This window comes from Alosa sapidissima, chromosome 7 (genome assembly GCF_018492685.1).
Source record: "Alosa sapidissima isolate fAloSap1 chromosome 7, fAloSap1.pri, whole genome shotgun sequence".
Taxonomy (NCBI): Eukaryota; Metazoa; Chordata; class Actinopteri; order Clupeiformes; family Clupeidae; genus Alosa; species Alosa sapidissima.
This window is the reverse complement of record NC_055963.1, coordinates 6,376,648-6,512,051: the sequence shown is the minus strand read 5'-3', so window position 1 is coordinate 6,512,051 and position 135,404 is coordinate 6,376,648. Positions and strand designations below refer to the sequence as shown.

Sequence of the window (135,404 nt, the reverse complement as noted above, 5' to 3'; positions counted from 1 at the left end):
TTAGACAAGGATCAAATAACATTTTCTGAATTGATCCAGAAAGCCAGGTAATTCCAAAGGGTTCACAGATTTGTCATGTTTTTGTCATTGACATTCATTACTGAAAGTCATACAGCCACAGGCATCAGGACGTTTCCCATTTGAGAAGAATTGAGTTCTAAATCTTTGCCCGCTTGAAAGGGTTGAAAGTTCTCACGAGATATCTCCACACAAGTGTGACGCAAAAAAATGAATGGTTGTTCTTTTGAATGAATGATTGTCTCCAAACAGTACATTCTTACTTTCACTTCCACTTTTCAGATTCCCATACACTCGAATAGCTTTGAATAAAATATCCTGGTATTTGAACATTTGCTGTAATGCACATGTGCAAATGTTGAGTGGTTAACAATGCAAATTGTGGTTAACACTGTTAGTAGATGGCTTTGACTAGAAAAATATTTAGCAGGTAAAGAATGGAAATGCAATGCATTGAAAATGAAAATTCGAGTTTGCAGCATAGACACAAGGGGGCAGTCACAGAGTTTAGACCAGACCCATAAATAGAGCTATATCTGCTCAAACAAATTAAGGGAACACTTACAGTTTTCCACAATTGTTAAAACACATTTTTTGAAATCTTCCACCCTTTTCTCCATTCTCAAACTACATTCACTGAATGTCTGACAGTTCTTGCAAAATAAAACACTCGCTTCAACATTTTTACTTGTGCTCAGAACCAAACAGTGCCAGAGTACCGATCCAGTGTACTGTATGATTGAAGTGTTGAGCAGTATATATACACTGCGCTGCTTTAGTCTGGAACTAATTGCTTATATTGCTTGTCTAGAACTGGGTGTATTTGTAACAATGGCAAAGGGGATTTAAAATTGACCTCATTTAGAAAGGTTTTTCTCTGTATCATGCCTCTCAGAATAATTTTATTTGTCTAAATCTGCTTGTCTGAGTTTTGCTTTTAGAAAATTTTCATTCACTGATTTATCAGTGATCTCTCGTTATGTTTTTCATTCTTCAGGGATCGTACACACAGAGTATTCCACAGTCAGTGAGCAAAGTATTTGGATCGTACACACAGAGTATTCCACAGTCAGTGAGCAAAGGAGGCGCAGTTAGAACAGTGGAATGTGTTCGAGACTGAAGAAACCATTCAGGGCAACAACTGGTTTACCTACTTTCAGTTTGAGTTACCCTGAGTAACGTGTGAATGGATGGAATTTCAAGCCATATCTCTACAGGTTTTCTCAGCCACAGTTATCGGGTACAGCTGAGATGCTTCCTCAGTGTGCACAAGGTAGATTGGTGGGTGTAGATCACATTAGATAACTGACTTATCAACAGCTCTTCACACACAGAGAACTTGTAGTATATAGATTACAGTTTTTTTATGGTTAGGGTTATGCGTCATTGTGAGTTTTCTGATGAAATTAGTGTGAAATGTGTCTAGATAGTTCTCAACTTTCCCAATTTTACATTAACAGTAAGAGTCACCCATTTGTTTCAGTGCCATTTTTGCCATTTGTTTCTACTTTCAATATATATATATATATATATATATATATATATATATATATATATATGTCTTTAATCTTTTTTGTGCATTGTTCTGCATTGGGTTTGATGCAACATGAATACAATATTATTGTGGATAACCCTTAATATTGATGCAGCGTAACTATGGCTACTTTCACAAAAACAAAACAAAAATATTGATAAGCTAACATAAATTATGAATATAACGTACACAATAATAGATGTAAGAATTCTATGTTAGAAGGCTTTTACTCAGCATCAAGTACATCACTGTAAACTGTCAAAGTAAAATATATCAACCTGGTACCAACAGATGCATCTTATCTTCACATAAATTCCCTGATATGACACAGCACAAATACTACAAAAGGAAGCACTATCAATTCCACTGAAAAGAGTTCTACCCTCTGCCCCCTACAGCATGCATGGCCAGTCAAAACACTGGGAAGAATATCCTCTTAAATACCACAGCACTTTCTGTGGTTGAGCACAATCTCTACTCAAATGATGGGGTTGGGTAACCTTTAGTGGTCACTTAGAGATGCCTAGGAGGAAAACAACAACACATTACATTTATATAGCGCTTTTCTCGATACTCAAAGCGCATCACATGGATGGGGGGACCTCACTAGTAACCACCACCAATGTGTAACACCCACCTGGGTGATGCACGGCAGCCATTATGCGCCAGAACGCTCACCACACACCAGCTTGAGGTGGAGAGTGAGGGAGTGAATGAGCCAATTACAGTGGAGGATGATTAGAGGGCCAGATTGAATGAGCCAGGTTGGGAATTTAGCCAGGACACCGGGGAACCCCCTACTCTTTGCGATAAGTGCCATGGGATCTTTAATGACCACAGTGAGTCAGGACCTCAGTTTAACGTCTCATCCGAAGGACAACTGTTGTGAGAAAACGAAAGCAGGAAACCTCCAGGGAAAACCTCCTGACACTATGCAGGCGCAGCAGGTGCCAGTTTTGATGGGGCATCCGGGACAGGCAGTCCCTCACTGACAACGCCGTATTACTCAGCCCACATCAAAAAAAAAAGAAAACAAATAATTTGCATGTGTTTCCCTGGTACACTACACTGCATGTTGCAGCTCGTAGGCAAATTCAGATGGGTACAATTCCCAGACCTGAATGTGTCCTTCTTCCGCCATATGACTTGTACATACACCCAGCTCTGCCCAAGCAATTAGGCAGGAGTTGGACACCCACATACGGGTTGCCTCTGGAAGGTGTGTGGGAGCCTGATGGGAGGGGGGATTCCCTGCAGCTACTGTCCCACGACAGGTGTCACCCAGCTGGAAGCTGCATGTAAAGTGTCTGGATTTCCCCCACGTGAGCCTACACACACAAGACACACATCACAGCCCAGACACACATCATTACAGATAATCGGAAGGTCAGTGGGTGTGTTAGGAGTATGGAGGCCCTCCTCCACCCAAGCAGGCTGGGGCTGGATCTGTCCATGGCAAATTTCCCTCAGAGCAAGGTTTTTCAAATATATTGTGTTCAATCACTGAAATTAAAAATAAATTAAATAAATTAAAATTAAAAGTATCTTAAAAGAATGACATGTTTATCTAGTGTAAACGCAGATTTGTCAGCACCATATTCATGCCAAGATTCCCACTGAGATTATACAAATCGGATAACCACTAGTGACACTCTGAAAAGGAGAAAGGGGGGGGGAAACACCCCAAAATATTTGCTCAGTTCCTCCGAGAAGGTTGTGAGGGTCAGAGGAGGTTGTCTTTGGTGCTGCTGCGTACCTTTGCAAGCCAGTCCAAAACCAGTGGAGAGCACACATGCATCACCCCCAATGCACATTACAAAAGTCAACAGCAATTCAATAGTAAGGACTAGGGTTGTGCAAAATTCAGAATTGAATTGAGAATGACTCCTAAATTCCAATTAAATTCTAAATCAAAACAGGATTTTGAATTACAATTCGTATTTGAATGAAGTAGAATTGAAATGAAATGAAATTCATATGCATAATTTAAGTGTAGTTTTTAACAATGAAGCTATACAATAATCCAAACCACATTTGTAATAGGTAACTTATGACAGTAACCAATTACATTTCCAAAGTAACCGTGCCAACCACTGATCTATAAGGTCACCTTAGATTAAAAATTACCTGATCATTAATTACCCAAATTCTGTATGTTTAGAAGGTGTTTCAATACACAGAAAATGAAATAGTTTTTTGATATTGATATTTGATTTTATCATCTGATTCTTATATGGATCTTTGAAGAGGTGGTGACTCATCTCTCCAATAATTACCGAACAATAATTCACATGCATGTTGATTCATAAGTGATACTTATATCAAATTAGAATCTCAAGAGAAAATATGTTTTAAACAGCAAATGTTTTTATTAATTGTATTTGTCATTTGTGCAGTTGTGAAAAAATAACTTGCAAAATCAAAACCATAACAATAAAATCATCTGACATTTCAAAAATATTATCCTCCCTCAGACATGACCTATTTTCAATGTTGTTGCACACTTTCAAGTGCACATTCAAAAGACTGCTACCAAGTTAAAACTTTAACAAATGTATACTTTAACAATGTACTTCACATGGGCAAACTATTTTCTTTGGGGGTTAAGGAATGTGCATTGAGCATATTAAACCACCTGCTTATAGCTTGACAGTTTGGCTTCTTCATATGCATTTAGCCATACCTTGTTTCTCAGATAAACCTATATTCTAAACTGGTCCTTTTTTTTGGTCAAAGTAACCCTCACAACCCTCTTTATACTCTCTCTACAAACCTTAAAGTAACAACAACAAAAAAATCAGGAAGGTATTAATATCATGGCAACAATAGTATATGAGAATGTAAGGCAATCACTGACTTTAATAAATAAATAACGCAGTAGCACACATTCAGTAGTGGGAGGTGGCTATTGAGTAGCACTGCATCTATGCCTATCCATCAGTCACCCCATTTCCACTTCAAGGCATGGAACTTTTTTCATAGTATTTCAAAAATCATTTTGAAAATATCAGCAACAAGAGACCAAGTCTTCACATCATTCACCCACTACTGTTCTCTTGCTGACCTTACACAGATAACTAGCCATGGTCATCATATTTTGCATATTATATAATCACTTAAATTTAGGCAATATTATTAACAAGGACAACTGGGTGATGGTCAGCATTTCACAGCTGACATAAGAAAAGTCCCTTAGATGCAGAGGTAAACCCATCTTCTTCCTTTACACTTCAGCCTTGGTCAACCTGAGGTAAGAAAAACTATACGGAAAGCTGAAAATCCCATCCCCAGTCAATATTTGTTGATTCCAAAGATGCGCACTCCATGAAACTGTGGCAACTTCGGAAGAAGCACACTGAGAAGTGAGCATGTGTTGACCAGGAAGTGGGTAGCATCATACTTTGTGTAGAAGCTGGCCAGGAGGTACCTAAAAAGTTGAAGGAAAAGGTGTGCAATCGTTAAGCAGAGGTCAGAAAATAACCTGGATAAGGTGTACACTATGTATCCTTCACACAATGAAGCTTTCACACAGGCAAAGCACTGCTACTTGGGATTTGGCCTGACTGAGAACATTGTTCCAAGTATGTATGGAATGGTATGGTTTGGTCAGATTACACAATTACTACCATTTTGTCATAGCCAACAAAATTCCAGCACCGTGCCCGAATATGAAAGGTCGGGAACGACGCTGGAGGAGCACGTCTTCTAATGTGACATATTCAATGACCAGCGATTAATTGTCTGCGATATTCCGCGACATTACGACCGAAAGTCTAGCATGTCAGAATTCTTGGGATATGTCCTACTACTCCCGTGTTGACACGACAATATGACACGAACTATAAGCTACATGATCTTGTAATGTGGCCAATCTCCAAACCAAGACGCAGCAAGAATTTATGAATCGTATAGGCCCTCGGTTGTTCAGGGGGTACGCGAAAAAATATCTAAGTCATATGCCTTTTCAAACGTTTTCTCTATCCCACGTTGGTAACTTAACTTCTGCATTTGCACTGCACATTAAAAACGTATTTTCTCCGCATTAACAAAATATTCGAGAGTGGAGACACTGAGACAGAGAGGGTAAAACAGCGTTTCTCAAACTGTGGGCCGCGGAGACATGCCAGGTGGGGCGCGAACTGACGTGAAAAACAGGAGTTTTATTTATTTATTTTTTTTATCTGTAGCCTAGGCCCAGGTAACACCTGATCCGCAATGGACGCACTGTGTTATTCATAGGGAAGCGCTCGTGTCAAGGCAGCTTAGTTAGTCCCGACCTGAATGAGATTCACTGGGTGAAAAGGCTCTGAATCAGGGAATATTCATAGTGATATATTTCCTGATATGTGTAATATCAGGAAATATATTGATTGATATGCTCCTGATATTTTAGTGCCAATTGCCATATCAGGAGCATATCAAAAGTCCTGAATGGGACTGCGACGACATGCAAGATATCCAGACTTCATATTCTCACCTGATATGATCCATGTTTCAAGTATTAGCTACTTATATGACCCCGGACACCACTTGTTCTTGTTCCCATATACCCCCTGATATGTCAAACATGGGACTACGCATATACAGCCCATATACTGCCAGATACAGCTAATTTTGCAGGCATTTATGTGTATGCCTTTATTTGCTTTTCGATAGGCTTTATGCCTTTATTTTTCAAATTAATCATGTGATTTATATATGGTGATTTATGTAATGGTTTTAAATGTGAGATAGTACATAACCATCACTGAGCTTATTGTGCATCTTTAACTTAAATAATATTTCACATTAATTTTACATACACTTAATTACATTATTTACTTACACCTGCTAAATCCCAATGACTTATTTTACTTTAACATGAAAATTCATATACTGTACGACAGGCAATAACATTTGTTACATGGCCTTTATTGTATTTATCAATCAATATTCAAATCAACATGGCTTTCTCGCCTGCAGTAGGGGGCTTACGCAGTGACACTCGCCCCCTTTCAATGACCTGCCTCGAGTGAGAACAGAGACTTCTGCTTGACCACAGTGGTTTAAACAGTCCATGGTCTGGGCGTGCAACGTCCTTTAAAACATTTTGGGCCCTTGTCCGTACTCTTCTGGTATAGATGGTAGGGAGAGGTGCTCTGATGGTCCCTTTGGCAGTAAAAGTCAGGTGTCTGTAAAAAGAGAAAGAAAGTATATGTTACAATTGACCCTGTCCGTGAACATAATTAACTCAGCTTGTGTGACAAATAAAAGCAAACCCACAATAGCAGCCTAGACGTCAGGTGCAATAGTTAGAAGTAATGGAGATATGTATTACAGTTGTGCTCATAAGTTTATATAACCTTAGCATACACATACATTTAAAAAGCATCTGATCTTAATGCCTTAATAAAAAAAAAAGAGAAAATCCAACCTTTAAGGAACACTTATTTATTTACGATACATTATTCATTCACAAAGAAAATTGCTGTCATTAAAAGGTTGGATTTTTCCTAATTTTTTTAATTAAGGCATTAAGATCAATTTCCAAAAGTATCATACCTATCAAAAAGTGATAGGTATGATACTTTCCATACCAAAATTTCCAAAAGTATCATACCTAATTGCAACACTGTCTGCTGAAGCTCTTTCTTGCTTCAACCACCTTTCTGATGCATAGATCCTCCCCCATCTGACGTGCAGTGCCAGCCTCTGGCTCCAGGCTGGGACTTGCTGGATGGCACCTAAAAAAAAATAAAACATCAATTGCTATACATTATGTTATTGTTGATTTAAGATAAAAATCAAACATTAAAAAATAAGTTGGTAAGTCAATCAGGTGTTCAAACAAAAATGATAATTACCTTATGAAGGCATCCTTGCCACCATCACCATCAATGTTAATTATTGGTATCAGTTTATTTGTCAGGGTTTCAGTTTCTGTAAATAGAAAATAAGATTTAACTAAATTATGATTATGCTCAGTTTGGCATATATTCAACACATTATTTACATTACCACCAACATAATGGTAAACATGGCTAAACTTCAAAATTCAAGACTATTATTAAAAACGACAATAATGATGATTAGTTCCTGTATTAATGCATTACATTGCACATTTGTCAAACAAATTAGAGTGTGCACAGTGACATAGCCCTCATTCAAAACACACAAACACTTACAGCATGTTGAGGGCAGCAGCCATGGCTTCCAAACATAGTCAAGTAGCATGTAGTAGTAGCAGGACAGACCGACTTTGCCCTGGTCTGTTGATGGAGCCCACTACAGTCATAACAACAGACACGTGAAAAAAGGGGATAAACTAAACACAGCAACAGACACAAATACATGCACACACATTATAATGTTATTTGCTATTCTACGTGTGTGTGTCTGTCTGTCTTTCTCTACCTGGTGAGTGAACTCTCTTGCGGGATTGAAACTTCTTTTGTATGGAAGTGGCACACATTTGGAATATTCCAGAATGCACTCAGTGTTCTCAGGGAAGCAGTCCTCAGAACTCACTGCCTGCAAACAGAGAACAGAGGGAAATTAAGATTAATAAATTGCAAAATAAGCTTACACATAACGTGAAAAGACTATCACTGAAGCACTAATGCCCTCACATGCATCTTAAATAAACACATGCCTTGGCACAAGTCAGGTACAACCAAATAAGGGCTATGAAATGAATAACATTTTGCCTAATGCTACCCATACATCAGAAACCTTTGACAAGATTTGGCTTTCAAGCTTTACTCAAAAGACTACAATCTTTCAATAATCTTACCCAAATCTGGTCAAGTCTTCTGGTGTAAGGATGGCTTAATATAACACTATACGTTACCCTTCACAAACTAAAGATCCCTTCACTTGTCAGCATCATATTGAGGTATGTCAACCCCCTGTTCACGTTAGCCTGCATAGTCATTAGCAGCCACTATAAATGTAGCTTCTAGAAGTTATAGCTAGGTTAGCTAACCTACTCGTACCTGATAGCCTTGGCCATTTCATTCAAACTAAAACTTTACATCCATAACGAAATCTCAGACAGACCTATTGTTGAATATGATATTACTACCATTCCAGATATTCCACACAATGGTAAAGTTAGTTATTGGAAAAGTTAACATTAACAGCTAGCAGCTAACGTTAGCGATGTTAGCTCGCAAGCTAGCAAACATTAGCTGATTCTAACATGACGGTTAACAAACGGTTTTGGTTAACATTAATGCTAAAAACAGTATTTTCCTAATTAATTCCAGTTTTCAATTGACATACAAAAGTACTGTAGTTCTTACCTTGGATATGATGACGGCAGAGTTTGTACAGCTTGCAGTCAGATGCATGACAGAAAAGTGACGGTTGAAGTCACCACCAAGGAGTTCGTTGAAAAGTCAGTCAGGGGTGGGGGATGGGTATGCTGTGTGTGCGCATGCGCTTATCGAGAGGCAAAGCATAAGAAATCGTGGAAATTATTAGGCCTGCATATTTTAGTTACATTAAAATGACTACCAAACTGATTTTGTAGAAGTGTCAAAACATAGTAGCCAAGTGGGCTATTACTACTATTCTGATTATTAACATTATTGGTTCTCATATAGTTTGACGTCAGTTTCATTTGAAGCCTTGTTCCTTAATTAAATCAACATTGGTTTATCAGTCACCCACGTTTTATAGACAAGTTACAACATGATTGATCCATTGTGTTGGCCCACAAGGAAGCTTGTAATGTTAAAATAGTATGAAATTATAGATGCTCAACTTTAACAAGTTTAGTAAGCCTTTCTTATGTGTTATGGTTTGTAGCATATAGTATGTATTTATTTTCATTATAGGCTATTGATTGAATTGTTGTTTATTATTGCTATTCTTCTTAATGTAGGCCTACTTCAAATTGTTTAGGCTACTGTTAAATTTAACTTTGTATTGTTGTTATGTGGCAACTCCAGCTGAACCGAATTCGTTTTGGCAGACAGCATTGGGGACAAGGGGAAAGCAGATAATTTAAAATGTGGACTTTATTCCTCCAACAGATCTCATGCATATTATACATAAAAAGTAGGCTAGACCTACAGACTATAGCAACTATAAAATCTCAAAGATATCATTGAAATTGAACCATAACCAAAATAATTAGGTAAGTAGGCTAGCCTTGACCTGAAAAAGGTAGTCTTTATAAATAGTCTATTTTTGAATGTCCCGAAATTAGATAGAAATCAAACAGCAAATAGCCTATCAGTGATGTTTTATGGTACGTTTTGGGCGTAGGGCATGCGTGACTTAATTAGGCAGATCTTGGGCCTAGGCTATCTAATATGATAGCCTAAGCCTATCCAAGGGTGGAGACCTACCCAAAGATATCCAGAAATGGTGTGTGTGACTTGTGATTTGGGTATGCATACCCCTGATATCTCATTGGCATATCAGGAGTCAAAATAAATCAATATTTTCACTGATTCTTAAAAACTCAGGATATGATCAAAGATGCTCCTGATATGCTGCATGTCATAAAAAATATCCGGTCAGTATATCCCCTGATTCAGAGCCTTTTCACCCAGTGATTTTGAACGAGGTTGTGAGAGTGGTGAATTTCATCAAGACCCGGCCCTTAAAAGCGTGTCTATTCTCCGCACTTTGAGAGGAGATGGGAGCTGACCAAAAGGCTGTACTGTTTCACAGCGAGGCAAGGCTTTCCCGAGGTAAAGTGCTGTGGCGTGTTTGAGCTCCGAGTCGCCTCTTCTTGGAGGAAAAGCGCATGTTTAAATCTGCAAGCACGTTCACTAATGAACATTTCTTGACGAAGCTGGCCTATTTTAGCGATATATTTGGAAAGCTCAATGAGTTAAATCTCCAGTTACAAGACAAGCACCTAGCAGATAAGATCACTGCATTCAACAAGACGATTGTGTGTGATTGGGGGTACATGCCTGTTAAAATGTTTGGGAATCACTGGTATAGGCTGACATGGTCAATCCTAAACAACCATCATGGAAGGCGGAAAAAAATGTGTAATCTGAGCCATTAGCAAATCGCTGTGTCTCATTTTACATTGGTATTTCTACATATTTTAACTATACAAGTCACAACATGTACATAGGCATGCTAAGTTGGTACAAATGCAGAATTGAAATTTCTATGGGGAGGACTACACTCAAAAGACTTCCGTATAGTAGATACAAAGGCATATGAAATTGTATTGTTAATCATTATGTCAATAAAGCTCTGCTGAGTGGTAACTGATACTAATAGCCCACTAAGTACCACTATAGCTGAGGAGGGCATCTTGGAAAGGGCACAGGGAAATATTTAGCGAAAACTCATCTGCATCATGTTTAGATTAAAGTTAAGCTATTGTAAGAAGGTAAAGGGTTTGATGAGTTGTAGGGGTAAGGGGGTAAGGATAAATATGAGGGTTGGGATTAGGACCTATCTTCAAAGTGGAGGAAACGCTGATGAACACTGCTCACAAACCACAGACGTCTGTAATAATCACTTAGAAAATCTCAAACTGTCTCTTATTTCTCTATCCATCAAATACAGTGCATACGTCAAGTATTCGCAGAGCTTCACTTTTTACACATTTTGCTATGTTTCAGACTCATCTTAAAATGGATTAAAAAAAAAAGAAATTCTCATCAATCTACACACAATACTCCAACACTCCACAAAAAAACAGGTGTTTTGAGTGTTTTGTAATTTTATAAAAAATAAAAGATGGAAATATTTAATTTACATTTGAGAGGATGAGAGAAGTGTAAAGGACACACATCAGTGCAGCTTAGTGCCTGGTTTGTTCCACACACAGTGTTGGGAATTGTGGTCAAATAGTTCAGTCTTCGTTTCATCAGACCAGATGATTTTACTCCTCATGGTGTGAGAGTCGTTCAGGTGCTTTTTGGGAAACTGTCCAAACATGTTCTCCATCTGGCCACTCTACCATAGAGGCCTGGCTAGTGGAGTGATGCACTGATGTTTGTCCTTCTTTACGCTTCCTCTCAAAGGAACTCTGGATCTTATTCATAGTGACCACTGGGTCCTTGGTTACTTGTCTGACCAAGGCCCTTCATCCCGGATTACTCAGTTTGGCTGAGCGGCCAGATCTAGGAAGACTGTTGGTCGTTCCAAACTTTTGCATTTGAGAATGATGGAGTCTACAGTGCTCTTGGGCACTTTCAATGCTGCAGAAATTTTCTTGTATCCTTCCCCAGATCTGTGTCTTCACACAACCCTGTCTCGCAGGTCTACGGACAATTCTCTCGACCTCGTGGCTTGGTTTTCACGCTGACATACACCATCAATTGTGAGACTTTATATAAAGAGATGTGTGCCTTTCCTAATGATGTCCTGTGAATTCATTTAGGCACAGGTGAACTCCAATCAAGTTGTAGTAGAAGCATCTCTAGGACCATTGATAGAGGTAGGGTGCACCAGAGCTCAATTACAAGCGTCATAACAAAGGGTCTGAATCAGGCTTGGAATTTCACCATTCTGGGGGCAAGGCCACTTGGCCTTCAGTTGGGCATATTTGGTGGGGGGCACAAAGGCCACATGTCAGGGCAACAAGGCCAAAGTTAACTATACAGTAGTAAAAATTATCAAAGTTGTATTTAGCTTATTCACTGCAGTAGACCTGCATCACTGTATGAAACATTACAAAAACATGCAATATTATATATATAATATATAACATTTATTTTATATTTGGCCTGTTATGAAATCATGTATTGAACAATATAAGCACAGCTCAGCTCTAAGAAATTCAAATAGCCTAGATGCATGCTTAGCATTTTGTGATCATTAAGGCTACTTTCACAAACTCTTAGTCAGCTGTCCTCTGATTTACCAATATCTAGGCGATATTTGTAACATTTATTTTGTATTTGGCCCATTATGAAATCATGTTTAAACACATTGTAAAACTTAAAGCCCAAATTTGGAGACATCCATGTATGTCGAACTTTACTGCAAATTCAAAACTGGGTTACTCTGGAACGGCTAACTGTACAGGGGACTGCTTTACACCTTTGTGTTCGGTAAGGTCTCCTGTTTATTCTGATATATGGTTTGTCATGTGTTAAAAGAAGGGTTCGTAGTATTCCACCGAGATGAATGGGTAGGGAGATCATGGGACGCAAAACCTTCAGTAGAATGTATGATTAAATTGAATTATATTATTTACTTTTCTCGCGAACCATTCAACACAGCAATTATCGGCTAACATTGTTTAAAAGCTGAGAAAAAGCTCTTTCATGTGATACTTGTGATGTCTGTGTGATGAATATGCTACTTCGTGAGTAGTTCAACTGAGAATGGGTGAATTTGGACACACTTTCTTCCTTGCGCTGTCACTTTCTCCACTGCGTAAAAGACTAAATTAATTTGCGCAGTGAATGAAAGATAATTTTGACAGGCCACAGGCTAAATAAAAATCGTTATTAGTAGGACGCAAAGCAGAATATTGAAAGAAGGGGGCACAATGCAATACATATACAAAACTCATGCAACCTACACATCACACGCACTCTGCCTTCAATCAAAAGAACATTTTCTAACATGGCAACATATTAGACAATAAAGCTTTTTGACTCTTGAATCTTGAATCTAGCATGATAGTTTGTTAGCTTTGTCAAACCCTCTACCCAGCTCTCACCCACGCTTCTTGTCAACCTGGATAAAAACCTGGTGGTCTACTAATCTTCTCAAACTCAACAGCATTAAAACTGAGCTCATGGTGGCGGTTCCTGCATCACAACCAAAGGTCTGTGATCTCCTCCTGGATGTGGATGGATGCTCCATCTCTCCATCCCCAGAAGTCTACAACCTGGGCGGCATCTTGGACTCCACCCTCTCGTTTCAGTCACTTATGAAATACATCACCAAATCTACCTTCTACCACCTCAAAAACATCAAGACTCTGATCCTCACTCTCGTACTCCGAAACTATCATCCACTCTCTAATCACCTCCCGTCTGGACTATTGCAATGGTGTCCTGTCTGGTCTGCCCAGCAAGGCTCTTGCCAGGCTACAATATGTCCAAAACTCAGCTGCCAGGGTCCTAACACACACCAATCCCTGGCAGCATACCCATCCTCATACATCTTCACTGGCTGCCAGTCAAGTCACAAATCACCTTTAAAATCCTCCTTCTCACCTACAAATTCCTCCACACACATGCACCCCAGTATCGTACTGATCTCCTCCACCCAGTCAATCACGGTCCATGCGGTCTTCTGACAAGGGTCAGCTTGCCATTCCCCGCACCAGACTCTGGACCTTTGGGGACAGAGCCTTCTGTGCTGCTGCCCCCCTGTCTATTGAACAATCTACCCCTCCACATACGCAGTTCCCCCCTCCCTAGGCATGTTCAAAACATTCCCAAAAGCACACCTCTTTGGCCTTAGGCCCCTATTCCATACCCCTCCCTTTTATTTGTGAAGCAACCGTGGGTATCCTGAAAGGCGCAATATCAATTTAAACCATTATTATTATTATTTATTATTATTAGGTAACTGACATTCATCAGATCATTTTAGAATCAACTGCTACCTACTAGTGTCACTCTGCATTTGGATCATTCTTTCTATGTTGAACACATTCTGTGGTCATTGTGTCAATTGTGCCATCACAATGATTTTGAAGCCGTTATTTTCAGGTAATATTTGCTACATAACATTGCTTTAATAGTGAACATCAACACGTTTAGACAAGCTTTCACTGATCTGAACTTATGATGAATTATATCAACTACATTATTGTTTCAAATCATAGTCTGTTTAAAGTATCAAAACAATAATCATTATAACACACAAAAAGCATCTTCACTCACAACTGCTTCTATTTTTGGTATGTAACTAGGAGGCCACTGTACACTGGGCATGTAACTGAAGCCTTCCGTTCACAGAGCACGAAAATAGTTTTAGAAGACTGCTCTCATTTTTTTTTTTTACGTATGCGCTGCGTATCACGTCTGGTGCAGCCAGTTCCATTGATTAAAGTGGAAGCTAATGGTTGCAGCAGACACTCCGCAAGCGGAACACAGTTACACGTCCGGCATAGCCTCCCTGTCAGTGTGCTGTGTGATGTAGGCAACTGTACTCCAAATGACTCAACTTACAGCACAATTGGGGAGATGGTGAGGAACTTCCGAGATGAAGTGAACTGTATGCCATAGTCCATCTGTTCCCAATGTGTGAGGAGGCGGGCCTTACCCTGGTCAGGTGTTTCAAACGGAGTGCCTTTCACCGTGTGCAAGAACAAGTACATAATCTGTAAGAGACATGGCATCGTCACCATCACATTGTCAAACTAACCAACAAAGTGCCAGCAGTCTCATCATTTTGCACAAGACTATAGACTGAGATTGTCATTTGGTCATCCAAATCCTTCACACTTGTTGTTCAAGCCTGCAACTAAACTTAACTACTAGTGTAAGACATTTCTAAAAGTCTGAGCTATCGATATAAGCAGATAGCCTATGTGATTACGTCCATTAGTTTACAAAATGTGTAGTGCAGTCAGTGGGTTGTAATATGACGAAATGACTTTCTCTGCGATAGGAGATGGCAAATGCAAATGAAATGCCTTAACTTCTTACTAACCAGATTATGGATGACATTTGTCAGGGTCCACACAACAGGCACGCTGAAGAATGGAATACTCAGTAGCACGACGTGCAACACAGTAGTCAGCAACAGGTAAGCCAGCCAAATGCCACGGCTGTTCATAACCCTCGTATTGGGGTTCACCTCACTGTGAGCTACGCCCACATTCATCCTAAAGAAAGGGGAGGACAGAGAATTGTGGACATAATGCTTCACCAAGTACAATATGATGGTAAAATGATTCAGAGGAATCCATCCACAAAGACTACTAAGAGAAATAGACACAAGTAACACAAATACTATTTGTGTGAGTATATGAGGATGGTTAGCCAAAGTAAATTTTACTTGGCGTTTTTCCATAGACAGCAAATTAATGGATCATCACTATTATGGACAACACAGCCCTTTCACGTGACTTCTTGTAGCCATTTAGCTAGTAATCGCAATTAAACAGTATCCAGATTTGCCTTATGAGGTTACTCAGGGTTGTTGGCCTGAAAAGTTGGCCCAAAACAAAGTGTATTTTTTGCCCATTATACAGTTATAGCCTATTACACAGGCCTACTGTCATGCCGAATTGACTCACCAACAACAATTACTCTGATCCATAAATATATTGACATATTATGTATTAAACTCCGTTGTTTGTTTCTATATCCCTTTAGTACCCAAGGAAACATAGGTCTGATCTGATGACAAAGTGCGACAAAGAGCAGGGGTTTTTCACTCTCTTGAATTGTAAAGGGGCACAGCTTCGTCAGCCAGCTAAGTTAATGTTAGCAAGTTTACCAACCTATATGGACAAAAACGTAGCCCTGTTAGCGAGGACTATTTCACCATTGTAACAAATAAATATAGTTAATGAAAAATCGTACCCTCTAATTACGTTGTGCACTTCATTTGTCCGCTAAAGTCTGTCAAAACAATTAATTTAACAAGCTTCCTCTAACAGCTAACGTTAATGTTAAGCTAGCTAACATTAGTTCTGGAAGTTGATGTTAGCTTGCTAACAATAACAACCCTGATATGTATTGATGATAGCAATGACATGTGTGTGAAAACAACACACAACACTTACACTTTTGAAATATTCTGGATAAAGTTGCACTTAGATTAAACATATCAGTGCTCCTGCAACAACAGGCTACTCATTTACACAGTCTTACCTTGTGTTGCAATCAGGAAATCCCGGTTCAAGACTATGAAACCCCGCCCCTTTCGTTTTCAGGGCGGTCTTGAGTGCCTTAGGACCAGAGTTCTCTAGGATCTAGGACAGGGGTTCCCAGACTTTTTTTCGACAAAGGCTACCACCACCTACATACATCCTGACTCGGCTCGCGTACCCCCACCATCCGACACATAAAAACGTTAGCACATTCTATTGACACATTCCAGCCGCCCTACATGATAACAAATAACAAAATCAACTAGAAAACGCAATAGAGTCCCGAAGTGTGACGTAGCGTTTCCATGGCAGCAGAATCACTGGATCTAAACCAAAGATTCTAGAACAGAGCTCTGTTCTAGAATCTTTGATCTAAACAAACTTTCGAAGTGGTTAGCCAAAGATCCTTGATTACTAGCTCCGCTTTAACCCTCTCTGGGTTAGCCACATAACACGGATTCCCTGGCAGGTGTAATAGAAAGAAACAAAATTCCAGTGGATATTTCACGTCTTCTCAAAGACTGGCGGCTGTTAAGAGCGACGTTTTTTGCCAAAAAATAAAGCCAAAACACGTCCGTGAATTTAAGGATTTTAACCGCATGCTCATGCTGTGAAGTTATATGCAGGTCTCTTTTATGGAGGAAACCCATGCTAAAATAAAACTCTGTAGTCACGAATTTGATCGTGTTGGTATTAATATATGTTGTAGTATGTGATTCCTACAGTGTAAAAAAATATACTAACGTCTTAGAAACGTTGTAAAATTATTGAAATAGATTAAGAAAGCCACCGCTATGGCGATTTCAATGGTTAGATTGATTTGTTTAGATCCAGTGAAATTGCTGCCTTGGCAACGCTACGTCACTGCTTCGGGACTCTATTCCAGGGAATTACCAGTGCATGAAAATGCAAAACATATGGTGTGAAATATATTGTTAAAACAGATGATGTGCTAATTGGCAACGAACATGATGAGGTTTAATATAGTTGGAAATGACTTAACTAGGTAGATGAGGTTTAATATAGGCTAGTTGGAATGACTGAACAGTTAAATAGGTGGATAGTTTAAAAGGTTTAATATACAAGGAAGTTTATTGTCACATGCATATAGTTACTGGAAGTAAGAAATGCAGTGAAATTATGTGAAATTATATATAGTTGGAATGACTGAACTAGGTAGATGAGGTTTAATATAGTTGGAATGACTGAACAGTTAAATAGGTGGATAGTTTAAAAGGTTAAATTATTTGCTAGGTAGATGATGTTTAATATAGTTGGAATGACTGAACTAGGTAGATGAATTTTAATATAGTTGGAATGACTGAACAGTTAAATAGGTGGATGGTTTAAAAGGTTAAATTATTTGCTAGGTTGATGAGGTTTAATATAGTTGGAATGACTGAACTAGGGAAATGAGGTTTAATATAGTTGGAATGACTGAACAGTTAGGTGGATGGGAGGACCAGCAGTTCAGTTTGCGGGGGAACGTGACCATCGGCTGAGGAGCCGGAGGCTGTTCTGTCAGGCTGATGTTGAACCGGATGAAGAAGTGGTCGTAAAGATGGAGAGGCGTCACCATGAGGGTCTCTGTGGTGCAGTTCCAGGTGAGGATCAAATCAAGCTCTTTGCCAGCTTTGTGAGTGGGTGGACTGCGAATCAGTTCGAGGTCACAAGAGTGGATCAGAGTGGCCATAAAGTCTACTGAGCCTGGGGGGGTCTAAGTGGATGTTCATATCGCCAAGGGCGAGTAGTGGACAGTCATGCTGGAGGACGGAGGATGGAGGACAGCAGTGTCCAGCAGTGTCCAGCTCGTCCACTCGGCCTGGTGGGTGATAAATGACCAGCATATAGAGATTTACCGGGGTGGTCACTGTGATGGCATGGTATTCAAATGAGACATATTTGTTTGAAGGCAACAGTGGAGTGAACTTCCATTTGTTGGAAATTAGCAGGCCCGTCACTTTATGCTTTTATGTACTATTATTCTTTGCTTTATTTATGTAAAGCACATTGAGACAAAGCGCAACATAATCTTGCACCCTCTTATCTTTCAAGCCTCCTGACCCCTTACCAACCAACCCGCACCTTAGATGCCCACCTCCTACCCACCCCACACATCTCCGTTCCATGGGTGACAGGGCCTTTAGCGTGGCTGGCCCCAAACTCTGGAACTCCCTCCTACTTGCACTACAAATCACCTCCCTGTCCACCTTTAAATCCATGTTAAAATCTCACCTCTTCACTCTTGCTTTTCCTTCCTACTCATAACCATGCCTCCTCCATCTCACCCGCTCCTCTATTACTTTTTTATTTTATTTTATTTCACTTTTGTTGGCAATGTCTGTCTCCTGCTGAATGTATAGTGTGTTTTACTATGTGTACTGTCTACTTGTACTGTCCCTGTATATGTTGCTTTTATGTCTATGTTCTCTTGTATACTGTCTCTGTTTGATGTTTTTATGCTACTCTTATGTCTATATCCTTTTGTCTTATTGTACAGTGTCCTTGGGTGACTTCAAAGGCTATTATTATTATTATTATTATTATTATTAGCCTATTATTATTATTATTAATTAACCCCTGTGCATGAATTGTGCTATATAAATAAACTTGCCTTCTCTTGTCAATGTGTCCCAAAAGGTTCACAATGATTTAATTTCTGTTAGCCAGTTCCTTTTCAGGTGTGTAGAATATTAAAGCAATTTCCCTAAATCCATTAAGACATTTTAATATGGAGAGAGCACTGATTTATAAAATTAAAATACATTTAGGCCTATTGGGTGATATGTCTAAACAGAAAACTGTGCTAATGTTTGTTATGTTTCCAAGGAAGTAAGCTGGGATAAATTGTTATAGATTTCCCAAATCAGCAGTGTGCACCATGCATTACTTCATGTTTGATTTCATGTAACAGGTGTCTGTATGATGAGTATACTACAGTTCCTTGTTTGGACCATTGTGGCCAACATAAAGCAAGTTCCTTTTTTTAAGAATGACATCATACTTAAAAACAGAAACCACATACCGCTATACTTTTTTACACTTCTAGTGTCACTGTATTTAGATCAATTAAAACAGTGTAAATCATTAACTACCAATGACAACTATTAAAGCTAACAAGACGAGAGGAGTGAATAGGAGATAAGAATGCCCTATAGGTCGTAATGGGAATGTTTAAGGAAAATACTGCTTCCCTCTCCAGTGAGGGATAGCCTTTGTCTTTTGGGAAATTTGGAGACACGGTGGACAGCTTCCTTGTTAATCTTTGGTTTTCGTGCCATCTGACCAGACATCTGCATTATTTTCTTCACAGCGGAGAATAGAATATATTCATATTCATGGATACACCGTCACATTCATGAAATATCTTGATTCAGACATTTTCCGTACATTTGTTTTTATTTGTTAACAAAGCATGATAGCAATGCACTCTTCATTAAGGCATTTTAAATAAATAATTCTCAATCATAAATAGACATCTAATAAATAATTCAATAAATACAATACTTAAATAAATATAAATGTGCCTCTGGCTATCGGCCAAAGATAATATAGGGTAATTCCACGGAAAATTGACTTTTTGTCACATCCATAACGCCAGTGAAATGCCTTGGCATTTGTATGGTGTGAATAATAACATTAATTTTTTGTGCATTTTTTCTCATTTACATTCTTCAGCCAAAAATAGCAAATGCTCAAATTTCATGTAATCATTCACATCATACCATCACATTTTATTGGCATTATGAATGTTACAAAAAATAAATTTTTCCATGGAATTGCCCTATAGCACATATTTTTACTTTTTTGACCAATATGATCAAGTCACATATAGTCCACCCATCTGTTGCCCATCATGTAATACTGAAAGGCTCATTAAAGTTAGTTCCATTCCCTGCATCACTGGCAACGGTTGAGGGACTTAACGCCAGTCATCTCAGGATCAGCAATAAAAGATAAGACACGTGCTGAGAGAATGGAGAATGAGAAAAGACGATCCACTGAGTAGGACTGAAGGAAGCAGATTTCCCAATCACCATTGTTGACTTGAGTCTCCTTCACAGTTTTCTGTGAAAAAAAACATTGCTTAAACTTTATCAATGTCTGTGAATAACTGAATTTTCTGCTTTATCTAAGGGGTCAGGCATGTAATGACCATGCGTCTAACTATGCGTCTAAAAACGGGATATGTCACAAGTTTCAGTTTGAGCCCCAGAGTTCTACATCTGATTGACAGTACAGCACGACTAATAATATATATGGGGAGTTTACTATGGTGTGTAATGTGCAGAACAGACACTGCACCAACCATTTTTATTACCAGATTAGAATATCAGTGTTTCCCAGTGGATCAGTTTACTATGCAGGCAAAATTACTTTCATCTGTTAACTGATGTTTCAGTTTGTAGTCTAGGCTATAAGCAACAGTCATTCTGTAGCTTTAACTGTTTCACTTACCCCAAGTGCAACCAATAGCTCTGTGACAGCAGCATTCACTTCTATGGCCATCTTTGTCACCTCTGTAGGCCTGTCTTTTGTCTGAAAAAGTCCATTCCCACCAAAGATGCCAAGGAATTTCTGCAGCACACCTGTTACGCTCTGAAGACATTTCTAGGGAGAAGAGACGAAATCTGAGTTAATTTTACAAAAAGGCAACTTGCATTCCTCTACAGTTCTCATAATAGTTACAAACTGCATCCGACTCTAACTTCCATTTTTAGGATCAAGCAATTAGTCCATCTCCTAGGCTACCCATTTACATCACATAAAAAGGCCAGGGTCAAATAGGCATCAATATCTTAATTCATATTAAAGTGTAACGTTTTTCTTTAGGCCGAATCTTACCTCTGCTTGATTTTGACTTATACTGAAAGGATCACACACACCGGCTTCAATCTTAAGATCATCCTTGATATCAGCTGACATGTTGCCGCATGGTTCATCAATCATAAAACTGTTAAGTGAAATTTTTCGCGCTAACTGATTTAGTGCAATCGCCTTATTTTTGCAATTGTTCCAGTCAGGCATCCGAGGGATTGGGTTCCCACTGACAAACATCTGGAGAGAGAGCAATAAAGCAAAAAAAGTAATGAGACGCAGGTCCATAATCGTGATTCCAAACTGTCTGCTGTCTTGCTTGCTGATGCTTGTGTGGTCTGTCACCCCGTACTGGATTCACAGAGGCTGTAACCCTTTTAAAGAGAGGGTGGGTGGTGAGTCATGGGAGGATTTTCCCTGCGCGCAGGTAAACTCTAAGCTACGGACACGCACGTGCTTGCATCAAGCTCTTCGTGAGAGAGGATGTGCTTGAAGACGATTTTAAACTTTTTTTTACATTTTTGTGACAAATGGCAACGTAGGCTAGGTGCTGAGGTTTTGTAAAAGTCGAAGGAGAGGGTCATGAAAGGCTGTGTAGAGGACTATTTCATTGTCCAACGATGAGCTATTTAGATTGTAAGTTGGGGGGGGGGGGGGGTCATGGCTATGTTCCTTCTTACCTGTTGACAACATTACATAGCCCAGTTTTTACCCCGAAAGCGAAATGAGAAGTACTGAATGAGTCATCATGATGGTGTAGCCTCATTTTTTTTTATCATGAAGATGACCTAACTCCTATCAAAATCATGAATAAAAATCTCCACAAAAAGATGTTTACGCACGAGTAGGCTACATTTCTTAAAGGTTAGGCTACTCTGTACAAGGATGCCTCGGTTACTACTAATATTTTCCTTGTTTGCATTTTGAGGTTGCATACTTTGGCTATGGAATGGATAGATAACCTAGTCTAATGTCCGTCAATCATAAAAACAACCACGGATCCCGAGAGGCTCCATAACGCCAGTGTAGAATTCCATTAGGCTAGAATTTATGAATTGACAAATCACTCTCAGAATTTCCATTATTGTCATTTGAAAGTGTAGAAGAACGCACTCAGTGTAGTTTCCTCCTCTGAAAGTTGGAGAAATATTTGTCAGTGGTCAGATGTGTATGCTTTGAAGTACAGAGGAAGTGAGAGCAGCATAATCAGCCATAAACAGTTATTCACTGATGATAGTGGCCACTTTACAAAGTACTGAAGGCTCTGAATTTCCTGTCCAAATTCCCTTTCTAAGAAAACAGCAGCAGTCGCCATTTACTGGTGCTTCATCCATTGAAAAAGTACAGAGGCAAACACCTTAATTAACAACAAATGAACACATCATCTTTTATCAGTATGACAATGTTATTCTTTAATGATGATGATAATGATGATCTCAAAGGGAAAGGGATGGGGATTTTATTCTTGACGACCTGTCGTCCTTTAGGGATTAAGCAACAAACTCAATTGCTTAGTGCTGCCTTGCCAAAGTGAATTAAACCTGTAGGCTAGATTAATCCTATCTTTAGGGGAGGCAATGGTCTTATAATTAAATTTAGTGTGTTTTATGATACAGGATTAAAAGTAATACAACACAAGTTCAGCATGTGTGTCATCAATTGAAATTGTGTAATGCATTGCCACTCAAATAAACGAGACAGGCTATGAGATGTAGATGAGAACTGTAAATGAATAGTGCAATTAAAAATAATACAATTGAATGAATAATCATTACTTAAATCCCTAGTTTGGTTAATTGGTATTGGTGTTCAAAAAATAAATATAAAATTATATTGTGAAACCTGAAGATCTTTAAGATAAGAAATATATGGAAATTTTAAATTACATTATTATTTAAAATTATTTTGAGGAAATGCCTCTCAAAGTTCTATTGGGTTATACTGTTGTCCAAATTGACTTGTATGTGTCAACTATATTACAAGAGATTACATTGTCGCCAGAGCAATTTGGGGTTAAGTGCCTTGCTCAAGGGCACAATGGTGGAAGCCAGGAATTTAACTCACAACTTTCAGGCTACTGCACGCTAGCCCAGCTCCTTAACTACACTACCACTGCCCCATTATTAATAATCAACGATTTCCGGGACAACGAAAGACCAGGCTGCACGAAACTTGGTGGGCATGTAGCCCCACAAGGATGACACGGAACCGTTGATTTTTGTTTTTCTGTAGCCCACCCGATGCAAATGAATTTATGTACATTTAGTCACTGTACACCAATAGGCCTATAGATGGTGGAGTTGAGCAAAGGGTTGCCGGTATTCATTACTTTTCTGCAAGCACACACACACACACACACACACACACTCAGACCCACAGCAACACAAGTACACACATAAACACACACACAGAGGGGTGGGATGTACACTGTGTACATTGTTTTTCTGGCAAAAATAAAATATATTTGTTACAGTGTATTTGTGTGTTCTGAGTATAAAAACAATATTCTCAAATATTTTACAACACACTTATGTATGTACTGTCTGTAGTTAGTGTAACACTGAACGAAAAAGGCCTAAGTCATTATGATGAATGGAGAAGAAGTGTTTTCCATTCATCATAGTGTTCTACATTGAGCACGTCAGTGTTCAACTGGTTCTTATAAATGTCTATTCATATGATGGTTTGTGTGTGTCATTTGAAAACAAAATACTATTTTGAGAAGAAATAACATTGTTTTGAATGTAAAGTTTCATTTTGCAGGAGAATTGAGGGGTTTTGCCCGTTCTGTAAACATACAGGGATCCAAACATCAAGTATTGGTGTTTATTTACACACATCACAACAACATCAACATCAAGTCGAAACACAAAATAGTAATTTCACTGAGACAAAAAAAAAATCAGTCTATCGTGTCCCGCCACAAAATGTTGTGTGCATCACATGCAATGTCCTGTAGTCCAAGTCACCTGGTAAAATATCTTCTGGAATGCCGTATCCAAGCCTGACATGATGCCTGGTCAATATCCCCACATGCCTCCTCCATTGCCTGTAAAAGGGCTATGCGTTGAGGGGGATGACGGTAATAGACCTTCCAGCGCCAGGCAGAGAAGAACTCTTCAATTGGACAAGAATAGTTGTATGGGGGAGGTTGAGTACAGTGAAGAGCGGGTGTTCTGTAAACCAGTTGCGGACCAAAGCAGCCCCATATGGAAACTAACATTGTCCCATATGATGACGTATCTGTTCTGCTCTGGCCTCTGAACATTAGTGAGCATATCATGTAAGGTCTCCAGGAATATAATAATGTGTGCAGTGTTATATGGGCCTAGGGTTGCATGATGGTGAACAACACCATTTTGACTTATACTGTAGCTGCACACATAGTTATGTTACCACGTTGTCCTGGGACTTTGATTACGGCACTGTGTCCAGTAATGTTCCTGCCACATCTCCTTGTTTTAGTGAAGTTACTGTAAAACCTGCCTCATCCACAAAAAGCAACTCATGACCCATGACATCTGCCTCTAGCTCCATCACTCTCTGGACAAGACAAAACAAATGCAGCACAGCAGGCCCATGCACAGCACTACAGTATGCACTTCCAGATTCAGGACCAGTTACTTACCTGCACATAGTCATATCGCAGTTGTTTTAAACGTTCACTGTTTCTTTCAAAAGGGACTCTGTTGCGGGCAAGTACACAACATAATATAAAAATGCTCACATTGTGTATGTTTTGGAAGGTGGTGTCATCCTCAATTATGCGCTGCTGTATTTCTCGTAGCTTTATGGAATTACAGTTTTTGTTCTTGTGTCAACTCTGACATCACGTTCTCAAAACAGTTATCCCGTGCCTGAACAATAGCACTCTGGCCAAATTGACACATTTTGCTTGCAAAAGGCTGTTACTCTCAAAACACTTAAAACATGCAGCAAAAGCAAATCTTGCCTTCAAACGACACATCCTGTCATCAAATCACTGTGTGATTTCAAATAATCATTACACACAACAAAATGCAAAATATAGTTCTCAAAATGAGCATTGTTGCTATGTCTGTTCCACTTCTTTCTCATTTTTCTGGTATCAGAAAAAGCTGTGAAAAGACTAAATGTAGTGAATAAAAAGTAATTTATTCATTAATTTCCTCCCAAGATGTAACTGTCATTGGCATGTAAGACCTACAGCAAACACCTAGACAAGATTTCATTGAACTACAACTTGTCATTTTTCATCAAAATAGACCTACAGTAAACACCTTTTGTACTGTTTTCTTAATAGTTTTTCTCATGTGACAGTGTGCCAGACAGTTGACAAAATAGTGTAAATAATAGCCATACATGTGTATAGTTTTGCTAAGAGTGTGTTGATCATTTGGAAATTGAGTGTAAAGCAGTGAGTTTACAGTTCCGCAAAAAGGGTGCTGTGCAGTGCAGTTAATTGTAACTTTACAGTTTGTGTAAGTGTGTGTTACAAAATTGCAAACTGAGTGCAAAGCAGTGTTTGTGCTTTTAGTTTTGCAAACTCAGTGAGTGGTTTTGCTATATTTAGAAATTGTGCTATAAGAATCACGGTTAGGGTTTAAGCATTCAGAAAAAACTGTAAACACACTTTCTGCTTTGCACATTGTTTGCATTTCTGCAACACACTTTACACTTTGTTCAAAAGTGAAATCTCCTGTTATCATTGAGAAAACACTTCTATTCAAAATGCAAGCACATCTGGTAATTGGTAAAACCCACACACATACCTGAAAACACTTACAGAGAAAACTTAACACCAATCAGTCTGAGGTTTAGCCCTACAAATAGACTTCAGGTAATTGTGTACCTGTTCAAGTGTGTATGTTTACATTGAGTACCCATGTACAGTTCTGTATTTGCCCCTTTTCTTTTTCGCATGTCCAAATTTCCGTCAAGGATTCCACTGTAAGACCGGGGTACACAAAACTTGGTGGACATGTAACCCCACATGGATAGCAAGGAACCTCCTTTTTTCGTTTTCATCTGTAGCCCCCCCCCGCTGGACTGGACCCCCGAAAGGAGGGTAGGGCAGACACAGTTTTCTGTGAATATCTCGAGAACCATAGGGTTTAGGAGGATCATTTTTTTTGTATGTTGATCTCAAAGGGCCATGTCAACCCATTCCATAACCACTCATTTCATGTATAGCGCCACCTAGTTAAACACAAAAAAGTAAAAATGAGGTGTTGTAATCGCAGGTATCTGTGACCTAACATAGTCAAAACTGCACGAAATTGGAAGTGTAGGATCATTATGACACCCTCTGAATGCACGCCAAGTTTTGTGGAATTCCGTTCATGGGGGGCCACACAATAAATTAATTTATGTTACTATACACCAACTGGCCTGTAGGTGGCCGGAGACAGTTTTCTGTGAATATCTCGAGAACCGTAGGGCCTAGGAGGTCCACCTTTTTTTGTATGTTGGTCTTAAGGGGGCATGTCAACCTATCCCATTACCACTTATTTCATGTATAGCGCCACCTAGTTAAAAATTAAAAAGCAAAACATTAGGTGTTTTCATCACAATATCTCTGGTTGACATGGTCAAAACTGCACGAAATTGAAAGTGTAGGATCATTATGACACCCTCCGAATGCATGCCAAGTTTCGTGGACTTTCGTTCATGGGGGGCCTTACAATAAAATAAGTACACCAACAAGGATTCCCAGGACACTGAAAGACCGGGGTACACGAAACTTGGTGGGCATGTAACCCCACATGGATAGCATGGAACCATTGCTTTTCATTTTGATCTGTAGCCCCCTGCTGGACTGGACCCCCCGAAAGGAGGGTAGGGCAGACACAGTTTTTTGTGAATATCGTGAGAACCGTAGGGCCTAGGATGACCAATTCTTTGCGTATGTTTGCCTCCATGGGTCATGTAAACCCATTCCATATGCACACATGTGCATAAACAGATACACACGTACACACATACATACATTCACAGTAATCCTACGTATGACACATACTCACACAGTAGACATATATACGCATGCATGCACATGCACACACACAGGCACATAAACAGGCAAAGACACAAGCACAAGCACATGCACATGCACGAACACACACCCACCCACACACCCACACACACATAAACATAAACATGTACACGCACACATGCACACAATTCAAGAATTTCTCAGAATTAGGAACAGGCAAGATGGGGGTGGGGTTGTATAAAATGTGAAATCTATGAACTAATCATGTTTTGGTACTTGTTGTCCAGCAGATACCAGTGAGAATTGAGTGTGAATAATGCAATTCAGTGAGACAGTTAGAATCATATATGCCTTTCAGCGTGACTTATGTAAGGGATAATGTATAGAACGCCGGTCATTATGGGGAAAATAAGTCCCGACAGGACGAACCGGACCCCGACGCGCCAGCGGCGTTCTATACATTATCCCGCTTATTATACGGCTACTTGCCAAAATGAAAAAATAAACTCCATGATATGTCTTATTACACTTATTTGTTACCGTTTCGTCGTGGCTTTTGCTGAGAAACAAATAGTTCGCAACACACGCTGAACTTGAATCAAACATTCTTTAGAACACAGCTGATCAACCGTCTGCTTTCACTTTTGAATGAAGTTCCAAGCATAAACTCCGTTGCCATTAACAGCGGTCATTCTTGTTTTCAGAGGTCCTTTCCCAAGAAATAATGACCGCTAGAACTTTCGGAAATCCCATTCAAGTCAATGGAGCATTCTACTTGCATTGTGAAGAGCCGTATAATAATTTTGTGGAAAGCATGTGCTGGACTGGGCAGCGGTCATATTTTGTACCGCTCTGCGGTACATCTAGTTTTCAGTGGGCCAATGAAAAGTATATGACCACCAACCACATACCTGCATGCCTCTTTTGCAAGCAATGGAAGAAAGATTTGGATAGTCTAATGGCGTGTCGTCCATCCCTAACTTATGCTGTACCTGTTTTGTCATGTTCCTGTTCACCAAATGTCTTCAATAAATAACTGTTAACAATTTTCTTGTTGTCTGCAGTTAATTGTAATATTTTAGAATATGGATGATTCTATTAATGATCATTAATAGCTAAAAAACACAGCTACAAAAGTACAGTACCTTTAATGTAATTAATTCACAGTAACTTACTGGCCAATTGTTGCCAGTAAGTTACTGTGAATTTTACGGTAATTTTTTTACAGTGAGGTGGGGTCAGTTCAAGGGTGCATATGGCACACAAGGTGATATTTTCCCGGTTGCCTAGCCCGAAGGACATCACCTGTGATGTCTATGAGGACTTGTGGCAGAAGTCAGGATCCATAAAGCCCCCGTCACACACACACACAAACTCAAAAACTCACACACACACTTTTTTCTTGTTACTTTTGTTTTGTTGCTATTTTTTATTTGTTTAGAGTACATTCATTTACAGTATTGCAGTGATAAGTGTGATTCTACTTTTCTTTATTTCTGTAAGAATGTTTTTTGTAAAAGCTTTTGTTACAAAAAATGTCTGTTGATTACTGCAGAAATTCTACTTTTGAGTTTCACAGAAGACTGAGTTCGGGAAAATGACAATAAAAATAAACTCAAAGACTGCAGTGTTTTATATAAAACACATTAGCGTGTTGCTGTTGATTTGACAGTGTAAATCAAAGGTTGCATGTATGTCAAAGTCAAAGTCAAAGTGTAAGTCAAAGTCAGCTTTATTGTCAATTTCTTCACATGTTCCAGACATACAAAGAGATCGAAATTACATTTCTCACTATCCCACGGTGAAGACAAGACATATTTTACCAATTTAAGTCCACAGACAAACATAACATTCAAGTAAACAAAAAAGTAAGTAAATAAGTAAATAAGAGGGCACATATAATAATGAAAAAATAAGAGCAGCAAAATTTGGTTGAAATTGTGCATAGACAGTCAAAAAAATACTAGTGCAAAGTCAGGCCAATAAAAGGCTTGGGTAGTTCTGTTTGACCTAAGTAAGAAAGAAAGTGGCATAGTGGTGCAAGTTATGTAAGAATGTATGTATGGTATGGTGTATAAGTATGTATGGTTTTGTTGCAATAATTACATTTTTAGAAATGATTGTTGAGTTTTGATTGCAGTGTTTCATTTTGGCAGATGTGAGTTGTTTACCGTATCTCCAAGTCTTATATGGCTGTGTGTAGAGTGGCAAAGAAAGCAAGGTTTCAGGAGTCAGGATATAGTGAGTCAATGTTGTTTATTTGTCCAACCAGTTTCCATATAGGCCTAGTGCACATCTTATCAACAGTTTGAATGTTGTGTGTTTCTGCTCATTGACAAATAGCTTCAGTTCAATGATTCATTCACAATGAATGTCCCCTGTTGAAGTTTTCGCCTTTGTCTACACCAGTTTGGTTTCCATTTATGCAATTTTGTGACATAGTCTCTATGCCAAATATTGTGACTCAGTTATTGTTGTCATAGACTACAATTTCCCCTCTTAAAGACAAGCTGGTGTAGCCTATTAGCCTACTATTAAACATGCACTGACAAGGCTATGTGCAAAGTAGGCTATCACATGATATTATGCTAGTTGATATTATTAGCTAGTTGAATAGTAGTTCAAGCTAGTTAGTTGAGCTAGTAGTTAAAAAATAATATTAGTAGGTAAATTTGGTATTTGACAAATTTGACATTTGATATGTTTTGACTAAATGTTTTACTGTTTGACTGTAAGTAATGCATCTTAATGGGGGGGGGGTAGTGTCCCCACCAAAGCTCAGACCAAACCCACGCCCTTGGAGGTGAAGCACACACTAACCCGGAGCAGTGAGCTGCCTGCTACAGCGGCGTTCGGGGAGCAGTGAGGGGTTAGGTGCCTTGTTCAAGGGCACTTCAGTCATGGATGTGGGCATGGGAGAGTAGTGCTCAACCACTTCCCCTACCTATCGAACCGGCAACCCTTCGGTTACAAGCCCGAAGCCCTAACCAGTAGGCCACGGTATAGGGTAATAGGGACGTCTCCCTGCTACTCCCTGCAGCTGACCTATGGGGTGTCTGGCCCCATGTATTGTCCCTCCTCCATAGCCACAGTAGCCAGCTCTCTCAGCCTCCTCTGCCAGCTCCTTGATGGCCCTCTGCAGACTTGTGCCTGGCCCTCACATTGCAGCAGCCCTGAGAAACTGGATAGCTGACCTGCCCACAAAGCCCCTGCACCCAACTTCCACTGGGTGGATGGACGGTGCCCAGCCTGCCTCTCTGCACTCTGCAGCCAGCTCAGAGTACTTGAGCCGCTTTAGCTCATGCGCCGCGGATATTCCCTCCTCCCAGGGAACCGTCAACTCGATGATGAGGACCCGTTTCGCAGCTGTGGAACACATCACAACATCTGGTCTCAAGGTCATCTGCACAATTTCGTTGGGGAAGACCAACTGTTTGCCGGTGTCCACGCACATCTCCCATTCCTTTCCTGGGGTCAGCAGTGATCTTGCTTGGCCTGACACCGACCTCTTGCTCTCTCCTGGTCGTACAAAGGGGACGCCTGGTGTCCGATCGCCAGAAAAGGTGTTTGTGGCTACTCTGCGTTTCTCCAGGAGCTCTGCCAGATTCCACTGGACCTGATTGTGCCGCCATCTCATGCGACCCTGTGCCAGTGGCACTCCATATGATGACAGGATATACTGGAGGCCTGCATTCGTTTTGCTGCACGGGGGACACTTTTCTTCACCCCCAAACCACTGCGACAGGTTGCGGGCTGGGAAGGGTATCGTACGCTGCCCTCACCAGGTAGCTGAGCCGTGTCTGTGGGGTTTGCCAGAGGTCCCTCCCATTCATTGTGCTATAGGAATCTACAGGGTACACCTAGATTAAATAATGATCTATCTGTTCATATCATGGCTTTAAGATGGATTGAATAAGTCAATAAGACAAAACAGTCATATGCACAGATTCAGGCAGTTTTGAAAAGTGGTGTTTCAGTTAGAGAGAATTTAGTATAGAAATTAGACATAATTGAATATTAATGATCTTGGAATTGCAGTTCAGTTTTGCTGGGTTCCAGTACATACAGCCTAAAGGTAATAAAAAGGCTGATGAAATTGCTAAAAAGGCACTGGAGAAAGACATGGATAGCCTGATTCAATGGAGGATGGAGAAGCCAAAGATATAAGATTACATTTTGCATATGCTAAAAGACTGGGAATCTGAGTCTAAGATTAGCTTAGCCACACCTGCCTATCTCATTTTCATTTCACTGAGATACAAGTCTGGCACCCGACAATACACAATAAACATTTCCCTCAGACAACCATGGGTGCTGGGCTAGTCAACGATGAGAGGGGAATAATGCTAGTTTCGAAATTGAATGTGGCTGTGGTAAACAATTGTAAACGCCTGCAAACTTGCACAACAAAATTGCAGTCTGAAAAATGTGTAAACCAGGGTCTTCAACCTTTTATCCTCTGAGAGCTACTTTAACAAAATGAACATGGCCGAGAGCTATAGTGTTTTATATTAATATAGTAGCATGTAGCCACATAGCTGCATCTCCATCCAAAACAGCTGAATAAGTTTTGTACACATGTTAAGGCTCCTTTCAACTCTTTTACCTACTTCTATCTGTAGACTGAATTTTAATTTTAATAGGTTTACTAAGTTACTGATTTATTAACTTTTCCTTGAACCTTTTAGAGAGCTACTCAGAAACAGGTGGGGAGCTGGTAGCTTGTGGGCTACCTGTTGGAGACCTCTGGTGTGAACAGAAAGAAAATGGATATTTAATACATTTTATTTAAAGCGCCTTTCATGACACCCAAGGTCCCTACACAAACAAAAAGTTTGCTAAAATTATTGTCATCTCATAACATGAAAAATAAAAGAAAAAAGTCAGTCAGTCAGTCAGTCAGTCAGTCTGTCAATCAGTCCATAAGTCATCTTGAAGAGATTCTAAAGTCAGTAATTGAGTCCCAGGGTGCTGAGGTTCACACTAGGGACATGCAGGCCTGCTGAGGAGGATCTCAGTGAGCGGGCAGGGGTGTAAACTTCCAGGAGATCAGTGAGGTAGATGGGGGTATAATTGTGTAGGGCCTTGTATGCCAGGAGCAGGACTTTGAAACGTATTCTGCAACTGGAAGCCAGTGCAGTTGCATAAGCAATGGTGTTACATGGCTAGTGGATTTGGAGCCTATTATAATCCTTGCTGCAGAATTCTGAATCAGTTGGAGCCGATGGAGTAGCTTAGGGATTCCAGACAAGATGGAATTACAGTAGTCAAGGACTTCTGTACTCTGCTGGGTGAGCGCTGGGTGAAGCCCAGATGGAAATGGCACTTCGAGACATACTGTTTATGTGTGCACTATGAAAGTGTATTGTCCAGTATGACACCAAGACTCTTGACCTGGTTGGAGCAAGGTATGGTGCTGCCATCTACTCAAAGGCTGAAAGGTTCCATCTTAGAAAGAGTTCATTTGGAGCCAACCACTAGCAGCTCAATCTTACTGCTATTCAGCTTCAGGTAGTTTTGTGTCATCCATGAGTTTATGCCATAGAAGCAGGCAGTAATTGCATCTTGCAGAAGAGTGGCAGTGGGTTTTGTAGATAAGTAGAGCTGGGTATCGTCAGCATAGCAGTGAAATTGAACACCATGCCTGAGGATAGTGCCAAGTGGGAGGAGGTAGATCGAAAACAACAGAGGGCCCAACACAGACCCCTGGGGCACCTCTCTTGTCACAGCACTACTCTCAGACTTGCAACTCAACATTTGTACATATACTGTGTCCTTCCAGATAGATAGGAGGTGAGCCACAGGTGAACACTGCCCCGTACTCCGATATTGACTAAACGTTCGAAGATGGTGAGAGATGGTGTCAAAGGCTGCACTGAGATCAAGGAAATCAGAATGGAAATAAGTCCATCATCAGCTGCACAGGGGAGGTAATTAGTAATCTTAATCATGGCCGTTTCAGTACTGTGTATAGGACAAAATCCAGACTGGAATGGCTCGAAGAGGTCATTGTCCTTCAGGTGATCCGGGAGTTGAGTTTCCACTATCTTCTCAAGAACTTTAGAGAGAAAAGGCAAGTTGGAAATAGGCCTGTAGTTGTTGAAGTTGTCAGAATCCAATCCAGGTTTTTTCAGCGTTGATCTGACAATAGCAGTTTTAAAGGATGGAGGTACAGTGCCAGAGAGAAGAGAGGTGTTAAATATTGATGTAATCATCGGAGCAATAGATGGCAGACAGCTCTTAACCAGGCTTGTTGGAAGAGGATCCAGCTGACAGGTGGAGGAATTGCACTTTTTAATAAGGCCACAGACATTCAGTAGGGAGACTTAATTCACGGCCGGAGTTCATTGATGATGTAGATGTATGTATGTAGGCTATACCTTACACAGACATAAATTAGGCTATAAGAAATGGAAGCAGAGTGGAACAAATTATATTATTGCAAAGTAAGAGATATTTTCTGCTTTTAAGTAAATTACTGTAATTACCTGTCAAGTTCCTCTACACACTCCTGTACATTAGGTGGCGGTATGCACCAATTTCAAGCTCTTTCGATGAAAAGAAGAAGTAGTATGACGCGCCTTTCTTACAGGAAGTGCGCGATTGTTATTGTCAGAGAATGTCTAATAAGGGTAAATGGGCTCTGTTATTGTTGATGAGGCGATGGGTACCTTAATGTAGTTAGGGCAGTGTGCCATCTCAGCATTAAACGGTAGGCAAAACGGCTATATTGATGTACGGATATGCTGTATATTCTGGAATTTGTAGAAAGTCTTTGCTTGTTATTTTCATAGATATCGAAGATATTTTAAGTTTGCCTAAGCTAACATTAGCTTGCAGCGAGTTTGAATTAGCTAGCTGGCTAACGTTAACGATACCCTAACGTTAGCTTTCCTAGATGACTTGCTTTCGGAAGCATGCTACGGAATGAATTGAAATGATAGAAGTTAACCAAGCTATTTTTGTGTAGAGGCTGGGACGTTTGGTGTAAATATCTAAGTGTTCTTAAATAAATAAATCGTTCAGCTAAGACATCGTTTGGTGCCTAATGTTTGACATATGTTTTTTTAACGCAATATGAATATTAGTGTAAGCCTGGACCCAGACGTTTGCTAAGGATAATACACATAAAGTCGCTTTGACTTTAGTCGCTTTGGACCCAGACGTTTGCTAAGGATAATACACATAAACATGCTAGCATTGGGTGAACACATGGTAACGTTGTAGTCTGATTAGGTACTTTGTCATGTCTTTTTGCAGACTGAAATGAAAGCCAAATCTGTAGCCAAATCATTTGTTTTCTTGGGCAGTTGTGTGTTGCACATTTTATTAATGGGATTATGTTACATGCAGTTCTTCAGGATCATTCTCATGATGAACTTCGAGGGACTGGATGCTGGCTTGGGCGATTACTCGTCTGGGTTGCATGGTACCCTCGAACCAGGTCTAGAACCCTCCCTGGACCCTAGACTCGACCCTTCGCTGTTACAAGGTGTGGAGCTAGACCCAGATGGCCTTGCGGTGCCTGTGTCTGAGTCGGTGCATCTTCTGGAGGGATTGTTTTCGGAGTTGCATAGCGTCGCTGCGGAAGTTGGTATTCCCGTCACAGCGACTCACTTCGATGTACAGGAGGAGCTTCTCTGGATGGGAAACCACCGGGTAAGAGATAAGAGTTTTGTTCTGCTTTTGTGACCCAAGTCACTTAAGTTGTTCAACATTGCTGTCTAGAATATGTCATCATAATGGTCATATTCCTGAAAGTACTGACAGTAGTGGGCAGAAAACTGGACCACATTAGGACTTTCTGTAATATGTAACAAATGTGATGTCAAGGAAAGCAGAGGATGATCATAATATTAATAGAAATTACAGGTATTTGAAATATGGTCTGAACCTAAGTTCGAAAATATAGCTGACAAATATTGTATGAAAATATTTAAAATTGTATTTCAAATGTATTTCATTTATCCACTCCAACACGTTTAACATTGAAAGTTTACATATCTAAGAATGTAAACATTGGAAGAATATACATATCTAACTATAACATATATCTAACTATCTATCTATAACATTGGACAAATACATATTTAAGAATGGTCAATGACCAACTTTGCCATGAAACAATGTTTTTATCCTTCAATGGATGTAGATTAAACAACAACAGAAACATAAATAATGGCATTTCAGTAAGGTTCAATTTCCAGGCCTCAAATAACTTGTGAATAAAACCCTCCGTCAGAACCAAACATGATGAAGCAGTATTTGCCTGCTATGCGGTTCAGCTCTGGAACCAACTTCTACCAGTTTTAAATTGAACTTAAGACAAAATTATTCTCATTAACTTTCTCCTGGTTTGATCAAATGCACTTATTTTATGACTGGAGAGTAAATCTTCTCTCAAGTCACAGTTTTCTTGCAGACTGAATCAGATTGTCCTATAGGATTTCCATACATTTTCCTGCATCAGTGCAGACTTCACCAAAGGGAATTACCCACAGTTCAAAGCATTGTGACATTTACCGCAGAGACCATAGGGAAATCCGAAAATTACAAAGGTAAACAACTGCACGACACACGACCAGCTTGTAAAACAAGAGTTTGAAAGAATGTGGAATCAGGCAGCCGTCTCCTGTGCCTTGGCCGTGTGAAAAGCAACACACTTAAAATGAAAATTCCCAAACCGGCAAGTGTCAGCAACATCTGAAGTGTCATGAACAGGGTTCCCACGGATCATGGAATTTCTGGAATATCATGGAATTTTATGAAGTCTATTCCAGACATGGAAAGTCAGGGAATTTGATCATTTTTGGGCCAAAGTCATGGGATATATGGGTATTGTGTTGTGGCTGTTCACCATTTACTCGCCAAAACACATTAATACAATACATTTTGTCAGGGAAAAGTCATGGAATTTTTGATTTGACTTAGAGTAGGAACCCTGTATGAAACGTCACCAAGGTAACATGTGATCTGGGGAAGTGCTGTCCCAAATCCATTTATACCTATCTGAGCCTATGTGGCCTCACACACTCACTCACTTAGCACCTGAGATCAATTAAGTCTGTTAATCTTTAGTCCTTAGTCCTCAGGGCTCACTTTGGGATTGAACCTTTGAGATCTGGTATCTTGCGATTTTTCCTATGGGAAAATCACATGGGAGTTTTGAATTATCGCACCTGAAATGCAGACGTTTTGCTCAACACACTTTTGTCCTCTGCCTTCGAGTGACTCCTGTGATCTTCGGTACGTTAACACGGCAAACGCAGACTTTTGCTACCCCAGAGCTAACTTGCAATGCAGCTTGCCATAGGAAGTTAGCTTCAATTAACACCCGGACCTCCTTATAAGGGCAAAGATGGCAGCTTTGGTTCCTTTTTGTAGGCAAAGTCTAGATATTGACTTTTTAAATTTGATTAATTATTTGTTTATGTGTTTATTTGGACTAACTTTCCTTCTCTGCAGGGTCATGCCAGTTCCTTCTTTGGCCCTACAATGGGCCGGTACTCCTCATTCCAGGTGCACCTGAGTGATGATGTCCGTCATATCCAGAGTATGGAGACAGGAGTGTTGTTCCTTACTAAGAACAACCTCAAATGCGTCACCCGTGGTGGATTCATCATGTTTGACTACCCGTACGTTGTGCTTGTTAAGAAATTGACATTTTATGCTGTTACAGTTGCTTCACAGTTATAAATAATGTTACAAGCAAAACTTACACTGCTACTGGTTACTGCCACATATGCCAGTCACATCTGTTATGCAGGGCTTAAAGTGTTCAGGCACGGTGCCTGAATTCAGGTGTGAGCTGGTATGCTTAAGATTTGAAAATAGGCAATGGGACTACAGTATGATAACCTCATAAATGTCTGATAACTTCAGGCACAGACATTTTTATTGCTTTAAGCCGTGGTTGTGTGTGATTTAGAATGGAGGAGGGTGCTGACATGCACAGTTTGTTGGTGACTGACAACAACACATTGATGATGGCCGGACTTCAGAACTATGTGACAGAGGTTGACCTCACTACTGTGCAAGAAACACAGAAGGTAAGGACAGCAGTATAATGAATATATTTGCTAATTTGCTGATGTATATGCTGCTGGATTTGAATCTCGCCATTGCCCAAACTTTATTGCCCTTTGATTGTTTATACATGAATGCCTACATGTTTGTTGTGGTCTAAGGTCTATTTGTGTCTTTGAGTACACTGACCGAGTAAGTTTAAATCACTCACGCATATGCAGTGTTGTTGCTCCTGTCTTAACGCCTTTTGTCTTACTTCATTAGTTTGACGTGGAGTCTCCAGGGGTTGCCATCATTAGACAGTCCAATCGTTTCCTCTTCTGTGGACACACGTCTGGTAAGGTGAGATATTGTAAACATGTCGCTCAATGAGTTCTACTTGATTTGGAGCATGTGTTCACCACTGCGTGTGACGCGTAACTCAGTCGTGTTCTCCCTCATCACTGCTTCTACTTCCACCCCTCTTCCTGCCTTATATCTCACGCACGAACTTGGCAGGTGTCCCTCCGCGACCCACGCACCTTCGCGATGGAGCATGAGTTCGATGCCTTCTCGGGCAGCCTGTCCGACTTTGACGTCCACGGCAACCTGCTAGCAGCGTGTGGCTTCTCCAGTCGGGGCCTGAACGGGCTGGCCTGCGACCGCTTCCTCATGGTGTACGACCTGCGCATGATGCGGGCCATCACGCCGCTCCAGGTGCACGTGGACCCGCTCTTCCTCCGCTTCATTCCCACGTACACCTCCCGCCTGGCCATCATCTCTCAGAGTGGTGCGCTCCTACATCCCTGCTCTATATCCATGTGATCTGTAGGGGGGGGGGGGGGGTGTATGTTTTGGATACTGCAGTATACGGAGTTTAATGTAATGCATGTATGTTCTTTACAATGTGTTCAGGATCAGGAGTGGTCTAAGAAATGCCTTGCAGTATACAATTATAGCAACTATATATGAAATGGGCAATAATTGTGTGTTGAACATGTGTGACTTTTCCATTTGGGATCACTAAATAACTACTCAGACATAGTCTTCTATTGTTAGATAAAATCATTGTTCAGTTTTTTTTTGCCAGAAATAGTGGGTCTTTGTGCAGCCTAATGTTTCTGTCCTCTCATCTCTTCTCCTGAAGGCCAGTGCCAGTTCTGTGAGCCGACCGGCTTGGCCAACTTGGCTGATGTGTTCCATGTCAACACAGTGGGCCAGCTGCTCATGAGCTTTGAGGTGTCCTCTAGCAAGCAGGCGCTGTCCTTTGGTGACTCGGGCGGCTGTGTGCACCTGTGGTCCAGCACCCCAGACGTGACCTACAACGGGTACTCGCGTGAGACGGACTTCGCCCTACCCTGCCTGGTGGACTCGCTCCCTCAGCTGGACTGGGGGCACGACCTGCTGCCTCTCTCGCTCATCCCCACCCCGCTGACCACAGAGTCCCTGGTCTCGGACTGGCCCACCACCCTGGCCACTCCTAGCCCCAGGTGCCTGCACAAAGCCAATGCCTTTTGTTAATATGTAAAAAGTCACACATAGGAGTCTTATTCTAGCCTTACACATTACGATTTTGAAGTCGGAGACTAAATTCCAAAGTCATAATGAAATCATGGAGCTTTACTGGAGTTGTGGCATGCTCCCATCATCTAAATCTTTTAAGTGTGAGGTGGCAGTCTAGACTAGAATCTTTTCCTCGTCTTGACCTTACAATAATATCAAACGCACACCTTGAACCGGTATTTTCCCGTCAGTAGTTGTGTGTAGACAGCACAAGGGAAAATGCATCTTGTGAACATGAACAAGGAATATATTGAATGGCTATGCTGCAGTTTAGGGCTGCCACCTGCTGATGACAGTGTGGTATTGCAAGGGTAGCTGACCTCAGTACCTCAGCCTTTAGCTTGTTCTCTATTTTGTGTTACAATACACAGACATGCACCTGCTGTGGACCCAGAAATTCTTCGTACCATGAAAACAGTGGGCTTTATTGGCTACGCCCCCAATCCACGCACGCGTCCCAGAAATCAGGTAAGTGTTGAACCTCTTAATGTCATTAATTATTTGTAATCTCGTCATCAGCGTGACCTATTTCTGCACCACAGCTGTGACTGACTGGAGCGCTGCGCCTTAAAACAGGTTCCCTACAAGATCAAAGAGGTGGAGCTGGAGTATGATGGCTACAACCAAGTTCCAGAGTCCCCCATTGGGCGAGATGAAGAGCCACACTTATACATGGTCCCAAAGAAGTATCGCAAGGTATCATAACGCTCTGAGATATAAATTCACTGCACTGGCTCTTGCATTTTCATAAGTACGGTAACTCTAATTGCATTTATTTGGTGCTTATGTCTAGGTCACCATTAAATACTCAAAACTTGGACTTGAGGACTTTGATTTCAAGCATTACAACAGAACGCTGTTTGCTGGCCTGGAGCCACATATTCCCAACGCTTACTGCAACAGTATGATCCAGGTATAGTGGAATAGACTGGATAAACTGTCACCCTGAAATAAATTTAAATGAATAAGTAAGGTCTTGTATTTAAAGTTCAGCCTCTTTGAAAAGTGTATTTTCTTTACTAATTTTAGCAATTATCCTACTAATAGAATGTTACTTAATTAATATGACAATAAATGAGATATTCATGGATGTGTGGGCAGCCGTGGCCCACTGGTTAGCACTCTGGACTTGTAACCGGAGGGTTGCCGGTTCGAGCCCCGACCAGTGGGCCACGGCTGAAGTGCCCTTGAGCAAGGCACCTAACCCCTCACTGCTCCGCCGTTGTAGCAGGCAGCTCACTGCGCCGGGATTAGTGTGTGCTTCACCTCACTGTGTGTTCACTGTGTGCTATTTGCGCCCATATGTATATATGTATGTTTATTTTATTATTATTATTATTATTATTATTATTCATAAAAAGTAACTGTTGCTCTTTATGTGATGCCCATTATGTGCTGTGGACACTGAAGGTGCTGTACTTTCTGGAGCCGATCCGGTGCCTGGTGCAGAATCACCTGTGCCAGAAGGAGTTCTGTTTGGCCTGTGAACTTGGCTTCCTTTTCCACATGCTGGACCTGTCCAGAGGAGACCCCTGCCAGGTACTGTACGTCAGCGTTGATCAGCCACAGAACCATGTTGTAGTGTTGAGACTCCAGTACCTGTTTTACATCTGAAGCCTCATGGCAAACTATGCTTTGTGTGCACATGGCAATTGATTGATTGGTGGCAGCACACAGCTTAGAGTAATGCAGTCATGTAATGTCAGCAGTAGTACAGCTGGGTTATTGCGTTCTTCTGATGTGGAGAAGGTGCAAGGAAATAACATTTGTTTGCCTCACTTGACTGAATGATGCCCCCAGTAAGTGACCATCAAAGGAATCCACGCTCCCTCAAAATTCCCCTCCACATTCCGGAGACACACGTGTCCTTCCCTGCCTCTGTACACTTTCCTCTTACTGACCGTTCCTCCATCCATCTTTTAGGCCAGTAACTTCTTGCGAGCTTTCCGCACCATTCCCGAGGCGTCTGCACTGGGCCTGATCCTGGCCGACTCGGACGAGCAGACAGGCAAGGCCAGGCTGGGCCGCCTCATCCAGAGCTGGAACCGCTTCATCCTCACCCAGCTCCACCAGGAGACCCAGGAGCAGGAAGGGCCCCAGGCCTACCGGGGGGCCAGCAGCAGGTGAGAGCCCCCTCAGGCCCGGCAGCACGCTCATGGGCCTGGAGATTTAGGATGGCTCTACGGGTTATTTGGAATGTTGTGCACAAGCAGAAACCCGAGAGCTCCACTGTTTTTCTCATACCAAGCAAAGAGGTGCATTTGTAAGTGTTATGATGTGAGGTTTTTATATATATATATATATATATATATCCTTATGATGTGAGGTTTTTATATATATATATATCCTTATGATGTGAGGTTTTTATTTATATATATATATATATATATATATATATATATATATATATATATATCCTTATGATGTGAGGTTTTTTTATATATATATATATATATATCCTTATGATGTGAGGTTTTTATATATATATATATATATATATATATATATCCTTATGATGTGAGGTTTTTATATATATATATAAATATATCTCCTTCTTTTCTGTTGTGCTCCTGTGCCCCCCTAGTGCCTCGGGGGCATCAACAGAGTCTGCGATCGGCCATCTGTTTGGCTGCGAGGTGGAGAACAGTAGTCTGTGCCGCTGCGGGAAGGAGACGGTGCGCTCTTCGCTGACGCTGCTCTTCACCCTGCACTACCCCGAACAGAGCTCCACTGGTCAGTTCCTGGACCTGCACTCACTCTCCTCATTCTGTGGGGTTAGCCCGCTGTGTCCACTTTGGTTACCAAGCTGTTTACACTTTATTTGTACCACTAGAGTTAAAGCGCTACATACTTCCGAATGTTAATGTGGACTTGATTGATCAGAGGAATTTTTGATCTGTTGTTTATCACTCCCATTGGTCTCAGTGTAACCATAGGTGTTTGTGATTGTGTGAAATTGTTTGTTATTGTATACGCAGTCTGTAACAATATTCAAAAAGTTAAAAATGTTCCAACTGATTTTTCCCCCCAGATAAAACTCCTAAAGAGTATGATTTTGTGGATATCCTAAAAAAGAGCATCTGTCTGGAGCAGAGCACGCAGGCTTGGTGTGACAACTGTGAGAAGTACCAGCCTACAGTAAGGCTCTCTCCGCTCCTCTCCTCTCCTCTCCCTCCAGCCTCCATGGTTCTCCATGCCTCTATGTGTCCAACAGCCTGTTTGGGGCAGCCGTGGCCTACTGGTTAGTGCTTCGGACTTGTAACCGGAGGGTTGCCGGTTTGAACCCCGACCAGTAGGCACGGCTGAAGTAGCCTTGAGCAAGGCACCTAACCCCTCACTGCTCCCTGAGCGCCGCTGTTGTTGCAGGCAGCTCACTGCGCCGGGATTAGTGTGTGCTTCACCTCACTGTGTGTTCACTAATTCACGGATTGGGATAAATTCAGAGACCAAATTTCCCTCACGGGAAGAGTATATGTACTATACTACACCTTCTGCTTTGCCTCCTCAGGTGCAGACGCGTAACATCCGTTGCCTGCCCGACGTGCTGGTCATCAACTGTGAGGTGAACAGTGTGAAGGAGATGGAGTTTTGGAAGGTGCAGGCCGAGGTGAGATGTTGATATGTGCTGCTGTTCTGTGTCGTCATGGTCAGGGTCCTGTCCTCACGGTCAGTCATTTCAGCGGTCCGACCATCTGCCTTACTATTCGCTTTATTGACCCCGCGGCCAGAACGCGGCTACAGGGTACACTTGCCATTACACTTCACTCCAGCAGATGGTGGTAATGCACTCCGTTTGCAAACTGCCAAAAAAACAAACTCACTGAAGAAGAAGAAGGTTGCCCTGGCAGGCCAGTGCATAGATATTAGAAAGCTAGATAACACATTGGGCTCGAGTTCTATTAGGTGGCATACGTAAACGTGGCCGCTGGGGGCAACACGTTTACTGTCTACTGTCAACACTTGCCGGCAATCAGACACCTGTTTGATTTCCAGTCAGTCTCACATGCTTCTCCATTGGCCTCCAGTTATTGATTTCCCCCACCAAGATGGCGGCGCTATTTACTTACGTTCGGGAGCCCAATGCGGTATCTAGCTTTCTAATATCTATGTGCCAATGAACCCTTCTTTTTCTGTGAGCTTTCTTTTGGTAGTTTGCAAACGGAGTGCAGTACCACCATCTGCTGGACTGTGCTACCCTGTAGCCTCGTTCTGGCTGCCGGGTGAATAAGGTGAATTGGAGCAAAAAGCACATACAAATCCCAAATCGTGTTATGTAGAGAGTATGTCAGATTAGGTAACCCATGAAGAGCCCATTCATGGGAAGAGCCCAACCTTTTCAAAATGACCATTTGGATCTTAAAATATTCTTCTGCAGACCACATGTATGAAGTCAGCCATCTGTCAGCCAACAGCTCACTAACACAGTTCTCCGTTAAGTAAGCTTTCAAGAGCTGTTCTAGAGCTGTTCAAGAGCTGTTCTCAGTTCAGTTGTTGTAATTGTATCTCTGTGTGCTGCAGTATGCTCATGCCAAAGCCCTGAAGAAAGAAGCCGCCGAACCACCGAAGCCCAAACCCGAACCTCTGCCGACCGAATGGTGCCTGGAGTAAGTCATAGAAGTGAAACGCTATGAGCTTCACGTTTATCAACACCATCACCAGCATGTTTATATAATGTTGGTTGTTACCATTGAAAAAAGGTCATAAAGGCAGTATGCTTTCCGCCATTGCAGTAATCAGGAATCGTCATGTAAGCATGGCGTGTGGAGTGGTCATTCAATGTTCTCGTCTCTGTAGGAATGAGCTGTCCAACACGGAGGGCCTGACCTTTGACACCAAGGCAGAGGACCTGCAGCACGTGTGGATCCCCCTCAGCCTGAAGATGTCCATCAGCAAGACCCAGGGCCTGGAGGTCACGAGCTGGCCTGAGGGGGAAGAGGTGAGTCACAAGGCAGCCACGGCAGGGACGCTGCCTGCCTTATTAAAACCATCCTCTCAGATGGGGAGACTAAGCACACAGCATGTTAATTAAATGCAATGTGTTTAGCTCTCCAGGCTGATTGAAACGACTGCTGTACACTGTTTTTGGCCCTTTTGTCTTCAGTGCTGGAAGAATAAATGTGTTTCATGTCGCGAGCTGTGGTGTAAGCGGCTGCATTGTCTGTACCACATTCAGCGCTAAGTGCCCACGGGGACCAGGGTCCAAACTTGAACTGCGGTCATTTCCTGATCCCACCCCATCTCTTTCTCCCACTCGCTTTCTGAAACTTTTCACTGTGCTATCTGAATAAAGACTAAAAGCCCAAAATATTGCTAACTTGGTATTTATTAAGCATTATTCAACACCCACAAGAAAAAGTCTTCTGATATCTCATTTTTTTTGTACTTTTGCCCAAGAGCACCTGTCAGGCCAGGCCAAGCCATGTAGTGCCTCATTTATCCTTTGCAAACATTCTTTTCGTCAGTGCAGTGTGTGACAAGGGATGACTGCACTTGTTCCGTGTTTTGTTCTTTTAAAAGAGATTGATAAGATATTTTGGCATCTGTTTCGTAGCTAAGTGCTGCAGAGGAGGCTGAAGGGGCTTCTGTGTATGACCTGGTGGTGTCCGTCTCACACGTGCTGGACGCTCGCACCGGTGGCAACTTGGTGGCCCACATCAAAGTAGGGGAGACTTACCACCAGAGGAAGGAGGTGAGTCTGCTTACTGTAGGCTACTTGTGGGGCATCAAGGGCCAATTTTGGGGTTGGTTCCAAAGATTGACTACTTTTGTATTTCCTTAGGGTGTGACGCATCAGCAGTGGTATTTGTTCAATGATTTCCTAATTGAACCCATCGACAAGGTAAATTTAAATCTGGCTTCTGGCTTCATGGCTATTCATGAATTTTCATGAAACCCGTTTTTCCCAGAAGAAACTATTATTCCCAGGAACAATAATTAATCTAAGATCCTTCCTTTTGTACCAGCAGACTGAATCTGCCCAGTTTGATGTGAACTGGAAGGTCCCAGCTATTCTCTACTATGCCAAGAGGAACTACCACTCCAAATATGACCTGCGCAGTAAGGACCTCTTGCACTCTCTCTGCCAGCCTTGTCTGCTTCAGGTCTTCCATGACTCGGGTGTTATTAAGTCAGCTTGTGTTTTTGTCTGTTTTTATTTTCTAGTTAAAAATCCTATAGAGGCCAGTGTGCTTCTCACAGAGGCTTCTCTGGCGCGTAAGCAGAGGAAGAGTCATGCGACCTTCATCCCCCTCATGGTCAGCGAGATGCCGCAGGCAGGAGATCTGGTGGGACTGGATGCCGAGTTTGTCACACTGAATCAGGTCTGGAACCTTATGTGACATTCTCTGCTTGGGCATGTGAATACTTTCATGACTGATAATTTCCAAGTAATTGGAGATGTCATCTGCAGGATATTCTAAATGTTACTTGACCATTTAAGTCGGTAAAACATGTATGGAACTGTAATATAAAATGCAACGTTGTTCCCTGAGGCTATTACCTTCAGATGTAGCTCTTGAGTGTTTTTTCTCACTTATGGTTGCACTATGGTAGGAGGAGGCAGAGCTCCGCAGTGACGGCACTAAATCCACCATCAAGCCCAGCCAGATGTCTGTGGCCCGCATCACCTGCGTGAGGGGCCAGGGGTCCAATGAGAGAGTGCCCTTCATAGACGATTACATCTCTACTCAAGAGCAGGTAACACTGGCACAGCTCTATGCTGGTGAGCTATATACACAATAGCTCTGCAAATTGATGCACAATGTGTAACAATACTGATGTGACATTTTTCACAAATTTTCACATTTCTTGTTTTTCCTAATTGATTCTCTGGGTCATTTTCTACTTGTAGGTTGTTGACTACCTGACTCAGTATTCTGGAATCAAGCCTGGTGATCTTGATGCTAAGATTTCCTCCAAGCACTTGACCACTCTCAAGTCCACTTACCTCAAGCTGCGCTTCCTCATTGACACAGGGGTTCGGTTTGTGGGCCATGGCTTACAAAAGGACTTCCGTGTCATTAACTTATTGGTATGTCTCACTCCGACTCAAGACGTTCATTGTTATTTGCCCATTTACTCTTAAAATGCCTGCTAAAACGCCTATAGAATCCTATGGCATTCTAGACTAAATAACCTTATTTCCTGAGGGTTTTCTGAAAACATACTAAAAATGGTCAACGTCTACCAAAATGTAATATCTAAGCCTCTGTAGCACCTAGAAACATGAAATAAAAAGCATGCTGCGCTACGCAGCATCCAGCGGGAGAGTCAATGTTGCGCTATGCAGCATCAGGCGGGAGATGGAATGTTGCGTCATGCAGCATCCAGCGCGAATGGGTTAGACATGAAATCTGCCTCAGTTTGTACTTTTGTACTTTTACTTTTACATTGTACCTTTTATTTTTTATAGCACTGGGTTGTCAGTCACCAGTCTGGAAAATATCCTGGAAAGTCTATGATGTGTTCAGAGCTATCTGTTCTTCTAAAGTAATTGGCTGTTTATGGCCTTTGGTTTTAGGTACCGAAAGACCAGGTCATTGACACAGTGTACCTCTTTCACATGCCACGCAAGAGAATGATCTCATTACGTTTCCTTGCCTGGTACTTCCTGGGTATGTATTAAGTCACTCTTTTCAGAAATGTGTGTTTTTATGTGTGTTTGTCTGTGTATTACGTTTTTTTCATCATATTAAACTGTTACATTTTTTTTACTGTTTATGTTACATGCCTCCAGCCTATTCTTATCACTGCAAAAATGACTCCTTGATTTAGATCTGAATATTCAGGGTGAAACACACGACAGTATTGAAGATGCCCGCACAGCCCTGCAGCTCTACAGGAAGTACTTGGAGTTGAGTCGAGGGGGCAACGATGATATCCGGAAAGTTCTAAAGGGACTGTATGAGAAGGGACGCAAGCAGGATTGGAAAGTTCCAGAGGCTGATCCCACAGATGGTCAAGGTAGCCCAAAAAAGTACGAAGCTGATAGGAAGCCAGGGTTGTTTGTAAAATGCCAGGGCAGTTAAGGAGATCTACGTTTGTCATTGTATCTGGCATGTGGGGCTGTTAATTGATGTTAACTGTCTGTCTGCTTGTCTCTCCAGGTTCAGCAGTGTTTCCTTCGGTGATGGAGCTGTAAATAATGTTTGAACGAGACATCTCCATGGACCTTTGATGGACAAAATGTACATTGTGGATTCATTTTTACATTTTTCAAATGATTTTTGCTATTTTCTTAAACGTTGACATGCCAACAGAGCACTAGCACAGTGGATGTGTGGAAAAACAAAGTGATGCATTATACTAACCATGGTGGGAGAGCTCACAACAGTTAGCCAATGTCATTTTTCATTATTGTGTCTAGTGTATAAGAGGAAACATGACTGCTCTAGTTTTAAGCACTGATAAACTGGAAGTGGAACACTGAAGTATCATGAACTGACACTGCAGCTATTTTTTATGCTCTTCCTTGTGCTTTGACATTTTTTGTTATGTGCTTTGTATTGCATTGGTTATTAAACAACTTTAAAAGCTCTACCTCTCATTGATGTTACATCAACTTGACAAATGGTAAATAGTATGTTGCTATGTTGCACATATTTATAGAGTGGTGTCCTAATAGTCGAAGATTTGCTAGATGAAAAGTGCAGTATGTAATTTATTGTAATAGTTGATGTATAAATGGTAAACAGTAAAACTCTTTCCTTAACCATAATGGTATAACTGAAAGAACAGTTATACATGATTTAATGCATAAAACATGTATAAAAAAATCATGCATAGCCAATTTCAAAACCCTTTTAATTATGATTTAAGATTTATAACACCGTTTGGTTGAAACATTTTTGTCTTTTGACCACCTGTAAGACTTTAATTCCCCCTGTGAATACTATGATGATATGTGTCATTAGAATCACATTGAAGGATTTTATCAGATGCCTCATGCAAAACTATCATTTGACCTTGAATAGCCACCCAGTGGTAAACAAGACTAACAAATGTAATTTTTGTAAATGCTTAAACAATGGCCTTGCATGTGGGGATGGTGGGATGATCTTTATAATTTGGTCTTGTATTTTTGATACTGCACTATTGGTTGCACTTTTTAATAACAAAAAATAGATATACAGTTGTGCTCAAAAAAATAGCAGTGCCTTTAGAAAAAAGAGTAAATGTCAGAATTCTTCAAACAAATTGTACTTTCATGAACACAGATGCATTGGGGACACAGTACATTCTATTCCAAAGCAAAACAATTGGGCAAAGTCATCAAAACTTAAATAATAATAATGATATTTCATAGAAAGTCAGAAATGCCATGTTCAAAGAAATAGCAGCGTTGCCATCTTTCCTTGGAAACTCAAAAATGTACTGTACAAACTAAGAAATTCTTGATAAGATAAGATAATGGTCCCAATAGGGGAAGATTCTGAAGTTTTGAAATATGTCTGTATCCAGTTCCATTGATATGTTTTGTAACAATAAGGTTGTGAAGGTCTTGGGAGAGCTCTTTGCTTACTCATCCTGCAGATGTTTTTTGTGTGACACCTTACTAAGGAAAAACCTTTTTATAGCCTATCAATATTTACAGATCCAATTAAATTGCACAGATGAGGGATATTTAACTACTCTAACTACTTAGAAATTTCATCTGGTTCCTTGCCTTTCTATGCCATTGGTGTACTGCTTTTTCATTTGTGTTGGTGTTCACTACTTTTTTCCTGTGTCATTCCACTTTATTACACATAATGTTGCTTATAGACTTAAAAACGCTGTGAATACTTTATATTTGAGGATTTCCTGAGTTAATACTAATGTCTGGTGAAAAATTCACATGAATAGCCTCATTAGAAATAAACTTGCATTTACAAACAACAGACCCAGTAATTTTTAATAAATTATAGGCCTACTGACATGTGTTTTTTTTTTTTTTTTTTTTTAACAGAATGGCAGACAGACTTGTTTTGACAGAAGCACAAGCAAGCACCTCCAATCTCCAACCTTGTCCCATGCCCCATCTCATTGCCACCTCAATACGTGTGTCGGACCCAAACATGGTTGATCAGTGTGGTTTTTTCAATTTCACTCTGTCATTCCTGTTTGATAAAGAATATTTTGTACAGACAAATAAATTATGAATAGCAGATGAAAGATTAAGGTTTTATCTGGTGAAACCCTGTTATTCAAATAAAATTAAAGCATAGTTGGACTTCTCTAAGCAAGTACCCAAATTCCTTGTTATGATCTTGGGAAATCCTTATTTCCTTCTTGCAACTTAATTTCCTCAACATCTTTTCTGTCTTCCTGGTAATCTTTATAATCATATGAGATAATGTTTTTCTTTTGCAATAATGTTGATGAAATTAATCAATTCTTTATTTTGAAAATAGTCCTAACAGCACGGTGTTCATCTTTTTGTGACAAGATCTCTGAGAGAATAATGAAGGCGTATGTCTATTTTGGCTCACTGAAGAATGAATGCTTTTTTTTAACATTCTAAACCCTTATGAAACAGGCTTGTGCAAAATTCTAGTATGGAATTGAAACTGGCTCCTAAATTCCAATTCAATTCTTGAATTTCACATGCATTTCAATTGAGGAAGCAAACAGGAAGCAGAATTGCAATTCGAATTGTGCACAACCCTGTTATGAAATAGGCCTACCCAATGTATTTGGAGAGGATCCCAATTATGCATTTCCATTATAAGAATAACAAGGCTTGCATGTTATAATGTAACACTGAAAATAACTTTTGAGACCCACAAACTTATAGCAAACAAAACATGATAATTGAATCATGACTATTCCACATTTCTATACATCAGAGACTTTCTTCCAAGCACAATGTATTACCCTCAGACATTGTGCTTGGAATAAAGTTTATGTGTGATGAAGGAGCTTTTCGTGCCATACAGGAGATTTCATCTCAGGCTTGTGATCGGGCTACCTATCTTATCTCATTTTCAGGGTCATAATAGCCTATTATTGATTCCTTTAACTACAGACGATTATTTTTGCTGTTCCCTCCTTGATTTATTAGACTAGATTAATTTACTGCTCACACAAATTGAAAAAAGAACATTGTTTGCTTCAGTTTTGCTCATAGGTTTCAATTTAGATAGCCTGTGTTTTCAATTGATTTAAATAAGTTGAAAGTTTGCAGTCAATTGCAGATTGGCATTGCAAGTGCAGTGAAACACTCCAAAAAGTGATTGCAATAACAAAGGCATGGGCCTAGGTTACTGCAATGTGACACAAAGGCTACATTATTGCTATAACCTATTATTTCTATAGTTCATTCATATGTATTCTTTATTTTTGTTTTTACTTTGACTGTTTTAGATATATTTTTATGGAGTAATGGTACAAATGTTCATGGCTTTCCAGAAGACCTGCCTTCAGAAATTCTTTTGTTTAGTCTCCTACCCTTATCCCAAGCAGCATTTTTGAATACAGCGTTGAATCTCCTAGGAAACAGGGAAACCTTTGAGATTTCATAGCAGGGTCTCAGGCTTTGAGAATCACTAAAAAGGTTTTAACCTTAACTGTGTCTGTACGTTTTTTGCTATGGGTGTTTATTGTAGATTACACTTTTTTGCTTATTTTTCATTGGTGGCTATATTCACATAACACAGTAACAGTTTGAAATGTTAGGCTACAAAATCTGGTGAATCAATAAAATTAGGTAGCCTAATTTCTCAACACGATTGCCTGTAGACTACATTTTTGTTTGTGGCTATTCTGGCAATTAATACAGGCTACGCCTGGCAAATGATTGATAGATGATTATTTCTAGATGCGTATTTTACACATGACTAGCCTATTTCTCGCACCAAGTTAAGTCCGTGGGACGAAAGCTGTTGTGAAAAAAAAAACACAGTTCCCCATCCCAAAGTTAACTCAAGCTGTCTGACGTCATACTCCCACAATGCACGCGCCCAGCTACTCGAGCGCTGCGGTATGTAGAGGGAAAATAACCCAGGCCTCAAAAAATAACAAAAAATCCAAACAAAATTAAAGAAAAATGTATTACAGATAATGAATAAAGCCTCCATGGTGGAATTGGAACAGATAGGACTTGGACAGAGTTTGCGCTCGGTTGGGAGTTCGAAAGTTGCCTCCATCGACAAATGCAGTCCTAGAAAGTTCGTGGTGAGTTTATGCCTAATTTATTTTTTCAAGTTCTACCCGTCTCTATGCACTTGCTAATCCGCGGGGCATGTTAAAATAAATCGGATAAATTGAAGGGAACTTTATAATCTGTGTTTATACTGAATTATACTTCTTTTGTTATCTCGATTTTGTTAAAGAAGTCGACACTACCATCATAATTTATGTGTTTTTTGTTAGATAAATGTGGCCTCTGGGCTAGCACCGACAATGTGGACAGTAGACCGTGTAGCAATACTTGTAGCAATACTGAACGAAAATGCTGTGTATTTTGAAATAACACCTTTCGTACCTAAAATTAACATTGTAACACTTTTGTTAGATGCCCTATCTACTTTCCGGTGTTTTCTTTTGGACTTCAGCCCAATTGTATTAAGGATGGATAACATAATATGTCGTCTTCTCATTATTAGAGATAGTTAAATTGCATGTGGGTATAGCCTAATAGGCCTATAAAAAACACTTATTTTGTCATTTTTAGAGTTACGAGGTGAATTTCATGTATGACTTTTCAGAGCCCTAGGCCTTCATGAAGTCTAATAATTAGCTGCAGGCTAGTGGCCAACACTTTCACTGCCTATTTGAAGTTATGACATGAAACACATTGGCCCTACATTTACCCTGTGTCACATTAGGCTTTAGTGGGTTTGGTTAAATATAATTTATTTTCAGCGCTAGCTTACAATTATTTGAGTGGCTTTACACACTGGTTTATGTAAATCTGACCCAGTAATACCACAACACCAAAAGTATCCTGATGATCACTGGAATGGCATATAAATATGCAATATATGATTAACATATCTGTATTGATATAGTGTTTTACAGGTGTTTTAATGTTGAATAACATTTATTAGTGATCAAGTAGACCTCTTACAATTACTTATTTATGGGTAAAATGAATGACAAAAAGACGTCTTTGCTGGACTTATGGATTCAAGTTTTCAGTGGTGTCTTCATTTTCATCCTTTACGTAGCAGTATTGTATATACAAAGATGGTAGAAATTGAAGTTGTAGCAACAATAATTGCACATCTTGTGACTCCTGAAGTGTATCGCCATTCCAAGATGAACACAGAAAAATAAATGTCAAGTAATCATCAGGTTTACTGGAACACAATGAAATTATTCACTGTTTTGTCACTGTTTCATTGTTGTTGTTGAGGTCCATTTGTTTTGAAGCTATGTTAGTGTCCGTTTAAACAGTTGTGTTAAAGGGACTGAAATGAACAGTGCGATTTCATACCTCTCCTCTTGTTAACTGCAGGACAATGCTGATTCAAAACTGCCCTCTATTTCCCACAACTGCTGCACTAGGAGTTGGATGTGTGGTATGTCATTAAACTATCTTAGTTTTTTTTTCTTTCTTTCTTTTTTAAAGGAGTTTCATTAAACATGTTGTACCATGCATATCTGATTAAATGAAAAAACGTATAATATGTTCTCTTCCTCCTGCTGGCTAGACATGTGGCTGCTCTCTGTCTCAGTATCTGCCTCAACTCTTTCTGTGAGAAAATGTACCACGGGAAGGACCACTTGAATAGTCATCTGCAGACCCACGATCCTAATAAGCAGAACTTGCAGTGTGAGGAATGTGGTAAGCACTACAACACCAGACTGGGTTACAGGCGTCATGTAGCGACACATGCTGCCTCCAGTACAGGAGACCTCACCTGCAAGGTGTGCCGGCAGAGTTTTGAGAGCATGCCTGCTCTCTTGGAGCACCTGAGCACCCACACGGGTAGACCACCACCGGCAGGCACTGCTGTGAGGGAGAGGAGGCACTCCTGTGACCACTGTGATCGTCGCTTCTACACCCGCAAAGACGTGCGGCGCCACGCTGTGGTACACACGGGTCGCAGGGACTTCCTGTGCCCGCACTGTGCCCAGCGATTTGGCCGCAGGGACCATCTCACGAGACATCTGAAGAAGAGCCATGCTCAGGATCCCAGTCAGCTTGCCCACATGGCCCAAGGTGCTATGAAAGAAGAGCCAAGCCCCACCTTAGGCCCTGTGACACTCACAAAGGACGCCACAGAGGCCTTCTCAATGAGCTTGTACAACCCTCAGCATCTACAGAGTGCTTCTACCTCAGGGGTACGCCACCACCACCACCACCACTCTCTGGTGCCTGGCTCCCTCTCAGCTCCTTTGGGGGTTGGGTGCAGTATGGAGCCTCCTAAGCTCCAGCAACAGCAGCTTCAGCAGCAACAATACCTACAGCCGTCTAGGTATCAGTCTGGATCTACCTCATACCTGAAGGCAGAAATGGAGAACCTCCTGGCAGAACTCCAGTGTGGGCCACCCGCCCCTCAGGCCGCTGCCCCTGCATCCTCATCCCGACCGGGAGACTTGTTTCCAGAAGGCTTTGGTCAAGACCCTCACTTCCCACTCAGGAACTCTGCCTTTGCTAACACAGACCCCACCTCTGCTGCTAATATGGACCTCTCTCATCTCTTAGGGTTCTTGCCATTTGGTTTGCCTCCTTATAGCAGTCCTTTGAGCACAGGAGGTCTTGTGATGGGTTACTCAACGACCACCACAGCTGCCAATTCTTCACCATCTTCTCCACAAGTGTCAGGGCCACTTCCCTCATTTCAGCTACCGCAGCCTCAGGAGTCCCAGACCTCAGGTCCCCTGAACCAGCTCCCTGCAGTGTTTAGCTCTGGTTTCAGTTCACACACACTGCCACGATTCCACCAGGCTTTTCAACAGTGAAAGCTCTGTGAAAAAAGAGGGTACAAGAGCATAGAAAATATGATGTGGAGCCTGCTGAATGAGAATCTTATATTTTGAATGAACCAGATACACAGTTTTACCCTGACGTCAAAGTGAACATCTATAGGCCTAATTAGATTAGTTTTAGTTGTTCCTCTGTAGTGTTCATAGATTTATGCATTTTCAAGCTGTTATCCCCTTTACTATCTATTGTCACCTTTCAGGTTTTAAACCCAAGAGGCAAATTTGGCCACAAAAGTCAAATATTTCATCTTTATTTTATGCCCATAATGAATTGCATGAAGCAAATTGATATAGTGTCTTCTTGAACAGTGAAGCACTTTTATTGCCTTTAGCACTTCTATGACTGAAGTTGGAAATCAGTCAAGTTCTACAAACTTTACAAATGTCCAGAACCCAAGCTGAATTCTGTCATTTAGTTTTACCTCATGGACTGCACTGTCACACGTTTTGTGTAGCACATTAACTTGTTGCAGGATTAACATGAATTTTATTATTGGAATTCTAACAGAAGGGCAATGATGGATCTTTCAAAATTTCAGGAAATTTCAGAATGAAAGTTACTCTGATAGGGGTACAGTTTCCTAAATTTGTTCTAGTATAGTGAGGTTTGACCTATTTTAGCAAAAGGATGTTTGATATCCCTAAGTAATGGCATATTTAGATTTAGTTTGTGCTAGATTGAGTATCTGGTGTGTGTACTGATGGAAACAATAATTAATCTCGTATCTGCAAACATTGAACTGGATTTTTGTGATTGGTTGGTGAATTACTTTAGTGTATACGTGATCCCCCAGATTTCCCCTGAACATTAGCATGATTTTGAAATACTATCATATACAAAGTGTGTGGAATAATGTTAAACAAGCAACAGTATTCAAAGGTTTTGCTGTGAAACATTACCTTAAATTTGTTTTTAAACGATTGTAATCAGTTGTTTTTAAGTCTGAAAATGCTGCATTTATCAATATTATCTCATCACAATTATCATTTTATTATTATCTAGCATCTTACCAAAATCCTCAAGAATATCTGAAAAGAGAATATATGAATGATTTGAAAGACTGTATAAAGAGAAGCATTGGTTGCGACCTAGAAACATTTACACTCAGTCTGATGTGCATTGGTAGGATAACCTTTGTAGATGACAAAAGCCTGAATATCTGTCCCAGATATAATTTCCAAGGATTTTAAGAAATTTGGGCCCTTTAAACTGTTTGACCTCAGATTAACTGAGCACTTCTGTGGGAACTCGGTGTTCCAGGGAAATGATGCTGTGTATCTTTTATGTGACCAATAACATGAACTGCTTATTTTGATTTGTTATTTGTTAGCATTGTAAATTCTACTTTTTTTTAACACAACATACCTCATTATCAATCCTGCTACCTGAATCTGCTTTTTGCAGTGTAACAGTATCACTTGAAACTTAAAATGGAAGGTCAGATTGCAAGTAATGTACAGTGGATGATATCAAAATTGTTATCTAGGCTGTTACAAATTGATTTCAGAAGAAATCATTCTTGGGGCTAATTAGACATATGTGATGGACATGATCATATAATTGTGCAGATTACTCCCTATAGACATCAGACATATGTTATTCAGGGAGTGATACTCAAATGAGTATGCTGCACCTACCAACTTTTTGTATCATGATGCTATTTGAAAGACGTTCATTGACTAAATGAACACACAAGAGACATTTTGTTTGGACTACTTATATACCTCACCCAACATTGTGCCAGTCACACAAATGCAGGGATATCAGTACTTGTGCACTTAACTAACAATATTCTGTTAGGCCCATAGCTGTACATTCCCTGGTATTCAGTTTTGTAGTTAGATCTGTGTAGTTACTGTGATATTTTGATACTGGCTGACTACCTCAGACAATAGCACTTTGGTGCTACACATTGTACCTCATGATGAGAGAACTGTGTTTAGAGAAATGTATACCTTTTAGGAAAATGGTTGTGTATCTGTACAAGCCCAGCACGGGCATTGACAATACTGATGTTTTATCAATCCTTTTTAAAAGAGAATTAAAGTGAAAAGCAGAATATCTTTGGTCTCTTTGTGATTACAAGCATCTCATTTGTATCTCATTTGTTGTTGATAAATGTTAATCTTTTGCATTTGTTTGTTCATGTTGCCAGACTACAAAATGACTATCTGTACTGAACCTGGAGAGGCACCGCGATGCCCCCTGTGGGCCATTCTCTACGTTGGCGTGATGACTATCGCACTTATTTTACTTATACATTTGGCTGATGCTTTTATCCAGGGTGACTTACATTGTGCCAATTATTACAAGGGCAAGTCTCCCCAGAACAATTCAGGGTGAAATGCCTTTCTCAAGCAGCCCGGAATACGACTGTATAGTTACTCCGCACAGCCTCTAGACTACCATCTGCTTATATACATGTGACTTAATAGTTCTGAGATTTGTTAAATCCAAATCAGCAAATAATGAAGCGATGCAACATTTTACATCTACATTATGGCTACAAGAAATGGGCTGCATACAGACTGATAATAGGAGATATGGTTTTCATAAATAAGGCTGCACGTTTTTAACCCGATGTGACGGGAATGTTGGGAAATGAACGTTCTAAAGAATATCTGGGTTCATTGAATTCAACATAGAATTTTAGAACCTTCAATTGTTGCGGAACTTAGAATGTTCAAAAACCTACACCTTTAAGGATAGTCATCCAATCAATTATTCTTGTCAACAGCCCCACCAGTCACTTATTTCTCATGTGTGCCCACATCATTTTGTTTTATGTTTAGTTTTAGGCTGTGGCCTAATAAGGCTTTATTTTGCACTAGGTTACAATGTTGTCATCACAATATAATATAGTTTATAGAATGTATCCAGGACCAAGGGTCAGCATAAAGCACGGGGGGGGCAACCCTGTCCTATTTTGCATATTAAGTTGCTAATGCTACACCTTGGAGACCTCTCAAGTTTGATAAAAGGTCTATACACTCACAGGAAATAATGGCATAGCCTAGTTTACGCACTAAAAGGCCTGAAAAACATTGATTGAAACTTTTTATCACTTCAACCATTTTATTGTAATTTACAACTACTGTTTTACCCTTTTATTGTTTATGGTCTGGTTTTACCATGTCTTCCTTTTTTCTGTTTTAGGCTCAGGGGTATTTTAGCTACTTCCGCTTTGTCTACGTAAATTGATCGATTATAGTATAATTCAAATGGTAGGCCTACTACTATTCAGGCAAGTGATGCACAATCACATCATCAATCCACAATATAAAATAGCTCACTTTCATTCAGGTTTGAACATGATCCGCACTAATATACAGACAGGCAACGACATAGGCAGCTAAAACATTTACGGAAGCTGCGAAGGGCCTGTGTTGTCAAATGATTTGTGGCAGTGGCAAATATGATAGCATAGCATTTGCTCGTTTTACACGTCGTTAACATTTTTTTTCTAAAGTGCTGTTTTAACTGGTAGACTTATTAAGCTGTGCCGTCGATGTACTCTTTTAAATCGGTATTGTCAAGAATGTCAACTGATACATAACGTTAGCTAGCCATTTCCAGAATTATCCGCTAACGACATGTCATTGATTAAGTTTGCTATGTAGAAAAGAGTAGAAAGGTATACTCAGAAAACATATTATTTATGAATAGTTTAGAAAAGCGTTGTTGTTTGGTGTTCTTTCGGAATGGCAGACGAAGCTCTATTCCAGTTTCTTCACAATGAAGTCATTCAATATGTGTACAAATCAGCCGAGAGTGGAGAGATGGTAAGGTTGATATTAAAACATTTCTGCTATTTAGGACATTCCTGTAGATTACTTGTATTTCATGATGATCGTATGATTTGTGCAAACTAAACGAATCATAATGCTCCCTGGTAATAATAATAATTTTAAACTATGTTTGAAACTTTGCGTTCTGCAGGAAAATGGGAGATGCATTACCAAACTGGAAAACATGGGATTTAGAGTCGGACAAGGACTCATAGAAAGGTATCATGACAGACCAGTAGCAACAGTTTATGTCTAATGGCCTACTGAAGTGAGGCCGCTGCGAATGTGAAGAGGGGACTAGGAATTGAAAAATAAACGTGGATTTACCTCGTTACACAATGTGAATTAGTTGAAACGCAACAAGGACTATTCTTCTGACCTCTGACTCAATTGAATATGCTGTAGGAGTTGCAGTCTACTTTCTTACAAAACTTTTACTTGCTTCATAATAAATTTCATAGATGTAGGCAAGGCAAAGTGACAAAACTGTCTTATTTCAGATTTACAAAAGATACTGCACGCTTCAAAGATGAACTTGACATCATGAAGTTCATTTGCAAGGACTTTTGGACCAGTGTTTTTAAAAAGCAAATTGACAACCTGAGGACAAACCACCAGGTATGGATCAAACATCCTCTCACTCTTACTTGTGTACTGAAGGTACCTTCAGGTTAAAAATTGATTCTTTACCCTGTTGACAGTTTTTGTTTTTTGTTAGGGTATTTATGTACTTCAAGACAACAAATTCCGTCTACTTACACAGTTGTCTGCAGGTAAACAGCATCTGGAACATGCTCCAAAGGTGAGGAGTTGAACAATGTGTTAAAAACTAACATCTAGGCCTATTGAAAGTGTACAGAAAAAGTATGTTCAGATTGTATACTGATTCTGAACATTTAGCGTTGCTTTCCTGAGACCTTGTCAAAGCCAATATGGCCACAGAGAGGCTGTGGTTTGTGTGGGAAATGCCTCTTATGAGCTGATCAAGTTAAAGATCAACCTAAAGCAGTGGTTCTCAACCTTTTTTCAGTGATGTACCCCCTGTGAAATATTTTTTCAGCCAAGTACCCCCTAACCAGCACAAAGCATTTTTAGTTTAGAAAAAAAGACTTAAAACAGAGCACTGTGCCATCAGTGTCTAATTTATTCAACTTTGGAACTGATAAACACATACAAAATTTGAAAAAAAAATATTTTTAACATTTTAAATTTTAATAATCCATGACCTAAATTTATTGCAAATGATTCAAACTAATGTAGTGAAAACGGTGACCATAGCCTACTGAAATATAAAATTAATTTTATGAACTTATATTTTCCTGAAATAAAATAATTGTTTTTTAAGTATTTTCGCATGGATTCCACTTTTTAAATATATGTATTTTAAAATCTCACGTACCCCCTGTGGGGTGTACTACGAATCTCGATTAGTGGGTTAGCGAGGTATGTTGCGCTCAAAGCTAGGGTATGCTGTGACACGAAAGTGGATTTGTTTTAGTGTCGCTATATCACCATGGCATCTTATGCTGTCAACCAAACCTGGTCGGGAGGAGGTTATGTGCTAAGTTATAGCTCAAATCGTGTAATCTACCGCCCACTGACCAATCAATTGTCTTAAAAACGAAGTTATCTCACGTGTAGGATTCTGTCATATATCCTACAGGTGGAGCTCCGCCTCTACTAACATTTTGGATCTCGAATGTGCTTTAATAGTGCTGTGCGTGCAAATATCCCACTATGGACGTGCATACCATACAACAACTGATGGCAATTGATTTATTTGATGTTATAGGTTAGACACAAAAAATGACCGCAGTGTAGATTAAGCAATCGCTCATGAATGCGAAAGTAATTGTTTTTAAAATGAGGCGGTCTTGTGCGTCTCCACGTTACACGATTGGCCAAAGTCATCCCAACACCGAGAACGCGCACAGATCTGAGCTGAAAGCCTAGTTTGACAAATATATCACATAACTGCAATCGTAGTATCACTTAACGTATATCCCTGAGTCAAGGCTTTGTCAAGCCTCGATATGTATAACGTGCTTCGTAGTATACCCCACTGGAGTGGCTTCACGTACCCCCAGGGGTACGCGTATCCCCATTTGAGAACCACTGACCTAAAGGATGTTGTAAACTAAGATTAACTATTTAATATCAAGTCACTAAAGCAGGATGTTCTTTAGCATTGTGGCAAAGAGGTTGGTCTCCTATGTCATATGGAAGAATGTGTAAATGTATGTAGAGCTAAGGTAGGCCTGCATACATTGTTTCCTGACTGCACATGCTGTTTATTGTCAGTTTGTAAAGTTTAGGCAAAGTAGGAAATAACATTAGAAATCCCTGATCAATGTGATTGGTTAGGCTGGACCAATGATTTCAAAGTTATCACAAAGTCTACATCCGTCAACATTTCCTAATCGTGAGTCGCCAGTTTGACTGAAGAATTTGTTGGTACTTGCTTTGCTAAACTTGCTTTGCTTTAGTTCTTTCGTTGGGCATTCAGACTACCAGCAGCGTGGTACCGTGAACGAGGCCTGTTACGGATCCTGGGTACAAAATGCGGCACGTTTGCAACTGTCGCTCGCCAACTGTGCATTGTGGTTTTACTCTGTGTCATGTTATGTAATGTCAAATAGGTTTGGTTGTTGATTGTTCACTGTGGGAAATCCCCTACATACAGCACAAAGAAATTAACACCTCTCCTGTGAATATCTGAAATCTAACTTTTCTTACATTCATACCATTCTCCTTCCATACATTCAGTTTCTCGGTGGTTTTTGCATGCCTCAGCACACACTATTCAAGTTCATATAATTGGTTGGTTGATGCTGCTACTGAAGTCCTCTGAGACATTTTATGTTTAGTTCATCACTGAGTGTTCCATACTCATGTGTCTACGTTTTTTAAATAATGACGTCTAGGACCTTGCAGTTCTGAGGGTGTAGGAAGCTCCCGTCATTTTATTCCATACATGTGAATAAATGATAAATGCAAACCTGGTGTAATGTATTTTCAAATGAAGATCTGAATGTTTTACGACTACGGTCATATGTATCTCTTTCATTAATGCCTAAAGCATTAGTTACAATGTTGTGAACATAAGTATATTTAAAGACCAAATATGAAAGGAAAGTTTATATTTTTTAAGGGACCTCGCATCGGCGGTCTTGTCCTGAATACTCTGATCTTACCCTTACAGTATCTAGCATTCACTTGTGGCCTGGTGAGAGGGGGGCTCTCCAACCTTGGAGTGAAAAGTATTGTCACAGCGGAAGTCTCTATCATGCCTGCATGTAAGTGTTTCTCTTGTTCCCTTGTGTTGTCAGTGATTTATCATATATCAGTGCTGTGTGGTCACTAAGACGTTTGCTATACAAATTCGCAAGAAACCGTTTTTAGGAAGGCAAAAAATAAACACTAAAAATGTTTCTGTCATAAATCACAAACTGCAGATGGAAAGCTGCTAGTTTCAGCTTCAGCACTACTGACAGTCTGTCTTTTTTCTTTTTTTTTTCAGGTAAATTTCAGGTCATGATTCAGAAGTAAACAAAGTGGACACTCCATCCAATATCCACAGATATATTGATCATCCTTGTTGCCTTTTCTGTTGATTTTAAAAGGGAAACTTGAAGTATCCCTGCATGAAATTAATGTTATGATCAGTTAAGTGTCTGTCTTTCAGTATGTTTTCTTGTTACATTAACTGTAATCAATTATGGATCATGAAGTTTATTGTTAGGATTACAGTCAACTGATTATCGACATGTGTAATTATGTTTGCACTGAGTATCCACTAAAGGCCTATGATTGCACAAAGTTAGGAATTATGTTATTTTAATGGTCTTAATAATGTACACATTCATATACAGCATATTCATTCTTTCATCATGTAATTAAATAATTATGCATTTCTGTTTGTGTGCTATTATGTGGTGCTAAGGTTCATCCTGATAATCCTTATTTTACCAGAATGCACTGTATGCTCTGTGTTGATTTGTGCAGTTGCAATGCATTGCATGTGTTAATAGAACCCATTCCAGACCAGAAAAGCCCATGATGTTGTGACATTTATTTATATGTATTAAACTGCTCCAAAAAAAAAAATAAGGAACACAGTTTTCCACAATTGTTAAAACACATTTTTTTAAACTTTCCTCCCTTTTCTCCATTTTCAAGCTACATTCACAGAATGTCTGACAGTTCTTGCAAAATAAAACACTCGCCTCAAAAGTTTTACTTGTGCTCAGAGCCAAACAGTGTCAGGTGTTAGATGAGGCAGACTGCACATCTGAGAGGAGTTGACAGGGGGTGGCATGTGTCCACTGCAGTGAGGTTGCATGAGAATGGGTGTGATGGTGCCTATTTTATACAGTCTATATGGATGATGCAGATCAGGGTTAAAGATCAGAGACAGTGAACAGTGTTACAGGACTTTCTTGAAGATTAAGTTGGAGTTGTGAATCTTGGCTGTTTGAGAATAGCCTACAGTGAAAGTCCCAAACTTATTGATGATGTCGGTTCTTCTGAAAATATGATGTAAACGAGAGAGTTAAAGTTAATAAAAATTTGACAATATCAACTAACACCGGTCCGACAGTGCAAAAAAAACAAACACACTTCTGAAAATGTCCTATCTTTTACAGCCCTGGCCCAGGTGCCTTGGTGCCTAGTGGTCACATGATCTATGCATCATCCGGGTACGTCACCAAATGACGTCCAATGAAAAATGAAAGAATTTTCCAAGTACGATGCCATTGGATAATTTGAAGAATTTTAAACGTCAATGCAACGGCGCTGCAATTTGGATTTTGCAGAGTTCTCCGTCAACAACGTATCAGTTGTGTCTGTAAGAGGGAGGACATCTCCAGTTTAATTATCCGTAAGTACTGGATATATTATCAATAGTTTACGAGTTCTATGAGTGAATTTGGGTAACTAGTAAGAAAGAAGACGCTAGCTTTGAAAAATAAGTACAGTTTATGTTGGGTAACGTTAGTTGATAGTTAGATGAATTTGGCTAGCAATGCGATTAGGAAGACCTCGCTAGTCGACCAGTGACGTTAACGTAATGTTAACTTAACGTTGTTTACTCTTTTCAACATAATCTTTAACATGAGCTGTGGATCTTAGTTATTAAGGTTTAATCTAGCTAGTCGGTTTAATTTACTGTTAGTTTCCTCTGTAGCAGTCCATTTGTATTTAATGGCTAACGTGTTGTGTTGTTAACGTTAACGTCTTAGCGAATAGGTTGTGCGTTGCATGTTGCTGAAATGGCTAACACACAGCTAAAGATAGCTAACGTTAACGTTAGCATAATGATGAATAACTACATCGTTTTATATATTATCGTTAACGTTGATGATGACGCATAACTCTTTAGCCTACAAGTCTGAAATAACAACATATCTAAACTGAAACGTTAACGACCATCATTACGGTATTTGGAGCCGTTTGAACCACTCCGTTGAAGCTAAAGTTAGGATTGGAATTCTTTACGAGGTTTTAACGTGAAATATGTGGAAACAAACATTCTTTCTGAACACAGTCGCGAGTCTTTAACGTTAGCTTTTATACATTGTGGTTCTGTGGACACGACATGAAGTTGATTTTTGAAAAAGATAACATTTGTACCTCACTTGTTTGTTTTTCAATAAAATTACATGTTGATTACAACCTAGGAAATCGCCATCTGGAATAACTTTAGACTACATTAGGTTCCGAGATGGACGTGCAGCCTGCTGGCTCTACGGACCTTTATGAATTTGATGCTCCCACGCATATTTTGGATTTCAAATCCCTTCAACCGGATGATCAGGCTGACCAGTGGTTTGGTGAGTGCTTGAATAATGGAAGTAACTCGGTGATTATTAACTATAGGATGTTATGCATATTAATAGTGTTTTGTTTGCCATTTCCTTCTACTAGATTGCTCTAAGGACTCTACTGTCGAACAACAGGAAGATGGAGAGATCATACAAGATCTGACTTCTCCTCCACCCAAGGAAAAAGAGGGGAGCTCTGATAAAGGTGTGTCCTGTCCCATTTTCAAAAAAATGACCTGTCCAGTTGCTTGAAATTCTTGTTAAAATATGAAGTTAAATCCATCCAATGATTCACTCAATTGCCACAGTGAGTAATGTGGGGGCCCTTTAGGCCTATGGTTCATAACCATTTCCCCATTTATCCTTTAGTGCAAATCATTGTGTATTTTGAAAAATTGAATGCAAATGACATAAGGTGAATAAATAATGTTTGTTTTGTGAAGTTTTGACCTCATGTGTAGGGCTGCTGGAGGATTTAAGGAAAATCTCATTGATTTTTGTTGTTGTTGATAGATATTGCCATTTCATTTGCTATTTAACTTTTGAAAGTCACGCTTCAGTTCTATAAGGCCAAGACTGCATTACTTCTTCTGGCCTTTTTTGCAGTACATTCATGATACAGATACCTGTGGTGCTTTTTCAAATGTTACTACCTCTTCATTATTGTTTCATGACATAACAAATACTTAGTGATCGTCCATTTGTTTGCTTGTTTGTACATTACTTCTGGTAAACTGGAAATACTCACAAAGTAGTCACAATTTGCACAATTAATTGTAGCTTTCACATCTGCTGATTGCGCTATTGTTTCAAAATAATGAATATTACAACCCTACTCATGCCAACTCCTGCTATGCACTGTGTTACCCAGATATCAATAAAACTTAATTAGCAAGAGATGCACAGTACTACTTAATACCTCAAGAGGTGCTAGTGAGATAAGGTAGCAAGTACTGTACAAAATGCAGTGAGCGCATGGGGCGAGAACTAAATGACTACTGAATAGTAATGTGCTGATTGCTTTGCTTGCAGAGGATGCAGTTGAGAACATTGCACCATCAAACATTGTTCTTTCATGGGGCATGGGTAAGCCAGCAGCAGCTGCTCCCACACAAACAAAGGCTCAACCACGCAGGTACAGTTGAGATTCAAAACACTACTTCTATGTATTACTGGCCTATATTACAATATATTGAACTGTCATTGCATGATTTTTTTTTTTTTTGTATGTTTCAAAGTTCAAACATGTAGTTGTCTGTTATCTAAAATTTGACACCATTGCTCAACAGAGTGTCCAAGCGACCTGTAGCAGAGGTGAAGGTTGCAACTCCACCAGTTAAGAAACAGAGAAGGTCAGTTATCAGTTTTAATTTCAGAAATGTGTTTTATATAGCACCATTTTCAGTTTTAGAGATGTGAATAAGTATACTGCTTTGCAGAGTTGTACCAACACCTAAAAGAACGTTTCATCACTGGAGGTAAAATGTGTGTTTGAAAAATATATCTGGATGTTTTGTTGGGCACATGATCAAAAGTTCAATTGCGTAGGAAGGGTTCAAAAGGTTCACCAAGGTGATAGTCACATTTAACCATTAAGGTTGCTTGTGCATTCTTTAAAGACCATCTTTTTTCAAGGTGTTTGGTGGGTGAGGTGAGCTGTTTAAACACTTTGGGAAGGACCAGCTTGATTAAGGATACTGATATTAACATGCTACCTGTTGTTTGACCTCACTTGGTATTTTGACAGGAGCTCCTCCTACACACAGAGGCAGAGACGAGTTGTAAGGAGCAGTCACAGACTTAGTCAAAAGTCTGCAGCTTCCACAGCTAAGGCCCAGACTTCTGCTGCCTCCGCTACTTCTGCCAAGCAGTGAGCAAAGCATTATTTATTCCTTTTCATTATTCCTTCATTATGCTAACAGCCAGAGTTTGTTTATTTTTTTTATTTTTCAAATCAAAGCATGATGCTGTCAACATGGCCTAATCTGAGACATTGTACAAAAGCACAAATAAATAATATAAGATAACTGCTTGTTGGACTATTTCCGTGTTAGGAGGAGCACTGAGCAACAGGAGATGGAACGCATTGAAGCTCTCCAACATGAGGTGGCTGAGCAGCGACGCCGGAACGAGGCCAGCTACAAAGCAGCCCTGGCTGGCAGTGAGTACAATGTCTTTTCCCCCTTATCTAAAATCTGAATATTTGAGACGGGACAGGGGTTTGAATGGCAGGGGGACCTAACCCAGTCTTTTCCAATGACATCTGATTTTCCCTTTTTGGTTTTGCTTGGCCTATCATGCTGAAATAGCTGTACAAATTGACTCCTGTTAGGGTACCACGTGTAAGGCATTCTCGAGTTCCCCCCCTTTCTTTGTTATCAAGCTGCATATCAGCAATTCTGTCTACCTCCACATGTGCGTGTGTCCACTACACTGGTATATGAGACCACTGAGGTATAAACAGTGTTTTGTTGGTTCCCATAGGTCAGCCCTTGAAGAAACAAGTTCTATCCACTACAATACCAAAAGAGTTCCACTTCCGCTCAGATGCACGGTCAAAACGCAGCGCCACAGTTTCCACTTCCACCTACACAGAGGTGGATTTCAATTCCCAACTCCGGAAGCACCAAACTTCACCTGTAAATGCAACTCTTTATTAACATTATTGTACTTGTCCTGTAATGTTATTATTATATATATATATATATATATATATATATATATATATATATATATATATATATATGAGAGAGAATTGGTAATCTATACTATTTGGTTGTCCTTATCATAGGTAAAGGCACCACCAAAGGGGGGGACGACTGTTCCCAAACCATTCAATCTATCTCGTGGTGGCAAACGAAAGCATGAGGAGTCTGCTAGTTATGTGTCTATAGCACAGCAGATTGAACAGTTCCAGAAACGCACACCAGTGCGCTATCACTTACGCAGTCGCCAAAGTCAAGAGAGAGGTATTTCATTAAGTTGTTGCTAAAGCCCTCTGTTTGCCATATATTACACTAGTCCTTCAGGTTGAGCATCTCCGTATGAAGACTCACTTTTGTCTATGAACTCTTTCCTGACTCCCAGGTCCCTCACCAGTGAAGGCTGAGCGGCCAAAGGTTACGCACCCAATGACCCCTCAGCTGATGACCCGCTCGAGGAGTCGTCCCCAGGTTATGAAGAGTACGGCTGAGATTGAGGCTGAAGAGCTAGAGAAGATTCAGCAGTATGTGAATCAGTCACACACTTTCATTAGTCTTTTTTTCTCATTAGCTGCCTTCAGACATGTCGTCCGCAGTATATGCAGCTCTTTGTCGAACAGAGTTCCGACCCTTTGGGTGATTCAGATATGATGCTAACATGCAGACGTTATGTGTGAATGACAACGACGCACATGAACAGAATCTCCGCGTGGTTGGAACAGGTTGAATGTGGTTGAACACGCACATGAGTAGAACGTGTGGACTTACACCTACCGTAAATCCTCAAATTTTATTCTCTTATTTACTTATTGGGGCAGGATTGTATTTGAGGCAGGCCTTTATATCTTACATTGTGCGTTTTATTGTGAGACATACCGGTAGGCTATCAAAAGCAGAAGATTTTCGATTTGGTTTGGGATTTAACAAGTCTTACTGATCCTAGCACTCACCAGCCATTTTAAACTGACAAGTAACTGTTAAAAACAGCACTCACCGACGCACTTATTCTTACTGTACTCTAATGTTTTTTTTAAACTGTCCTAAAATTGTGAGAATTGTTCTAAAAACTTACTGTTTACCATGTTGTTAGTCGCTTTGGTTAAAAAGCGTCAGCCAAATGTAATGTAATGTAATGTAATGTAATTTAATTTACTTTTGGACTGTTTAATTATATTGCTAAATCTTGGGACTGATGGGCACTGAAATCTGCGGGGTATTTGATGGTTCACTATTAAGGTTCATGTCGTTGAAAGAGTGTTGGGATTTCCAACCGCTTCTTATTGCAAGACAAGGCAGCCGCTTTCATTCATGTGCGCTGTGCTCTAATGCAAACCCAAGTAGCCTAAATAGTTATGTTTTAATTATGCATGATTTACTTTTTATTACATTCGTAGGCTGGAATGCCTCGAGGCAACAATTGTGTTTAAATGTAGTACTGCTTCAGCCTCTGGCAAGCTCAAAAGGGGGCGGCTTGAGACGGGCTTTAGATCGACGTGTTGGAGACAATAGACTATTACACCAACCAACAATATCAAATATTAAGAAGAGCTCTTTTATTTCATTGAGTTAAATTGAAACAATGTCTCATAGTTCTCGTGGACTGATAGCCCTACTGGTAGGCAATTATTACCCTGGCTTGTATTTGGTGGCCGGCCTTTATTTGTCTGAATCGACCACACTCCCACTTATTATCTGAGGCCCGGCTACAAATAGAATCTCGGCCATAATTTGAGGATTTACGGTATGTCTGAAAGCAACTATTGGAACATGGAAAATTGCCAGGAGTCCTCCTGAAGAATTGGCATATTGTGGGAATGATCCTTACTTTCGCTTTCACCATTTCTTTCAGGTTTAAGTTCAAAGCCCTTGAGCTCAATCGGAAAATACTGGAGGCTGCTGTGGTGCCCAAGAAGCCATCGGCTAAGGGAGTCACCCAACCGGAGGGGTTCCATTTGGAGATTGAGAAGCGCCTGCAGGAGAGGCAGGCCAGTAAAAAGCCAAAGGAAGCTGAAGACCACACCTTTCACTCCAGACCTCTGCCAGTGAAAATCCTGGAGGAGGTGGTGGTATGTATTATACGTCTCAGTTGGCACCGGGACGCAAACGGCGTGCTTTTCGGCTGCCTCCCGCTTGTTTTCACTTCGGTTTTGCTAACTTGTGTAAATCGAAGATTGAGATGCGAAGAGTTTTACTTTGGGGGGGGGGGGTTGATTGTGTTACACTTTTTTTTTTTTTTTTTTTTTTTTTCACCACACACACATCACAATGCATTTAGTTGAGTCACACTATGCACACCCAAAAAAAGGTATCCAAGGAAGAGACAGAATTATGTTGGGTCGAGGTGACTACATCGATGCATGTCTGCACCAAGCAATAACAAAACGCAACGAAAATGAACAATGATAAAGTTAGGTAGTTAGGTAAGTTATGCTTTCCAACAGTCTGGTATCTAACCATGTTGACCGCATTCTAAGCAGTGACTAACTGCGACAGCCCTTTCTATATCTAGCTTTTTTCTAATTTTTTTATTTCCTTTGATAAAGTCAAATGAAACTTTTGTTTATAGTCTCAAGCAGACCTGGGCAGAACTGTCATGGGGTTTTAAATTGAGATATTCAAAGTGGAAACTTCTACCTCTGAAATGTCCTGCATTTTATTTTTAGGGTGTTCCAGAGAAGCGAGTGGCAGCTCCAACAGTACCAGAATCTCCAGCTTTTGCTCTGAAAAACCGTGTCCGTGTGGAGCGCCAAATTGAAGAGGTGGGAACACCTGGTTTGCAGTGCCATCTCAAGGCTTATTCCCAGCATTTTTCAGTGACTAAAATAGATCAATTCTTCTTTTATAGGTTAAACCGGTACGCATCAAGGCTGTCCCTGTGCCACATTCTGTACCTTTCCAGCCTAAGCTTACTGCAAAAAGTGCTGTAGAGATGTGCCCCTTTTCTTTTGAGGAGCGGGAACGTGAAAGGAGGGCAATGAAGGAGAAAAAACTTGAAGAGCTTCGTAAGGAGGAGGTGCTGTTAAATGTTGATTTAAAGAATTTTTCAGAAGTTCACATGGAAAATGGTTTACTTGGTGCAGTCCTTACGAAACGGGCTTCAGGTTGAGCTTGACTTTAGTTGTATTTTGCAGTGTCATGAGTTCAAGGCCACACCACTTCCAGACTTCAGTGAGATCAGCCTTCCTGAGAAGAAGGTGGTGGAGCCCACTAAACCCGAGCCCTTCAGGCTTCAGATCGATGAGCGGGGAGCAACCAAGAGTGACCGTTGGGAGAGAATGGTGAGGTGCCATTATGTGTACACTGCTTTCTGCATTGTTTCTCCTGTAAAAAGATAATTTGCTCAGGCTTCTGACCACTACCCACTTTATGGCAGATGAAGGAAGAGCTGAAACAACAGGCTGAGGCTGCCAGCTTTAAGGCACGACCAAACACAGTTACACATAAAGAGCCATTTGTCCCCAAGAAGGAGAACAGAAGCATCTTGGGTAAGTAGCACCTGCTAGCAGAAGCACAAATCTCAACCCTCATCCCCCCTCACGTGCTTAGTGCCTGGAATGATTAGCCAACTGTGATTAAAAGCAAAACAAAATTTAGTTTTTGTTGTTTTGAATTTGACAAATTGAGCTAGAGGATGCTAAATGCAGGCACTAGCATCAAGTTGGGGGCAGTCGTGGCCTACTGGTTAGGGCTTTGGGCTTGTAACTGGAGGGTTACTGGTTCGATCCCCGACCAGTAGGAACGGCTGAAATGCCCTTGAGCAAGGCACTTAACCCCTCACTGCTCCCTGAGCGCCGCTGTAGCAAGGCAGCTCACTGCTCCAGGTTAGTGTGTGCTTCACCTCACTTTGTGTTCTGTGTGCTCTACCTCACGGTGTGTTCACTGTGTGCTCTGTGTGTTCACTACTTCACGGATGGGATAAATGCAGAGACCAAATTCCTTGTATACGCAAGTATACTTGGCTGAGAAACTTGATTTACACTTAAAAGTTGTAAAAAATGGTAGTTGTAGTTGGCATAATTTGTGGGTAGATAATGCATGAAGCCTGCAACAATTGCATGTTGTACATAAATTAAAAGTTGGCCATTTCTGGAGTTAAATTGTAAGTGGATATCCAGGCACATCTTTGTCGGTTGATATCGATATCAATCGTTAAATAATCAATGCTAAAGTACACTTGCATGTAATGGACCTCAGGGTATTCCAGTGTCAGTGTTGGTATTTAAAGTGTAAGTTCAGTGTAAATTGACCCATAGCCTTGTTGTATAACCTCACCACATGCAGCCCATCGGAAAAAGAATGAGACCATTTGGAACAACGTAGGCCAAGTTATGGACGTGCAGCTTAAAGCAGATCCATGGGGCATCAAAACGGAAACTGAAAGTAACTCCCCACTGCCCCATGGGTCTGCTTTAAGCTGCCTGTCCATAACTTGGCCCATGGGTCTGCTTTAAGCTGCCTGTCCATAACTTGGCCCATGGGTCTGCTTTAAGCTGCCTGTCCATAACTTGGCCCATGGGTCTGCTTTAAGCTGCCTGTCCATAACTTGGCCCATGGGTCTGCTTTAAGCTGCCTGTCCATAACTTGGCCCATGGGTCTGCTTTAAGCTGCCTGTCCATAACTTGGCCCATGGGTCTGCTTTAAGCTGCCTAAAACTTGGTCTATGTTGTCCCACATTGTCTCATTCTTTTTCCTATGGGCTGCATGTGATGAGCTTGAACAACAGGACTATGGGTCAATTTACACTGAACTTACACTTTAAGAGGCACCAAATCCACCATGGTGTCCTCAAATGCTCTGTTAACGCTCGCCATGCTCTGTCATTTTTTTTTTACTCCCCCCCCCCCCCCCCCCCCTTTAATTTCAATCTTTATCCACCCACCTTGCCACGCTCCTGCTTCCTTGCCTCCTTTTCAATCCTTCTCCTCATTCTACTATTACCATTTTCTGAAGACAATACCACTAATTCTGTAGCTACTGAGGGATTTCAACTGAGCACCGAGCGACGGGCCAAGGAGCGGGAGGACTTTGAACGAGAGAAGAGTGAGAGGGAGGCGCTCCGAGCCCTCCAGGAGCAGGAGCAGCTCCGAGAGCAGGAAGAACAGGAGCGCGAGCGGGTGGCTCGTCTGCGGCATGAATTGGTGAGCTTTCCAGATTGAATCCTTCAAAGCGTGCAGCCAGTGTTTTTGTTGGGGGAAACGTATGTGCCGTATGTGCCACATACTCGACGCACCCGACCTGTAGCGCGACAATGTGACGTCACAGAAGCACCGTAACCATTTATACTCGCGTGTCGTGGTCACGACACTAGTTGCAATATTCTCCTGAACAGAGGTGTAGCTGTTGTGAAAAGATTAACGCTAACTACGTTACACAGCAGAAGAAGCTGCATTAAGAAACACTAGTAGCAGGGCTCTGCTATTAGCTAGCCTCTGTGATGGTACTTCAGACTTTGGTTAGTCATCACGAGGGAAATTTTAATAATTTAAACAGTTTAGTTAGCTGGCTAGCTAGCTAGCAGCTGGCTGAGTTTGTGTAATTTCCTGAAGTGGAAAGAGATTTTGTTCAGGCCTTAATAGATATCCTTTGTTTGAAAATAAATCGTTTCTATTCTTTCCTCTTAATTCCATGTGTTGCAACTCTCGCTGGTAACTTTATGAACTTATCCAGCAAACTATTACAAATTCACGACTGTAACAAAACACTGCAACTCTCGCTTGCCCTCGAACTAGTCCATCTTCCTGTTTCCGCTTTGTCGCGCTCGTCTGAAAAAAAAAATTAGTGGTGCTGCGCTACCTCGCGCTACCTGGCTAAAATCCTGGCGCGCCAGCAAGATCTACGTCACGTTGTTGCGCTACCGGTCGGGTGCGTCGAGTATGTAGAAAAGCCTTACATGCCTGATTATAATGATTGACATTTGTTTCTGTAAGTTGTATGGTTCTTCAGTTATGTGACATGTTTTGTGGATCCTGACATGTATGTTTATGCATTTGCTCACATGAAACTAAAACTGCACAAAAACCTAATCATGCCTTCTGATTTGGTCCAGAGGCAGTTTGTCCCGAAATTGTCAAAAGGCGAGTTTTAGAGATGCACTGATTGATCGGCCCGTTTTTCACGTGATCGGCCATGACTGGCAATCGGTCGGTCAGTCTGAGATTTGCAGTTTTTATGCCAGTCAAATGCACTCTCGCGCCGCACAACATCCCCCAGCTGAGTTTGCAAAGTCTGAAGCTGACAAAGGCCAACACTCAGGGCTGGATGTACAAAGAAAGCGCTAATACAGAGTTTTTCTATGTGCTGTGCTTTGCCATATTGCGTGGAATTTACTAAGATGTCATTTCATTACGGTAACAGCTTTCATTACCGCCAGTCTCTACGCCTGCTGTAATTGCGTGCCCAGAGCTGAACAACAAGCACAGTTGAATGGAGTTAACTGATTGCAACATTAAAAAGAATCAAAGTTTAGCAAACATGCCTGATAAGATGTCAACAAGCAGTGACGTATAGAGTAGGCCTAGTAGTTCTACTCCACTTAAAAAAAATAAAAAAAATATTCAAACTATTTACTGCATGTAGGCTACACTAGGGCTATGGTTTAATACCCTAGTCTAGCAGATTGGGAAGTGGACATTTCTATGTTAAAATATTCTATTAAAGAAAAGATGGAAAATAAATCTTTGTGTGCTGTTAGGGATGTAACGGTATGAAAATTTAACCTCATGGTTATAGTGACCAAAATTATCACGGTTTTCGGTATTATCACGGTATTTCTAAAAGTGTGTTCAATATGTTCAGAAAGCAATGATAGGCCTACACAAGCTGGAATAGTTTCAAAAAGTGTTCATGTTTAATTGACCTGTCGCTAAGCCCCGCCCCCCATTGTTACCGTGTGAAAACTCGGACAAACAAACCAGACTTGAATAGAAATACATTGCGGACAATGACAGCTGACAGTATATGAAAGCAGGCTTTGAGGACGTTTTGGTCGATAAAAGGATTTACTTTCCTCCAGAAGCTATCAAAAGGGACTTAATTATGCTATGGAGGGGTGTTTTCAAAACTTTAGAATACATACAAGGTGACAAGCAGTTGTGGCGAGTAGCCGTGCAAATCACCTGCAAAAACCACTGACGTTAATGCTAGCTTGTGGAAGATTGATACTAAGATATGTTAGGTTACGTTAATATTTGATGTAAGAATATAGTTGGTTAATGAGCATTTTCATCTTGGGATTTAACAGGGAACCTGTGCCCACGTTGTTGGCTTAGTAGCCTACATTATGTCGAGCTGTTGCAAACGCGAGAGACGTCCTGTAGGCTACTGTTGATGAAAATATACCCCGTTTTCTAGCATCTCGGGGTACCGGCTATCAGTATTACCAGAGCCCGTCTACGGAGAGCCTCCCCACTCTATTAATACCATACAATCCGAACTTGGCTGCAGTTCACCAGAGTTCACCTAGATGGCGATCGCGGGCGAGTCCAAAATACATGGGGTCCTATGGAGCTACATGGCTACATTTATTGTTTTCACCTATTTAACAACTGAAACCCTCAGATTTGATTTTATATTTCGCAAAATGGATATGGATTATCAATCAAAAGTGAAATAATCCGGGAGTCATGTCCTTTCGTTTTCTTACAGAATGGGTCGTTGTTGCCCATAACACGCTAGCATTGATGCTATGCTATGATCATGCTAATGAATGACGTCATTGACACGTTTGAAAGGCTTTTTAGAACAATTAAGTGACTCAACCAAGTATAATACTCAACCAAGTGTATTGTCTTTGCCTTCCCTTTCGAATTACTAGAATATTCAAATTACTTGAGAAAAAATTATATCCCGAGAAAAGTGGATTTTGAGGGGTACAGCTCCATAGACCTCCATTCATTCTGGACTCGCCCGCGAGCGCCCCTAGATGCAGTACCACACCGGAAGCGTTCCGAGAGTGAAGGTTCTCCCCTTATTAGACATTCTCTGGTATTACACGTCCCCCATGCAAAACGTTTGACCATGGTTATCCGTCGGGGTTTTTTGAGTTAATAAACTCCATAAATAACCATTAATTTGACATTTTATGCCTGCTCCCTGTTGTTTCCTATGGAGTTTTCCGAGCTGATGTCCGAGTCCTGTTGAGGCTGGACTGTCATTGGCTCATCAGCGTTCTAAGGGTGGCGTTTAGCGACAGGTCAATTGGCTATGTGCTTATAGCTTAACTTACCTTACCATAACTTGGAGTGCAATGAGTGAGACCAAAGTAAGCTTTCAAAATAAAACTTTAGGCTACTGTATTCTCCTGATAACGTGAGTGGAATGGATTTAATGTGGACGCGAACATAAAAAAGACAGAGTGGCTACATGATGCAGTGCACATTTTGCAGTGAAAAAGTTCCGCCTTTTAAAATCAGGTGTAGCCTAATCCAAATCGTAGTTAAAAACCATCAATTAGACAACAGAATTAGTAGGGTACCAGTTTTGTTCCATTGTACCAGGCCTACTGTATGTCAAAAGCAGGCTCGGATGAAGCTGGGAAGGATTAAACACACGTTTTCCACACCGCGGTAATCAACAGTGATAATCATGATGTTTGAAATGAAAACGGTAATTATTATCGTCAACATTTTTATCGCGGTTTACCATTATACCGGTAATCGTTACATCCCTATGTGCTGTAAAGTGGTTCGAAAAAATGGAATCCGCTAAAATCGTTATTAGCAGGTGAAACTCTAGCTTGTTTCCATTATGGGCATTCAGGGTAAAACCTAGGAGGCCTCCGGAACCTGCTCTCACTCGATCCTCTCAGTCCTTGCGTTTCCGTTCGAATTGAAGGACCCTGGTCAATCTCGCCGTCCTCTGGAAGTTTGTTTACAGGACCTAAAGCGTCTACCCATATGCAGTCTTTTTTTTGCTGCATGATCGCAACACTAATTAGTTTAATTAAAATGGCATAGCGGCTGCAGCAAATACTCTCCCCACAGTGATACACCTTTGCTAAATCCTTTGTTTTACTTGTGTGCAGAGAAGGTAACGTAAACATTCACACTACCTAAATGAATCTATCCTCTTCAGATAGAGACCATACACTACATTTGAATAGCTGTTACAAATCAAATGTTGCATTATGTAGGTTTCATTTGTAATTATTAACATCTACTTGATAAATGAATATACCATTGAAATTTAACCAGTTAAAGCCTATTTTTAGTGGAGTTGTTCATTCAGTGAAGGCTACCTCAACTCATTCAGCTAATAGCCTAACTTGTAATTAATTTTGCTGTAGCCTTCCCCCAAAATATGGGGAGTAATGGCCTGGCATTTTTATTATGATCAAATCTCCAGGAAGTTTAAATGGCCTAATCCTAGTGTCATCCATAGCCCATCTTGCTGCATCGGAGCCGATAGATGTGTTTGCAGGGTTGCAGTGGCACTAGCATACGAGTCTCTACAGTACACTCTGGACGTAGCCTATTGGATAAACTGAACATTTCATGACATCCAGATTACTTGTCATGTCTCATTTTTGCTAAAATGGTTACCGGTTTCTGGAACGCAGTTGAGCAGTTTTTTTATATATATATATATATATATATATATATATATATATATATATATATATATATATATATATATATATCTCCACATCTCCACACTTCAATCCACAAACATGAAATCTAGGCTAATTTTTGTCTAAACTTTTGAGAGGGATTGAGACGCTAAATTACTGTAGAGCAGTAAGCGCATACGTAATTTAGAGTGGTAGCATAGGGTGAGCGCATAATGTCTATTAGTGCCTGGTATAGCTTACAGTATTATAAGGCTTACATGCTATGAATATCGTCTAAAGAAAATGTAAGCAAACTTCCCCGGCCCGTAAACGGCCCTAGAGACAATTTATTCTTAGTGGACTTCTTGTTGCTGATGAAGTTGATCCATTTCTTGAGTCACAAAATTAATCACATGTTGAAGCATTCAAAGTAACTGAAAATGACTGAATTCTTCTTGCAATGCAAAATGTGTTCATTTCTAAAGTAAGCTTCTTTTCTTTTCTTTTCTTTTTTCCAAAGGTTCACAAGGCACAACCAGTCAGGCATTACAAACAATTGGAGGTGAAGAAAAGTGAGCTTCCACTGACTGTTCCACAATCTCCTAATTTTTCGGACCGATTCCGCATGTAAATTGACTTAAACTACGACTGTCTTAACTATTGCGTGTGTACTTCTTCTTTTTTATAAATTGTATATACTTTTACATTCTCTGTTTTAGACATTAGCCTCAGCAGTCTTTTCAGATGGCTGAACATCTTTTCAATTTAATTTTTAATGCTGTTTTACTGTCCCCCCATATTTCCTCTATTTGTCTTTTTGCTTTCAAAATAAAGGAAATGCACACATCTCATTTTCTTTGAGTTTCTTCACTGTGTATGTAGTGAAAAGGCCTGTCTGGCGCCCATTCTGATGATCAATGTGTTCTTTGCAATAAAAGGGCTACAAATACCATTTTCTGTTTCTGATGTAGGTCTTTTATAGAAGCTACAACTTGCGTCCTACAGTCATGAGGAATGCCAAACAGAACTGGGATAACTTTTCTATACTACCTAGATGCAATGTAGAGTAGTTAAATAATAGAGGTGTTTCTGTCTGCTCTCTATGGACAGCCGTTCACACTTGCCGTGTTTAAAATGTAAAATGGCCGACACCGAAAGTGCAGTGATTGATTGAAGAATTTTCATGTTGGATAGTTTTTAAAGTTTAGTTAGTTTTAGTTTTTGTCTTTTTAAAACAGAAAATTCTGACATGACCTCATGCCAGTCTGTTGAACATTATCTTGAAGGAAACATAGTGGTGTTCACAAGTGGTGTGTGTGTGTGTGTGTGTGTGTATATATATATATATATATATATATATATATATATATATATATATATATATATATATATATATATATACACACACACACACACATTTTTTTATTTTGGGCAACTCTCAGTGGGGGTTTAAAGGTATATCAATGTAGGATTAGTATACATTGAAGTTACTGTTTGGCTTGTGCTTGCAAGGTCTGCTCACAATTTACAATATGAATATTTTTCATATCCAAAAATACTTATTATAGGTCATGGATCATTATTTGTGTGGTTATAAATTATTATATTGGAAAAAAACACTGCCTGTTTGACGTTTCCACTGCCTGCTTCACATATTTCTGTTATCGGTTACTATTCAAGACTCCAGACCCTTGCAAGCCCCTCCTTTCCAGAGTTGCCTATTTCTGGTGCACTGGCCCCAGCACCAGCAGATAAAGGTGGAATCTAAGCTTGACTGCTCCTGTTCACTCCAGAGAGGACTGCATGAGGCTCATTCTCTCCACTTCCCTATTCTGTGCCTGGGCCTTTGCTATGAAGAAAAGGTTGATCTTTTCCTTTGACTGCTCACCAGTATCTGGTATGGATAACACCAGAAATTATTGCTGAATCCAAACATTCAATGGTTGTCTTTGGATAGCAGGACTGAATTCACTTCCATGATATTTCTTGCTGACATTTTGTGCAAAGTGCATTGTATGTCGGTTTATGCTGGTCTGACTTTGATTTACAAGCAGAAAATTAACCCTCCAACAGGCTTAAACCGACTAAATGGATAAGAAGCAGTCTGCTACTCCCACATATCCATGGCGGAATGTAAGTACTGGAGCCACGGGTCCAGGGCAGTGTCCAGCCACCCGGCCAGCCATCCTGGCAAACCTGAAGGCTAGGCTGGATAATTTCGAGGCTAAACCCACTGTTCCATTGCCTCAGCCTAGCAGGGACTGTATCATGTGTAGGACATGCAGCAAACACACAAACCAGCAAGAAGCCATGACCAGCATGCTCTCTACTCAAGCCAGAGTACTAGACTCACTCCAGAAGAATGTTCTGGATATTCAGAGGACCTTGGAAACTCTGATGCGAGGTGAGCATGTCCAGGATGTTAAATATGCAGTACAAACTGAGTTGCATTCTGTATCAAGACAAGCATGACAATCAGCTCAATCATAACAAAACCCCACTCTAAACACGGAGGGCTAAGAATTAAGTGTGACAAAATCATTAGGAAATCTGACAAGCAATGGTGCAAAGCATAATATGATTAAAACATTTATTTTAAGCAGTACAGGTTGAATTAATTCTGTTGGGTGATAATTCTGTGAGCTGGATGTGTAAACCAATTATTTCTGCCTTGGATATCTTGTGGTGGATATTGTATAATATTGTCATTATAACACTAGCAGTTATGTACAAATAGACCATTTTAATTCATGTCAAATTAAAGGCCTGGAAGAGAGGGGCTTGCACACTATTGCTGAAAATGTATCTGTACCGATGGGGATACAGCAAAGGAGAAAGTCCCTTCCTATGAGGATGCTTGCGGTGAGTGGAAACCAGTGATTTTATTTGTCTGTTTTTGTCTGAAATTGTTTTATGACCATGTAGCTGCCAAATTTAGCCAGTGACTAATGATTTACTGATTACCATGTGGATAATCTATTTCAGGATGAAGTTTATGTACAGCTTGAAGCGAACAGACATGAGCAGAGAGTCCTGACGGGCCTTTATAGAAATGTTGATTCTAACAGCCTCACAGGTGCTTTTAAACAGTTAACTGTTGATTCCTCAGTGGGAACCTTCCGGAATGCAACAACTATAAGCAATAATGTAATAATAATACATTTTAAAAGGGAAAAAATGATAAGGATCATTATGTCCTATGGATTCTTTCTCTCTTCCTTGCAGACACAAGTGGTCATAAGGAAACAGAAGCGGCTGCAGTGCCCAGGACAAAACAGGAGAGAGGACATCAGTCACCAGATCAAAGTGATGTTAAAAGTATCTCTGTAAAGCAAAATGTGCCTGCCACCTCCTCATCTGTGAAGGCTAACACCGTGTCAAAGAATGCAATGTCAGAGGGAAAAGTAATAAAGGTCACACCTGCATCAAAGACAGTTGTGGCCAGTGTTTCACCACCCGTGGGCTGCCCTGGTTCCAAAGAGCAAAACACTTCAGACTCTCAGAGCGGGTCAGTTTTTCACTCATTAGGCGCAAAAGGCAAAATTTCAGCAGTTTACTACGAGTTTGAATATAAATGCATGTTTACCGTTTGATTCACCACCCTGTGTGATGCAGGTATGAGCCAAAGCCGGGGCTTCCCCCAATGGCTCTCTCACCCCAGCCGCAGACGGGTAGTGTGGGGGACGGGCCAGGGACTGCTTCAGCCAAGAATGAACTGGGCCAGAGGTCAGGTGCTCTTCATGCTGTGTGCAAGTGCATTGTGTCTGAGGGTGAATGATGCAGGGGATGGATATAAGACATAAACATGTCTTATATCCACCCCCCCCCCCCCCCCCCCCCCCACACACACACACACACACACACACACACACACACACACAGCACCCCAAAAGAGCCCAGGTTGTGGCTTGTTCACTTTGGCCTGCATTTTTGCTTCATTCCCTGTATTTGATCGATTGATTAAATCAGGTTAAGCCTGTTGCCAAAGGGTCAAGATACACCAACCTGACTGCTTCTTGCGAAATCCAACAACTTGTTTGCCTCTAAGTGTCTTCCGTTCAAAAGAAGACTGCAGACATTGCAGCCAGTATGCAACAAACAAGCAAATACATTCTGCACTCTTTAAATGAATGAACCCTCCATATTGTGTTTGCTGCACAATAACAGTACTCTTTGCGCTTAAATGGAAACTCCGGTCTAACAACAACCTATAGTCCATTTGGGGAGTGTCATTTTTAGTTTGAGACCAAAACAATGTCAGTCGGTGACTGGAATATGCATTTAATGCTGAACTGCATTTGGCATAGCCTTTGAGGGCAACTTTGCTACGTCAAAGTAAATTGTTTTTTAAAGCAAATTAACTAAGCTCATGAAACATCATCAATCATGAAACATCCATGCTACTATGGAGAGGATTTGTGGTTGGAGTTCTGGGAAGTGTGGGGTATAATTTCAAGAAATTGATTTAATTTCAAACTGTAACTTTTGATGTTGATTTGGTTAAGACAGTCACTTGGCATTGACCTTTTGTTGTATTTCAATTGAGACAACTTTGTCATTCATGCAGGAATGGTCTTTTCTATTTCACGACAGACTGCAGAATTCAAAGCCAGCACCAGAGCCTGCTTCTAAATGCACACCTCCCCTGGTGAAGACAACAGATCCCTGCACTGAGGAACCGGCTGCAGCTCCACCTGATAAGGACTCCAGTATGGACAAACAGATCCAATCTAGCCCTGCCCAACCGACAGTCTCTGTCAAATCACCCCCTACAAAATTCCCAAAAGAAGCTGGTAAATTGTCACATATGCACATCATGTTAATTCCTTTATCTTTGTCAGTGAATGTCTCTTGTACGATAGATTGTGACTTCAGTATATTAGAAGAGGTGGTGTTTTATAAGTGATATTTATTTCATTGTCTTGGTTATAATGACAGAAAATGCAGCAGCATCTCCGTTGAGTCTTGCCCCTTCTAAGAAGACACAACTGGCTGTTCCGTCATTCATGGCAGATGTGCTGTCCCTCAGACATGTCCAAAGCTGTCCAGAATCCTTGCAGAGGTTAGAAAGTTTGGAAATATCCATACAGAGGCCCATGGTGATTCTCATAAGTTTACAAGCTGTTGTTTCAGAGGCAGAAGATGAACATTTTGAATTTGTCTCAAAACATAAAAAAAAATGTAATGAGTTTACAGATTGAATGTGTTTGTTTTATATAAAATTTTGCACTGATGTTAGATTACAGAGTTTGCAACCAAACACTGACCCGGTGCCTGATAAGTTGCCACTGCTGCCGAAGACCCCAGCAACAGCTCCTGTCTTAGCTCCTGCTGATAAAGTCCCAGCCAGTGACATACAGATCAGAGTGGTTCCAGCTGTGGACGAAAAGACCACCACAACAAAGGACCCCCCCAAAACAGCACTGAAAGTCGTTGGTAAGTGTACATTTGAGTAAGCTATGCAAGTAATGCTGATTGCAGTGGTGAGTGTAAGTCAGAGGCTGGCTGTGGATGGCCTGTGTGAGTGGTTATAATGCTGATTGATGTGGAGTGACAGGCTGAGGCAGCGCGAGTTTGGTTTGACCTGTTGTGAAGTATCTGGAGCGCTTTAATCCTTTTTCCCTTTGTTGCCTGCAACCCCTGCCCTTCACCAGCACCTGTTCCTTCATTGCCCAACAAGGAATGTATTTTAAGTATAAATATAATCACAGGTGTGATGTTATGCCAATGGTCATTATAGGCCAGTTGTAGTTTTGAAGGGTCTTGTAAGCAAGACTTATCATCACATTATGGACCAATATGTCGGTATTGGCTCAATTCTGGGCCATTAAATCAGTTTTGTCTCCCTTTTGCCATTAAGATGATGTTGCTCCTCAACCTGCCCCCTTCTCCCACCGGTTTGTTGCTTTGAACTCCAGTCCTCCATACGATCTCTTCACTGTGCACACCAAAGAGGTCCTGGGCGGGTGAGTTTAATACTCCCTTTTTCTAAATATCCTGTGCATATTCTTATTGGGCACACAATGCCCAGAGCCTTACAATGGCTTTAGGCATTTAGTTCCAAATAGCCCATCCAGAGAGCACAGTGGACCATCCCTTCCTTGTTGCTCACAAATCTGGTAACGTTATAGTGAAGTTGCTTTAGTCAATGGTTTTAAGTGAGGTAAATGAATGTGTGTACACACTTGAAAACTTGCATGAATATGCTTTCATCAGTGCACTTGGAAACATATTTTTCTATTGAGACAGTTATCATTCAGCAGGTTATACTAACAGTAATCAGAAAAATGAAACAAGGTGTTACTGCATTTGAATGAAATGTCATGAAAAAATAACACTGTGTTTAGGTCAACCTAGGCAGCCCTACAAGACATAAATTCTCCCTTGTAAGACAACCTGCGTTTTGGCAGGTCCTTTCGGTCCTTCCCCTAGCATATTGGTTTTGGTGAACACATAGCATACCAGCTAAACTTCAGTTTAACTTCGTGTCCTGGAAATATGTGCTTCAAATAATGGCTGTTCTAGTGGTTCCAACAACTTGTTGGAACACTTTTTACTCACTTTAAATTCTCTACTCTACAGAATAGCGGTGTAGCAGTGAACAATCTGCCACCTGCTGACATTCTGCTGAAATGCAGGTTACATAATCTATGCCAAAATGCATCTTTAACTCAAAGCCAGAAGATTTATAATACATTTCATGACAAGGAAAGTTAGTGTTGTGTGTAGAAAGGTAGTGTGTATTGTGTGACTTTGCATATGTAGCATACATGGTGGCCTTGTTATTAGCCATACTCTTATGAATAAATCTGAACTGGTCATTGTAAAAATGCACTGTGTCGTTACAGTGGACGTTTTGGCAAAGTGCATAAATGTACTGAAATTACCACTGGCCTGAGGCTAGCAGCCAAGATCATCAGCACACGAACTGCTAAAGAAAAGGTATATTAACCTAATACTGAACACACTGCTCAAGAAGTGCATTACCAGTTGGTGTCAATTACATTTGGGGGGGCGTTGTATTGGATTTGAATCGTCTTGCACTTGTAAAATGAATTCTGTTAACTTGAGTCGAGATGACTTAATAGTGTCCTGTCTGTTTGGCAGGAATTGACTATGAATGAGATACAAGTGATGAACCAGTTAAATCATGCAAACATCCTACAGTTGTATGCAGCTTTTGAGGTTAAAAACCAGGCCATCCTCATTATTGAGTAGTGAGTAAAACCTTTCATTACTATCCACTATCCTTTTACCGTCATGATAGCTCTTTTTATTCTTTTTTAGTTCATCATAACCAATGGCACTGACACTTGTGATTAATTCCCAGTGTTGAGGGTGGGGAGCTGTTTGAGAGAATTGTGGATGAGAGTTCCCCGCTGACAGAGGTGGATGCAATGGTGTTTGTGAAACAAATCTGCGAAGGTGTCCAATACATGCACCAGATGTATGTTCTCCACCTTGACCTGAAGGTGAGATGTCTTATACTAATATGATATTATTACATTACATTGTCTTTCTCAATGCTTTGTGTCATTGTCTAAATACTGATGGACGGAATCTTTCTTTCTGATACTCACAGCCTGAGAACATCCTCTGTGTGAATCACACAGGTCATCAAGTGAAGATCATTGACTTTGGGCTGGCCAGGAGGTATGTCTTGAATGAGTTTGTGCCTCTATCACCTCCTCCTCAACATGTCTTAATGAGTTAACGTGGTGAATACAGTATGAATTCACTCGCCTCTAAGTTTGTGCTGCCAGGCATAAAAGCACATCTCTGTAGGTGAAGAATTAATACAGTCTCGTCATTTACCACAACATTAGTGGGCCTTGGGAATATGGCCTACCATTAGAATGAAAGGAATCTATAAAAGGCATCTCTTGGTTTGCTTCTCCAACTAGCAACCAGATAATACTACTATTGTATGGTGCTAACTAATGTATTTCTGACCATATATTTGGCAATGTGTGTTGAACAAGCTGTCTGGCTATCTGGCTAAAGCCAGCTGGGTAGAGAGATGAGTATGTACACATTAGGATAAGCAAATTATACAAGATACTCACCTGATACATACATACATAAAGAAGGATAAGTGCTGAGTTACTGGAGGATTAAAATGGAGAGAGAGAGCTAGCATTCAATGTATTGGTTGTAGGTCAACTTAGTGGGTATACATTTTTCTTACATGCTTCTGGAATAAACAAACAGTTTATTAAGAAAATGAGGTTTACTTCCAGCAATTAGGAAACATCACTGAAACTCTTCAGAATATATTGCAATGGGTTTGAAGTAGTATCAGAGGTTATGTTTACTGCTCCATAGTAAAATGGCAGTCTGTGGTCTCCTTTGTGTCTTCCCCTTTTGTCCTAGATACAAGCCCAGGGAGAAGCTTCGTGTATCATTTGGGACACCAGAATTTCTGGCCCCAGAGATTGTGAACTTTGACTTTGTCTCCTTCCCCACAGACATGTGGTCTCTAGGGGTTATTACCTATATGCTGTGAGTCACATTTTTGGGATACGCAAGACAGTTTGGTTTTGATTATGGTCGTCAGTTAATGCATTTTATTTCAACGTATTTCACGTTACACATAGTTTAAAAATTTAATATTTTTCATAGTCCTGCTTGAAGTGTCTTCTGCTATATAAACATATTTTTTTCAATATAAAATAGCATGATTTATCGGTTTCAAAATGTGCCGTCTGATTATTGCACTCTGTTATTTGCATTTTACCCAGCATCACAACCTTTTTGAAAATGAGTTTGTTTTTACAACCCTGGCCATCTTTGCTTTACCTTTTTCCTCTCAATAGTCTCAGTGGCCTGTCCCCATTCTTGGGTGATGATGACACACAGACTCTCAACAATGTTGTCATGGTCAACTGGTACTTTGATGAGGATGCGTTTGAGCACATCTCTGCAGAAGCAAAAGACTTCATATCCAACCTGCTCATCAAAGAAAAAAGGTGATTTTTTGTTGGAGATGCTGTGGAATGTATGGGCCATATGTTGGTGTTATTCATTAAAAATGAATAAATGAGTATTGAGTGTTTACTTAACTGAAAAAATGCAAGCTTTTTGTTCCTTGTCTACAGTGGACGATTTAGTGCTGCCCAGTGTCTCAAACACCCATGGCTCAACAACATTTCAGAGAAAGCAAAGTACAGCAATATTGTTCTGAAGTCACAGGTTTCATTGAAGAAATACATGGCCAGAAGGATGTGGAAGGTCTTGTGCTGCCATACACATACGGGACATCCTACCAGAACCTTACATTTTCACTTAAAAAAATCATTTAAAAAATATATTATTCTTGAATCTGAACATTGAGTCATATGGAGGTAATCTTAAACTGTGAAGAACGTTGTGCCATCTCAGGATGTTTCTAATTTCGAATATATGCATTTTTAGATGCATTTTTTAAAATAACTAATAGGCCTGACGTGACAGGACCTGACGGTCAGTCAATTTAATGGTCGTTTGTCTGCTTGTGAACATGCTAGAATAAAAACGGTTTTATTTTATTATTTTAACGGTTTAGCAGGGATTTCAGTAACCTTTTCAGACATACTGAAATGCAACAATTCCATTTCAGATATACAACAATTCCATTCGGGGCCAGACCCTTTAGATCATTCCCCTGAGGGGGAAAAAGCACGCAACTGTTTAAAATCAAATAATTTAATGACAGGACTGACCATTGATCAATTTCAGCATCACCTTGGTCAAATGTCACAGCCTTTGAGTCATAACTTTAAAAGCGTATTGTACAATTTTTATGTAGTGTTTTATTTAAACGTGATGGGGCATGACGAAAACTTGGAGTCAGTTGTAAATCTCCACTCATTTCTAGAATTTATCAGTCTTTATCACAACAAAACTGTGAAAGATGTAGCTCAGGTTTGGCTGGGGATGCCTCATTTTTCAGGATTTGTAATTTTCAAAAGTGTTTTTAATAATAATATTTTTTTAAAAATCTTAAAGCCCAACAACTCCTAGAATTCAACCATCTGTCAGTCAGTTTACGATTTTTTTGCATTCTAAAGGTTTAATTAATTGAAACGATTCCAGGACAGGAAATGTATGTTTCTGGTAGAATGTCCCATACACTTAAATAAGATTAAATCACATTTATACTTTTATATGAATGCATAATGTCTGTATGTTTTCTTCCACAGAAAAACTACATTGCTGTTGTTGCAGCCAACAGGTTTAAGAAGATTGCCAGTTCAGGCTCTCTTACATCCCTTGGAATCTGATTTCACCATTTTATAAAAATAACACCTGGGACCTGAGTTAGGCGTGCAGTAAAAATGTCTGCATGTTTTGTCATTTTAGATGTCAGTTTAGACGAAAATTACATTTCATCCTCAGTCTTTGGCAAATTTGTCAATGTGTCATTATTTTTTATGTAACCTTGTTTTCTGTTTAGGGCCAGTTAATAGCCGAAATGGTCTCCAATATCAATAGGCAAAAAAAACTATTTGCACTGTTTCTCTTTACATTAAATGTATGATTAATCTGTGATATTTGTTATTATTATTATTATTTCTTCAAGGTTTTATTATTATTATTATTATTTTTTAGGTATTGTTGTCAATCAAGTAATTTAATGAATAAACAACCTATTTGTCTGTGTATGAGAACGTATGTTCTTTATGTAGCCCAATTTTCAGACATGGTCAAATAAAATTGAACGCATTATGTCTGAGGAGTAACCTAAAAAAAATACGTTGATCTAATAGATAGTTCCAGAAATACATTATTGTTAAGCATTTGTTTTGAGAAACATATTCCTTTAAAGTTCCAAGCAGCCAGACAGAGGCATTGTGGTTAATGTAGTTCTTAGTGGCTGCTAGAACTTGCTGTTTAGATCCAATAGATCTACATGCAGGCGAATCAGCCTCATGAAACTGAAACCAAAGTGCTACAGGCAGCATACACACACACATCGAACCATTCAGAGCCGCACATTTCTGAGTTGGTTTCCGTCAACGTGCGCCCACTACGGAGTTGCAGTGGTCAGTTTCATGGTTCTGTCTGAAATTCGTGCACCTCTGGTTCAGAAGTGTCTTCTTCCATTGGTGAGTTGTGCTCCGCGTGTTTGTAGTTCACAGGTTAGCATAATAGCTAGCTAGCTGGCTGGCTAATGTTATCTTGTTAGCTACTTGTTGCTACAAGTAGCCTAACATTATGTTAAAATGTAATATTGACAGTAGCCTCTTCCATAATACTTTGCTCAAGGCTCCGAAACAAAACTACGTGCATAGTCGCACAGCGTCCCTTGCACCAACTGCGATTGTAGTTTGGGCACTTTCCAAGGCCAATGAGGTTCATGCTTGTTTCCTTATTCACTCAATCCCGTTTAAACATACCCGATGTCTTTGCCATGAGTATTTCCAGCGCCTCTCAAATAATGATGTAGCGTTTTGTGAAAGGCCTAGCACTAAGGAAATTACTAAAATAGCCTAATGTTAGTGTTAGAGTAAATTCTGTTCAGTTGTATTCGTTGTTTCTAATGCGTTTGGTTACATACCCTAACATCGTCCACATAAACCAACGCAAAGATTACTTTCCAAATGGATAAGGATAACGTTGCCGCAGAGGATAGATTCTACTTCTAAATCACACCATAGGCTACTTTTGGGGTTACAAAGCATTTATTTATTATCTGTGCTTCAGGTATTGTTAATGACTGATCAGTTAGTGACATGTTATTTTTCTTGCAGCATTGCTTGAGCAGCGTCTTTATCCTCCTAAAATCACCAGATGCATTTTGTTGATCAAGGATGGATGTGGCCTCACACAACCGGGGTGCAGGGAAAGATGCAGGAGATGCTTTTTCTAAGTTGGCTGAACTGATGGCTCAGTCAGAGCAAAAGCAAGATGGTCGCAACCAAAAGTCTCACCAGTCAGGTGTATCCACTTGTGAAGAGTGCCACCAGGATTTCCCAGATTTGGCAGGACTTGTTCGTCACCAACAGAAACTCCATGTCTTGCGGAAGCCTCACCGCTGCAAGGCGTGTGGCCAAGAGTTTGCGCTCCTTTCTACTCTCCAGTTGCACAAGTGCCTCAGCTCAGGCCCAGTCTGCCAGCTGTGCCATGGAAAAGCCCAGCGCGGTGCCCCTTGTTCCGCATGCTCCTCTGAGCTGGCAGACCCCAAGGGCCCACAGGAGCAGTCCCACCTCTACCGCCATCACCATGACAACAGCCCCTATGCATGTGCTCCCTGCGGTCGTGCTTTCAGCCACAAACAGGAGTTGCTGTACCACCAGCAGGCAGGTGGATGTCAGCCAGCTCCACTTAGTCCCAAAGCTCTCAAATCTTCTACTGTGCCATCTTATACCCCTGTTCCCACACCAACGCCCTCATATGCTTCTCTTCCCCCATCACCCCCCGGGCCAGGAGCATGCCTGCTTTGTAGAAGGGTTTTCCGCTCACCTGCAGGACTGGCTAATCATCAACGGGTCTGGCATCCAAGCCAGTGGGCAAAGAATTCAACTAAACTTCCACAGAAATCTGCAGGGAAAATGAATGGCAAAACGGTGGAATCAGAATGTAAAAGTGCACCAGACTCTGCAAAGAAAAGCAATGCGAGCCAGAAGAAGGGCCAGCAGTTCCCCTGCCGCTCCTGTGACCGGGTGTTCTCCCAGACCTCCATGCTGCACCAGCACAGGAAAGAGGTGCACCGACGAGAGAAGAGACCATGGCGCGAGCACAGGCCATCAGCTAAGAGCACCAGGCAGAGGAAGAAAAGCGAAACATACCCATGCCTCGTCTGTGGCAAAGTGTTCCTCCATCACCTGACGCGCTGGGCTCATCTCCGCACGCACAGCGCCCAGCAGCAGAACCAGATGCGAAAGGTTGCGCAAGGAGTGAAGCCATCAAAGATCACCAAGGAAACAAAGGCAGCTGAAAAGAACCCCACCCGGAAAGCCAAAAAGACTAAGTGCAGCTCCACAGCGAAAGCAGACACAAAAAAACAAAGGCGAAAGCGAGAGATCCATGAGGAGGAGGGCGAGTTCCCATGCCCATCTTGTCTTGAGGTTTTCAGCTCCCCAGCTGACCTCTGCAAGCACCAAGAGGTTCATCAGCCGGCAGAAATAACCAAGAATTGCAGTGTTTGCAAGGAAGAAATGACCCCTGTTGAAGGAAGAGCCAATCTGCCTGAACTATTATACCATTGTGTGCCATGCAGGCAGGCTTTCTCCACACTGAGCAGCTTCTTGCAGCATTGCCAGATGCATCTCCCCAGTGACAATGACGAGGAAGGATGTGATGGTGATGACTAAGTTCTTTAATGCTTTTGTGAAGCCACCCTCTGTGCCGTTCCTGGGCTAGGTCATGGTGATGGAACTGAATACACGAATAGAGATGAATTGAGTTATTGATGACTCTAGATTGATATGATGACTCTTAGCTACCACCCGCTATCACCAGCAATAAGGCAGACTTTTTCAGGTTTGTGGAAAACTATTTGTGTTGTGTAACTGATTATTTTTCCTCCTCCCTCAGTTTACATTTTCTATTAGGGTCTATTTTTTTTTTTTTTTTTTTTTAAAGACTTACACCTGAGCCTTACATTGAACCAAACTGTGCTTAAATGTATTTTATTGATGAGATATTGGGGTGATGTAAAATATACTGCATCAAGTATAATCGACACTGTGATTGTTTTTCATTCAGAATTGTACAAAAAGATGGTACAGGTACAAAATGGCAGGACATTAAAATGAAATATCAGACGTTTTTTGTATTTTGGATATGTTTGCTTTGGAATTATTTGCTTCATGTGTGCATTATGCAAGGTTCTACTTAACATAATAAGGCATCAAGCTGTGCTGTGTGAAGATTTCATGCAAGGATAACATAATAACCTTTGTGGTGGTATTGAATGTCTAACATGGTAAGTCTCAAAAATAATGCTTATAAGATGAAAGTTCTTTTCATCCTTTAGTTTATATGTGTATACTTTTTCTATAATTTCTTGAATCAGTTTGTGCCAAACTATTATACTTGACAAAATTAGATTTTCATGCAGAGGTCCAGCACTGACATTGATTCTTGTAAGAATTCTGCTTGGATAGTAGAAAAATAACTTATTCTTTAAAGTAACCTTATTGAATAATTTGGCTTCGAAACTGCACAATCATTGCTGCTGTGTGTCCCCCACATTACCCTAAACCAAAAGTGATTTGTTATATTCAGGGATATTCAGTCTCAGCATTGAAAGCACTTGTATGTTCATCACTGTCTGTAAAATGAATGTTTTGTTTGTGAGTGTACCCCTTCAGCAGAATGATTTCAGTATTCATCAGCTTAAATAAATCATATATGATCTGGTGACACCATTACTAATCAAGTGTCTGGAAAGATGTTGTCTTGCCTCTGTCCAACTGGGTGGGCAGTCATTGAATGTGCTTGAATTTTTGCAGTTTGTTTAAGTGGTCTTCTGATAGGAATGCAGCTACAGTAGGGCTGAAGTGGGGTGGTGCCGTGGTGCTTGTTTGCCCCATAGATATACTGTCAGTATTCACCCTTTGCAGACACGTGACTTAAGTCACGTGACGGCTCCATGCTGGACGGCAAAAAGATGGGAGACGGACGGCAAATTACATTATGTCATACAGATTATGATGAACTGAACACCATTACTATAACATCTTTGTAGTTCAATGTATTGCTTTTTGGGGTCTGATAGTCAAAGAAGATGCCAGTGGTGTTGTTAGATGAAATGGGTCATGATCGCAAATGTAAAGTTATTAAAACAGGTGGTAACAGCAAGGGGAGATAACGTTACGTTAGGCTACTGTAATTAACATTATGGTAAATGAACACCCATAAGTATTTCTGGACTAAAATATTGCAAAGCGATTTGGTTACTTTATTTGTCTTGCTTTTATCAGTTGTAACATAGTCAAAACGTTAAGAATGTCATATCAGAACATGAAATAATAACTAGCTGCCACACTTAGAAGCTAGCTATTCTATCGTAACACCCCCAATTATCACCACTTTTGTTCAGAAATTCTAAAACAACGATGTTTTTTAACACTTCAAAATAACATTTACTAAATGAACCTTACATTTGTCAGTAGCCATAGTTGTGTAGATTTGAACAAAATCTGGTTTGGTTCTTAACGGGAGCATTTACTGCCTGAAATATCCGATTTTGTTTACCACGCTCGGAGTTATAGTGCTGGCCTGATGGGTCGCCTATTTACACCGTTTCAACGGCACATGGACGGTTAGACCGAGAATTCTCGTCGTGAAATTAAAATTCCACTGGAGCTCCAAGCGGTTGTGTACACGCAGCCTTACAACACTGTTTACAGCTCCTCGAGTCACGGTAAAATGTCATTTTTGGTACATAGCTAATCAAAGTCAAAGTCAGCTTTATTGTCAATTTCTTCACCTGTTCCAGACATACAAAGAGATCGAAATCACGTTTCTCACTATCCCACGGTGAAGACAAGACATATTTTACCAATTTAAGTCCACAGACAAACATAACATTCAAGTAAACAAAAAAGTAAGTAAATAAGAGGGCACATATAATAATGAAAAAATAAGAGCAGCAAAATTTGGTTGAAATTGTGCATAGACAGTCAATAAAATACTAGTGCAAAGTCAGGCCAATACAAGGCTTGGGTAGTTCTGTTTGACCTAAGTAATAAAGAAAGTGGCATAGTGGTGCAAGTTATGTAAGAGCAGCAGAAGTGTTGTGTTTTCAGGACAACAACACCAAGTTGTAAAGTGTACAAGTGTGCAAGTGGAGTAGTGCAGGCGGCCATTGTGGGTCCAATGTCCAGGATGTTATGTAGCTGAGGGTGGAGGGGGGAGAGGAGGGAGAGAGTTCAGCATCCTTACAGCTTGGTGTATGAAGCTGTTGGTGAGTCTGGTAGTGCGGGAGCGCAGGCTTCTGTACCTCTTCCCAGAGGGCAGTAGATCAAACAGATTGTGAGCGGGGTGACTAATTTAGATACACCTATGTTGTGCGTGGTTGCGTTTCTATAGGAGTCCGCTGTCTTGGTTTGTATAGAAATGGATATTAAGTGACACATACACGCAAGACGGTGGAAATACGGGACCGGTGGAAATAGGGGGAGTTACGATAGCTAACGTTTATCGTAGCTCATAGTGCTAGGGCTAATGTAACTCGTCAGTTTGTACGTTGCCCAGCGAATAAACTTACTTACATGTCTTAAGTTAAAGAATGGAAAGAAATTGGAAATTAAAAAAAAAAACTTGAACGGTATTATCTGTTTACATTCAGATCTGGCCAAAGACTTTGCCTAAGTGCTATCTGCCGTCCTGTTCAGAGTCTATGGTTGCTATAGCAACCGCTGCTGTGCTTCATACACTGAGGAGATAAGCATGCAATTGTGGTTGAAATACTCCCGAAACACAAAGAAAACAAACCAAAATATATCTATGCAAGAACATGGGATGTTGTTGTATTCCAAACAATAAGCCAACAGTCGTGGAAGGGCATTACTACGGTTAAATCTCACTTATAATCTCCTAGCTGTGCGATATGTCCCATTACAACCCATTGATTTGATTCGTGTTCTTGCCGTCCACTAGGCTATTTTGCTGTGGCGCGAACAAAACGTGACGTCACTTGCAAGGGGTGAACTGTGTGTTTCCCCCAAGCATCAGGATTTCCATACCAGCACTGCAGGTGGCAGTATAAATAATAGGACACAAATACCCTTACCCGCTCTTTCAAAGCTCCGGAAGTGGGGAAAGGTAGACCGGATACCACTACTGGCGTGGGATTACGATTTGTGAGCGTTTCGAGGTTGAGAAGACAACGTGAAAATGAGTAAAGCACATCCACCCGAGTTGAAAAAGTAAGTTTCTCCCTGTTTCAGCAAGCACGTTCACCTTATGCCATATGTACAGTTTTTGCTACGTTTTTTTGCGTTTGCTATTTGTGTATCTTAGGTTATTACTGGTAATGGCAAAATTGTTCAAATGCTAATTTTCTAGCCTGCTAACGTTAATTCATGTGTTTAACACAGAATCATCATAACCTGCCCCTTTGTCGTTGGACGTACCACAAATGTATGGCCAGATACTAGTAGTATCTGAGTAACTTGTAGTCTATTTGAGTCAGCAGGTTAAATACGATGTTTATTATCTAGAAAACTGTACGTGTGCTAGGCTGAAATTAACTAAACTCCATTTTATCCTTTTAGATTCATGGACAAGAAGCTTTCACGTGAGTTACTTTGCATACAATTTTCAGCATTGTTTCCTTTCAGTTTGTTTTGGCATATACTTTGGTTCAGGATGTTGTGTATGCCTACATATGACTTTAATTACGTTCTTTAATGTATTAATCACATTCAATAGAGCAGAAAATGTTCATGTTAATTTTGTTAATGTATAACTCTGTAGTTACATCTTAGCTCGCCAAACTTACCTGCTACACAATGTTAGCTAACCCTTCACTTTCAAATGTCTAGTTTCCTTAATGGTTTGCCTGCCATTATATGCAGTGACATCTTCTCTTTTTTTATTGTCTCAATTCCTTACGGCATGGATGATGTCCTTTCTTTTATAGTAAAGCTGAACGGAGGACGCCATGTTCAGGGCATATTGCGTGGATTTGACCCATTCATGAACTTGGTGGTGGACGATAGCTTGGAAATGGCACCAGGGGGACAGCAGAACAACATTGGCATGGTGGTGCGTATAGGTTATAGAGTCAAACAAATGTGAAGTCAAATATAACTTGAGAGAGAATTGGAACTAATGCCTATTTCAGAATTATGTCTTAGATTTTTATGTAAGCAAGTCACCAACACTAAAACAGACTTGGTCTGTGTCTAGATTAGATTCAACTTTATTGTCATGTGCAGAGTACAAGTACAAAGACAACGTAATGCAGTTTGTGTCTAACCAGAAACGCAATGCAAAGCAGAAAAGTGCAATGTCATATTCAAAGAATAGACAGGTGGTGCATACACAGGACAAGCATACTTAACCACTTTTTAGAGCTGGATCGATGTGGTTATCCTAAGCAAATCAGAATTTATCGTTGCTGTAATATACAACAGACTGTAGTTCTTGGAGCTGTCACTGTAATATGCAACAGACTGTAGTTCTTATAGCAATCAATTTTATTCAGTGTACATGCATTGATGGGCAATATGTCCTAGAAGTAATAATTGCCTATCTAATGATGTCTCATTCATGATCTTTGTTTGCACAATGCCAATCAACCATATTTTATGGTGCCTCAAGCCATTTTCACACTCCTACCCTCTCAGAAGCATATGAGCTTAATGTTTTTGTTCATGTATATAGAGGTTTGGATCTTGTTCTGAACAGTCAATCCTTTTCTTTCACCCAACAGGTGATCAGAGGAAACAGCATTATTATGTTGGAGGCGCTGGAAAGAGTATGATGAATTTTGGGACCTTGCATCGGTGCATGACACAGAACCATGGAGAACTTTTTTTTTTTCTGTATTGTTCAGTTATTTTTTGTTGATATTTGTTAGTCAAGTGTTATGAACAGTAACTCTGGGAATCAGAATGGGAATGGTGTTTTTGTAAGTTTATGTTTGAATGAGAGAAAAATAAAATGTCTTTTTGATCTATCATGTGGCTAAGTGTTTCATCATGTCAGGAACCAGAGGACAATGCATTGTCTACCTCTGCAACTCTATCCTGACTGGTTAGATAGATATCAGAACCAAGTTTAAAGAGTGCATCTGCTGTGATGCATATCACAAAATGAAATAATCTAGGCATAACCAGAAAGAGTAGCCTAAATAGGCCATTAGCAGAGGCTCTTTCTGAATGTCCTGTCTATGAAAGACAATTTTTTTTCTAAGACGTAAGGTATCTAGACTAAGATATTTGCACGCATTGTGTCAAAATTCACTAACTTTCAGACCAACCCCTGAAGTCCGCCTACTAAAAAAGCTGCCCTCTTTGAGATCCGGTATTTTTTCTGCGATTTTTCCTATGAGAAAATAACATGGGGATCTTGAATTTTCGCACCTGTTAAATTCTCGCAGGGACGAAGTCTGAAATGCAGACGTTTTGCGACCCCAGATGCTTCTCGTCTTCTCAAAGGATCTCATTCGTGACCATCAAGGGAACTTTATCACGATGCATATAGTAGGCTTGATCCATGAAATAACTGGCATTTATAAATAAATAAAATTCACATAGGGGTGTTCTTACTTATGCCCCCTGTATTTTAAGGAATACCATTTATTTATTTACGATACATGATTCATTTACAAAGAAAAAGAAAGAATGTGATTTAAAAAAATGTAGTCAACTTGAGTGCTTAATGTATGCACAGCAGCTGTATATATATTTTGCTCAACGGGGAAAAAATCGGGTCGTGAAGGGGTTAACACCACCTCTGGCAGACCATTGAAAACATTCAATAGAAAAGTTGAGTATATAGGTTACAAAATTCAAGCCGCACACTTTTATTGTGATATAATTGGCCGGATCCACATCGTCCGCGCTGCGTCAACGACCTGTGTTTGTTATTGGTCGATGTAGATGTACTGAGGCTATGTGGAAAGTAGTAATGTCGGAGGAGGTTGCAAAGGCGGTGCAGTCCGTTGTGGACAGGGTAAACCAGGCGGCTGCCCGTCGCCCGAAGGTTAGTTCCGCAAAATTAGCGAGATTAGAAGTGAGATTGGCAGAGTATTGTTCTTGCGAATGGTCCAACGATATTAATTGCACCATTTTTGAGCTGTGTGGGCTTTACCTAACGATTACGTAAGGCAACCTTTGCTCAGTTACTGACAAGAATTATAGCCATTTCTGCAATAGTAAAATAATTACCAGTGAACACATTTGAGTGTTAACAATATATCTCTAAATCATGTTGCATGTCCATGTTGTTATCACGTCTGACGTGAGGGGGAACACTTACTGCTGCTTCTGCTGATACTATCGAAATGCCCTAGGCTAGTTCGCTTCGCTAGCCATTTTACCATGGCAATGCCATGTAACGTTAGCTGGCTTTTTCGTTTCTGTTACGGGGGTGCGGGTGGGGGTCTCTAGAAATGGGGATCATATGAAATTATATCCGAAGTTACGATAAAGACGTATGCTAGCTAGCAGTGTGGCACTGGCACACCAGTCACGAGCCATATTGTGTGTGTGAGTCACAGTAATATCGTGACATTTTCGATTACTGTCCCCCCAAAGGCTGGATTAATTTGGTTTTCAGAATAATCTCAAATCAACACTTTCCACTGAAGCTAATCTTAAAATAAACGCAACACTCATAAACCCAGATGTTTCATAATAAAAGTCTGTGTAATCCCTCGATTTTATTAACGTTCTAACTGACGGAACAGGACACTGTTAACACTGAAACCTCTGCTGGGTGGTGTGGAAGCAAGGCATTGAAGCCAAATCCAGAGTATTAAAAAAATATGTAAAATTCATATCATATTACAGACACTGCCATGTGTGCCACCACGTCTTGTTGCTGTGAGCAAGACAAAACCACCTGAGATGGTGGTACAGGCTTACCAACAGGGCCAGCGGAACTTTGGAGAAAATTATGTAAGTGAAGTCCTTGACTGCCTTTGTGTTTATTTTTGTGAAACAAAGCCTGATGTCTAAACGATCAGTTTACGTAAAGATTCTTTTTTAACAGTCTTGACTTTGTTTGTTAGGTAAATGAACTTGTGGACAAAGCTTCTCATCCCCAGGTAAGGTGTTTTGTAAAGGTGATCTAAAACTAATTAAGGGAACAACTCTTGGCTATGAATTGGATTTATGTGTTCTTCTGTCTGTGCTTATCAGTGGGTTAGTCCAGAGAGTTATCTTTACACACAATCTAAATATATGCAGTTTGGGAAAAATAGAGATCATAAGTTTGTAAGGTATGACTGTGGGAAAACAAGCGTGCATAACAGCTTTTGCTCAAAGTAGTTGATATGCTTCCAGCATTCTCAGCCATACCTAAGCTACACATTTGGATAAAAATCTGAGAAATTCTTTAATCCATTCTAAATCTAATCTAGCCAAGTAATTTATTTATAATAGTTATATCGTTTTTGTTGTTGTTGTTGAGAACTGGTTGGGTAAACCCTGGCCCTTTGTTGATCAGATGGCATGTATGAGGGAAATATATGTGTTTATCTGTTTCAGATTTTGTCATCTTGCCCGGAAATTAAGTGGCATTTCATTGGCCACTTACAGAAGAATAATGTCAACAAACTTTTAGGTACTGAGTATTCTCATGTATTACGTGATCTCTGTTATCTTACTGCTTCTAAATGCACCAGGATCCTGGGCTGATGTGTAAGTGTGCATGGGGGGGTCACATTATACTCATGACAGCAAATTAGATCACTGCATTTCTCTTACTTAAACTTATTGTATCTTTAGGTGTCCCTAATCTTTTTATGGTGGAGACGGTAGACTCTGCGAAGTTAGCAGACAAAGTTAACAGTTCCTGGCAAAGGATACGGGCAGCGAACACTCAGAGGTTAAAGATCATGGTCCAGATTAATACCAGTGGTGAAGATAGTAAGTCATTGTTGCTTTTTAGCCATTAATTTAAATGTAATGTGATGCTTTGTAGTTCTTTTGATTTATTGTGTATGTTCATTGAAATATACATGTTATACAAATGCTGTACTTTCGTAATCTTCATGTAGGCAAACATGGGCTACCACCTGCAGATACAGTGAATACAGTCAAACATATTGTTTCCAACTGTCCCACCCTCCACTTCGCTGGACTTATGACAATTGGGAGATATGGGTATGACCTAAGTGAAGGCCCCAATCCAGACTTTCAGGTATAGTTTTTCACATTCCACATAACACACAGGTCAAATTGAGATCATATGTGACCCGATCTGGCAAAATTAGTCACAGTGACCCACATTTCTAAATTGAGATTTTATGATCAATGGACGGAGGACACGATGAGCTTTAAAATGATATCCTGGTTAGGGGAGCGCTGTGGCGCAGCAGGCTACAGCGCTTGTACCGTATACGGGTCCGAGTGCCCATGGGGACCCAGGTTCGAATCCGACCTGCGGTCATTTCCTGATCCCACGCCATCTCTCTCTCCCACTTGCTTCCTGTCACTCTCCACTGTCCTGTCCAATTAAAGGCAAAAAAACCCAAATATATATATATATATAAGAGAGATATCCTGGTTAAAAGCATGTCTTGGATAGTTGTGAAGATACAGCATTTTGAAATATGGCCTCCCGCCATCTTTTTCCAATTGAAAAACTGAGGAAATAGTGTTTGAAGTTACAGGTTACAGGCAGGTACAGGTAGGATTTGCAAGTTATAAGCCTACTTGAATATTATTTTTTGTAACTTTACATTCTTATCTTAACTATGAATCTCTGCCTCGTCTTTCATATCACTCCAAAAATGAAAATGTTTTTTGAAGTAATCGGCCTGTATCTCAAAATTAGAATGTACAACTTCCAACACATGTTGTCAGATTGGGTAACATATGGTTTTGTTTGAGAGGTATTGATATTTGAATTGAATTCTATTGACAGATAGGATTTGATCACCCGCAGGATTACATTTTGCAGTTGTTATTTACCTGTAGATGCTGCTGAAATGTCGACAGCAAATATGTGAGAATCTTCAGATGCCAGTTGAGGAAGTAGAGCTTAGTATGGGCATGTCAACTGATTTCGAACATGCGGTGAGTTCAACATTTGAAATCCTATCTACATTGGACAATCTACACTGCTCAAAAAAAATTAAGGGAACACTTACAGTTTTCCACAATTGTTAGAAAACATTTTTTGAAACCTTCCACCCTTTTCTCCATTCTCAAACTACATTCACAGAATGTCTAACAGTTGTTGCAAAATAAAACACTAGCCTCAAAAGTTTTACTTGTGCTCAGAACCAAACAGTGTCAGAGTACCAATCCAGTGTATGATTGAAGTGTTCCCTTAATTTTTATGAGCAGTATATTTCTGGCTATGGTTCACCCCTCATAAATGATGCTCTCATCAAATTATGTAATCATCCACTAATTACCTCCCTCTTTGACTACATATTGCTAAGTAATTATGGTGAAACACTTTTGGTTTCACAGATTGAAGTGGGCTCCACAAATGTGCGTGTGGGTAGTATTATTTTCGGTAATCGAGAATACCCTAACACTCCAAGTCCAGAGAAGAGGACAAAGGCTGTGACGGAAGAAGCTGCCAAGAAGTTGGAGCACCTGACAGTGACAGAGCAATGATCATGCCATAAAGAGCCCAACACACACTTACACACAGACTGAAACTCATCAAAAGCAAAGACAACCACCACCAACAAAATGCACCCATCTTGTGTCTTAAAATTGATTTATATTTCACTATACAATCCATTTTTGAACTTTAAAACAAATAAAGCTTAAACCTTCAACTTAACCAGTTTATTTGTTCAAAAACCTCAGCAACATCTGAGGTCCACAGGAAGGTTGCATTCTTCAAAAAAATGATGCCCCATACATTGTAAATAACAACATAATTGCCTCTGAATAATTTCCCTTTTGTGCCAGTAATAGTTGCAATTCTAACATCCTTACTGTTACCGTATGTAGGTGTTATTCAGTTTCTGTTTCTGTTCGAAATGACTTTTTAAAATACATATGGATTCACTCTAGTATATCAGGTGGTGGTAACTTCTGAAGCATCCTGTCCTCTCTGTGAGTTGACTGAGGAGTTGATAGTCACAGCTTACATGCTTTGATTCTTCTGAGTCAAAGATATGTGGTGTTGATAAGATGTATGTCAACATTTATATATAAAATTTATACTATAATACTGTTCTGTCAAACAGACAAATTTTTGCTTTGAGAGTTAAGGACATGAAATAGTATGTGTTTGTCTGGAATTTAAATGTCATTAAAGTAACTGACTAGTCCAGCTGCAGCAGTATACTGTATGTCAAGTTTATAAGATTATGCACTTCTCTACTGGTCTTCATCTTGCCATGAGGGGCAGCCGGGGACTACTGGTTAGCGCTTCGGACTTGTAACCGGAGGGTTGCCGGTTCGAACCCCGACCAGTAGGAACGGCTGAAGTGCCCTTGAGCAAGGCACCTAACCCCTCACTGCTCCCCGAGTGCCGCTGTTGTAGCAGGCAGCTCACTGCGCCGGGATTAGTGTGCTTCACCTCACTGTGTGTTTACTGTGTGCTGAGTGTGTTTCACTAATTCACGGATTGGGATAAATGCAGACCATTCTCCTTAGAGAATAAGTAAAATAGAGGGGTACTGAATTCAGCTCTACTGAACTATGCAGCTCAGTGAGGGTGGATTCAAAAGTAGAGGCCGGACAGATCCAAGTAAAAGCACTTGGGAATGGCTGTACACGGGCCTCAGGGGTTTTCAAAACCTAATAGTAAACATAGTGAAACACTTTCCTATGCAACGTCATAATAGGTGAGAGAAAAGGCTGATATGTAGTTGTATCATTCAGTGTCATATGGATTTGTATTAGGATTTATTTTTATGCATGTAGGGTTCTTTTACCTACTGTTTAAAATACATCATAGGAAAAATAAATGACAAACATTTCTCCAGTCTTTGGAAATACTCATTGATCAAACATTAAAGCTAAGCAATGTATTTATTGTTAAAAACTTGTATTTCATGTCAGGGAGTTCTTTGCCTCGTCCATTAATTCGGTAACAGGACACCTCGGCAGCCATTATCCCTTACATATCTACCACCACAAGGACTTACTGTAGATGTGAGTGAGCTTTTCCTTCATTTGAGTAATTAAATGTGTTGAACTTGAGTCCATGACCTTGGTATTTTTATTATACCAACTATTGTGAAATGAAATTAGCCACATTTGCAGAATATAAACAAAAAGACAGCCGTGCAAAGTTGTCTGATTTTGTGTTTCATAGATACCACTATACATTCCACTTTAAGGCTGTTTCTTTAATGTTGCAGTGATGCACACATGAGAAACAAATGCTTTTATCTTCACTCATGTAGTTTGAGCTATTTATTATCAGCATATTAAGAGAGGCAATTTGACATTTATAAATAAACACATCTTTGTAGTCTGTACGAAAACATCAAGAACATGAAATCTTTCATCCTGCAGTTATAACTGTCATCTTTAACTTTTGTCCATGGCCAACATAATGGGGGTCAAGATTAATGTGATTCCATGAAACACCTTAAGCTTAGTCTCACACAAAGACGAGACTGAATTATACTACGTAACAGAAAGTCATATCTAACTTCATTTAAAATGGACATGCTAACTAAAATAGAAAATGCTTATCATCAGTATACTGTTTTCACATAGTATGACACTGGCTGACTGAGAAGCTGTTCTTGTACATTAAGCTATTCAGCTTCTTAGTTACCAAGTACATCTATGTGGTGTATTCAGGAATGTGCTGAACTGCAATGCAAGGAAAATGCTGATCCAACCATGGTGCCTTAACTTTACACACACACACACAAACACACCAGATGTGTCACAACTGAATACATTTTGAGAGGTTGCTTTCTGAATAGCTGCAGTACTGATAAATCATGTAGAATATACACATGGGCCATCACATGTATAGCCAGTAAGTACACTTCTATATGAAACATAATTCTACCTAAGTTTCAAAACAACAAATGGGAAGGTACCTGAAACTGTCAACACGACCAAAAATAGCACTGGGTTATGTTGCCATTACTTTATACTTAAGGAAATAAATAAAACAAGTCAGGTCATATTTGACAACTACAATGTTTTCAGAAGTAGACGGGGCATTTATGAAATCAATATATACACATACATCCAGCAAAAGAAAACCAAAAAAATTATATAAGCCTCTTATATTTCACCTTGATATAGCATTTCTATCCTTCATTCTATCTTTTTCTGGGTTTTGCAAAGTAATGGAAGTGTAACATGATTAATCATATAATTCCAATGACTACTTTAGTAGAGCCAGTGACTCTTAATGTGATGGTATAAACCTGATGCCATACAACATGGCTCTTTACACATCAGTTTGTATGCCATTGTATTAAGACTAAGTACTACACATAGGGCAAGAAATACATTGTGGATATTTAACTAATTGTGTAGGTGTCTACTTGTATGGGTATTCTATGAATGATTAGTTTGCCAGACCTCTGTGTATATATATATGGGGGGGGGGGGGAGGTTAACGAGTGAAAATGTCTTCATTTGTAAACTTGTACACACATCAGTCCTGGGTGGTTAATTTTACACAAGCTTCTTGGCCTCGAAAAAACTCTTCAAGTGCCTCATCTGCCAGATGCCTGTGACGATGAGTATGAGAGTCTGGGCAATGGACCACCACAGGACACGCTGGTTGGTGCTCTCGCTCGTCATGCGGAAACGCTCCTCGCGATACTGAGGAGAAAAATGGAATCGTTGTGATATGACATTTTGGCTACAGTTTGATGTTACTTATCTATGGTTGAAAGTCAGAAGGCTGCACAAAATCTTCACTCTTATCACGGCAGTGTATTCATCAAAAGGTTATGTTTTCCTATGAATGTTGCAGGATGATTGCTCACTGCTTTTTACTAAATTAACTCACCCTCTGATAATTTTGCTCTTTCTGGATCTGCTCAATCTGATCCAGAAGCTGCCTGACCCGTAACTGCAGTTCAGTCAGCTTGTCCTTGGCTGCAATCTCTGGGTAGTTGTTAGTGTGTTCACCCACTTGAATGTCCAGATGAACTCTCTGTAAAGAAAATATTTGAATAGTTTAGCTAAAGTAAACAAAAGGCAAGACACGTCAATTAACACACTTGTTATCTATGTGACAATATGCATGTTTATTAATATGCCCTTTACCAATTTGCCCCCCGCAAACAGAGCCATCTTGGAGGAGTTGGAGTGTAAGCAGATTTGGTGCTCTCCAGGAGTGTGGGAGGTAAAAGTGAACCGACCTTCAGAGCCGTACTGACGGGAGAGAATGATCTTAAAAAGACAAAGGGAGCGCAGACATTAGAATGACGTTACAGCAGTTAGCATGGGGAGTCAGTTAACTGCAAACCCTCACCGCTATATAGGACCAGTAAAGTGAAAAATAATAATAATAATAATGAAAAAAAATCCTACATCTGGATCTGAGACACAGAGACAATACACAGAAACCGAAATGTAATACTCTTTGCCCTCTACTGAGAATTTACCAGTTGTATTCTATCCCATTAGTTTAGAGCTGTGTTTTTCAAAGTGTGGTCCGCAAGCTATCCCAAGTGGTCCGCAAGCAGACATGGTAAAAAATAATATAGATGAGTTGTTTGCCATATTGAACCAATTTGTATGTAAATCCAAACAGTTCTGCAACGCTGCCTATGTAAGCTATGCCAGTTTAAATCATATGAATCCTCGGACACAATAAGCAAGGTGCAAAAACAATAAGCAAGGTGGTTCAGTGAGTAGGCCTATTGTGTAATATACTGTTGAAGTAGGTCTACTCTTTTTTTTTTTTTAAACAAGGTGGTTGTTTAACAAGGTTGTGGTTTTAAACAAGGTCAGTTTATTTTTTTGTTTTTATTGGTCAAGTGGTCCTTGGTCTGAAAAAGTTTGAGAAACACAGGTTTAAAGGTCTGTGTAAAGGACAGACCTTCCTATAAGTGACAATGTCAAAAATACACAGGTGAAATTGATTCATGAGAGTCAGGAGTAACCTTTGTTTCTGGATCCTTGATCTCCACATGCATCCCAAGCCCTGGGGTGGAGGGCAGGAATGATCCAGTTTGCTTGTCCCATAGTTGTGTCCTGTATTTCCCTGTTTGGCAGCAAGAAAAGCAAGTCATATGAACACCTTGAATTCACACAGGTTTAGCTGTATATTACAACCATGATCTTCTCAAAATAAACCTTAATTATAAATATTCCATTCATACCTCTACCACACATGACACATAATATATTTCCTAAACTTAATAGGCTACCAACGACATGTATTACATAAAGCAGAATAATTTGGTTTCTTTTTTATTGCCATTAAGTTATGACTTCCACGCGTCTATTAGATAATAACATCGTGGTGCACAAAAAGCAGCAGTTTCCTCCAAAGTTATGAATTACTTAGTTATGAACTAAGTTATGAAACATGAGAACAGGTTAGACCGGTCCCTCACGAACAGTATCCTGGATAGCAGGATACTGGGTGGTGCACGCTGTTTACCATTCACCAACTGCTGCTGATAATCTAGCTAATAATTTGCCATGGCCTTTATCAGTGGCACTCATATTCCTAGCCGCATCCATTTGAAACGACGACGGTGTACATGACACATGCACAATACAATAACAATCACACACACAAAGCACCTGGAGATCAGAGTTAATTTCCTAAACCACCTAGCTAGCTAGTTGGACCACATCTTGTCACCCCAAATAGCAAAGTAGCAAGCTAGCTAGCGTTGCAGAGACCGCTAGCACCAAAGAGAGAACCTACCTATAACCATGGTTTCATCCGGTATTTCTTCTATGAAACATTTTTTTTCTGTTTCACCAATATGGAAGTAAAGAGCGTTGCTTAGTGAAAGCCAAGCAAACGCTGCCAAAAAGCCGGTGAAAGACACCACAGGCGTCATTTCAAACTCACCCTCACTGTAATCATCTGAGCTAAGGGAACAATACTGTTGTGAAAATTGATTCCTAGGACAGTTTCTGGGATCGACGTCATCTTAAAGGCAACGTCGCTTAAATACCAACTCATCCACGACAACGATAATATAGGCCAATTCCACAAATCTTCCACTCCTAATAGCATTGTCTGAGTGAAGATGCATAGATGGGTAGATGTGAAGTGATGCAGATGTGATAGAGTGCAGCATCATTAAAGACTGTTCTCGCCCCAACCACAGACTGTTCACCCCACTCCCCTCTGGGTGGCATCTCTCCGCACCCGAACCTGGTATAGAGGAAGCTTCTTTCCTGCGGCTGTCACCCTACTGAACTCTAGCTCTGCATACTGGTGATACTTTATTGATCCACAGGGGAAATTCAAGGTCTCAGCAGCATACAGACAACACAAATTCTTTAACAGCAGAAAGAGTAATTAAAGTATATAATATAAAAACACAACTAAGCAATAAAGACTGTAGAAGATAAAGAATATGCTAAATATACTAAAATACAAATTATACGAACTAACACTTAATCTAAATCAATTCTAAAAACATTATCCACAAAGTGGTGATTAATCAATCAGAGGCGCTTGCAATGACTGAGGCTGGGACTGAGCCTGTGATTCTCTGTGCATAGTAAGGTAAGGTAAGGTGCTCTGTGTGAATGAGTGTCATGGTGATAGTGCAATGGTGATAGTGCAAATGAGTAAGTCCAAAAGTGCAACAATGCAGAAATAAAGTAAAGTCTTAATATCTATATATTTAACTATTTTAAGAAAAGGTATAAGTGTGGCCACAGTTCGGCTGTGGCATGGAGGGAGGGGTTATGCATATGTGCTAATGTACTAATATAGCACACAAACAGTGAGGCAGAAAGACAGTGGTAAAAGTGGCTAGTGGACAGACAGTATCCAAACATGGAGGGGGTGAAGAGGCAGACAGACTATGCAGAGAAGTCTATCTCTCCTCTTCCCTTAAGTGAAGCATTGAACAGTTCAATGGCCCTGGGGACAAATGACTTTCTCAGTCTGTCTGTTGTGCAAGGCAGTGAGTGAAGTCTCCAGCTGATCAGGCTCTTCTGCTTAACAATAGTGCTGTGGAGTGGGTGACACTCATTGTCCAAGATGTTGATCAGTTTGTTCAGGGTCCTCTTGTCAGATAGTGAAGTGATGCTCTCCAGTTCAGCTCCCACTACAGAGCCAGCTTTCCTACGCCATCTCCCGTCAGCCTGGAAGTATACTTAACTATTTCCTTGTCTAGTTAGAGCAGCTGATGGATCTTTAGGTGAAGTCATGCTGTCTCTCCCTTGATGGGCATCATTGTAAATAAACATTGTAAATATTTTTTTTATACTATTGGTCTGACTGGGTCTCTATTTCATCTGTGGTATCAAAATTACCATCAGAGCAGAATAGACATGGATATGCATGTATGAACAACATGTAGGCCTACAGATATGTGCAGTGTAGCAGTAACATTACGTTCCCCTGTCTTGTTCACCTTGTACACTGCTGACTTCAGTTATAGGCTACTCTTACACTCTTTATAACATGCCACAACTGGGTTGTCAGAGAACTTCTGCATGTGGCATGTTGTGTAAGAGAGTATGTAAGAGTGTATGCTAACTAAAGTCAGCAATGTACAGGGTGAACAAGACAGGGCACCGTTTCTTGGGGTTGCTGTGACCAGTCTCAAATGTGCAGTCCCTCCTCCTGACAAACTGAAGTCTTTCTGATAGTCTTCCAGGACACCAGGGTCCAAACTCATCTGCAACAGCTTGTCTTGCATTAGGAGGGTTGGTATCAATTGGTGCTGGAGAATCAAAAAACAGGGAGGCTCACAACAAGGTATCAACTGTTTTTTTTTTTTAATGTCAGCAGCAACCAATGTTAACTTAAGGCTAGAACTTTCTACATTAAATTACCTTTGGTGCTCCGTAGACACCGCTGAAATCATGGACTTTTATTTAGACATAATCAGTCTAAGCAGGGCATCTTCCGCTAACGATTGACCCGGAATTGAAAGTGTACCATCAGTAGTAAGTGCGAAGTCGCCATAGTGTTTATTATTGTCTGGCCGTTTTGTCGTTTTTCTTCTTGTGAGTTGCGTGTAATAACATATTTTTTTGAAAGGTTATTGAATTTAAAGTCATGGCGCAATACAAAGGAGCAGCCAGCGAGGCTGGACGAGCCATGCAGCTGATGAAAAAGCGTGAAAGAGAACGAGAACAACTGGAGCAGTTGAAGCAAAAAATTGCAGAGGTATATATTTCTTTACAAAATAGTTGAATTCCGTGGTTTGATGATAACAACACTTGTTATACCAAGCTTCATGTAATGTGTCAGCAGATAAGTGGGAAAGATTAGCTGTTCGCAGAGACGAGAATGATTTGGACTGCGATGTGATTCTGGATGTGATTGGTCAATGTTGACAGCGCCCTCTGGAGTCCTTAGGGAAACATGCATCTTGAATCATAATTGCAGCATGTGTGTACCGGTAATCTGGGTATCCAGAAGCTCGCATGCATGTTGTGTGCAGTTAACAAAATAACCTAGGCTACTCAAATGGCAGTGAATGAAACTCTGGCTTGTCTATTTAATGCGCAGATATTACTGGGCGGCAGAACATTGATTAATGATGGGTTTGTAAGTTGAGTGAAATCTATATTTTACTAGTAGTAATTCAGTGTACAGAGTATGTAAGTATATTTAGTACCAAATAGTACAGTAACCAGTAGGGGTGTAGAAATGTTCAAAAACAGGATTTTAGGCCTATGTAACTATGGCTTTTTGGCACGTCAGATCCTTTTACATTCATGGAGATAAAAATTCTCAACAAAAGGTCTCAAAATATGAACAAAACTTATTTTGATTTAACTTTTTGATTAAAACAGATTTTTTCTCATAGAAATTGTCTCTTTTCTGCCGAGTGAGGTTAAATGGGTTTTATCAACAACCTATGGATTATATAGCCAATGACATCTGAAGATCGTGACCAAGGCCGTTCACTGCACAAATGAATCACATAGGCACTATGCAGGATATTCCAAAATGTAAGAGAAAAGTGCTTGACCTTTTGATCTGTGACTATCTTAATGTCTAAAATCTGGCCAAAACATGCTCTAAAATGTGTTGCAGAGAATGTTTGATAAAGGCAGTGAAAACAAAGCCTACTTAAACAGGTGTCTGTAAAGCAATTAGCCTACAGGGCAATTGTGCATGTTTTTGAAATATAATACTCTGGTCCTTTTGGAATCTTTTTTTTTATTATTCCTATGCATGTGAGGACTTGACTAGACTGTTTTTAGTTAAATCGTTATTGTGGAAATAATTACATATTACTGTGTTTGCCTACATTCGTTGACAGTTTCTTAATTACTTTAAGCTATTAAGAAGGATAAAATACAAAACAAGAGTTGTAAAATTCAGGTATCTAAGCTGATTGTTTATCATGCCATGTCAATGTGGTGTGTGCTGGTTCACCTGGTGCATATATGCTGTAGATCTTGACCGCATATAGCCCATTTTAAAAATATGTTTGAAGTAGGCAGTATGTGTGTGGTTCAAGTGTAGGCATGCTGACAGTGAAAGTGAAGATGGAAACCCTTCAAAACTGACTGACTGCTGATTGAAAATGAATGCTCAGAGTTTAGTATGAATGAGATATTCAATATAAATCAGAAAGCCATTGTAATGCTTATGGATTTGTCATTTGATTTTCTTCTTTGAATATTTTTAAGGGGAACATTCTCTCAAAAGAATCAACTTGTCACAGATACATCCTTGAGATTGTCCCATGCTTAATGATTTGTGATTTTGACAGTGCTGTTACTGTTTATAAACTGGAAAAAAAATTGTACACTCTCAGTAATCAGACCCATGTTCTTTGCCTGAAATGTATGTTAATGTGACTGTGTTGATGCTTTGTTTTCTCCAGGACAATATGGTGAAAGCCAATATTGATAAAAAGTTCTCAGCTCATTATGATGCAGTGGAACAAGAACTCAAATCCAGCACAGTGGGTAAGTTACTCTGGTCAAACTACTTTGGATGTACAGTCATCAATTTTATTATATAGTAAGTCAGAACTTTAATATGTTGTTTTTTTTGTTGCCTAAAGGTCTAGTGACTCTTAATGACATGAAGGCAAAACAAGAGGCCTTAGTCAAAGAGAGAGAAAAGCAGCTGGCTAAAAAGGAACAATCCAAGGAATTGCAACTGTAAGTGCATGTCGTCCCCCCCCCCCCCCCCCCCCCCCCCCCGCACATGTTTCCTATATTTTATTTAAAGGTAGGGTAAGCAAAGCTAAGCGTTTTTTTAATACGATCCGCTAGCATTTCATTCTCTGAGTACACCATCATCTTACACAGCCCTGGCTTTATGAACTAGAAACAAACAAATAGGGGGCAGTCTGTCCCCGAAACAATAACAACACTGGGGTTTATCGGGGAGCACTGAGAGGAAGGGCTAAGCTCCCTCTCTGGTGTGCTTTTTTGCTCTTTGGTTCAAATAGAATGTAAGTTGCTTTGGACAAAAGCGTCTGATAAGAAATAAACATACACAAACAAGATGTCATCCAGCATCGCTTACCCTACCTTTAATCTCTTACTGATTCATGATTTTACCTAATCACTTAAATAGGACCACAACCTTATGTAGTTTGCATTTTATAATACGAATTTACTATTCAAGTTTTGAATTCAGTTTACCTCCTTTAAACGAACATAGTTTTGACCATAATGTTGAACCTAATCATGATTGATCGACCGATGGTATTTTGAATGGTAGAACAGAAACTTATGACCCCTATTGCTACTTTGTTTCTGCACCTAAACCAGGAAACTAGAAAAGCAAAAAGAGAAGAAACGGAAAGAAGAACAGAAGAGAAAGATCGCTAGTTTATCATTTAACCCTGATGATGGAGAAGATGAGGATGAGGATGAGGATGACAACGACAACGACAACGAGGATGGGGAAGAGGAGGAGGACTGTGAGTAAAGCAGTCTTTTTGAAAGTCTGTACCACAGGCTGAAATGAACAAAGATTAGAAGGGCCATTACCAAACACTGATCGCCAATGCTTTGTGTCAGACTTTCCAGTGAAGAAGAAGAAACTGGGGAAGAATCCGGATGTCGACACCAGCTTTCTACCAGATAGAGACAGAGAGGCGAGTAACCAGCCGCGTTTCCCCCCCTCAGGGGTTAGTGCAAAGCAGTCCTCGGCTTTGTAGGTTTGTTTCATGTCTCTGTGCTGTACAGGTGTTTTATGTGTGTGCTTGTTTGTGTGTGTATGGTGTGTGTGCTTGTTTGTGTGTGTATGGTGTGTGTGCTTGTTTGTGTGTGTATGGTGTGTGTGTGTGTGCTTGTGTGTGTGTATGGTGTGTGTGCTTGTTTGTGTGTGTATGGTGTGTGTGCTTGTTTGTGTGTGTGTGTGCTTCTGTGTGTGTGTATGGTTTGTGTGTGTGTGTTGTGTGTGTGTGTGTGTATGGTGTGTGTGCTCCCATACAGGAAGAGGAGAATCGTCTGAGAGAGGAACTACGACAGGAGTGGGAGGGGAAGCAGGAGAAGATCAAAAGTAAAAACATCTTAAAGTGTGTCCTTGCTGAAAGTTCTGTGACCCGTCATGACCATGCAAACTAAAACACATCTCTATTAATGTACATTATTCCCTTTTAGATGAGGAAATTGAAATCACCTTCAGCTACTGGGATGGCTCAGGTCACAGAAAGACTGTCAAGGTAAATATTTATAGTGGTAGATTCCAACAGCCTCACAATTTCAAGTCTTTAGATATGGTAGGGTGAGTAAATACATATAATGAAAACTATTTAAGAGATGGAACACCTTTTAATTGAAAAAATATAATGTCCGCAACACTGCTTTTGATTATTTAATGCACAACAGGCAACAGGCATTTTGCCTGAAGAAGACCCAGCAGGGTCGAAACGTTGCCTGTTGTGCATTAAATAATTGGGAGTCAAAAGCAGTGTTGCGGACATTATATTTTTTCAATTGAGTATAGTTTTCTTTTGTCCTGCACCTGCCAGAAGGTGGGATGTGCACACAATAACTGTTTTATGGAACACATTTTAGCCTTGTTCTCCAATGGAGGCTTGCCCCTCTTAGTTAAAATTGACAGTTTATTAGTAGGATCAACTTTCAAGGGGGTCTTTATCGCAATAACACTGAGTGCAATATGTAAACAATTCATCATGGAGAGGACCAAATCCGCACGCTCTCTCTTAAACAAACAGAGCTTTCCCAGGCAAACGGACATAGCTGCATCCACACCCACTGCTACCCTTTTGATACTAAAGTACATGTACACATATACCATGTTTTACACATAAATGTAACCGACATGGGCTGGCATAATTGAAATCTTAAATACCTGAAGGTAAGAAGGTAGTGCACAAGTCGAAATAATATGGTGGACTGATTTCAATTTTGCAAATTTATTTGGGCTATGTCTAACAAACATATTAACGTTTCATCCAGTTTGAGGGAACTTTAGTGATGTGTGTGTGTGTATATATATATATATATATATATATATTTATAGATCTATATTTAGGTGGTAACCAATGTAATGACTTATACATAAAGCAGTGATGGCTTCTTAAGGAGCAACTCGCAACAAATATACTAGGGCTGTCAAAATAACTGATTAATTTTGATTAATTAATTTGAGAAAAAATAACTGATTAAAAAAAATAACGCAGATTAATCGATTCCGTATGACCTTTGACCCCAAGCCATTGTAGTCAGTAGCCATTAGACTGTAAAATGAAGGAGAGAGAAGAAAATGTGCTGACTAGATCGTTGATTGGAACATTTACTTTTAAACAACGGCCTGATGGTGTTGATAAAAATAAAGTCCTTTGCAATGTCTGCCGCAAGGAATTTGCATATCACCGGAGTTCATCAACTCTAACAGGGTACCCGCGGAGTCTTAAAGGTATTAAAAAGTATTACATTTCATTTTCCTAAATTAAGGCCTTAAAAAGTATTGAATTTCACCTCAAAGTCTGGAATTTTTTCACGGAGGTCTTAATTTTTCAAATGATCAGTAGATTTAGTCTAATATCCTCACGTAGCGTAAATCACAGGGATTAAAGTTCTCCGTCGTACGACGGATTTCCGTCAATTTGATTTTAGAAATGTCATATTTGAGATCGATGCAGATCCGGTGAGGAAAAAAAATAGGAGGGGGGGTCTATCACCTTTTCTTTTCCTTTTTTAAGGCAACTACAAATATTAGGTCCGATGAATGAATGTGTGTGATGGTAGATGTTTAACCCTTAAAGGTGTAGGTTTTTGAACAGTCTAAATTGAAGGTTCTAAAATTCTATGTTGAATTCAATGAACCCAGATATTCTTTAGAATGTTAATTTCCCAACATTCCCGTCACACCGGTGTGACGGTACTCCTTTAAGGGTTAAAGACCTAATAGTGTTCTTGAGAACTTTCTGTGTCTCAATCAGAGATCGCTCAAGAAGATAGGCCTACGTCAGCCATGAGTTTAGCTTTGTTTATGTTGTAGCTACACGCTTGTCTCATTGGCCTGGGGCAGTTGCTTAAAAAAAAAAGAGCACGTCTGGGGGACGGTCTAAAAGTTGGATTATAGTGACACAATCGAGACAGCTGATGAGGTTGCCCAATCCGTTTAACTTTTTTGGATATGCTATTGTGAGCTCTATGTGCGAACTCGGAGCCTGTGTTCTTTCCATGCATCAATGTAGACAATTTTCTACTATCGCGAACTCTTGTCAGGGGAGGTCATTCATTTTGGGTGTCACCTATTGAACAGATAGCCTGCTATGCCACCCGATGTACTATTATTGTTACAGTTTTTAATCAATGGAACTAACATTATGTGTAAAGCGACGCAATATAAACCGTAGCCTATGCCTCCCGCCTGTTATGACATGTACAACAATGTTTTTCACAATTTGAGACGGAAGGTTTTGACTGAGCGTGTTCACTTTAGAGCGTGAACAGTTCGCGACATTATTATTTTATGTTGAGTAAGGGGGGTCAGTCTTTTATGACGCAGACAGCTTGTAGCCTAGTCTATTTTGCTTAGGCCTCTTACAGTAGGTTGTGAGCGTATGTTGACAAAAAATAACCATGCAATTAAAATAGTCAACTTAAAACTTTGTTATTATTAATGTATAGCACAAACCCATAACCAGTAGGCCTACCAGAACCTCGCACATTAGCGTCATGATTTGTGTACGTTTATCTATGGCTGACCGTTTTTGCGCTAAGTAGGCTACGCATGTTCTTTCATAGCGCAACACGACCTGTCCCTCACCATATCGCAACCTCTTGTCAACCTTATACAATCTGTTGCTGAAGACAAAAGCGCCCTCTCCAGATTGTCGTTATCAGATGCGCAGACCTGTTGTATGAGCACACACAGTATTGCTGCTCATTGGGAAACTGAGTTGTCTGTAAAACTCAAAATTACCATGTTTTCATTAAATGCAGATGAGGCAACAAATGGAAATATGAACAATGTCTAGACTGTTCTGATTCGTTACTTTGATGAGGAAATGTGAAGTCTTGCAAACTTTGATTTTATAGATTTTACTTGGTGTTGAATTGCATATTAACAAGAAAAACAAATCTCCCCTTTAAATACTTTTGGCCTGAAGTAATTAAATAAGAGTGCAAGTTAAAGCCTTGCTACAATATTGCAGCAGTAGAAAAGAACAGCAATGGCTAATCAGCAATGGTCAGGGATGGTATTGAAATATTGTTTTGTTCATCAGGAAAACTCAATCTCAATCAAGAACACTCTCAATTCGCCTTATTCACATGGCGGCCATTGGCGGCTAAAACGAGGCTACAGGGTACATAAACCATAGGATTGTTATGTTCTATGCATTCACCTGTAGGTGGCATTAATTATATAGTAACTTAAGACCCTGTAGCCTCGTTTTGGTGTTTATTTGGTGCTTTACTTTGCTGTTTGCATCTTTTAATTAAAAACCAATAGGGTGCTATCTCTATAGGTAGATATGAACAATGTATGACTTATGGCCTGAAAAAAGTTTTTTTTTTTTTTTTTTCACTTTAATCCCTGAAATCAACTAGGTTCTATTCCGTCTAAATTTGTCCATGAAGCAGGACATTCAGGGGCCGTTTATACAAGAACGATTGCGAAGGAAGACGACAAAATATTTTATCATAAGTGCCTTTCCTTTACACGGCGACCCCGCCATCGGGGCTTGAAGACGCAAAAATCTGAAGACTCCTTCCAGAGTGTAGAGTTTTGAAGACGACCCGGGTTGCGTCTCCGTCTAAACGGCTAAACCAAAGATCCTTGATTACCTCTCTGGCTAAACCAAAGATCCTTGATTACTAGCAGGCTCCGCTTGAACCCTCTCTGGCTAAACTGTCAAATTAGAATGTCTGCGCGTGACATACCGGGGTTCTATCACACCACCACCCAGCGGTCTGGAATGCATATCCAATCGAATATCACATACTCTTGCGTCTTCATATAAACAAAGATTTCCCCCTGAGAATGCTCGTCTAAACGCGGATAAAAAAGACGAGACGCCACTTCTGCGTCTTCTCTTTTCATCGTCACCGTATAAACGTAGCCTCATTCACGTTACTACCGCGACAAATCTTTGCGTTGCCACTGCACTGCTGTCATGTTCATGTTGGCATGTTCAAACACTTGTAAATAGTAATTATTTGAGGTTTAATCTTACCTTTTAATATTATTTATTCTATCGGAATGGGTGCGATGTAGGTATTAAATTTCATCTGAAGTGGTATTAAAAAGGTCTTAAAAAGTCTTAAATTTAGGTCTGACAATTCTGGGGGTACCCTGTCTAAAGTCACACATCAATGCAAAGAAATAGTGTTGAAACTGAGGGAAGTGTTCATTTATTTTCATTGTGTCCCCTAGGTTATCTGTGGCCTGAAATAGCTACCTTGTATGTGAAAAACAACTTCTTACCGAAGCACTTTTGAATTTATTTCCTCAGCATATTAGGTCATATCATAGATTATTATGGCCATTATTAAAATAATAATAAAAGAGTTTTTGAACTTTAATGTCACTAATGCTGATTATTCAATGATTTATTTGAATTTAAAATTTTGAAATACTTTCACAGCAAATATATATTCGATTAATTAATCACAGAGTATGTAATTAATTAGATTAATTTTTTTAATCGATTGACAGCCCTAAAATATACAGACACTATTGTACAGTACATTGAGATATATGCATGTAATAGAGGTGATTCTTCATTAGGTTATGTTACTCACTGTTAGCAACTGGAATCAGAAGTTTCATTATTCCAGAGTGCCATAGCAAACTCTGATGTTAGTGATTTGCTGTTCCGTGTTTATATTAATGCATCATCCATCAATTATTACATTATGCATATTTTATGATTAACAGCGATGTCATTGATAAGAATAGGAGTTGAGTTGTGATTCATGCTGAATTTATCTTGTTTATACAGATGAAGAAAGGCAACACCATTCAGAACTTCTTACAAAAGGCACTGGAAATCTTGAGGAAAGATTTCAGTGAGTTAAGGTAAATAACTGCTGTTGAGTTGCCATCAACTGTTGCTCAGAATTGGGCCTTAAGGCATAAATGTATCCATCTAGTCATTCATAAGTCTCTAATGAAGCACTCCCTTAATGAAACTCTCAGATTCTTTAGTGATAGTTTACATTCAAGTATGCTGTATTATTTGTTTTCTGTACTATCAAGAACTGCAAGTGTGGATAGGTTTGGCAAATGTTGATAATCTATGAAGTGCAGTATCCCCTGGAGCTAAGACAAATGAAACAAATTTAACTTTTGTGTCTGATTTCTTCAGGTCAGCTGGAGTGGAGCAGCTCATGTACATCAAAGAGGATCTGATCATTCCCCATGTGAGTGAAAGTTGCCCTCCCTCCCTCTCCTCACGTATTGCTGTCTGTGCTTGACATGCACATTAAGTGTTCGAATTCCGTACAACAGACAAATAAATGAATCTATGTTTTCACAGCACCACAGTTTCTATGACTTCATAGTGACAAAAGCCAGAGGCAAAAGTGGTAAGTAGCTTTAGGAAATTAAAATGTGCTTGTTATGGAGGGTGCTCTTTTCACTGTAAAATGGAATTTGTGTGTCTTGAATAATACTAAGTTACAGCAAACCCATTTTCATTTTCCCCCCCTCAGGACCTTTATTCAGCTTTGATGTTCACGATGACATCCGGTTGATAAATGATGCCACTGTAGAGAAGGATGAGGTAATGTCCCTCTTAGTGTTGCAGTAAAACAGGGCCCACGTCCTCTTCATGAATGCTCGTTCCATGCATACAGTATATCTAAAATATAAACTTGGCTATACATTTCTATTTTGAGCTATACTACGCATTAATAACCTTAGATTAGGACCAACTAGTTGCTTACTCAGGATTTACCAAGAATAATTCACCTATTAAGTAAGAATAAGAAGTTGTTTAATAAAGACCTAATACATGTGTATGTGTACTATAGACCTTATTGAGCACTAACACATATGTATTAATGACTAACATGTATTTGCTAAAATGAAGTGTTGCCAAATAAATGTCCATATTCTTTATTCTATATTCTTTGGCCTAGCATATAGTCATCCAAACCAAATGTTTGTCTTAATTTGTGGAACATGATTGGTCATGTTGCACTCCATTGTGATTAGTCTCATGCAGGTAAAGTGGTCCTGCGAAGCTGGTATGAGAAAAACAAGCACATCTTTCCCGCCAGTCGATGGGAGCCGTACGACCCAGAGAAGAAATGGGATAAATACACGGTAAACAGTTATTGTTCCATGGCAGTTGTACAAATTGCTAAGTGGTATTTTGTTAGTATCATGAAAAGTATGTCTCCACATAGTAGTGGACCGTTGATGAAAGAGGTTTGATAAAGTACCACATTGGTCCATGCTTCAGGCCAGGAATGTAGTACTATACTGATAAACGGTGCATGTGCCTGCTTGCTGTCATTGGCAGTGATTCTGGGTAATTCTAGTTCAGACATATGTTCCATAACCCTGAAATATGCAGTGAGAGCATGGGGAATCATTGATTTCCATAATGTTGATGGGTAAAGGAACCATATAAAGCCCATTGTGACATTATATGTTTTTTATGTTTGCAGATCCGGTGATAAATCTCCCTCCAGTATCAACATTGTGTTACATGCATATTTCATATTCACAATATCAAAACATTTTATTTTCCATCTCCAGTGCTCAGAGAAGGGGGGCCTTCTCTTGAGGGGACCTTGAATTGTTTTAAAAATGTATATAATCATTAACCAGAGTACCAAGTTTTTGAGTTCTTATATTAATTGAACTGTATTTAGTTGCAGCTGATGGTGTTGTCAATAAAATATTACAAGCTGTTTATTTGTCCTCTTTCCTTTCTATCTATAACTTTGCAAATACAGATAGGCTAATATTCAGATAATTTTCATGTAGATCATCTTGTAGAACTGGTCAAACTGAGTTGTTGACTAGACTATCAAATCAAAGTTATTCTATCCAGTGTTGCGAAAATGGTTATATGCCACGTGGTAACGAACCAGTCCTACCACAAGGCTCTTCGGTCGAGTAGGCTACACGTCACTACAAGTAGGTAAAATACCTGCGGTGCCTGTTGAGGTAGGTGAGAAATGTAGATGATTTTGTGGTGTAGCCTTCGCAAAAACACCAGTAGAATAGCCGAGATTATGCAATGCCATCAGTAAATTGTCAGTGTGACCAATATTCATAGTTCGATCCACGTCCTGCTGGCTTGTTTTTCTGCACCTTTTTTTCGCCGCTGCTTTGAGGTAGCCTACACCATTTTCAGTGTCGGTGAACGCACTGCCCAGAGGCACCACTCCCTGAACTCACCGTTTGTGGCGCGCGCTGCCGTTTTTCATGCAAACATGCCCAACAACGGTGAACTTCAATGGTATGCGCTGCGGTAGTGACCTTGAGAGTTTGTTTGGAAGCCTTACCTTGTTCGCCACCTTGGCACTGAGGCAAATCCTAATGTGGCGGAACACACTAATATTTTATGTGTCTTTGCTCCTTCATTCTGGATCTCTCCAGGAGCAAATATACCCACAGAACTGCATTCGGAAGGTAAGCCAATATTACAGCAGATATCCTTCTATTTAAACTTTATCTAGCTGATCAGAGAGCAGCTGTCTGAACTCACCAGCTCATGTCGTTTAGGCTATATTTATCAGTGCTTTAAATAACAAGTGTGGTTTGTTTTCATTTTTACAAGCAGACTATCCCTTTTTCGTAACTGATTCTGGATTTTCACGTTTATAAATGGTGACCTGCGCAGATGTCAAGGCTAAGCAGAAATAGTCCCCATTCCCACGAATTCTGTATAGACTAGGCTACTACGACGGAGTATTCGGGCCACACATGAAGATTTTGTTTTTGCTATGTCGAGAATGAAGTTGAAATGTCATGTCGACTTTAATCTCGACATTCTTTATTCTTGACATTCAAAACTAGTTAGTAGGTTAGGCTACAGGCCTATTTGTTGTTAAACCCGATTCAGGGCTACAATTTCAACAAATCATCTAACTTAAGACATTTTGTTGAGTTTCATGATTCGGATCCTGGCCAGGACAGGTGGACGAAGTAGCCAATGCCATCCTTTGGTTGGTCATAGGACATGGACAGACCGTCCTTACACCAAAACATTTGACTTTTTTCATAACTTTGCAACTGTTCAAATGGATGCAATACTATAATTTAAATAATTATTAATTCTCTGTTCACAAATCTAAAACATGTTCACTGCCGAATACAAAAGATGACTTAATTATGAGTAGGTTATTTTGATCTATGCTAAAGATCTAGCTAGGCCAGTGTTTTTCAACCTTTTTTGTGCCACGGCACACTTTTGACACTTAAAATGTCCCACTGCACACTAACATCCTGTGTGAAGAAAAAATAAACATACCATAGCCTAAAATTTCAAATAATACAAAGATATGGCCTTATTAGGGCTTCTATGCAAGACCTGCTCAATAAAACAAGCGCCCTCTGTTTCATTTGTAGGTGACTATATCTAATTTAATTGTTGTTATGAACTGTATATGTGATGATTCTGTGAATACTGGATATGGGGTCCCCATTGTACAATGCCTGCATACCACAAATAGTGCAATCATACAATCAAATAGCTGCAAGCAGCAATGTGGGGGCCAAGCAGTTAAGCAGGAGTTGGGATTGGATTGGATTGGACTGAACTGGACTTGACTGTGATGTGTTAGATTGGATTGCATTGGACTTGTTTGAATTGGACTGGACTGGATTCAAAGGTCACCGAATTTATTGTGTGTCCTCAAGATGTACTCCTAAGTCCACATACCAAGTTTGGTTTAAAGTGGTGAAAATGTTGATAATTATAGCACCCCTAGTGGTGAAAGCACACCAAATTAATTGTGCATCCTCAGGATGTAGTCCCAAGTCCACATACCAAGTTTGGTTGCGATAGGTGAAAGTGTTGCTAATCATAGAGCCCCTAGTGGTCAAACGTCACCAAATCTATTGTGGGTCCTTAGGATGTGTTCACGAATCATTGTACCAAGTTTGGTGTCAATTCGAGAAAGTCTTCCTAATTATAGCGCCCCCTAGTGGTCAAAGTACACCAAATGTATTGTGCGTCCTCAGGATCGGGTTCAAGTTTGATTGGCTGTTACAGGCGAACGGTTTTAGGTTTGAAGACAAAAAGGGATAACTGTTTTTTGAGGCTTGGATTAAAGATTATGTGTGTCAAGTTTGGTATCAATCGGACAAACTTTGTGACCTGTGAAAACTTTTAGGTGTTTTTGATTAAATCCAATATGGAAGAAAATCCATCATGTGCCACTGTGCCTAATTTGTGTGCCAAATTTTACAACTTTTTTACCAGACGGTTCTATGGGCTGCCATAGACTTCCATGACGGAATAATAATAATAATAATAATAGGAAAACGTAGAAGCACAATGGCCTTCGCAGCTTCTCTGCTTGACCCCCAATGAGAGCATGTGGTTATAAATTATTTGATGCAACAGCTTTTCTGGACCAGTGAGTGACATTTGGGTAATTTTCTGCGGCACACCTGATGATCTCTCACGGCACACTAGTGTGCCCCGGCACAGTGGTTGAAAAACACTGAGCTAGGCTATGTGGTGAATGTCAGGTTATTGTCTTATTTCATTCCCAATTTCACAATGATCATGCAGGATAGCCTAACACCCACTTATCAAATTGCTATCAGGTTCGTCTGGGTTCTCCCAGGTTACATGGAGGATGTTCTGATGAAGAATCTGTTGTCACCATCATTACTACAGCCAATTCAGCCAAGTTAAAATTGAACTATTGAAAAAAATAACTTCAAGATGGTCTATTGCATTATTGTATTTAGAATCAAATCTGGTTAAAAGTAACAAAGGCCTACTTCATGCTCATATTTCAAATGTAGTGGAGTCAAAGTCACAAGTTTCCAAAAATAGTATAGGCCTACTCAAGGGGGAAGATCACCAGCATGTTAACATCTAAGGTAAAAAATAAAGCTTTAAACATCTCTACAAAACACATCTGGTATGATTACCAATCACTTAGAGTTTACAAAACAGGTTAAAGTTTGTTTGTATGTGCCTTACAGCAAGATAATGACGAGTGGAGTGTCAGGCAGTATTTGTGCTCTTGAAAAGCTCATTTATCTGAAAGTAATTGTGAAAGATATTGCCAACTTTTTGCTCATTCTATTCTTGTTTTATGTTGCACACATTGCCCTTTATATAGTTTTGACATAGAAATTAAGAAAAAATATCTAAAGGGGTTTTAGGAGACTCTGTAACTCCGTTACCATAAAATGCTGTTTTTCCCCACTCCCTCAATGGCATTAATCCCAAAAATGAATCCCGAAAAGCGCCATAGTAGGACACTTGATTTAGTATATTTCATTTATATATTACAAGGAAGTTTACAAGGAAGTTTGCGCATTTATGGGGGGGGGGGGGGGCACCAACAAGGAGCACCCAAGAGCAACAGGGGCAAGGAAAAACTCCCTTACCAAGGAAGAAACCTTGGGCAGATCCACGGCTCAAGGGGCTAACCCAACTGCCAGGGGTCTTGGTGTGTGTGTTGGGGGGATGACAGGGGAGATGGGTTAGTGTGCTGTGTATGTGGGGAGAGGGCAGTGTGCAATATGTGTGTTGGAGAAGCTTCCTCATGAGTGCTGAGGAGTGAATGATGAGTGCAAAGTCAGTATAGTGTGAGTTCAGAGTTCGGATGGCCTGGGGATAAAAACTTCTCCTGAGTCTCTCAGTTCTGGCTTTGTGACTACATAGGCGTCTTCTTGATTTCAGCGGTAGGAATAATCCATTGTTGGGATGAGAAAAGTCCTTTAGAATATTTTGGGCTCTTAGGAGTACTCTTCTGGAATAGATATCTTGTAGAGCAGGGAGTTGAGTTCTTGTAGTACGTTCAGCTGAGCGCACTACTCTCTGCAGAGTACTACAATCTCTAACTGTGGAGTTCCCATACCAGGTGATGATGCGTGTGTCAGGCCCAAGATCACTGTGTCATCTGCAAACTTGATGATGGAGGTATGACTACTGTTGGCTTTGCAGTCATGTGTGTAGATGTTGTACAGCAGTGGACTCAAAACACAGCCTTGGGGAGCACCAGTGCTGATGGTTAATGAGTCAGATGTCAGACCCCCCACTCTAACCACTTGTGAACGGTTGGTGAGGAAGTCAAATATCCAGTGACACAGGGTGGTGTTCAGTCCTAAGGCCTTCATCTTTGTGACCAAGGTGAGGGCTACTATCGTGTTGAATGCTGAACTAAAGTCAATGAACAGCATCCTCACATAATTCCCATTCCCCTCCTCCAGGTGAGTTAAGGTGGTGTGCATGAGGTTTGAGATGGCATCCTCTGTAGACCTGTTGGCTCTGTAAGCAAATTGGAGGGGGTCGAAGGAGGCAGGGAGGGATGAGCAGATAATGTTTTTCACAAGCTTCTCAAAACTCTTCATCACTGTAGACGTCAGGGCTACTGGGCGGTAGTCATTCAGAAATGATGGACTTTTGTTTTTCGGTACTGGAACAATAACAGACTGCTTGAGGCAAGTAGGAACTGTCTCTTGAGCCAATGATGTGTTAAAGATATAAGTGAACACAGGAGCTAACTGAGCAGCGCAGGATTTCAAAACCCTGTTAGAAATTCCATCCGGTCCAGCAGCTTTTCTACAATTAACCCTCCTAAAGGCATTGCTCACATCGACCTCAGAGACGCAGAAAGGTGCATCCTCATTTGCTTCACATGCTGCAGCTAGTGCAAGATGGTCTGTGTTTTTCATGTCAAAGCGAGCATAAAAAGCATTAAGTTCATCAGGGAGGGCTTTACTCACATTCATCATAGGAGGGGACTTTCTTTCACAGCCAGTGATGGTTCGGAGTCCTTTCCACACTCGTGCTGGATCACCCTCCAAGAAATCAGCTTCAACTCTGTCTCTATAGCGCCGCTTAGCATCTTTTAATAGCTCTACGTAAACTATAAGATGCTGCTTTGTAATCCGTCATATCCCCTGAAATAAGCCCAACATTATAAGTCATGGTGCGTGTCTTTAATGTCGTTCTCACTTCTCTATCCACCCATGGCTTCTGGTTAGGGAAGCTTCGGATCTTTACAGTTGGGATGATGGAATCAGTTAGCATATTGATGTAACTCAATGATACTTCAGTAAACTCATTTGTGTCAGCAGAGTTCGTCTTGAACATGCCAAGTTTCGTGAAATTCTGTACATCTAGTGACTGTACACCCATCAGCTTGGAGATGGTGGTGTTTAGTGAAGGGTTGCCGGTAGGTGATGGTGACACACAGTACTCACTCACTCTCACACACACAGGCACCATTACCCCCTCCTCCCCCCCCACACACACACCCATTACACCATACCCCCCTACACATGCATAAGCCCCCCCCCCCCCCCCCCCACACACACACACACACACACTTATATACACAGCATGAGTTGCAAGAGTAGAGGATAGAGACAAATTGACCTGATCTATTTCTATGTGAGAGAATGTGCTGGACTGAGCGCCGGTTGTATTTTGTACCACTATGCGATACATCTACTTATCTTTTTTTTTTCTTTCATTATGATAAAACATACTATAACTAATGAATACATGATCATTTTGGGAATAATTTACACAATTAAATCTTGTTTTAACAATATAGGCCAGTCGGTCTAGCCCAAAAAGACAAAACATTTGCAAAAGAAATGTCTCAGTTTTTATTTGTCCTAATCATCATGATCATCTGAATCATATACTAAAAGTCTACCACCATAGATGGAGTGGAACATATTTTTTTTCGAGATTAAAGGCCAAAGTTCTGCCCAACACTCTAAGGGCCCTATCATGACAGTCTAAAGCGCATGGTCACTAGTCAAAAGCTTATTCATATTTAGTAGGATGTCCAGTCCACATTTAGAGTGTTTTCGTTATCAAACGTAGGGCAGATGGCGCAACAAGGCGTTCCTAGGTTTCTGGCTACTTTTTAGGTGACCAATGCAAAACCGGGAAACGGTTTATTATCAAGGCTTTGAATGTGGGGTGTCTGTAGATCGGTGTGCATAGCATTAATTCCTGCAGGCGCCCCTGTGGCCATGCATGCCCCCTTAAAATAGCATCTGAATTTGCGCCACTGACTTTTGACCCTGGTCTGTGGCAGAGTTGTTTTCTGAAACTGCAACATATAAACAGAGAACATTTGCGCCGGAACACACCTCCTCTTTTCGCTGAACCGCCCCCGTGGGCGCAATTGCATTTCATAATTTAGCAACGTGTGCCTGTGGAGGGAAAATTCTAATATGCGTTGAATGCAAAATAGGAAAGACACAAGCGCCAGTATACAAAGTCAATTGCGCTTGAGTGCATGATAGGGGCCCTAAAGTTCAAGGGCAAATGGGGTGACCCTTCTCTCCTCTCACACGGAAACACACTGGCGAAGGCCATCAGGCCGGAACGTTTGTCAATTAACCCCTGTGCTAAAATGGATTAAAAGCAAGAAAAGATTTTTGGAGTGCGACCATTGGTCATATTATAGGAAACAAGTGTAGAAACACTTCTATATGAGTTTTTTTTAATGTTATATTTTGAGAACCGCATGTTTGCTGATGTTGACTTTTATTAAAGTTATCATTTATTTGCTGAGTGACACCAAAAAATCTAGTGGGAGTGTAACTCCGTTACCGCGTGATCTTCCCCTCAAATAAAGTACAGATACTCAAAAATCATACTTAAGTACAGTAATCAAGTAAATGTACTAATTTTTCTATTATACAAAATGTTTTACGGGTAAGGCCGCACATCCAAATAAGTGCCCTTCATGACCCACAGGCCGTTAGTCTCCATAGGTTAACACGGCAAAACTCGACCCCCCTACCTGATAGCCCCAAATATATTAACATCTTTCTAAAACTGCTTTTCCATGCCTCACCTGCATAAAATATAGTATAAACACAGCTATGTGTGCATTTACTTAGAATACATGGGGTTTATTGCCTGCTCGGGACGAATGAAACAATCATCCCTAGACATTCAGCATAGGCTGTTTTGCATCCATTACAAACAAACATGCAATGTGAAAGTCTGGGATTGGGGAGAGCACTTCATAGTCTACTGAATAGGCCTAAGCATGAAGTTGAACCTTTAGATGAAAAACACTCTTTAATAATAAAAAATAAATAAACTGCTAATGAAGTTTATTTTTGACCATCGAATATATTGCCTGTAACTCCGTGATAAAAGGGCGTAACAGGAAAGTATTTGGCTGAGCAACGGAGGTTAATATGTTCTATGTTTTGTCCAAATGATGTCTGTCTATCGTCGTTGCACTCGTAGGAAACTGGAATGTTTAATTCGTCCCCGTTTCAATCGTCGCGGTTGTTCTATAACCTAGGCCTACTTTGGAGCGGTCGTTCTCTCTCCAACTAGTTTTGATAGACATGTCAAGATGAAATGTCGATTAAAATCAATATTATATTTTAACTTTATTCTCGAAAAGTTTAATGTCGACATGTTGAGTTTAATCTCGTCATGGCAAAAATATGTTTTTCTTCATGTGTGGCCCTAATACTCCGTCGTAACCTACACCACAGTCAAGTAGTTGGGTAACAAAAGTGAACTGTGTGATATTTACGATTGAAAGTGTGCTGTAATCAAGTCAAGGTCATACTCTGAGTTTATAACCTATTGTTGTTCATTTACAAGAGGCCTACTTCAAATAAATTCCAGACAGATAGTTCTCTGTTAACATATGTCGTACAGAAATATATCTGATTCTTAATTCTTTCTGTATCTCTTTATCAGGGAGAATTTGAAGGCGAGTATTGCCGTATTACACAGGAGGAAGTTAAAGCAGTTTTAAACCTTCCCTCTTCAGTTTCCTTTCCATTTGGAGGTTAGTATTCTGACGAGGGTTTCTGAGTGAATGCAGAATTCTCACTAAATTAACTAGAAAATGTCATTCTTAGGAAGGAATTACCATTGCATGTAAATGCAAAAAGGCTGCTGTGTAAAACATTGTATTAGTAAAAAAAAAATCAAATTACTTAGTATGATTATTGAGATTACATAGACCTACAGTATTGTAGGCAGCCATGGCCTACTGGTTAGCACTTCAGACCTGTAACCGGAGGGTTGCTCGAACCCCAACCAGTAGGCACGGCTGAAGTGCCCTTGAGCACAGCACCTAACCCCTCACTGCTCCCCGTGCTGTTGAAGCAGGCAGCTCACTGCGCCGGGATTAGTGTGTGCTTCTCCTCACTGTGTGTACACTGTGTGCTGTGGGTCGTTTCTACAACCAACCCAAAAGGGCAAAGTCATGTTACCCTGCTGCTCATCCAGCTATGCACTTATTCTTACTGTACTCTACCGTTTTTAAATTGTCCTAAAATTGTTGAGAGAATTGCTTTAAAACTTAAACTGTTTACTGCGAACACTATTACAAGACCTATGTAGGAGTGGTTGAATGAGGTCAAACGGTTTCAGTCGCATTAAATGTCAATTTTCGTCGGAAGAAGAAAAATTATTATTATTATAAGAAGAAAGACAGTGATAACTGTCCAAATACTGAGTTCAAACATTGTTTATTATTTTATAATAAGACAGCTGGTATGTGGCATGCACTGACAACAGTACAGTATAGTTTTTTACTTGTTTTTTTCTCTTCTAATTATTGAACCTTTCTCTCTGGCCAGGTTGTGTTCCTTGGCCATGTAATTTTTTTCTAGGAGTAACTCCAGACATTTGCCAACATTATGTTCAGCGTCCACAAAATGTGGTCATTGAGTTCCTGCCCAATCCTGATCCCAAACACGAAACTGCCATTATATCATGGAACCCCAGTAAATACGGTAACACTGCTATTATATTATGGAACCCCAGTAAATATGGTAATTCCAGAGCATGTTGAACTCACATGTTTTTCTGTTTTGAATGGAATAATGTGGATTCGAATAGGATTGTTATGTGAAAGCACTATTAGATCTAGATTGGTACAGGTGACAAACAGTGCTCCAAGTCTGTTGGGTAGCACAAACGTGAGTTATATATTGGCCTCTATATGTGGGTTTGGTAAAAAGGAAACCATGATATGATGAATGATTTGAGGATACAGGTTTCTCATGAATGTTTTAATTGATATGTGGTTAATGTGTGTTTTGTTATTCAGGGATTGCCTTCCTGCGAGGATTTCAGGTTTCTCTGCATGCCTTGGGTGGGGCTCAGGTGGCGTGTCAGCTTTTCCTGGTGCAGCAAAACCAGTCCTTAACACCATTCCATTCCCAAAGGGTACACGTAGAGCTACTCTGTTAGTCTTTTGCTTGGTATGTAATTTGATTTTCAATCAACACAAGTTTTTTTCTTCCTAGGTTTATTACTCGGACCCCTTCCCCATTTTGACTCTTGACACTCAGTATGCAGTGACGGTAATGGCATTGCCCGTGCCTGAGGAGTGGGACCAATTTTACCAGAAGCGTCTGTTCAGCACACGCAGTAAGTCTGAGCTAGTGACCCAAAGTCTTTAATGGCCATAGCACATCAAAACACTATAACTTTCCCCTTTTCACAACGGGTTACTTACAGTCAGCTTAACCAGTCACTCGTAAGTCATGGTCTGCCGAAATAAAATGTGGTAAACAAAATTAGCATGGCCCCAGCTGTGGCGCAACTGACTGGGGCACCTGCACCTTACGCTGGTGACCCGGGTCCGATTCCCGCCCTGTGGTCCTTTCCGGATCCAACCCCCTTCTCTCTCTCCCATTCGCTTCCTGTCACTCTCCACTGTTCTGTCAAAAGCCCAAAAAATATACTTAAAAAAAAAAAAGAATGAGCATAATGAACTTACTTTCGTCTCTGTAATTTTACAGCTTGCCCTGAGAAAAATGGACTAGCAAAATGCAAAAAAGGTGAGTAACCGCACATTTGTAGTATAACCACATTCTAACAGAATCATTTAATAAATAATGTGATCTATAATGTTATCATACATACATATAAAAATACATACACATTTTTTATATGTCATTCTAGCTTATTTTACACAAATCTACAGCATTGGTAGCAGTGGGGGAGTGGTATTTTATTGAGACAGATATTCAGTGTTCGACCCACTGTTTACTTTGTTTCCACAGACTGGTATCCAACATACATCGTTATAGAGCAAAATGGTCATGACGTTAATGTAACCTTCAACCTTGCACCCCCAAATCTACAGTTGAATCAATATTTTTCATCGTGCTATGGTGGGGGTCAAAGAACATACACAACATTAGAACCAGTAAGTAGGTTTTGCCTCAAATCAGAACAATGTGTAGTTTATGTCCCAGCTGGAAGTATGACACTGTTGTTTTTCAGGACATCAAAAAGAACCACACACACTTCACATACCGATTGCCCCGATTACTTTACTCTGGAGTAAATTACACTTGTGAGGTGAGCCAAATTAATAATGATTTATTATGTATTATTATTCATAATAATAATACATTAATAATATTGATAGAAATAACATAATTGCACTATTAATTTAATTAATGGATTAGAATACTCTTATGTTTTTGGTGAAATAGATTTATGAACTATTTTATTGTATTGACCATTGTTTTGTTTTTCTGCTTTGTTCTTTTCTAACTATCAAAACAGATAGCAGTTGATGTGGTAGATGCCGTCAGGAAAAAGTTTTATGTTGAGATATCGCCAACAAGAGAGGGTAGGCTTTGATGTGACTTAATCTTTATAGTAAGTGGTGTTTGTTAAACAGTAGACTTACATAGTCACTCAAAGTTGAAGGCATAGCCATGAGCTGGGCTAGCGTGCAGTAGCCTGAAAGTTGTCGGTTCGATTCCCGGCTTCCACCGTTGTGCCCTTGAGCAAAGCACTTAATCCCAAGTTGCTCCGGGGACAATGTAATCCCTTGTAATATAGTTGTCATTTTGGACAACAGTGTCTGCTAAATTAATAAATGTAATGTAAATGCATATCAGTACTAGCTGGAATAATACAAACCCACAATATAAATGGAGATGTCTCAATCACCACAGACATTTGTGGAATATTGAGTCCATTGCATTATGTCCTTCCATAGATCCCTCTCAATTACTTCCAGAGATTAACCCCCTCACCTCCCTGATTCCTCTTGGCATCATCCTGGCCGTTACTCTGGCTACCCTCCTTGCAGTTATGTGCAAGAGAAAACGGGACAAACTAACCAAGAAGTATGCCACTCCAGGTGGGAAGTGTGTGTGTGTGGAGTGGTGGTGGATGTTCGTGTGGGAACACTTGACACTAGCTTAAAAGTAAACACATTCTAAAGCACATTCAGACATGTAATTTGCAAGCTGATAATTGTATTCTTTTAATATTTTTTAAAATCTCATGAATTGTTTCATGTTTCAGTGAACGCTTGTCCAGACATTTATCAGCAATTCCTAGTCAAACCAGAGGAACAGTGTGTGGCTGTGACCATTCCAGTCCAGAACTCCATGCCCCCCAGCCTGCTGATAGTCTATTCAGGCACTGATGGTCCTGCTCATGTTCGGGTTGTCCTGCATCTTGCGGCTTTCCTGCAGAGGCATATGGCAATTAAGGTAGGGCTAGAAAAATACTGCCTTAAGTACTATCTGTTGTTGGTTATTTTGAACTGAAATTCACATCTCCTCTCTGGTCAGGTTTTTCTGGATCTGTGGGAATCTCTCAGTCTGATGGAGGAGGGTGTGCTGGGATGGTACTGCAAGAAGATCGTGGAGAGTGACTATGTGCTGGTCATCTGCTCCCCGGGCCTCCATCTGAGACCACAGGAGAAAAAAGACGTCCCAGAGGAAGAAGACCCTCCAGATCAAAACATGTCCTCAGCCATCGTAGCTATGATTGGCGAGGAGCTTTGCCGTACAAAAGCCAGGGGCCAAGACCTGTCCAGATACATGACTGCGATGTTTGACTACTCTAAGGAGACGGACATGCCTGTGGTTTTTAGCCTTGCCTCCCACTACAATCTCACCACAGACTTGCCGCTGCTCTTCTCCCACCTCCATGGGCTGGCCCTGCAGCAGCCTGGGGCCTGCCTGCGGATAGAGCACATCTCTGAGGACTACTCCAGACTGCCTGCTGGGGAAGCGCTACAGAGAGCCATCCTGGAGGCTACGTCTGAGCTCAGTGAACAGCAGGAATGTGAAGATGAGAAAGGACCCGCAATTACCACCACCACACATGGATTCATTTCATGATTTTGAATGTGTATACATGGACTCGGTGATGGAGCACAATAACGAGGTCTAAAAGCAACGTTGTCAAAGATACGGCTTGGGAGCCAGGTCCGGCCCACCAGCCGGAATAGATATTCGACTACGTAGTATAGTATAGTATATTTACTTTTTTGATCCCGTGAGGGAAATTTGGTCTCTGCATTTAACCCAATCGGGGAATTAGTGAAACACAAACAGCACACAGTGTACACACAGTGAGGTGAAACACACACTAATCCCAGCGCAGTGAGCTGCCTGCTACAACGGCGGCGCTCGGGGAGCAGTGAGGGGTTAGGTGCCTTGCTTAAGGGCACTTCAGCCGCGGCCCACTGGTCGGGGCTCAAACCGGCAACCCTCTGGTTACAAGTCCAGAGTGCTAACCAGTGGGCCACGGCTGCCCACTATGTGTGATAAGCGTAATCTTTATGAAATGCCAAAGCAAATAAGCCTAGTACAAAAACAGGAAGGAAAACCGGGAGAAATTGACTGAGCATGAAGCTCTTTTACAACAATGCCCTGAGTTTACAAAACATACAACAACAATCATCAAAATAACACCACAAGAACAATAAAAAAAGATACAAAGCCTAATAAAAAAAAAAATAGTAAGAAAAGAGGGGAAATATGTATGTATCAATAAAATCAAAATAATAATAATAATAATAATAATAATAATAATATGTAAGGTCTAAATGCAGAAAAAGGAAACATTTTGCTGCACCAACAATTTCATTATGTTGGCGTAGCCATATAGTCTCCATGCTGGTGAAAAAAGAGACTGACATGGAGGGTAGGGTATTTCAAGAAAGAGCAGAAACAGCAGCACACGATAAACCTATTTGTCTTGTTTGCTCATAAGTGGGTGTAGTTAAGAAGTTTATTATCTATCAACAACCTAAAACCCATGCAGAAAAATTATAATGACCTTGACAATGGTGGCCCTCACAAGGTCTCATTCTAACAAATCCGGCCTACTGTCTAATATTGCACACCCCTGTTGAAAAGAATACATGTTATGAATGCAGTCTGGCAATAAATTAATTGAACTGGGAAAGAACTGGATGGAAAGAACTGGGAAAGAACACTCTGGCAGCACCAGTCCTAACCAGCCAACCCCCTTGAACAAGCATGTTATTTAATAAGCAGAACACTTTTTCCTTTGCACTTTTAATGTAACACTGTAGTGGCTTTTTGAAATGCCTGTTTATGCCATACTTAACATTGCAGCCACTAAAAAGCTAGACATAACAGTTGCTGTGATGGCCGCCATGTATTGAACCTCAACAGCTGTTTTAATAGGCTGTCTGAAAGACTTGACTTGGTGAATTATAAAATGTAATTTGTAAATATAAATTGTATAAAGTAAACTTTGTTGCTGGTACATTGTTGTTATTGAACCAAGTCTTCTCATACTACAAAATAAGCTTACTCTGAGTCTGGTCACACTTTTTATTGATTGGACTGATTATGATTATGAACATTATATTGATTTGAAATTTTGTAGAAAATTAGACTTTCCAAAATTAGATGTGTCCATATGTGTTGCCTCTGTTAACATTAGTTGTGAAGATTGTGAAAATATGTTCAGTCTAGTCTGCATGTATATCATTTATACATCAACTGTGAATAAAGGACACATTATATGGCTGCTGTCAAAGTGTCTAGAAGTGACACGGGTGCTTTTTCCCCTGGAAAACATGATGGCTCATTTCCCTCTTAGTTTTTAGGTGTTGTACTAATTTAGGCTGTATTTGGTTGTCTTCAGTACCCTAGGCTGTTTTACAATGCTATAGTTAATTCACTGGCAATATTATTTCTGTCAGATGTGGTGTGGTGGAGACTGTGGCTGTTTGGATCAAGGACAGGTTGAATCACGGTTAATATCTAGGCAACTAAAAGGTGCATCCACAAAACTGTTAACTTAACTAAAATAAGTGTCATTTTAACTGAAGCTCACACACATAAGAAAAATATTTGAAAGTCATTAACCCTTTAGGTGAGGGCAACTTTTTGATTTTGCAGAGTCGAAACTAAGAAATCGCCTTTCCCACTAAATATACTCTAGCATTGTGATGGGTAAGGATATATGTAAGTATTCATTTCACTTGAAAGAGACAGGACTCATGAAATTTGTAAGCCTGTGGTGACTGGTGCTGCGGGCTAACACCATTTCAGTGCCGAGGAGTGTCCAAACGTGGATGGGGCAGGTTGGCACACTGATTGAGGTTGTTTGGCACATACATTCCCTATGACTATTTTGTGACAAATCTATAAACGGGATGCGCATCACCCATCCTCTATACATTATATACTAACGATTGCCAAACATCTTCAGCTACCTATTTTAAATATGCTGATGGCACAGCAATCGTTGCCACAGCCTGTAGAAAGACAACTTTGTACAGGTCAATGTAGAGAAAATGGTGTACAGATAGAATGGGTTTCATCTTACAAATATTTGGGAATTAAAATAGACAATAACTTGCGTTTTAATCAGTGTGCACAGACCAAATGCTTTTGAGCTCTGCATAACGCCGAAGTAGCCTGGAAAAAGCGCCGCCATTGTTATGGAAGTCTATGGGAGTGTCGCCACCTGGTCGCCACTCTGTTTTACTACCGCTCTGACCCCGACCAGTAGGCACGGCTGAAGTGCCCTTGAGCAAGGCACCTAACCCCTCACTGCTCCCCGAGCGCCGCTGTTGTTGCAGGAAGCTCACTGCGCCATGATTAGTGGGTACCTCACTGTGTGTTTACTGTGTGCTGAGTGTGTTTCACTAATTCACAGATTGGGATAAATGCAGAGACCAAATTTCCCTCACGGGATCAAAAGAGTATTTATACTTCAGACCAAACCAGAGCTGAATGCTTCAGCAAAGGCCGTCACTGAAAAGCTGTGAATGTCGTTGAACACAGCTGTTCTCACATTAGCTGATTGCGATAAACATTAACCATTGTTGCCCAATTACCAATTATTCATTACACCTGTGTGTAGTATTGTAATAAATCTGCTGGGTAGGAAAAGGTCCCCCTCTAGCGACCCCCATTGTCTCCTACCCAGGTGAGTCCAATTAGGGCAATTAGGCATCAAACGCTCCCTCATCATCTCCAGGCATTGCCCCCTCAGTTCACCACACTATCTACTTTTTTTTTAGTGTTTTTCACATATAGTATTTTGCAGTAGCCTATTTTTAAAATACAAAAATACACACCAATAAAGTATTTTGATACAAAATACAAAATACAAAGCCATATGATGACATATAGGTTAATACTGTATTTCACCAGTTAGGGCACCAAAATTGCCAGCAGCGGCACTGTGTAGCCTATCTTGACATGTCTATGTTTTGGGTTGCAATATACAGGTAGTGGGCTCTCTGTTATTTTTAATGAGTAGGCCTAAGCCTAAAGTTACAGCATTTCTATCACAATTGACCAGACTTTGACCTTTGGTCTGCTTTTACCAAAATTCTGGCTATAATTGTTCCTTGTATTGCATCATGAGCCATCACTGTGCCTATTGCATTCTACTGTTGTTAGCCTTAAGCCTAGCTCAGTCATTATGTTATACCACATCGCCCTCCATTAGAAGTGCAATGAGCTGCATTGAGCATAATAAACTGCATTTAGAATTCCAAATTCATATTTCTAGATATTTTGGTGAAAGTAACTCAAAAGTAATACAATAGTAGTGCAATGCCTTACAATTCAGATACATAATGTAACAAATTACTTTGAAATGACAGTAATGAGTAATACATAATACATTACGTTACATTGCGTGTATGTGTGTGTGTGTGTGTGTGTGTGTGTGTGGAGGGTCAATCAAATTCTATGATTGATGTGAATGATCTCACAAATCACACAAACCAAATCAAGTTTTAAAAAATCGCAAAAGTATCAAAATTGAGATTCTTCACTTAGTATTGGTATTGAAACAATAATGTTGGTATTGTGACAACAGGAGTTGGGGATGCGTCCCCACCAAAGCTGAGACCAAACCTACGCCCTTGTCACGGATTGGGATAAATGCAGAGACCAAATTTCCCTCACAGGATAAGAGTATTTATACTTATACTATTGTCTTTTCATGTCTCTGTTTCTCTGTAATGTTTATAATGTGGTAGGCCTATGGCAACTGTTTGTCTGTTTTGTCATCTGTTTTGAGTAGCCTAGCCTATATTTTGTGAGACATCAACAAAGCCTTACGGCAGTGTGATAGAGCACTTCAAACAAAAGCAAAATGAGTAGCCTGCCGCAAGGAGCCTAGGTGTTCCAACCAACCCCGACTACAGTAGCCTAGATGTGCCAACCAACCCTGTGCCTGGGGCAGGTTGGCACAAGTGCACAACACCACTTTAATCATATAACTAGCCTTAACTCAAAACAAGGGGTCATTTGTTGACAGTGAATGTAGGCCTACGCATTTACATTCATACTCATTAGCTGAGATCCCTACCTTGGAAATCCAGAGTTCTCGCAAGAGCACAAGAGCACATACTACCCCTTGCATCTCCGGGAACCAATCAAATCGGCGTAGCCTATCTGATATAGGCGGGCCAGAGGCGAGCTAAACTAATAACGACAGCACTGCAACATTGGAGGTCAGTAAACATTGGTCGTAGTGTTATCCAATTGCGTCAAAGTCCGGAATCATTCAGAGTAAACATTAGTGTTTTCCAATTGTATGGTGCCGCCCCTCGAGTTGGACCATTAGGCTACATTGTTCGTGGCCAGACCCTTAATCTGTGTAGATTGCAGGGTCTGGATTTTCCCAGCTATGAGATTCCAAGCTTTCAATCACACTTTGACAATTTTAACGCATAAGACAGAGAAATAACCGAGAGTGAAAAGTGAGCCAACCTGCCCAGGTCTCCCCTATATTAGGCCTATCTTTACCCAACACCATTCGTCAGTAGCCTATGAGCCCAACAGTCCACCCCACCAAGTCCATGATTTTGCTTGGTGAAATAGGCCTAAGCATAGGCCTACTGTTTTGTTTGGAAATGGAATTGGGACCTGTGTGCCGTCATGGTAGCTTATAAAAAACGTGTTTTTCATTCAAAATGTTACGTAGCAATATTGGTGAAACATTTAATTGAGAATATTTGTGTGTCACATTGAGTTGTTTAATTAATTAAAAAGATAAATCAGAAATCATGACAAAACATAAATGGCACTAGGCCCTTCACAGAAACTAGCTTAAACCTGCAGTTCGGTTGAGCCACAATATTTAGAATAGAATAATTTTGATAAAGCTATAGCTAACAATAAAACTTTTGCATAATGAACTTCATCATTATTTTTTAGGAGGACGCAGGTGGACATTTTGCGTGGACCAAAGGATCATCCAAAGTGCCCGCCCATTGGACGCTCTTGACGCTGAACCCATCTTTTCGTGCTAGTGTTTGCTGTTAGCTGTTAGCAGTTCGTTCATTTGACTGGTTCAAGCTTCGGTAGTGTAACCAACGTTAGCATACAACCATGGTGCTTGATCTAGATTTGTTCCGCACTGATAAAGGCGGAGATCCCGAAATCATTAGAGAGACACAGAGGAAAAGGTTCAAAGATGTGTCGCTGGTGGATAAACTGGTGCTGGCAGATACAGAATGGAGAAAATGTAAGTGGCATATATCGCAAGCTACCAACAGCACTGTCTGGTCCACATGGATAGCGTTATTTCATAGTTCATAGCATTGGCTAGCTTTCCAAATTCACACAAACCGGGACGTCTTTAACTGTGTCGTTCAGAGATGTTCAAACTACGTTGTAATCGCTCGCTGTAATCAGAAATAGTTGATTCCAAACAATAATGAACGTTGTTCAAGTACTTTACAGTTGTTTAAACATCAGCTTGCTTGCCACGTTAGCCTGTACCAGTTAGCTGCCGGTAAAATGGCTAACGTGTGTCGCACAGCTGTTAAGTGTCTCTCATGTAAAGACATTTGTCTGTCGTGTGGTTGTAAGCAGTTGTTTGATTTTTAGTGTAAGGTCAATGTACCATTGACAAGTATGTGTATTAAATAGCACGGTAAAGCGTAGCACTGTACATCAGTTGGGTTGCAGTAAGCAGGAAGTGTACTTGATTTAGCCATCTGCAGTGTCGTCAGCATGCAGTCAGTGCAATCTGATGCAATCCGGAGTGAAGCACAACACCCGTCACAGCTTTGCATGGATGCCTACTAAAAATCGCTGATGAAAATGATATTAGCTAGTGACATCGTAAGATGTTACACTGTAAAAAACAACAACAAAAAAACCCCAACAGTTTTTACAAACAATTTTAGTTTGCAGGATAACGTTAGGTGAACAAAAATGACTAGGGGCTATGGTCAAGATCAGAAGACCAGTATTTGTGTGTTTATTTGCGTGTTAGTAGGCTGGTTATCGAATATTTTTAATTTAAGTAAAAAGGTGGACTTAGAGATTCATATAGTCTATCTTTTATTTTTGTTGTTATGCATCATAGACCTTCAGTGCAACAATACAGGAATGCAAGTGGGAAAAATGCCTTTA

The 135,404-nt window shown here is 40.2% G+C and overlaps 13 protein-coding genes and 1 long non-coding RNA gene across 25 annotated transcripts in view; 11 read left to right on the top strand and 3 right to left on the bottom strand.

Annotated features, from left to right (window-relative positions):
• Nucleotides 1-3,897: 3,897 nt before the first annotated feature.
• Nucleotides 3,898-16,601, bottom strand: ormdl2 (ORMDL sphingolipid biosynthesis regulator 2). 2 transcript variants are annotated; one of them, XM_042099108.1, is made up of 4 exons: nt 16,306-16,601; nt 15,137-15,311; nt 14,653-14,804; nt 3,898-4,979 (listed from the first exon to the last, which is right to left on the bottom strand). In XM_042099108.1, the coding sequence occupies exons 2-4, from the start codon at nt 15,308-15,310 to the stop codon at nt 4,844-4,846; spliced, it is 462 nt and encodes a 153-aa protein (XP_041955042.1). In that variant the 5' UTR covers nt 15,311; nt 16,306-16,601; the 3' UTR covers nt 3,898-4,843. The 2 variants fall into 2 exon arrangements, with proteins under 2 accessions (XP_041955042.1, XP_041955043.1); XM_042099109.1 differs by having other exon boundaries at nt 16,218-16,306.
• Nucleotides 6,448-10,166, bottom strand: LOC121713987. Its single transcript, XR_006032989.1, has 6 exons — nt 8,836-10,166; nt 7,946-8,062; nt 7,717-7,816; nt 7,396-7,471; nt 7,152-7,275; nt 6,448-6,723 (listed from the first exon to the last, which is right to left on the bottom strand). It is a non-coding gene; the product is annotated as an uncharacterized LOC121713987 (long non-coding RNA).
• Nucleotides 16,602-33,693: 17,092 nt separating the features above from the next.
• Nucleotides 33,694-47,199, top strand: pan2 (poly(A) specific ribonuclease subunit PAN2). Of its 6 annotated transcripts, none has more exons than XM_042099003.1 (26): nt 33,694-33,805; nt 34,447-34,752; nt 36,559-36,728; nt 37,022-37,142; nt 37,384-37,461; nt 37,618-37,888; nt 38,246-38,588; nt 39,033-39,129; nt 39,238-39,357; nt 39,455-39,574; nt 40,072-40,200; nt 40,585-40,784; nt 41,246-41,394; nt 41,693-41,799; nt 42,170-42,268; nt 43,180-43,265; nt 43,456-43,597; nt 44,213-44,350; nt 44,441-44,500; nt 44,628-44,718; nt 44,824-44,981; nt 45,214-45,357; nt 45,512-45,691; nt 46,181-46,274; nt 46,435-46,623; nt 46,767-47,199. In XM_042099003.1, exons 2-26 carry the CDS (start codon nt 34,465-34,467, stop codon nt 46,799-46,801), a joined length of 3,609 nt encoding a protein of 1,202 aa, XP_041954937.1. In that variant the 5' UTR covers nt 33,694-33,805; nt 34,447-34,464; the 3' UTR covers nt 46,802-47,199. The 6 variants fall into 6 exon arrangements, with proteins under 6 accessions (XP_041954937.1, XP_041954934.1, XP_041954935.1 ...); XM_042099000.1 differs by having other exon boundaries at nt 46,435-46,636; XM_042099001.1 differs by having other exon boundaries at nt 44,625-44,718.
• Nucleotides 47,200-50,579: 3,380 nt separating this feature from the next.
• plagx (pleiomorphic adenoma gene X) lies at nt 50,580-55,636 on the top strand. The gene is made up of 3 exons (XM_042099073.1): nt 50,580-50,814; nt 52,100-52,163; nt 52,296-55,636. The coding sequence occupies exon 3, from the start codon at nt 52,348-52,350 to the stop codon at nt 53,548-53,550; it is 1,203 nt and encodes a 400-aa protein (XP_041955007.1). The 5' UTR covers nt 50,580-50,814; nt 52,100-52,163; nt 52,296-52,347; the 3' UTR covers nt 53,551-55,636.
• A 1,282-nt stretch (nt 55,637-56,918) lies between these two features.
• Nucleotides 56,919-61,415, top strand: trappc6b (trafficking protein particle complex subunit 6B). The gene is made up of 6 exons (XM_042099107.1): nt 56,919-57,357; nt 57,515-57,582; nt 57,864-57,981; nt 58,082-58,165; nt 60,566-60,659; nt 60,884-61,415. Exons 1-6 carry the CDS (start codon nt 57,277-57,279, stop codon nt 60,910-60,912), a joined length of 474 nt encoding a protein of 157 aa, XP_041955041.1. The 5' UTR covers nt 56,919-57,276; the 3' UTR covers nt 60,913-61,415.
• A 724-nt stretch (nt 61,416-62,139) lies between these two features.
• Nucleotides 62,140-76,389, top strand: tpx2 (TPX2 microtubule nucleation factor). 4 transcript variants are annotated; one of them, XM_042099020.1, is made up of 18 exons: nt 62,140-62,245; nt 63,081-63,197; nt 63,292-63,393; nt 64,221-64,323; nt 64,478-64,540; nt 64,628-64,666; nt 64,936-65,058; nt 65,243-65,349; nt 65,673-65,827; nt 65,980-66,157; nt 66,276-66,414; nt 67,740-67,956; nt 68,554-68,649; nt 68,736-68,903; nt 69,022-69,168; nt 69,264-69,375; nt 70,841-71,028; nt 75,958-76,389. In XM_042099020.1, exons 2-18 carry the CDS (start codon nt 63,089-63,091, stop codon nt 76,066-76,068), a joined length of 2,157 nt encoding a protein of 718 aa, XP_041954954.1. In that variant the 5' UTR covers nt 62,140-62,245; nt 63,081-63,088; the 3' UTR covers nt 76,069-76,389. The 4 variants fall into 4 exon arrangements, with proteins under 4 accessions (XP_041954954.1, XP_041954955.1, XP_041954953.1 ...); XM_042099021.1 differs by having other exon boundaries at nt 62,142-62,245; nt 63,045-63,197; nt 70,862-71,028; XM_042099019.1 differs by having other exon boundaries at nt 62,142-62,245; nt 63,045-63,197.
• An 811-nt stretch (nt 76,390-77,200) lies between these two features.
• On the top strand, nt 77,201-86,076 carry mylk2 (myosin light chain kinase 2). Of its 2 annotated transcripts, XM_042099013.1 has the most exons (18): nt 77,201-77,334; nt 77,511-77,841; nt 78,202-78,299; nt 78,423-78,513; nt 78,663-78,945; nt 79,053-79,163; nt 80,028-80,230; nt 80,376-80,499; nt 80,677-80,873; nt 81,298-81,403; nt 82,286-82,379; nt 82,545-82,654; nt 82,768-82,909; nt 83,020-83,090; nt 83,811-83,939; nt 84,254-84,406; nt 84,536-84,668; nt 85,619-86,076. In XM_042099013.1, exons 2-18 carry the CDS (start codon nt 77,526-77,528, stop codon nt 85,697-85,699), a joined length of 2,442 nt encoding a protein of 813 aa, XP_041954947.1. In that variant the 5' UTR covers nt 77,201-77,334; nt 77,511-77,525; the 3' UTR covers nt 85,700-86,076. The 2 variants fall into 2 exon arrangements, with proteins under 2 accessions (XP_041954947.1, XP_041954948.1); XM_042099014.1 differs by having other exon boundaries at nt 77,207-77,841; nt 80,031-80,230.
• A 233-nt stretch (nt 86,077-86,309) lies between these two features.
• si:ch211-148l7.4 (uncharacterized protein LOC563603 homolog) lies at nt 86,310-89,186 on the top strand. Its single transcript, XM_042099054.1, has 2 exons — nt 86,310-86,524; nt 87,170-89,186. The coding sequence occupies exon 2, from the start codon at nt 87,230-87,232 to the stop codon at nt 88,730-88,732; it is 1,503 nt and encodes a 500-aa protein (XP_041954988.1). The 5' UTR covers nt 86,310-86,524; nt 87,170-87,229; the 3' UTR covers nt 88,733-89,186.
• A 2,953-nt stretch (nt 89,187-92,139) lies between these two features.
• Nucleotides 92,140-94,054, top strand: snrpg (small nuclear ribonucleoprotein polypeptide G). Its single transcript, XM_042099112.1, has 4 exons — nt 92,140-92,296; nt 92,645-92,667; nt 93,013-93,137; nt 93,808-94,054. Exons 1-4 carry the CDS (start codon nt 92,265-92,267, stop codon nt 93,856-93,858), a joined length of 231 nt encoding a protein of 76 aa, XP_041955046.1. The 5' UTR covers nt 92,140-92,264; the 3' UTR covers nt 93,859-94,054.
• An 872-nt stretch (nt 94,055-94,926) lies between these two features.
• On the top strand, nt 94,927-98,846 carry LOC121713971 (pyridoxal phosphate binding protein). Of its 2 annotated transcripts, none has more exons than XM_042099085.1 (8): nt 94,927-95,081; nt 95,891-95,998; nt 96,112-96,147; nt 96,590-96,665; nt 96,830-96,970; nt 97,102-97,244; nt 98,024-98,122; nt 98,525-98,846. In XM_042099085.1, the coding sequence occupies exons 1-8, from the start codon at nt 94,992-94,994 to the stop codon at nt 98,672-98,674; spliced, it is 843 nt and encodes a 280-aa protein (XP_041955019.1). In that variant the 5' UTR covers nt 94,927-94,991; the 3' UTR covers nt 98,675-98,846. The 2 variants fall into 2 exon arrangements, with proteins under 2 accessions (XP_041955019.1, XP_041955020.1); XM_042099086.1 differs by lacking the exon at nt 94,927-95,081 and adding an exon at nt 95,178-95,200.
• A 1,559-nt stretch (nt 98,847-100,405) lies between these two features.
• On the bottom strand, nt 100,406-104,083 carry tmed4 (transmembrane p24 trafficking protein 4). Its single transcript, XM_042099100.1, has 5 exons — nt 103,887-104,083; nt 103,111-103,211; nt 102,269-102,394; nt 102,009-102,155; nt 100,406-101,818 (listed from the first exon to the last, which is right to left on the bottom strand). The coding sequence occupies exons 1-5, from the start codon at nt 104,023-104,025 to the stop codon at nt 101,669-101,671; spliced, it is 663 nt and encodes a 220-aa protein (XP_041955034.1). The 5' UTR covers nt 104,026-104,083; the 3' UTR covers nt 100,406-101,668.
• A 1,980-nt stretch (nt 104,084-106,063) lies between these two features.
• Nucleotides 106,064-116,476, top strand: fam50a (family with sequence similarity 50 member A). The gene is made up of 14 exons (XM_042099081.1): nt 106,064-106,099; nt 106,194-106,322; nt 107,998-108,082; nt 108,181-108,280; nt 108,899-109,050; nt 109,151-109,227; nt 109,568-109,634; nt 109,736-109,797; nt 114,556-114,632; nt 114,922-114,976; nt 115,093-115,141; nt 115,268-115,338; nt 115,773-115,883; nt 116,231-116,476. Exons 2-14 carry the CDS (start codon nt 106,212-106,214, stop codon nt 116,237-116,239), a joined length of 1,026 nt encoding a protein of 341 aa, XP_041955015.1. The 5' UTR covers nt 106,064-106,099; nt 106,194-106,211; the 3' UTR covers nt 116,240-116,476.
• A 204-nt stretch (nt 116,477-116,680) lies between these two features.
• si:ch211-207e14.4 (interleukin-17 receptor D) lies at nt 116,681-130,537 on the top strand. Its single transcript, XM_042099031.1, has 13 exons — nt 116,681-117,203; nt 124,459-124,549; nt 125,349-125,504; nt 125,822-125,940; nt 126,021-126,144; nt 126,519-126,557; nt 126,783-126,928; nt 127,006-127,083; nt 127,294-127,360; nt 127,736-127,879; nt 128,047-128,237; nt 128,319-128,994; nt 129,296-130,537. Exons 1-12 carry the CDS (start codon nt 116,997-116,999, stop codon nt 128,871-128,873), a joined length of 1,917 nt encoding a protein of 638 aa, XP_041954965.1. The 5' UTR covers nt 116,681-116,996; the 3' UTR covers nt 128,874-128,994; nt 129,296-130,537.
• Nucleotides 130,538-134,281: 3,744 nt separating this feature from the next.
• The window catches only part of sars1 (seryl-tRNA synthetase 1), an 8,402-nt gene continuing 7,279 nt past the window's right edge, over nt 134,282-135,404 (top strand). The window contains exon 1 of the mRNA XM_042099050.1: nt 134,282-134,508. Within this exon, the coding sequence (XP_041954984.1) occupies nt 134,373-134,508 (136 nt within the window). The 5' untranslated portion in view covers nt 134,282-134,372. The remainder of the gene's footprint in view (nt 134,509-135,404) is intronic.

Coding starts and splice junctions, on each gene's coding strand:
- ormdl2 (XM_042099108.1), bottom strand. CDS start 15,310: ATGAATGTGGGCGTAGCTCACAGTGAGGTGAACCCCAATACGAGGGTT. Junction 14,805..15,136: donor CAAATGTCATCCATAATCTG/GTTAGTAAGAAG, acceptor TGTCTCTTACAG/ATTATGTACTTGTTCTTGCA. Junction 4,980..14,652: donor ACCATCTCCCCAATTGTGCT/GTAAGTTGAGTC, acceptor TCAACTTTTTAG/GTACCTCCTGGCCAGCTTCT.
- pan2 (XM_042098999.1), top strand. CDS start 34,465: ATGATGAACTTCGAGGGACTGGATGCTGGCTTGGGCGATTACTCGTCT. Junction 41,800..42,169: donor GTGAGAAGTACCAGCCTACA/GTAAGGCTCTCT, acceptor TTGCCTCCTCAG/GTGCAGACGCGTAACATCCG. Junction 45,358..45,511: donor ACATCTCTACTCAAGAGCAG/GTAACACTGGCA, acceptor TTCTACTTGTAG/GTTGTTGACTACCTGACTCA.
- plagx (XM_042099073.1), top strand. CDS start 52,348: ATGTACCACGGGAAGGACCACTTGAATAGTCATCTGCAGACCCACGAT.
- trappc6b (XM_042099107.1), top strand. CDS start 57,277: ATGGCAGACGAAGCTCTATTCCAGTTTCTTCACAATGAAGTCATTCAA. Junction 58,166..60,565: donor ATCTGGAACATGCTCCAAAG/GTGAGGAGTTGA, acceptor TTACCCTTACAG/TATCTAGCATTCACTTGTGG. Junction 60,660..60,883: donor AGTCTCTATCATGCCTGCAT/GTAAGTGTTTCT, acceptor TTTTTTTTTCAG/GTAAATTTCAGGTCATGATT.
- tpx2 (XM_042099020.1), top strand. CDS start 63,089: ATGGACGTGCAGCCTGCTGGCTCTACGGACCTTTATGAATTTGATGCT. Junction 66,158..66,275: donor TCGCCAAAGTCAAGAGAGAG/GTATTTCATTAA, acceptor CCTGACTCCCAG/GTCCCTCACCAGTGAAGGCT. Junction 69,169..69,263: donor GTGACCGTTGGGAGAGAATG/GTGAGGTGCCAT, acceptor ACTTTATGGCAG/ATGAAGGAAGAGCTGAAACA.
- mylk2 (XM_042099013.1), top strand. CDS start 77,526: ATGGATAAGAAGCAGTCTGCTACTCCCACATATCCATGGCGGAATGTA. Junction 82,655..82,767: donor GCCATCCTCATTATTGAGTA/GTGAGTAAAACC, acceptor ATTAATTCCCAG/TGTTGAGGGTGGGGAGCTGT. Junction 83,091..83,810: donor GACTTTGGGCTGGCCAGGAG/GTATGTCTTGAA, acceptor CTTTTGTCCTAG/ATACAAGCCCAGGGAGAAGC.
- si:ch211-148l7.4 (XM_042099054.1), top strand. CDS start 87,230: ATGGATGTGGCCTCACACAACCGGGGTGCAGGGAAAGATGCAGGAGAT.
- snrpg (XM_042099112.1), top strand. CDS start 92,265: ATGAGTAAAGCACATCCACCCGAGTTGAAAAA. Junction 92,297..92,644: donor CATCCACCCGAGTTGAAAAA/GTAAGTTTCTCC, acceptor TTATCCTTTTAG/ATTCATGGACAAGAAGCTTT. Junction 92,668..93,012: donor CATGGACAAGAAGCTTTCAC/GTGAGTTACTTT, acceptor TTTCTTTTATAG/TAAAGCTGAACGGAGGACGC.
- LOC121713971 (XM_042099085.1), top strand. CDS start 94,992: ATGTGGAAAGTAGTAATGTCGGAGGAGGTTGCAAAGGCGGTGCAGTCC. Junction 96,148..96,589: donor ACAAAGCTTCTCATCCCCAG/GTAAGGTGTTTT, acceptor TATCTGTTTCAG/ATTTTGTCATCTTGCCCGGA. Junction 98,123..98,524: donor CAACTGATTTCGAACATGCG/GTGAGTTCAACA, acceptor TTGGTTTCACAG/ATTGAAGTGGGCTCCACAAA.
- tmed4 (XM_042099100.1), bottom strand. CDS start 104,025: ATGACGCCTGTGGTGTCTTTCACCGGCTTTTTGGCAGCGTTTGCTTGG. Junction 102,395..103,110: donor TCAAGGATCCAGAAACAAAG/GTTACTCCTGAC, acceptor TGTCTTTTTAAG/ATCATTCTCTCCCGTCAGTA. Junction 101,819..102,008: donor AAGAGCAAAATTATCAGAGG/GTGAGTTAATTT, acceptor TTTTCTCCTCAG/TATCGCGAGGAGCGTTTCCG.
- fam50a (XM_042099081.1), top strand. CDS start 106,212: ATGGCGCAATACAAAGGAGCAGCCAGCGAGGCTGGACGAGCCATGCAG. Junction 114,633..114,921: donor AAAGATTTCAGTGAGTTAAG/GTAAATAACTGC, acceptor TGATTTCTTCAG/GTCAGCTGGAGTGGAGCAGC. Junction 115,142..115,267: donor AAAAGCCAGAGGCAAAAGTG/GTAAGTAGCTTT, acceptor TCCCCCCCTCAG/GACCTTTATTCAGCTTTGAT.
- si:ch211-207e14.4 (XM_042099031.1), top strand. CDS start 116,997: ATGCAAACATGCCCAACAACGGTGAACTTCAATGGTATGCGCTGCGGT. Junction 125,505..125,821: donor ATGGAACCCCAGTAAATACG/GTAACACTGCTA, acceptor TTTGTTATTCAG/GGATTGCCTTCCTGCGAGGA. Junction 127,084..127,293: donor GAGTAAATTACACTTGTGAG/GTGAGCCAAATT, acceptor CTATCAAAACAG/ATAGCAGTTGATGTGGTAGA.